Source organism: Bufo gargarizans, chromosome 5 (genome assembly GCF_014858855.1).
Source record: "Bufo gargarizans isolate SCDJY-AF-19 chromosome 5, ASM1485885v1, whole genome shotgun sequence".
In the NCBI taxonomy this organism is placed as follows: Eukaryota; Metazoa; Chordata; class Amphibia; order Anura; family Bufonidae; genus Bufo; species Bufo gargarizans.
In genome coordinates, this window is record NC_058084.1 from 314,418,184 (window position 1) to 314,562,362 (window position 144,179).

Genomic DNA, 144,179 nt, shown 5'->3' on the forward strand with positions numbered 1-144,179 from the left:
AGCAGCCGATTGTCGGGAAGGGAGTGTTCCTTCCCGACAGGCCACTGCTCATTCAGTGAAGGAGATTGCTGCATTTAGATGCAGTGGTCTCCTTCACAGTATGAGGAAGAGGGATCTCTATTGTGAGCGCTTGTCCTCATACAGAACCATTGTTTCTAGGCAGCAGATCGCTGTTTAGATCGCACGATCTGCTGCCCAGAAACGATGAGTTGGTGTGCCTGCATGAACAAGAGGATCACCCAATGAACGAGCATTTCGCTCATTCATAGGGTGATTGGCGGCACATTTAGAAGGGCAGATTGTTGGGAATGTTCATTCCTGATAATTGTCACCAGATTTAACCCTATTAAGCTAGCTGACATTAGCGATGTGCTAATGTCAGCTAAACCTAACTAGCCTATTCCTTCTTTTATCTTTCCGTTACGCCAGAAATTTAACTTTCATAATATGCTAATTAGCCTCTAGGAGCGGGGGGGGGGGCATTTTTCCTGCTCCTAGAGGCTCCGTTCTCCCCCCTTTGTCGCCTCCCTCCAAGTCCTGATTGACAGGGCCAGGCAGCGCTCGCATCTGTCTGCCAGCCCTGTGCTCTGGTGAAATCTCACGCTGTTCAGCATAGGCGCGGTGAGGAAGCTGGTAGCCTGCGAGCGTCTTTCCCTCACCGCGCCTGCGCCAAATGCTGAACGGCGCAAGATTTTACCAGAGCACAGGGCTGGCAGACAGATGCGAGCACTGCCTGGATCCAGATTTGCTACTGCTGGGGAGTGTCTGTCCCGCAGTCCCAGAACGGCTGAAGTATGTCCCACTGTCAGACGATTGTAATGGTGAAGCAGGGAGCCGTCCGCTCCACACTTTACCATTCAGCTCAGCTGCCGACACTCGCCAGCAGTAGCATGATATCTGTGACACATCACGCTGCTAGGCTACGTAGGAGGAGAGGTGGAATCAGCCGGTGGACTCCTCCTACACAGCCCTGCAAGCGGGATCGGTGACAGTATCCTTCTGTACAGTGTTCATTTTAAGACATGGTCAGATATCATAGTCAAGTTTTAGAATAATGCCAGTGTGACACCTGACCCTGACTTTGATATTTGAGTTTGACTTATTATCTTAATAGGTCAGGGTCAAAGTGAGAATGAGTTATAGATATACTGTGTATTTGTATGCTAAATCACACAATCTTTATAGCTGAGCTTCTAGCTCTATATATAAACTGCTTAGCTGTCATATATCATAAATCACTGGAGCTATAGCTTTGTGGCTTAGATGCTTGCCTCTCATGCTGTGTTCTTGGGTTCAAAACCCCTATCAGTCTTTAAAACAAATTAGTGGTTTATTGAGCCCTAGAAAAGAGACAAATTCAACTGATGTCTGACTATCAGTGTCGCAATGACTTTTAGGTTCATTGTACTTTTAATATGCTCAATTACATAGATGAAGAAAACCCTACAGGTTGCTGGCTGAAGCTATAGCTCAGTGTTTTAGATGCTTGCCTCAAAGGCAGTATTCTTTGGTTCAAAACCCCTATCAGTCTTTAAAAAATGTTTATGTTTTATTGAGCCCTAGAAAAGAGACAAATTCAAGTGATGTGTGACCCTGATGTCTGAGTCTTCTCCTCTGACTAGTCAGCATCGCAATTACTTTTAGGTTCATTGTACTTTTAATATGCTCAATCACATAGATGAAGAAAACCCTTCAGGTTGCTGGCTGAAGCTATGGCTCAGTGTTTTAGATGCTTGCCTCCCATGCAGTATTCTTGGGTACAAAACCCCTATCAGTCTTTAAAGTTTTTTACATTTTATTGAGCCCTAGAAAAGAGACAAATTCAAGTGATGTGTGACCCTGATGTCTGACTCTTCTCACTAGTCAGCGCCGCTATGACTTTTAGGTTCAATGAACACTGTACTGCTGCTGGGGAGCGCAGTTCATCAGAGGAACTAGGTGAGTATTTACTGTATTTTACTTCCTGTGAAGGGGCACATACAGTATCTGGCCATAACTACTGTAAGGGGGCACATATTCGGGCATAGCAACTGTAAAGGGGGAACAACATATCTGGGCATGGCAACTGTGAAGGAGGCACATATCTAGCCATAACTACTGAGAGGGGGCACATATCTGGCATAAATACTGTGAGGGGGCCAATATCCAGCATTACTGTGAGGGGCACGGGGCACTTATCTGGCATAACTACTGAGAGGGGGCACATATCTGGACATAACTACTGTGAAGGGGGGACATCTGGTCATAAACTCAACTGTAAAGGGGGCATAGCAACTGTAAAGGATGCATATCTTGGAATAGCTACTATGCAGGGGGGACATATCTGGGCATATCAACTGTGAATTGGGCACATCTGGGCATACCTACTGTGAAGGGGGCACATATCTGGGCATAGCTACTGTGAATGAGGCATATCTGGCATATTTACTGTAAAGGGGATACATCTATCTAGGCATAACTACTGTGAATGGGGCATATCTGGGCATAACTACTGTAAAGAGGGCACATCCACATCTGAGCATAGCTACTGTGAGGGGGCACATATCTGGGCACAGCTGTGAACGGGGCATATCTGGCATAACTACTGTGAAGGTGGCACATATCTGGGCATAGTTACTGAGAAGGGGGCATATCTGGCATAACTACTGTGAAGGGGCACATATCTGGGCATAATTACTGAGAAAGGGGCATATCTGGACATAACTATGAGGAACATAACTACTATGAAGGGGGCACATGTGGGCATAACTACTGTGAGGGGCACAATGTGGCCATGTCTACTGTAAAGTGGGCAAAACTACTGTGTAGGGAGCACATGTGGGCATTATTACTGTATGCATGCATAAAGGTGGAATAATTACTATATGGTAATTAAGGGGACTGGATGTGTAGTTATGTTTTGGGCAGAGTTAGAGGTGTGGCCTAGTATGAAGAATAATTGCCGTGGTGCACTACAAGCGCCTCACTTATTGCTCCTTTTTGTGTTTTTCAAGTTAGGAGGAATGTGCAACAGGTTAGCCAGTTTCATAGGTACAGATCTGCTGACAGATGCCCTTTAAAGCTTTATCTGGCCTTAAAGCAGACCGACCTTTCATAGTTTTTTTTTTATTCTAGATAAATACCTATACTTGCAGGGTACCTCCCTGCTGATGGTACCACCCTGCCAGTTTTTCTTTTTAAATATGGCTCCTGTGCCCCCCCTGTAGTTTTCCCGCTCAGTATGTTAATACTGAGCATCGGTACAGGGAGGAGGAGACGCCAGGGTTTCTCAATGGGTGTTTCCTTATCCGTGGCTGTGACTCTCTCCACTGAGATTGGATCACGGCACAGCCAGGGAGAAGGAGACGCCCATTGAGAAACCCTGACGTCTCCTCCTCCCTGTACCGATGGAGGTATTTAACATGAAATGTCCGCTTTAAATATATACCACATATCCCTCTCATTCTGAATATTTAGAAGTTATTGACCAGAATATTAAACTAGCTTGTCTCATACAAGCTTTAAAACTTCATTATTATCCTGTTCTCACCATGTCAGGTCTGCATATCATCCAGTGACTGCAAATTATGCCTTTTCATCTGCCAAAAACCAGGGTTTGCAACCTTGCAACAGAGACTGAAGCTGGGAAAGAAATTTCAAGGGAATGAAGAATAATGGTGCAAATTGGGAAGCCCTGAACTCTGCAATGTTCCGTGAACTTGGGTCTAAGGAGGACTATTGATACAATGGGTGTTTCTTTATGTAGTGCTGAGCACCTAACCTCTGAAGGGCATGTTTTGTTGCTTTCCATTTCCAAGCTTCTAATCTAAACCCAATGAGAGTAAACTGATTTTCATTTTCAGCAGAGAAAATCCTGACATATTCTCCTTGTTGTCAAGGCTACGTGCTAGCAATGCAATTCAAAGCAACTAATACATTTTTATGTGGAGTTTTCTATTTTAGGTGCCTCGTCATCAGCAAACTCCTACTCACACAATTTTAGAGGTCAGCGCATGGCACAACTGCGCTGCTCATAAATTAAATATTTGATGGAGGCAACCTAACCTTTGTTAGATTCATTAAACAAAATTAATTTCAAGGAACAGAACCCCACACTATAGCGGTATAGAGGTGGGAAAGTAAATTAAGGTTTCTACAAAAGGTTCCGGACAAATAACCAGAATAAAAAATGATTAAAATGTGTTTTTAATTATGTGTTCGATCATCAAAGACGATGTGTACAAAAAGTCTAGCAGCTGACAGTTCAGTAATATCCGTGGCGGTGAAGAGGAATATTATCCACTAGGCCTCATGCACGTGACAGTATGTATCTTGTGGTCTGCAAATGACACATCCACAAAATACTGATACCGTCCATGTTGCTTCCACATTAACATCAGAGGATCAATGGTCTGCATTTTGTGGCCAAGTATAGGACATGTTCTATCCCTTTGCGGAACGAACACACGGATGCAGGAAAGCACACAGATCATCCATGTGCTTACCACATCCATATGTCAGATCTGCAAAGATGTAGAATATGTATGCAAAATACAGATCATGGACGCCTTGAAATCAACTGGTCTACAAAAATAATGCGGACGGCACACGGACCGCATCTGTATTTTGTGGATCCGCCATTAGCGGACAGCAAAACGGATATGGTCGTGTGCATGAGGCCTTAGGCTGGCTTCATGAGTGGAGAAATTAGCTGGATGGATATCCTGGCCATTGATCTTTATGACTTATACACTCACCTAAAGAATTATTAGGAACACCTGTTCTATTTCTCATTAATGCTGGTATTTGGAGGATTTTCATAGGGTGAGAACAATAGGGATAGCCACCGATAAGTGGGGTCGCTCCTTCTGGGGTTATTCTCCCGCATCTAGGCGGGAGACCTCTCCGCTTTCAGGCAGGGCTATACATCTCCTGTGTCAGTGTCTCAGGACCCAGAGAACAAGTTATTAAACAACCATTGATACTACTTTCCAGCACACAAAGCTACCTCTGTGGATCCTACAGAACCACCTACACGCCTGGATATCCAGAAAAAAAGGACCACTTATTCCTCATGCAACAAACCTTGAGTGGTAACTATAATAAGTGATCTAACGGTATCCTCATCCAATACACAGTACCTTATATGCTTATTGTATATATAGCCTATTATAGCCAGATGTACCATACGCAGTCTACTACTATTGCATATGTGGGACTTATTTTTAATTGAATATGATAAAAGCTAAGTTTTAGGCCCCATGCACACGGCCGTGTTTCACGGCCGTGTGCGGGCCGTGGAACCGCGGCCTGGATCCCTCCTGAGAGAAGGAGTGCACGGCGTCACTGGTTGCTATGACGCCGTGCGCTCCCTGCTGCCGGCACAGTACAGTAATACACTGGTATAGATCATGGGGCCTTAGTAGGATAATTAATCAGTGAAACAATGCGATTATCTAGTCAACCAATCCCATGGCAGTTGCTTCAATGCATGTAGGGTTGTGGTCCTGGTCAAGACAATCTCCTGAACTCCAAACTGAATGTCAGAATGGGAAAGAAAGGTGATTTAAGCAATTTTGAGCGTGGCATGGTTGTTGGTGCCAGACGGGCCGGTCTGAGTATTTCACCAAAGAATGGTGTGAAAAGGGAAAAACATCCAGCATGCGGCAGTCCTGTGGGCGAAAATGCCTTGTTGATGCTAGAGGTCAGAGGAGAATGGGCCGACTGATTCAAGCTGATAGAAGAGCAACGTTGACTGAAATAACCACTCGTTACAACCGAGGTATGCAGCAAAGCATTTGTGAAGCCACAACACGCACAACCTTGAGGCGGATGGGCTACAACAGCAGAAGACCCCACCGGGTACCACTCATCTTCACTACAAATAGGAAAAAGAGGCTACAATTTGCACAAGCTCACCAAAATTGGACTGTTGAAGACTGGAAAAATGGTTTCTTGAACATGACAATGAGTTCACTGTACTAAAATGGCCCCCACAGTCATCAGATCCCAACCCAATAGAGCATCTTTGGGATGTGGTGGAACGGGAGCTTCGTGCCCTGGATGTGCATCCCTCAAATCTCCATCAACTGCAAGATGCTATCCTATCAATATGGGCCAACATTTCTAAAGAATGCTATCAGCACCTTGTTGAATCAATGCCACGTAGAATTAAGGAAGTTCTGAAGGCAAAAAGGGGTCCAACACGGTATTAGTATGGTGTTCCTAATAATTTTTTAGGTGAGTGTATGTAGGATATGTCATAGGGGTCAACTAGATGGGGGAATTATTTGAGTCACCATCTATTGCGAATACAAGGGCCCCATGACCCCCCTCGGTAATCAGCTGTTTGAGAAGTCATCGGAGTTCCTGTGATTGCCACGGCCTTCTCCGTGCTCATTAAGCACTGTGCCATACATTGTATAGTGGCTGAGCTTGGTATTGCAGATCAGCCCCATTCACTTCTACGAGGCTGAGCTGCTCCTAGGTCACGTGACAGGTGAACATATTGTCACTGAATTTGTGCCACAATATAAATTTTGTGCATATCGCCAGACCGCGATATGACCACGGAGTGGTAGTGAAGATCGGTTACCATGGCAGCCAGGAGTCATGCTACTGAAGTCCTGGCTGCCATGGTATGTTAGTGAGCAGCATTATACTCACGTGCGCCGTGGCTCCTTCTTCTGTCTGTGCAGCGCTTTGCTAATGCTTACAGCATTAGCAATGCGCTGCACAGACCTATGAGAAGAAGGAGCGTCCAGCGGCCACAGCGCACGTGAGTATAATGCTGCTCACTTCAGTAGCGTCCTGGCTGCCATGGTAACCTATCGGAGCCCCAGCATTACACTGCTGGGACTCCGATCGGAACTGCCCACTGCCACCAATGATGGGGGACGACGACGACCCTGTGGCCACTGCCACCAATGATTAATACTGGGGAGGGAGGGTGGGTGGGTTTGAGTTACCAGAGGGGGCTGATAAGAGGTAGAGGCTGGGGGGCTGATCAGAGGCTGGGGGGCACATGAGAAGCTGGGGGGCGGATCAGAGCCTGGGGGGCACATGAGAGGCTGGGGGGCACATGAGTGGCTGGCTGGCTGCCATGGTCAGCTCCCTGCTGTTGTGTGCACAAAGCACAGGGCAGTAAGGAGAGTGTAAAGTCCTATTCACCCTAATATATCTCTATTAGGGTGAATATGACAAGGGTTCTAGCCCTTAAGGAGGCTAATAGTTATTAAATAAAAAGTAAAAAAAAAGTTTAACCCCCCCCAATATAGAAAACAATATATCACGATATATATTGCACATGCTTAAAATTATATTGCAATATAGATTTTAGGCCATATCGCCCACCCCTAGGTCGTTGGTATACAAATCTTGGAAAACTCCTTTAAGTGTTGTATTTTTGGGACACTTTGCAAATTTCACTTTTACACATGGGTCTGTATATAATGCTTCCTGTAGAAACTGTAATTAATTGAAAGGAAAAAAATATATCAGATCTCAACAAAAAATTTTTTTAACAGGACCACATGATATGCTGTGTGAGGCCAAGCCCCAACTGAAATCTAGTGCTAAACCAGCCTAAATTAAGAAATCAGTTAATCATACTACAGTATTAAAAGATGAGTATGTAAACAAAATTGCTAAAGATTAGAGGCTGAACCCTTTAGCCTCTGGAAAATTCAGTGTTTTTTACAAGACTGAGCAAACGATACAAAAAAAAAAGTACGGTATGTGAGAAAGAAGCCAAAGGGTGGATTTTCCACTGCAGCGTCCTGTCAGCGTTGGTACCAAGGCTCCATCAGATGCTTCTGCTTTGCTGTTACTGCCTCCCTTGCTGCTTACAGAGCACCCTGGAACCAAAGCTGACAGGGTGCTGCAGAGAAACACAAAGAAGACCCACATTTATTAATACTTTATATGAAATTATGCTGCATGCCAAATTTGTGGCATTCCTCCGTTTTTAAAAATTGCCGAGAGTGAGGATAGTCTTCGGGGTATGGGCGTGGCCCAGTTTTAAACTACTTTATTAAAGGGCTATACCCCCCTCATGCACTGGTGGCATATCCTACTTATATGCCACAGTCTGAGTTGCGAATACCTCTTTAGGGCTCATGCACACGACCGTATGTATTTTGCGGTCCGCAAAAAAATACAGATGACATCCGTGTGCATTGCATATTTTGCGGACTGTAACAGCAGGCAGCTAATAGAACAGTCCTATCCTTGTCCATAATGCAGACAATAATAGGGCATGTTTTATTCTTTTGCGGGAACGGACATGTGGACATACGGAAACGGAATGCACACGGAGTAACTCCAGTTTTTTTGCGGAACTAATTAAATGAATAGTTCCGCATATGGTTCGCAAAAAAGATCTGAATGGACACAGAAAGAAAATACATTTGTGTGCATGAGGCCTTAAGAAAATATACAAAGAATAGTGTCAAGAATTCATTTTCTGACTTACAGGCAGTCCCAAATGTGTCAAATTTATTAAAAGGCATATTCCTAAACACATTTGACAATAGTCACTCCAGCTATCTTTTTTCTTAGACTGTTTGCACAAGTGCTGTTACTCCATCGCCCCTTATCCGCCAGTTTTCTGGAGTAGAGCAGTGAAGTCTACACCTGCCCATTAAATCTACACGAGCCCCTGGCGCACGGACTACCGGATCGCCAGGCTATGATAAATCTGCCCCATAGAATATAAATTTTCAAGTAACTGTTCCACTTATCAAACTGTTGTTTGCCATTCTAGATGTCCGTCGGTGAAGATATTCAGAGGATAGAAGGGTAGTTTTTTGGCACTATCATTGCAATAATAAATATGTAACAAACATTACACTGCAGGTATTAAATATATTTATTGTGAGTAATATTCCATTTCCACAAAATAGATTTTAAAGTATTGTATAAAAGAATTAGCATTTTCAATAATTTACTATTATTTACATCAGCCTGTGCTCGCTGTGGGGACACAGAGCTGAGAAAAATGTTAGATTTTTTTGGGGAAATGTAGCAAATATGTCTATTCCCATCGCAGGTAGCTCCATCCCAGCAAATTAACATGCTGCACATGGTCCTTCTGCGGAGATATACATGCCGTAGGTCTACCATCAGAGGCTGACACTCATTCCCATCTCACATACACTTGGCATATTCTGAACATACTGATGGCTGAAGTATCACAATATACATCGTCAACATACAGAATCATTTTGCGTGGCCTTCATCGCACCCCCAGTACACATACAAGTACACCCCAAACAATCTAGCACATTTTCAGCTGTCGAGGAACATTTTCCCATATTGCTCTAGTTATGTAGCCATCACATTGTATTAATTGTGCTTTGGAGGCCTCCGTTTCCTTCATTGGCTGTGATATAAATGAAACAATACACATGAAGGGTTGCTGGTGTCTAGGTTCTTGATGTTCTTGCACCGACTTAACAGGACTGAAATGATGAACATGCGCTATACTAGGAAAACCTATGTTCATGCGGCTATAGGCTCGGTGAGTATTGTTAAGTGGATAGTAGAAACAAGCAATGCTCTTCTGCCTCCTGTTGTAAATCTGCAGTGGTTCCATTTGCTGAGATCTGTGCGCCAATTGCTAAGAGCAGTGCTTTTTAGAGTTTGTAGAAGGCCACAGGGATAGCAGCACTCAAAGAGATTTCACCTCCACGGTTAATAAATCCTTCCAGGTACTTGATAGCTTCAGTCTAAAATGTCTGTTTCGAATGGAACCAGATGGTAGTAGGACAAATTCGTAACATAAGCTGTTGGGTCATCAGTGTCCTCTGCCTCTGGAGGAAAATCTGTTCCATTTCCAAATCTATAAGAAAGGATAAATGGAGATTAACAATAATGAGTATGGAGAAGAACCACGGAGAATCGCAATCAAAGACGTGGGAGCTTTATAGAGGGTGCTAAGCACGGTAAATACAGGTGAAACTCGGAAAATTGTAATATTGTGCAAAGTTCATTTATTTCAGTAATGCAACTTAAAAGGTGAAACTAACATATGAGATAGACTCATTACAGACAAAGAGAGATATTTCAAGCCTTTATTTGGTATAATTTGGATGATTATGGCTTACCGCTTATGAGACCCCAAAGTCACCATTTTGAGGTACGCTTTGCTCGGGGGGTATGGATTAATTAGCTGACTAGAGTGTGACACTTTAAGCCTAGAATATTGAACCTTTTCCCAAAATTCTAATTTTCAGCTGCAATTCCTTTTAAGTTGCATTTCTGAAATAAATGGACTTTTGCACAATCTTCTAATTTTTCGAGTTTCACCTGTGTATCATGACTTTCTGGGTGCACTGCTGTCACTCTACTGTCACTTTAGTATTGCTCACCATAACGTCTATTAGAATAAATCAGTTTTTTATATTTCTGTGGAGAAAAGTATTACTGAATAAGACAATTTGTCCATTATTTGATGTTTCATTTTTATCTCCTTTTTTTGCAAAACAATGTCTGTAGACATTGGGGCAGATATAGTATTACAAATGTGGCAGGAATCTGGTTCAGGTGGAGCCAAAATTCTGGCGCACATGCCATACAGCACATTTATTAAAGGAGTTGTCTCACCTCTGGGACCCATCGAGCACATGTGTCTGCCCTACATTCAATTCTATGGAAGTTCTGAAAAAAGCTGAGCAGCGCGCTCCACCACTCCTTTCACTTCTATGGAACTGGAAGAAATAGCCAAGCCAACAGTAGGTTATTTTCAGCACTCCCATAGAAATGAATGGAGGGCGGCCGCGCATGTGCTCTTGTTCTCTTTGGGATCTTCATTCTAGAGATAGGTGTGGCCCAGAGGTGGGACCCGCACCTATCTGACGTTGGTGGCATATCCTAGCGATATGCCACCAATGTTCCAGGTGAAACAACTCCTTTAGGAGTTTTTTTAGACACCAGTGCCTTAAGATGCAATAATGTGCTCCAAGACTGCACTACAATTTAGCAAAATTATGATGCAACGCAAGCCAGCTAATAGGCGATATAAACTTATGCAGAAATGTACTGTGCCAGAAAAGTAAGAAGAGGAGGTCCTGCTCCCATATATCTCTGTACAGTAGAACAACCTCAGAAGCAGCAGAATGGAGGTCATTGTACATCAGTGCTGAGATGTGATGCTGTGGATCCAGCACTAGCGCTAGACAGCAGCACTCTGGAGCTGTTCCCTCCCCCAGCATACCTCTTCATAGACTTTTATGGACAGCATGTAACCTGATCCCTCAATGAGCTGATAATCTTGTCTCTCAAGATGGATTTTAACAGTAAATTAGAAGTAAATAAGTATTAAAAATGCTTGGTTCTGAACTCTATGAAGTTGAATTTCATTTTACAACCTTCAGCTAGTCCATTAAATGGCTTAAGACAGATATCAGCCAGTCTGTAGCTGGAGAAAGTAGGTGGCTTAATTCTCTATATAAAATCAACTGAGCTACACTAATCTTTTGTCTAAAAGTACAGTAAAAAAGTCACTCAAAGTAAACTTGTCACCATAAAAATGTAGTCCAATCTACAGTATAACACGTCACAGAGAAGGAGGAGCTGAAAAGGTTAATATACAGTTTTGTGGGAAAATTTCGAGTATAACTTGTATTTTTTCATTTAAATCTCTGCTTGAGCTATGCTTAAGAGTCCAGTTGGGGGGTCCTACTCAATGTTTGATATCTCTATGAGTGTGTATATGGCTTCGGCTATCCATCCCTAAGTGGGACCGCCCGCTGGAATCCTAAGGTCAGAACAAGCAGAGGTTTAAATGAATAAAAAACAGGTTTTACTGAATCTTTTCCCACAAATCTACTCTGCTCAGCTCCTCTTGCTCTATAAACTGTTGACCATATATTAGACTGCTTTAAGCACTGACAATATGCCCTGCTAATGGACTAGAGAGATGTGTTCAGTGCCCCTCTTTATAAACCAGAAGAACATTTTCTGGTTTTATGGAAATAATGGTTAAATGTATAAATCAAAAATTCTACAAATTTGTAATATCTGTGATGTCATTCCTCCCCTTTAACAAGACGTTAGCTTGCTGTCAGTGAATGAGAACACTCTAGTTTACATACAACTCATACACAGAGACTCCTGCATTCAGCTGAGATGTTGTATCCAGTGTAGACAATGCTCCGTGAGATAAATACATACTACGCTTAAATCTGATCATTTTCTACTATGTACCAGGCATAAACATGGCATGTGATTTTTTTTTATTCATGGTACAAATTGTGGATGCTCAATTGCATGCCATATTATGGAGCTATCCTCCCCCAAATAAATTCCCCAGCAGAATACGGTGCCTCAAGAAGTCACCATATAACAGCGCATATAGTGCATATGGGTCTGTAATATGGAGCCATGTGCCACCATATGGGGACCATACAGAACCATCCTGTGCATGAAACCTCCTACCTCACGGTCCACATGGTGAAGGACCTCCTGAAGAAAGTGTGTCATACCAAGATGTTGTAATGTTTTTTCTTTTGATATGAACATATCTGACCGCTGTCCAATATGATACATTTGTTCTTCTCGTCACTAATTACAGATGATAACTATCCATATTCATTTAACTTGCAATTTTTGGGCAGCAAAGCAATCAATTTCTTTCAATCTGTTGCAAACCACTGACATTTACAGCCGAAGCTTCCCAAGATATTTTGAAGCACGTCCGCAGATGAGGAACTTGGGATCAAAGAAGGAGTGTGAACAAAGCCGAGGTTGCCTGGTGCAGATAAGATTAGATTCCAATATTCCACCGTGTCAAATTGTGAAGATTCGCTCTCTGGTACTTCAGAAAGCTTCATATGGGTTTATTTCACTATTCTGAATGTTATTTCTCCTTCGATAGGTCTCTGTCAGTAATTGTGACTTTGAACTTCATTTCTAGTACCACACTTATCGGAGATTTCAGCAATATAAACATACGAGGCATAGTAAGTCCCTAAAATGAATGCTTGGCCTGAGGGGATTATACTTTCTTATATTTCTGGGGCTGTCTTTCCTCTTTACATTTCTATTTGTGTTGTAGTCGGCATATTTTCTAGATGTAAAGAGCAAGCCTTGTCTTGCACGCATACTGTGCTTGTCTTACGTGTGTGCTCTAGTTGTCTGGTACGTGTACTGTGCTTCCTTGATGGGTATGGTGCACTTGTCTGACGTGTACTGCGTTTCTATTACATGTGTGCTGCGCTTTTCTGATGCATATGATTCACAGCTGTGTGTGTTGCGCTTGTCTGATGTGTGTGCGTCACATAAAACATGCCATGTGCTGGGCTTGTACGGGGTGTGAGCAGGGCATTTGACATTTGTGCTCCATTTGACTAACATGTGTTGTGCTGCTCTTGTACGATGTGTGTGCTCCACTTGTCTGATGTGTGTTGTGCTGCTCCTGTACGATGTGTGTGCTCCACTTGTCTGATGTGTGTTGTGCTGCTCCTGTACGATGTGTGTGCTCCACTTGTCTGATGTGTGTTGTGCTGCTCCTGTATGATGTGTGTGCTCCACTTGTCTGATGTGTGTTGTGCTGCTCCTGTACGATGTGTGTGCTCCACTTGTCTGATGTGTGTTGTGCTGCTCCTGTACGATGTGTGTGCTCCACTTGTCTGATGTGTGTTGTGCTGCTCCTGTACGATGTGTGTGCTCCACTTGTCTGATGTGTGTTGTGCTGCTCTTGTACGATGTGTGTGCTCCACTTGTCTGATGTGTGTTGTGCTGCTCCTGTACGATGTGTGTGCTCCACTTGTCTGATGTGTGTTGTGCTGCTCCTGTACGATGTGTGTGCTCCACTTGTCTGATGTGTGTTGTGCTGCTTTTGTACGATGTGTGTGCTCCACTTGTCTGATGTGTGTTGTGCTGCTCCTGTACGATGTGTGTGCTCCACTTGTCTGATGTGTGTTGTGCTGCTTTTGTACGATGTGTGTGCTCCACTTGTCTGATGTGTGTTGTGCTGCTCCTGTACGATGTGTGTGCTCCACCTGTCTGATGTGTTATGCTGCTCCTGTACGATGTGTGTGCTCCACTTGTCTGATGTGTGTTGTGCTGCTCTTGTACGATGTGTGTGCTCCACTTGTCTGATGTGTGTTGTGCTGCTCTTGTACGATGTGTGTGCTCCACTTGTCTGATGTGTGTTGTGCTGCTCCTGTACGATGTGTGTGCTCCACTTGTCTGATGTGCGTTGTGCTGCTCCTGTACGATGTGTGTGCTCCCCTTGTCTGATGTGTGTTGTGCTGCTCCTGTACGATGTGTGTGCTCCACTTGTCTGATGTGTGTTGTGCTGCTCCTGTACGATGTGTGTGCTCCACTTGTCTGATGTGTGTTGTGCTGCTCCTGTACGATGTGTGTGCTCCACTTGTCTGATGTGTGTTGTGCTGCTCCTGTACGATGTGTGTGCTCCACTTGTCTGATGTGTGTTGTGCTGCTCTTGTACGATGTGTGTGCTCCACTTGTCTGATGTGTGTTGTGCTGCTCCTGTACGATGTGTGTGCTCCACTTGTCTGATGTGTGTTGTGCTGCTCCTGTACGATGTGTGTGCTCCACTTGTCTGATGTGTGTTGTGCTGCTCCTGTACGATGTGTGTGCTCCACTTGTCTGATGTGTGTTGTGCTGCTCCTGTACGATGTGTGTGCTCCACTTGTCTGATGTGTGTTGTGCTGCTCTTGTACGATGTGTGTGCTCCACTTGTCTGATGTGTGTTGTGCTGCTCTTGTACGATGTGTGTTGTGCTGCTCTTGTACGATGTGTGTGCTCCACTTGTCTGATGTGTGTTGTGCTGCTCTTGTACGATGTGTGTGCTCCACTTGTCCAGGCAGCATGCTGAAAGTTAGGCTGGTTTGGTGCTGTGGCCTGTATCGCACCGCCTAAGCTTCTTGAATATAATTGGAGGAGGAGGACAGACCCTTACAGTTTTTGATGGCCACCAAAGATTGACAGCTTCTGGGGCAGTATATGGTGCTGCACTTTGGTATTAATGACTGACTTTTGTTGGCCCTCCTTCTGTCAATTTGGAGATGCCTACAACATGGGACACATTTAGGTTTTCATTCAAGGACCACTTCACTATAAATATATTCCCAATTACCTTACATTACTTATAATGGCTCCTTTTGTCCAGGGAGCAATCAGTAGGAGAAATAAAATGGCTGCCGTCCTATTAGTACACACAAAACCTGTCCTAATTACACAGCAGGACAAGTTACTTCACAACATTGAGCTAAAGAGCTGCCTCATCCTCCTGTGCTACTTGTCAGCTGAATTAATCTGAATACAGTTTAATATGATCTTCAGCTGAATCTCTGTAGGAATGGAGTTCATGAGGAGACATGAAGTACAGAGAGGAGGGACAGGACAAACTGTGGTAATGGAGATTGCATACAAGTGCTGCTGCTAATTAGCAACATCACCAGCCTCCTCTCTGTACTTCATGTCTCCTCATGAACTCCATTCCTACAGAGATTCAGCTGAAGATCATATTAAACTGTATTCAGGATCATAATCCCTGATATGTAGGAGAGGAGGATGATGCAGCTCTTTAGCTCAGTGTTCTGAAGTAACTTGTCCTGCTGTGTGATTAGGACAGGTTTTGTGTATACTAATAGGACGGTGGCAATTTTATGGTTGCTCCCCAGACAAAATAAGCCATTATAACTAAAGAGAGGTATTTGAGAATATTTTTTATAATATAAGTATTTAAGAATTTTTAGTAATTTTAGTTTCTTAATTCCTGGAGAACCCCTTTAAGTTTCCAGTCCACCCCTGTGTGAGTACTGCTCCTCTCTGATGTGTGTGCTCTGCTTGTCTGATGCGTGTGCTGCGCTTGCCTGATACATGTGCTCTGCTTGTCTGACACAAGATTTAAAAACTAAATAAATATTTACATTATATATTTCCCCATCTTGTCATTCAGAATACAATAGTCTGTATTTGTATATGCTCATTGTCTCAATTTATGCAAATCGAAAATAATAGGTTAAAGGGGCTTTCTCATTATAGAAGGTGATGGTAAATCACTAGGAGATGCTGTCACTTTCTGATTGGTGGCGGTGACTACTATTCGCACAGTTCTCAAAACACCAGTCAAGCAGTTTTTCACTTCTGTGATGGAAAAATACAAAATAGACTTTGGTCACTTTGTTCTTTGGACCAGAGGTTGGACCTAGCTATTTACACCCACCTAAAGAATTATTAGGAACACCATACTAATACGGTGTTGGACCCCTTTTGCCTTCAGAACTGCCTTAACTCTACGTGGCATTGATTCAACAAGGTGCTGATAGCATTCTTTAGAAACGTTGGCCCATATTGATAGGATAGCATCTTGCAGTTGATGGAGATTTGAGGGATGCACATCCAGGGCACGAAGCTCCCGTTTCACCACATCCCAAAGATGCTCTATTGGGTTGAGATCTGGTGACTGTGGGGGCCATTTTAGTACAGTGAACTCATTGTCATGTTCAAGAAACCAATTTGAAATGATATGATGACTTTGTGACATGGTGCATTATCCTGCTGGAAGTAGCCATCAGAGAACAATGCTCAGGTAGCCCGTGGCATTTAAACATTGGCCAATTGGCACTAAGGGGCCTAAAGTGTGCCCAGAAAACATCCCCCACACCATTACACCACCACCACCACCAGCCTGCACAGTGGTAACAAGGCATGATGGATACATGTTCTCATTCTGTTGACGCCAAATTCGGACTCTACCATTTGAATGTCTTAACAGAAATCGATACTCATCAGACCAGGCAACGTTTTTCCAGTCTTCAACAGTCCAATTTTGGTGAGCTTGTGCAAATTTTAGCCTCTTTTTCCTACTTGTAGTGGAGATGAGTGGTACCCAGTGGGGTCTTCTGCTGTTGTAGCCCATCCGCCTCAAGGTTGTGCGTGTTGTGGCTTCACAAATGCTTTGCTGCATACCTCGGTTGCAACTAGAGTTGTTGCGATACCAAATTTTTGATTCGGTTTCGATACCATGAAAAAGTATTGCGATACTCGATACCATTCGATACAACACGAAAAAAATAAACCAAAAAAGCCACGCGCATTCCGCATTTTTAAAAATGGCGAATTGCGCAGTATATTTTATTTTTTTCTGTTCCGGCATTCACCACCTAGATTTTTTTAAAATATTTTAGTAGTTTGGACTTTTCTGACGTGGCGATATGTAATATGTTTATTATTTATATATTTTATATGTGAAATTGGGGTGATTTATACTTCATATTTTGGTGGAGTTTTTTTTAACATTTTTTTTTTTTTTTACACTTTTTATTTAATAACTATTTCCGCCCTTAGGGGCTAGAACCTGGGATCTTTCATCCCTTGTCCTATTCAGCCTGATAGATCTCTATCAGGGTGAATAGAGATCTATCACACTGTCCCTGTTGCTCTGTGCTTTGTGCACACAGCATCAGGGATGTTACCATGGCAACCAGGGCTTCTGTAGCGTCTTGGCTGCCTATACACAGCTGGGGCTCCGATCAGAAGCTGCCACTGCACCACCAATGGTGGGGAGGGGAGAGGACCCTGTGGCCACTGCCACCAATGATTTTAATATTGGGGGATGGAGAGGGGCCGGCGCACTGTGCCACCAATGATTTTAATGGGATGGGGGGTTGAGGGGGGGCACACTGCACCACCAATGATAATTACCCCTTTATACAGGAGGTGGGTACTGGCAGATCAGCGGCAGTTATGATCGCAGCTCCCTGTCAGGGGCAGGGTGCCGGCAATGCGATTCTGCTGCTGGCACCCGCCTCCTGTATTGTGTTAAAGACTGACTACTTTATATGGGACTCCAGACTTTCACTATTAGGCTACACAGAGCGGCGCCCAGCGATGTCCCAGCACTCACCATTAGTCCTTGGCGCCACTCCGTTTGCCCGCAGTGCCCCATTACTGTCTCCTCTCCTGCTCCACATGCTGCTGATTACTATCGGAGCGATGGGAGGAGACATCAGCTTCACTAGTGGGCGTTCCTTCTCCCTGGCTGTAGCGCTGTCCAATCGCAGCGCAGGGAGAAGGAACGCCCACTAGTAAAGCTGATGTCTCCTCCCATCGCTCCGATAGTAATCAGCAGCATGTGGAGCAGGAGAGGAGACAGTAATGGGGCACTGCGGGCGAACGGAGCGGCACCCAGGACTAATGGTGAGTGCTGAGACATCGCTGGGCGCCGCTCTGTGTGGGAATAGTCCTATCATTGGTGGCGCAGTGCGCCCGCCCCTCCTCTGCCTCTCTCTTCTCATTGGTGGCGCAGTGCGCCCGCCCCTCCTCCGCCCCTCTCTTCTCATTGGTGGCAGCGGCAGCAGCACAGGGGGGAGGGAGGACAGCTTCCTTCTCCCCGTGCTGCTGAGAGAACATGAGCACGCCGATAGCAGCGCGCTCATGTTCAGAGATACTAGACTGCGCAGAAGCGCAGCCCAGTATCGAAAAAACGGAAATCCCGGTATCGTATCGTTACCGGGACAAAAGTATCGATTGGGTATCGAAATTTCGATACCCGCAACAACCCTAGTTGTAACGAGTGGTTATTTCAGTCAACGTTGCTTTTCTATCAGCTTGAATCAGTCGGCCCATTCTCCTCTGACCTCTAGCATCAACAAGGCATTTTCGCCCACAGGACTGCCGCATACTGGATGTTTTTCCCTTTTCACACCATTCTTTGTAAACCCTAGAAATGGTTGTGCGTGAAAATCCCAGTAACTGAGCAGATTGTGAAATACTCAGACCGGCCCTGTCTGGCACCAACAACCATGCCACGCTCAAAATTGCTTAAATCACCTTTCTTTCCCATTCTGACATTCAGTTTGGAGTTCAGGAGATTATCTTGACCAGGACCAGAACCCTACATGCATTGAAGCAACTGCCATGTGATTGGTTGACTAGATAATCGCATTAATGAGAAATAGAACAGGTGTTCCTAATAATTCTTTAGGTGAGTGTATAATGTTACGGCATTTATTAGTTACATGCCATAAAAATAAAACATGGGAATACCCTTTTAAAACAGAACTGGTCATGTTAAACATGGTATCTGATCTGCGTACATCATGTTACAGACCAGGAGGAGCTGAGCAGATTGATATAAACTTTTTGTGGAAAAGGGACAGGGATATCTTGTAACTGCTCTTTCTATGGTTGGGAGTCCAGTGGGCGGTCCTACTCATTGACTGACAGTCTTCCCTGTATCACTGTGCCTAGAGATAGCTGTCAGTCACTAAGCAGGACTGCCCACTAGGTTTCGAAGTCTAGAAAACCTGAAGCTTTCATAAAACTAGGACCACATGTACAACATGAAAGGTTCCCATAAGGCCCCGTTCACAGTTGCGTTTAAAATTGACTATAATGGGATGTGGAGGAGATCCGTACGGTTTATAACATATATGCCAGGAATCAGCTGGACAAAAACTGTCTTGTGCAGCAGTTTTTAGACAGCCGAATCCCAGTATATTTGCTAGGAGCCACCGATCTCTCCCAGATCCCATTATAGCCAAAGGGAATCCAGTGGTACACGGATGTAACTGGCAATGCTGAATACGGTGAGCTCCGGTAACCTGATCCCCAGCTGGATAAGGGTACCGGATTCCAAATGCAACTGTGAACGGGGCCTTAAAGGGGTAGTCTGGTATGTAGGGGATAACTATCAGATCCCAGCGGTAGGACCCCTGCAGGCACACTGCTGCTCCCCTAAAATGACCGGAGCGGCCGGTCACACATGTGCGTGGCTGCTCCATTCATTTCTATGGGAGTTCTGAAGATAGCCGAGCACAGTACTGTATCTCCTATCCTGCGGGTAGGGGATAACTTGTAACTACTGGAATACCCCTTTAAAGTACATGCTAACACTTTCAAGCATGATAATAAGGATACCGTCTTGGCGATTTCACACAATATCTAAATACTAGCAATATCTTACAGCATCACATCAGTAAAATTTGTGAAAATTATGAAAATCAATAAAAGACGATTTTTAGGGGCGCAGTCAGGTGATCTAATACTCAAAGAAAAAACATTTCATAAATAATTTCCTTCAATCATTCAATTGCCACAATGAATAATGGGGCAGCGTGTTGCAGACAGGTTGGCACCTACAAGATCAAATGTCGCCTTTTTGCACAGTTCTCTCCAGACCCACTCCCATTTTCCCCTCTGTAGCGGTGATACTGAGCATTTCTGTGCCGAGTCAACCTCAACAGTATGTCAAGGAGACGGATAACATTCAAATAATGTCCTGAGTGCATCAAACAAGTGCCACATTGTTGATCCCTGGCACAGAGGACTGCCATGTCTCTAGCTGTGACAGGCACATAACCCTGCTCTGTAGTATCACTACCCCGCACAGCGCTGAAAGTAATTACACCAATCAATTTGCTGCATTCTAATCAGACAGCCGGTGTAAGGCATAATATTAAGCCAGTAATGCTATATTTCACAGCTCAGGATGATGAGAGTGGTGGCAGACACAAATCACTTATACAGTGAGTATGTCTCGTTTCTATGATAATCTTTCCCTGTCTGCCACATAACATCTCATCTAGCGTTGGGTTCTACACCAGATTGTCTTGGCTGGAATCTGACACCTGCCCTGCATTTAAAAATCATTTTTTTTCAAATGGTCTTTATGCAGCTAAAAATCTGTCTATTTGCTGACAGTCCCTCCTGAGTTCTGGCAGCTAATGTGAAGCTTTATCTCTGATCTTCTGACCTCATAAAAACCCACTATAGCTAACCTCTTATCAAACTGATTAAAAATATGGCCTAAATGAGTGTTTATGAGGTCAAGAGATCAGAGATAAGGCTTCACATGAGCTGTCAGCTGACATAACCCAGGAGAGATAGTCTGAAAACAGACTCATTATTAAAGGGGTTGTCCAGACTCCAGGATCACATTTTTTAAATAAAATTATTAATCCCATCCTTGATATCATTAATAAATTAAATAATAGAGTGCCCAGCACTGAACCTTGGGGTAAACCACTTATAAACTGGGACCATTCTGAGTAGGAATCATTGACCACAACTCTCTGGACACGGTCCTTCAGCCAGTTCTCAATCCAATTACAAACTATACTTTCCAAGCCTATAGACCTTACGTTACACCTATTAAGCATCTATGAGGGACAGTATCAAAAGCCTTTGCAAAATCCAGAAACACTACATCCACAGCCGCCCCTCTGTCAAGTCTTCTACTCACCTCCTCATAAAAACAAATCAGGTTAGTCTGACAACTTCTGTCCTTGGTAAACCCATGCTGGTTATCACTTATATTATTATTTACAGTCACATGCTCCTGTATATAGTTCTTTAAGATTCCTTCAGACATTTTTCCCACAACAGAAGTTAAACTAACTGGTCTATAATTACCTGTGGGGGACCTTGATCCTTTTTTGAATATGGGCACCACATTTGCCCTGCACCAATCACTTGGCACTGTACCAGTACCTAGAGAATCTTTTAAAATTATAAACAGGGGCACAGCAATGACTGAACTGAGCTTTTTAGGTACTCTTGGGTGTAATCCATCTGGACCCGTAGCCTTGTTCACATTTACCTTATTTAAAGGGTTTCTCCAGGCTTTTAATATTAATGACCTATCCTCAGGATAGGTAATCAATATCAGATTGGCAGGGGTCCGACACCCGTACCAGCGCTGCCTCCTCTTCACTGTTTACCTTCTCGCCGTCGCCTCTGCAGCGGTGACCAGGTGTAATCACACCCAAGCCATCCCATTCATTTCAATGGGATGGATCACTTCTATACAAGTGTATGGGAACGATCCGTCCCGGTTAGGTGTAAACAGTGAAGAGGAGGCGGAGCTGGCATGGCTGAGGATAGGTCATCAATATTAAAAGCCCGGAGAACCCCTTTAACTTATCTTGGACCACATCTACAGTTAGCTAATTGAGTATATTACTGGATGTACTAACAGCCCCAGCACCACAGATATCAGTTCCTTTCTCTTCTTTTGTATATACACAGCTATAAAACCCATTTAGTAACTCTGCCTTTTCCTCATCTTCAGTGACTACCCCTCCCTTTTACCATTATTAAAGGGTTTCTATCACCTCGTTTTGACATAATTAGCGATCCTCTAGTGTCTGCTCTACCAAACAATGCTATTATAATACCTTTGTGTGCAGCCGTTTGCCTAAAAAACGAACTTTTATTGATATGCTAATGAGCCTCTAGGTGCTATGGGGGCGTCTTTTCAGCACCTAGAGGCTCGGTCTACTCACACAAAATGCCGCCCAGCGCGTCCCTCCAGCCCGCCCATCTGCTCTGGAATGCAATCCTCCCTCTGAGCCAGCGGATGAATTCTTGCGCCTGCGCCTGCCTCCGTGCGCGTCTGTATTCGGTGCAGGTGCAGTGAATGTCTGACCGCTCCCTGCACAGACATCTCCACTGCACCTGTGCCGATTACGTCAGAGTGCTCCGAGGAACAGATGGCGCAGGCCGAATACAGACGCGCACGGCGCAGGCGCGAGAGTTTGTCCGCTGGCTCAGAGGGAGGATCGCATTCCAGAGAAGATGGGCGGGCTGGAGGGACACGCTGGGCGGCATACAGTGTGAGTAGACCGAGCCTCTAGGAGCTGAAAAGACGCCCCCATAGCACCTAGAGGCTCATTAGTATATCAATAAAAGTTCGTTTTTTAGGCAAATAGCTGCACACAAAGGTATTATAATAGCATTGTTTGGTAGAGCAGACACTAGAGGATCGCTAGTGTCTGATAGCTAATTATGTCAAAACGAGGAGATAGAAACCCTTTAAGTGGACCTGCCTGCTCTGACCTTGGTTTTTTAGCATTTATGTATTTGAAGAATTTTTGGGGATTTGTTTTGCTCTCTTTTGCCATCTGCTGTTCATTTTGTATTTTTGCTAATTTTATCTCATTTTTACTGATTTTATTAAGCCTTTTGTAAACTTCAAAGGCTACAGCTGACCCCTAAGATTTGTATTTTTTTAAATGCCAATTTTTGGTCATTTATTGCCCTTTTTACAGTAGCTGTAAGCCGTGGGGGTTCATTTTGGCCGTTTATACTTGTTACCTAAAGGAATAACTTTTTAGTGTAATTACTCAATGTGGATATAAAGCTCTCCCATTTATCCTCAGTATTATTATGTGACAGTAGCTACACCCAGTCTATGCCCTGAAATGCTGCCCTCAACCCAGAGAAATTGGCCTTTTAAAAATTCTGTGTCTTTGCTCTGCCTGACAGAATTTGCTTCTTATAGTTTAAGGGGAATATAATTATATTGTGGTCACTATTACCTAGTGTTTCTCAAACAGTAACATTTCCAACAAGCTCTGTATCATTAGAGATTACCAGATCCAACAGAGCATCGCCCCTAGTGGGAGCTTCTACAAACTGGTCCATAAAGTTATTATGACCACTGTACCAGCCTGTGCAGCCCGCTCTATTTGAATATACAGTTGCGGTTCTATCTCCTCTGTGGTGTTAGGGGGTCTATAGATTACACCAAGTATTATTTTTTCAGTGTTTATATCCATTTGAACTTCCACCCATAAGTTTCCACATCCTCACCATCCTCACCCACAATTGCCTCCTTCACACTTGTCTTCCGATCACTCCTCACTTACAGGCACACACCACCTCCTTTTCTATTGATCCTATCTTTCCTAAATAACGTATGTGTTCTTCTAGTACCATAGCCTCCAGCTCGCCCATTTTGCTAGCTAGACTTCTGGCATTTGTGAAAATACATTTTAAATGACTATTATCTGTAAAGTGAATATCCGTGATTTTTTGGTTACCTTGGTTGATGTTTGTATGTAACAGGTTCTTGTTACCAGCAGTTCTATTTTTCATCGGTGTACAGTTCTGCCCATTCTTCTCCCTACTTTCCTCACTAACCCCAGCCCCCACTAAATCCCCACTGTCCCCTCCTACACCCCACTCTCTAGCTACACTGTCTACCCCCTTATTAGTATGACCCACCACCGTCCGCCCAGATACTAGTTTAAAATCTCCTCCAGCCATCTAACTAACACTCCACAGTGGTGTTACCACTCCTACACCCTGCTACTATCTCTAATGTGCTAACCTGTATGTCATATGTGTAATTCTGTTCCATGTTCATCACAATGTGCATCTATAATAGGGCTGCAACGATTAATCGATGTAATCGATTATATTCGATAACTGGATTCGTTGTCGACGAATCCAGTTATCGAATAATCGCCGATTCGTTGCTATTCGGGCGGGCGGGCGGGCGGGCGCTGCATCTTTATTTTACCTTTTTACAATGACGCTCCCGCTCCTGTAACAGCCAGGCAGAGCGGACGGCGGCGTAACGTCACTCAATCACGTGACGCGCCTGCTCCGCCTCCTTCATTCATGAAGTGGGCGGAGCAGGCGCGTCACGTGATTGAGTGACGTTACGCCGCCGTCCGCTCTGCCTGGCTGTTACAGGAGCGGGAGCGTCATTGTAAAAAGGTAAAATAAAGATGCAAGCGCCGGGGCTGTTAGGGGGAAGGGGGGTCTGTGTATAGCACTGCTATGGGGAGGGGGGAGGATCTGTGTATAGCACTGCTATGGGGAGGAGGGGGGGTCTGTGTATGGCACTGCTATGGGAAGGGGGGTCTGTGCACTGTTATGAGGAAAGGGATCTGTGCACTGTTATGCCCATAACAGTGCACATATCCCCCTCTCCATAACTACGCCGTCCACAGATCCCCCATAATAGTGTCGTCCACAGATCCCCCATAAGTGTCGTCCACAGATCCCCCATAAACGCCGTCCACAGATCCCCCATAAACGCCGTCCACAGATCCCCCATAAACGCCGTCCACAGATCCCCCATAAACGCCGTCCACAGATCCCCCATAAACGCCGTCCACAGATCCCCCATAAACGCCGTCCACAGATCCCCCATAAACGCCGTCCACAGATCCCCCATAATAGTGTCGTCCACAGATCCCCCATAAACGCCGTCCACAGATCCCCCCATAAGTGTCGTCCACAGATCCCCCCATAAGTGTCGTCCACAGATCCCCCCATAAGTGTCGTCCACAGATCCCCCATAAGTGTCGTCCACAGATCCCCCATAAGTGTCGTCCACAGATCCCCCATAAGTGTCGTCCACAGATCCCCCATAAGTGTCGTCCACAGATCCCCCCATAAGTGTCGTCCACAGATCCCCCCATAAGTGTCGTCCACAGATCCCCCCATAAATGTCGTCCACAGATCCCCCCATAAATGTCGTCCACAGATCCCCCATAAGTGTCGTCCACAGATCCCCCATAAGTGTCGTCCACAGATCCCCCATAATAGTGTCGTCCACAGATCCCCCATAAGTGTCGTCCACAGATCCCCCCATAAGTGTCGTCCACAGATCCCCCCATAAGTGTCGTCCACAGATCCCCCCATAAGTGTCGTCCACAGATCCCCCATAAGTGTCGTCCACAGATCCCCCATAAGTGTCGTCCACAGATCCCCCATAAGTGTCGTCCACAGATCCCCCATAAGTGTCGTCCACAGATCCCCCATAAGTGTCGTCCACAGATCCCCCATAAGTGTCGTCCACAGATCCCCCATAAGTGTCGTCCACAGATCCCCCATAAGTGTCGTCCACAGATCCCCCATAAGTGTCGTCCACAATTTGTTTTAATATGGCCTTTGAACATAATTTTTCAAGTAAGATCATATAAACCTCTGTTTTGTAATTTTGTCGTTTTTCCCGATTAATCGATTAATCGTAGAAATTAATCGGCAACTAATCGATTATTCAAATAATCGTTAGCTGCAGCCCTAATCTATAATATTGTATGCAACTGTTATATATGTAATATGCCTTGCTCACCAGCAGGTGGCAGCGTTTCTGGCAGAGCTATCTTAGACAAAATAGAACTCACCATTCCATTCTTCCCCTTTGGGCAGAAGTGGGCGAGTCCTGTTTGCTACCAGAAGGAGGGGTGGCAGTTCTAGATTATTCCAGTTTAGACTCCATGTTGGAGCTGACAGGACACTAACCTATTCCTTGGCTGAAACTAAGTCAGACTAAAGAGTGTAGTGCAGCATAAAGAAGAAATCAAAGTTACTAAGCTAGCCTGTGAGTACAGCAGAGAGAAAAAGATAAAGCAGAGTTGAGTTTGCCTGCCAGTTCGTGCTAAAACCTGCCATAGCAAAGTGCTACTGCGGTTTGGTATGTGCTGACTGACCCCCTTTTTGGGCTTTTCTTTGCAGTTTGTACTGGAGGTGTGGCTGCCTCCTCAGTCATGCACTCCTGACCATCCTGTCTGCCCTATAGGCTGATTTTAATTAGTGTTAGTACATAGTCAGGCCTGCTCCCCCTCACTCACTGAAGCCATGGCACCAGGAGTGACATAGTTTGTGGACTCTCACTGCAATCCTTGGTAGCCGTTTGGCGCCGGTGGTGTTGTGGAGTGGGCCTGCTGTGTAACCTGCACTCCCTGAAGTGTATGGTAGCCGTCATGGCACCCAACAGGTAGTATTCAATGCAGGAACGTGGAACCTACACTCCCTGAAGTGTATGGTAGCCGTCATGGCACCTAACAGGTAAAATTTAGCGAAGGAACCCGTCTAACAGAGATCGCCTTGACGCTTGGCAGAAGGGCTCAAATCATTTTGTAGAAAACGATTTGCCAAGTATCTCGCACTTATAGTGTAGCACTTGTTACTATTATGCAATTTTGTACTCTATATTGCAGTTTATTGTCGAATTGCATGTTTCTGTCTTTAAATGTTGTTCCCTGCCATAGCAATGTGCTACTGCGGTTTGGTATGTGCTGACTGACCCCCTTTTTTGGCTTTTCTTTGGAACCAAGACAAAGCCTGAAAACTGTTTTGGAGAAACTTTTATTCAAGTAAAACTGCCATTGAACTTCATCTCAAGGTCTGGACTCAAGTTATTTTTCCTCCATCCCTCAATTATTCCCCCTATTTATTGCTTCGGAGCCAAAGACTGGGGTCCAGCGGTACCCAGGTAGGAGCACTGTGACACACAATAAGAGACATTTAGGCCGCACTACACCACTTGGCAATTCCAGCTATATAGGGGCCCTGGGGGGAGGCACACGTTGCATAATCATTTATCCCCCTAGATCAGTTGCACCCTCCCCATTAAGATGCAGCCCGTCCCTACGGAAGAGCCTGTAGCCGAGAGAGAAGTCGGCCCAGTTCTCCATGAACCCAAACCCTACTTTCCATCACCAGCTTCTGAGCCACTTATTTAACTCCCTAACTCCCGTTGCCTCTCTGGTGACGCTCGTGGCACTGGTAGTATTTCTGAAAACACTACCTTGGAGATCCTGGACTTGAGCTTCTCTCCTAGTTCCCTAAAATCATTTTTAAAGACCTTCCATCTCCCCCTGACTTTGTCATTGGTGCCAATGTGTACCATGACCGCCGGGTCTTCCCCAGCCACACCCAGCAATTTGTCAATCTGATCCGCAATATGCCGAACCCGAGCACCCGGAAGACAACACGCTGTTCGGCATTCATGGTCTTGGCGACAGGTGACCCTGTCTGTCCTCCTAATAATAGAGTCCCCTACCACCAGCATCTGTCTGACCTTTGCTGCACTCCTTTTCCCATCCTTCCTGCAGCGTTCATCCTCCTGGTTGCTAGGAGAAGCGCCCTGCTGTAGTGTTGCTGGCTCTGGGCTTTCATGCCTGATATCAGGCATATTTACTAGGGCGTGCTAGCTCAGGACTAGCCTCCCTGGCACTTTTCCCTCTACCCCTTCTTCCTACATTAACCCAACTGCTGACCTGATAGTCCTAATCTTGCCCCCCAACTGCCACCTCCATTTCACTGAACCCAGTCAGTGCCTGCACAGTGAGGGCTAAGCCTCTCTCCAGGTCTGCAATGCCCCTAAGTATTTCAAGCTGCTTATTTAGATCCAAGATCTGGGCTTCCAAATATGCGACATGATTGCATCTAGTGCAAATGTATTCCCCCTCGAAAGGCTCTTCAAGGCACGCATACATGGCACAGGACACACACTTAGTAGCCTTGTCCATGGAGCACATGTTTAAATGGGGATGTACAGTAAAGACGGAAAACAGTAAATATGAAGTAAGATTTAGGCCCTATCTGCTGTAGTTGGAGGACTAGCTAGAATCAAGCCAACAACACACAAGGAAAATCTATCAAACCATAGTTTCTTGCTCCTTTCTTTAAACTCCACTTATTTAAAAGCCTACTTAGTGCAGCAAGTAGACCTGCACTCACGGTCTATATAGAGTAACCCCTGCAATGCCAGTTTATATATATGTGTAGTAACCCCTGCATTGCCAGTCTGTATAGTCTTGGCATTTTTTTTTTTTTCAGTTTAATTAACAAAAATAATAAAATCGAGATTCAAATCAAAAATCGTCCATAAGGTTGACCAAAAATCTAGATTTTATTTTTGGGCAAAATCGCCCAGTGCTACTAGCCATACACATTAGATAGGTAAACCCCTCCATACACATGCATGTCTGGCCAAGCATGCATTACTAGAATATGTCCTCAACTGGGAGACACCTTTAGCAGTAGCTCATCTACCCGACAACAAAAGGATTGGGCAGATGAAACCCAACAGCCTGATGGTAATCTCTCCCGATATTTACCGTTCTGGGAGAGTTGGGAGGCCCCTATACACATTCAATGTTATGTCGGCCTCTCAGAATTGGCATGTTCTGCATACATTTACAGGATGTTGTGTGTATATGACTAGTTGCAGTCACAGACATTGAACAGATATTGAAAGCAGCACCCCAGATCTGTTTCCTATAAGTATGGCAGGAGCGGAAAACGGGGACTTTGTGTGGAAATTAGTGACGGCAGAAAACATTTTAATGTTGGTCTTAAATGAGAGGTAATGAACTCTTCTTATGCTGCGACATAGGTGGGCATGCCCAGGCAAGGCCATTGCCTAAAAGTTGGACTTACCCTCTAATAACAGATACCCTGGCCAGCAGATAAAGATGAGAATATGTTTTATTTCTATAAAGAGTAGGTGGAGTACTCACAAATGATCGGTTGAGTCTACATCCAAGTCGGGATCTTTCACATGTGGGAGGCTGTGGTCGATGACTATTGTCTCTGTGTTCGCTAAACAAAATCCATTGGAACGCATAATTTCTGAAAGAAAAGAAAGAAACGTATAAAACTTTAAATGAGTAAAATGTGCTTTTTTTTGTACGCCTCAACTATGAAACTGCAACACCGAGAAGGATAAGCCGTACGTTTACGCAAGTTAAAGAAGTAGTAGGTGAGATCTCAGCCCTGTTCAACATTATGTGTCCTGGTAGTTAAAGGGAACCTGTCATCAACTATATGCTGACATCACTGAGGGCAGTATAAAATAGTGACAGAAATGCTGATTCCAGCGGTGTGTCACTCATGAGCTAATAGTATGTGGTTGCTGAGAACCAGCATCACAATCATTGCAGCCCAAGGCCTTGAAAAGAGTCAAATCTACCTGAGAAGAGTCCTGGTTATTCATAATCTCCTGCTCTCACCCATCTGCTGATGATTGGCAGTTCTCTCCTAGAGAGAAAGGGAGAAAACTAGGTAGAAGACTGTCAGTTATAAGCAGGTGGGCAGGGAGAGCAGGAATTCATGGATAACCATGACTCTTCTCAGGTAGATTTGACTCTTTTCAAGGCCTGTGCTGAAATGATTATGATGCTGGTTCTCGGAAACCACTTACTTTTAGCTGATGAGTGACACATCGCTGAAATCAGCATTTCTATCACTACTTTATACTGCCCTTAGTACGGTCAGCATAAAATTGATGACAGGTTCCCTTTAAGAGAACAACAATAAACTGGAATGACAAGCGGTGTAGAGAAGTGAACCTCGGCACAGACGGATCGTCTGATTAGAAGAATGGCTTTTAGTTCACTACTCACATCCCAAGCCTAGGGCGGCAAACAGTATCTACACAAACAAACAAAAGTAATTTGCACAACATTGGGCTACGAGCCAGACATCCAGCTACAGATGTTTTATTCACCTCACACCACAGTTCTCAAAGGCCATCATGATGTACAGCAGGATAGCAATGGAAGCTAGAATGGAGGTCATTACTCTTCAGTGATTAGTTCTGCTTTTGTCTTGGATACAATGACGGTCTGGAAACCATGTGGGCAAAGCTATGAAGAGGCCTTCACAAGGGAACATCACACCGGTCCTACTCTCGAGATTATGGTGTGGGGTGGCATAATGTACTGGACCCATCTAGTCTTCATTTCAGGTACACTAATAGTTTGGCATTAAAGTGATTTGGTTGTGGAACTTGTGGTACGGCCATTTCTCCAAAGTATCCCCGAAGCAGGACAACGCCAGGCCGCATGATGCTTGTGCTACTGTGAGCAGCTTGCGTGGCCTAAACGTGCTACCACAGCCTGTAGCATCTTCAGACTTGTCCCTCATTGAGCACATCTGAAACATCATTGGTTGGCAATTTCAAAGGGAGCTGCCAGCAGCGAATTATGAAGATTGACGGGCCCAAGTGCATTCAGTGTGGCAGAACAGGATAGCATCAATTAGACCAAGATTGTTTGTCAGAACTTCTCATACTAACTCATTTACACTTTGTGTGGAGAAGACCTCTTCCACACTATGGTCTCCCCACACTAAACAGGTGAAGGAGGGAGGGGAGATGGCAGTCAGTAGCTTCACACACGTTCTCCCTGATAATGGCTAAGGTGCTGTCCCTTCCCACCGTGTCACACTCATTCATATAGAATGAAAGCAACTAGCTCGTTGCCAGTAGCGCAGCGGTTCCCTGCCTAAAGACAACCGCAGACTAACCCTCCCGACATGTTTCGGTTGGTGTACCGGCTTTGTCAGGGAAAATATTCGATACGGAATAAATCAAAATGTCTTGAATTTGTTTATTATTTGCACATCATTAACACATCTATCCATCCTGTATTTTCCAGCATTCCACGACTGTACCTACTTGGTGGTGCAGTTTCAATGTTGAGGAGTTTATAAACAAGGGAAGGAAGCACACAAAAAAGTTAATCTAAATGTGGATGCTGACCCGCACTCTATATAAGTATTACAGAAACATTAAATATACAAGCGTTCTTTTTCCACTTGGATTCCTATTTATAACGAGCACATTAGAAGCCTCTTCTTATTACCTCTGTGTTGGAAAATAGGAGTCATTTTAAAGTACTCAGGCTCGGAGCCATTTATACATATCGACAAGATTGCTAGATCATTAGAATGAAGGAAAATAGCTATGCCGAGAAGCTCAGGCAGGTTTATTAAAAGATTGTAAATGTGCATTCATTTCAGAATCGAGCTACACATGCCGGAGAAATCTTAAAGAAGTCATAAAACATCATATCATTTTGAAAGGTTTCTCCACAATTTCACAAGTGATAGCCTATCCTCAGGAAAGGCCATCGCTATTTGATCGCAGGGGTCCAACATCCAGCGCCACCGCCAATCAGCAGTACTGAAGTAGCTTACGGCACACAGCTCATTGAAGTTAATGGAAGCGGCACTGCAGTAGCCAGCTCCATCCACCAGACAACAGACGGATCTGTTTGGTTCCAGTGCAGCCTTCCAGCACCAGCGCTACTGCAGAATAGCTGATCCGACACTCCGCACCCTCGCCAACCAGATAGTGATGGTCTATCCTGAGTATACACCATCTCCTGTTAAATCCTGGAAAACCCCTTTAAGGGACTAAAGTGCTATCTATACCCAAAAAGACTATGTGCTATTCTTCCCTATTTTACATGTCGATCTTCTGTGTACAATATACTTATGCCACTACTAAGATGGAAGGGGGGGGGGGGGGGGGGCGTCTTGGCAGCCGAAAGAGATGGCAGTCTGAACACGGAGCTCTCCAACCCAGCAACCATTTAACCCCTGTTTAATGTAGCGATTTGCACCTTATTTGGACCCCAGACTTTCATTTATCATCCTGCAGTATGAGAAAGGCGAGAAAAGTGCCCCCCCAAAGGAGACCGGAAGTCTCCTTCCCTTCCAGAGCCCATCACAATACAGTTAGCGGGGAGTACCGCTGCCGCCTCATCACCACCTTCTACTCCAGAGGACATTCGTGTCCTAGGACTCCCACAGCAGCCAGTGGAGCATCACGGACTTCCTGCCGTCACGCAGGGCTGCTCTCCCTCACTCTCCTCAATGCATAGTCCTCACTCTCCAGCTGGAGGAGATGTTAGTGTGGAAAAGCATGTTATTAGCCCTGAAAACATCTATGCAAGAGGGCTTTGCTGCCACCTATTACTACTATACAAGAGTTGGACGAGTTTACTAATTTGTTATTTTATGCACTTATATAGCACTACTGTATTCTGCAGCGCTTTACAGACATTAGCATTAAGTTGTCCTTAAAGGAGCTCACAATCTACTAGTTTTCTACTAGGATGTCTTTGGAGTGTGGGAGTAAACCCACACAAACACAGGGAGAACATACAAACTCTATGCAGATGTTGTCCTCGGTCGGATTCGACCCTAAGACCCCAGCTCTGCAAGGCACCAGTGCTTACCACTGAGCCACCGTGCTAATTCTCAGGATACTGTGATTGATGCACACACTAATATGGCTGATGAGGTAGAACAACTGAAGCCCAAAATAGCTGACATTGAGGACCGCACACGTTGTAATAACATTAAGGTCATGGGTATTCTGGAAACAGTGCCCCTGTCAGGGCTGACTGTGTATAACAGTTAATTAAAACCCTGCTAAGAGAATTGCTTATGACTTGATAATTGACCGGGCGCACACAGTACCACGGCCTTAACACTTGGAGGCGTCTATTCCTAGAGATTCCTTGGCCAGAATACATTATTTCCATGTGAAGGAGGCCATTATGCTGAGCGCTCAAACTCAAGACACTTCTGGAACCGTACCATACGGTGAAACTTTTTACCGACCTTTTAGCGGCCACACTCCATCAACGGTTGACCCCAATCACAACTGCTTTTCGTACTCACAACATCTTTTATTTACCATAATATTCCTAGTTTTTCTTTTTGATTATGTTCATTTTTTGCCATCCTGACTGCACTTTCGGTGCTGTACTTTAAAAATGGTGGTCCATTTTACCTCACATAATCTGAAGAGTCTTAATTGCCCACAAAAAAGATCATCTATGTGGAAGGAGGTTCTCTCACTTCAAACAGACATTCTCTGTCCTTAAGAAACTCACATTATTGGGAAAGACGCGCATACGTTGCAGCATCATCATGTTCCTGTGAAAAAAGCTGGAGATTTCGCAATTTTGCAGAATAGGTGCAGATCCATTCATTTCAATTGGGGCTGAAAAAGATGCAGACAGCACACCGTGTGCTGTCTGCATCCGTAGTTCCGTGACCCTGCAAAAAAGATAGAACATGTCCTATTCTTATCCGCAATCGGTCATTTGTGGACTGCAAAACACGGTTGTGTCAATGGACCCTTAGGACCCTTGCAGAAAAGCGTGTCCGGATGCGATCAGGGAAAATTCTGCGAGTAGGTAAGCAATTTCAGTCAGTTTTGACTGTGATTGCGTTCCGATGTTCAGTTTTTATCGCACAGGTGCAATGCGTTTTGCACGCGCGTGATAAAAAACTGACTGTGGTACCCAGACCCAAAACTGGACTTCTTCACTGAAGTTCGGGTTTGGGTTAGGTGTTCTGTATATTTTATTATTTTCCCTTATAACATAGGTATAAGGGAAAATAATAGCATTCTTAATACAGAATAATTACTAAAATGTGGATTGAGTGGTTAAAAAATGTACTTACCTGTTCCAATTGATTGCACAGCTGGCATCGTCTTCTTGCTTCTTCTTTCAGGACCTGCAAAAGGACCTTTGGTGACATAAATCTGCTATCTTTATTCAGCAGGACCTGAGCTGACGGATGACGTCACCGAAGGTCCTTCTCCAGCCAGATCCTGCAAGAAGAAGAAGACGAGCCTAGCTGCGCAATCAAGTGGATGAGGTGATGATTTTATTTTTAATTTTTAACCCCACAATGGACCTTTTACTTAGCATTCTGAATTAAAGAATGCTATTATTTTCCATTATAACCATGGTATAATGGAAAATAATAAAGTAAATGGAGTCCCGGGTAACTCATCCCTCGTCTCCTTAGCATGAAAATCGCATTGCATCCGCACTTGCTTTCATGCATCCCCATTCATTTCTATGGGCCTGCGTGGCGTGAAAAACGCAGAATATAGAACATGCTGTGATTTTCACGCAACGCACAAGTGATGAGTGAAAATCACTGCGCTCATCTGAACAGCCCCATTGAAGTAAATGGGTCCGGATTCAGTGCGGGTGCAATGCGTTCACTTTACGCATTGCACCCGCGCGGAATTCTCACCCGTGTGAAAGGGGCCTTAGACAGAGAGATACTGGCTTCCAATCCTTCGTGCATTCAGAGGAAACTTTTAATGTTTGGAGGGCACACCATGGAGCGGAGAGGGATTTCACTTTCTTTTCCACTGTGCATAATACCTATTCCTGCATAGACCTTAGGGCTTTACTCTACAACAGCCGGACCTCAGATATTGGCTTAATCAAGTGGTCAGATCGTGCTGCTATTACTTTGACAATTGAGGGGCATGGCTCGACACCCCCAGTTAAAATATGGAGGAACAATACATTTTTCTTGAACCACTCTGTATACAATAAGGAGACAGAAACTGCAACTAAGGAATACTTCCAATTCAATACAGGGAGTGTTGCTAGAGTATATACAGAGTGGATGGCGTATAAAGCTTATATTGGAGGGGTGTTAATTAAATTGGGACACCGGGAAAAAAAGCTCCGGGAGCATAAATTATCCACACTATTGGCAGAAATCTAAACACTGACAGAAATCCAATAAAAGTAACCCCTCACGGCAACTCTCGCAGAAAATCTCATCTCTCAGACATCAATTGCGCTCCCTTTTACTTTACAACTATGAAAAGGCCCTTAAAAAGACGAAAGCCAGATATTATTCTCAAAATAACAAGGCGGGTAAATTAGAAGCTTGTAGGCGTAAAGCGCTACATGCTAGCTCACGCATTTCGTATTTTATACACCTGAATACTGGTGCCAAAATCCTTGACCCTAGAGATATAGCTAGCCAATTTAAAGGCTTTTAATATTGATGACCTATCTTCAGGATAGGTCATCAATACCAGATCGGCAGAGGTGTCGGATCAGTTGTATGAAGAGAAGGCATAAGCTGTGCGGACAATGCCAACTCCTGTCTCTCTTCCTTCTATTCATACGACTGATCGGCGGGGGTTCCGGTTATCGGACTCCCCGCGATTTGATATTGATGACCTATCCTGAGGATAGGTCATCAATAGTAAAATCCTGGAAAACCCCCATTAAAGACTACTATAATATCCTCTATAACTTACACTTCCAGCTAATTTCCAAAACTGTGCACAGGAATTTTTGGATAAAGTCAAACGCCCCTCTCTGTCTGTAGATCCACTTGAGTCCTTAAAGGGAACCTGTCACCTGGATTTTGTGTATATTGCTGAGGACATGGGTTGCTAGATGGCCGCTAGCACATCCGCAATACCCAGTCCCCATAGCTCTGTGTGCTTTTATTGTGTAAAAAAAAACGATTTAATGCAGATGCAAATTAGCCTGAGATGAGTCCTGTACGTGAGATGAGTCAGGGACAGGACTCATCTCAGGTTAATTTGCATATGTATCAAATCGGGTTTTTTACACAATAAAAGCACACAGAGCTATGGGGACTGGGTATTGCGGATGTGCTAGCGGCCATCCAGCAACCCATGTCCTCAGCTCTATACACAAAATCCAGGTGACAGGTTCCCTTTAAATGAACCTAAAATAGCTACAGATGTGTTTGAGGCCATTTAGAAGTTACCTGCCACAAAAGTCACCATTAGAGATGAGCAAATAGACTTGGGATAAAACATCCGAAGTCGATTCGCATAAAACTTTGTTAAAATACTGTACAGAGCGAGAGCTCCACACAGTATTAGAATGTATTGGCTCCGACGAGCCAAAGTTATTACTTCACAATGTTTTGCAAGGCTTCGGGTAATAACTTCAAAAAATAATTTCTACTGTAAAAACCTTTTACCTAACTCTGTTTCAGTTACAAGTTGTATGGAGCAAATGCGGAGGAGAGGTATGGGGGGATTCGGGTTACCTTGTATTAGGCACTACTATGAAGCTACTACCCTTTCCCTTCTAAAATCCAGATGGACTGCTGATTTTCCACAACACTGGGTACATATTGAGCAAGGTTTAATACCTTGATGCAACCTAAAAGCTTTACTGTTGGGTTCCATCTTCTGCCCCTCTTACGCTCAGTTCGAACTCTGCACGATTGCCTACTCAGTCTCCCTATGGAAATGTTTCCATCATGTTCATGGTCGAGTGTCCTCGTTGCCTATTACCAACACCCCTTTAACAGTGTTGGAATACCTTCTTGAGGAACTGACTCTTACTAAATGGTATGAGCAAGGATTATTGAAAGTAGATCAACTGTTTGGACAGGGAGGACTGCTCCCAATCCTAGATTTGCACCATACTTATATACCGATACCTAATAGAGATTTCTACAAATATCTCCAGATCCACCATCTGCTATCTGATTTAACCACAGCTGAGAAACCCTTTAAGTCTGTTTAACATCCCTTCACAGAGGGCAAAAACTTTGAGACCAATAGATGACATTTTGTTTCTGGCCTCCACATTTGATAACTACTATGAGGCAGCCATGAAAAACCTCTTACGGTGGTACAATACTCCTAGTCGGTTGCACGTAATGTTCCCGACCACCTCTCCATGTTGCTGGAAACTGTGTGGTCAGAGGGGTACACTCTTCTATGTGCTGTGGGGGTGCTCTCACATTTCATTATTATCGAACGCCACTCATAGGCAAATAGCACTCTCCCCAGGGCTATGTCACGGAAGGTGTACAGGAAACAAGAAAACACAAAATGAATATACGACTAACTGGATCCAAAACTAAGGAACAAAAAGGGAGAGCCCTGCATCAGACCTGGCTCTCTCCCTTACTGCTCAGCCTATGCGAAAATCCCAATGGTAGATGATCGCATATCCTCGTACCTCGACTGTATAACACCTGAACACCCTATAATAGTGAGGGGACACGACCACCGGCTCCCTACACTAGATACGGAGGGAGTCAGGGTCACCTGGGATCCAGCAAACAGAAAAACACAAATAAATGAACAAAACGTATCTTGTAGAAGACTCAGAAGTAGGATCAGCATGCACACACTCCAGGAAGTAATATAAACCGCAAACTGATGCACTATGGGGAGGAATTTAAAGGGATGCAATCAGTGCAACTACATGACAGCTGAGAGAGGCTAACGAGATGAGAAAATGAAAGCAAAACAAAGGAACCTCAAGGAGGAGGTTCTGAAAGGCATCTGTCAGAGCTTCTCAGATGTCTGGTGGTGACAGGCTAGCACTACTCTTCCTGGACACAGACACATTCCCCTTGGCCATATGATCGATTTTGGGACATATTTTGGTTATTGCAAAACTAGTAGTGGTCAGGCACTGGAAGGGGTCCATTTCTCAGATGATAGGGGAGGTAATCTCTGCAAACAATACTACATATCAATATGAGAAGCAAATAGAATACTTTGCAGCTTGATAGCTAATCATAAGGTAACGCGTGTAGGTGTGATATATAGGCCACCTAGCCAAGTCAAAGAATTAGATGATCTACTAGTTGAGGAAATAGCTAAAATGACGTTGAAGGGGGAAGTTATCATTATGGGAGACTTTAATTTTCCTGATGTAAACTGGAAAACCAAAATAGCTAGTTCTGCCAGGAGTACAGATATTCTAAATTTCCTACTGGTATTATCTCTACAGCAAGTAGTGGAGGAGCCAACCCGGAAGGAGGCCATTTTAGATTTAGTATTCACGAATGGGAATTTGGTATATGATATTACTGTAGGGGAAAGCTTAGGATCTAGTGATCAACAGTCAGTGTGGTTTACTATAAGTACAGTGACTGAGTCACACCATACAAAACCAAAAGTTTTAGATTTTAGAAAAAAGGACTTTTCTAAAATTAGATTAGTGGTATACGAGTCCCTATCAGATTGGAACAATTTCAATGGAGTCCAGGAAAAATGGGACTACTTAAAAGTGGCACTATTGAAGGCAACAGAAAATTGCATTAGGCTTGTCAGTAAAAGCAAAAAAAAAGGAAGAGACCACTGTCGTACTCAGCAGAAGTGGTCAAAATCATTAAAAACAAAAAGATAGCATTTAGTAATTATAAAAAAAAAAAAAAGAGGATGACAGGCAAATTTATAAGATTAGGCAGAGAGAGGCCAAACAAGTAATACGAGCTTCTAAAGCACAAGCAGAAGAGAAATTATCTCAGTCAGTGAAAAAAGGCAATAAGACATTCTTCAGATACATAAATGAAAAAAGGAAACTAAAACAAGGAATTACCAAATTAAAAACAAAGGAAGGAAGGTATACGGAAGAAGATAAAGAACTAGCTGACTGCCTCAATGAATACTTCTGTTCAGTTTTTACAAAGGAAAATGAAGGAGAAGGACCTCAGTTAGGAAAGAAGACAAATGAATCTTTTGATGCATGCATCTTTACAGAGGAAGAGGTTCTAAGTCAGCTGTCTAAAATTAATACAAATAAGTCACAGGGGCCTGATGGGATACACCCAAAGCAATAAAGGAGCTCAGCGGCGAACTGGCAAAACCATTAACAGATTTATTTAACCAATCACTGGCAACAGGAGTCGTCCCAGAGGATTGGAAATTGGCAAATGTTGTGCCCATTCACAAGAAAGGTAGTAGGGAGGAATCGGGCAACTATAGGCCAGTAAGCCTGACATCAATAGTGGGGAAATTAATGGAAACCATACTTAAGGAGAGGATTGTGTAACATCTAAAATCCCATGGATTGAAAGATGAAAAATAGCATGGGTTTACTTCAGGGAGATAATGTCAAACTGGCAATAACCAAAGACAATTACCTCTCCCAACTGGTTCAGGACCAGACTAGAGGGACGGTCATACTGGACTTAGTATTAAACAATAGGCTTGACAGAACAACAGATGTGCAGGTTGGGGGACACCTGGGAAATAGTGACCATAACGTAATAACCTTCCAATTATCATTCAAAAGAGCGTTTCTACACGGAGGAACAAAAATACCAAACTTCAAAAAAAGCTAAATTTAGCCACCTAAGGAAGGCCATAGGCCTAACTAACTGGGACAAAGTCCTCAAAAATAAAAATACAGCCACAAAATGGGATATCTTTAGAAGCATCCTAAAATCTCATTGTGAGAGGTTCATACTGTATGGGAATAAAAGGTTAAGGAACAAAAAGAAACCACTGTAGATAAACAGAACTGTAAAGAATGCAATAAATGACAAAAAGAAAGCATATACACACTAAAACAGGAGGGTAGCACGGAAGCACTAAAAAACTATAAGGAAAAAAATAGAACATGTAAAAAACAAATAAAAGCGGCCAAACTAGAGACCGAGAGATTAATTGCCAAAGAGAGTAAAACTAACCCTAAAATGTTCTTCAATTATATAAATGTTAAAAAGTATAAATCTAAAGGTGTCGGCCCTTTAAAGAGTAATGAGCGGGGAGTCGCAGAGAGCGACGAGGAGAAAGCAAAGCTGTTGAATATTTTTTTCTCCAATGTATTCACCGAGGAAAATAAACTGTCAGATGAAATGCTGAATGTAAAAATAAATTCCCCATTAAAAGTGTCCTGTCTGACCCAGGAAGAAGTACAACAGCGACTTAAAAAGATTCAAATAGACAAATCGCCAGGACCGGATGGCATACACCCCCCATATCCTAACTGACAGGGAATGTCCCACAGGATTGGCGCATAGGAAATGTAGTGCCAATATTTAAAAAAAGGGTCCAAAAACATAGCCTGGAAACTATAGGCCGGTAATTTTAACATCTGTTGTGGGTAAACTGTTTGAAGGTTTTCTGAGAGATTCTATCTTAGAGCATCTCAACTGAAATAAGCAAATAACGCCATATCAGCATGGCTTCATGAGGGATCGGTCATGCCAAACTAATTTAATCAGTTTCTATGAGGAGGTAAGTTCTAGACTTGACAGCGGCGAATCAATGGATGTCATATATCTGGACTTCTCCAAAGCATTTGACACTGTACCACATAAAAGGTTAGTATAAAAAAAAAGAGAATGCTCGGACTGGAAGAAAACGTCTGTATATGGGTAAGTAACTGGCTGAGGGATAGAAAACAAAGGGTGGTTATTAGTGGTACACACTCAGATTGGGTCACTAGTGGAGTACCTCAGGGGTCAGTATTGGGCCCTATTCTCTTCAATATATTTATTAATGATCTTGTAGAAGGCTTGCACAGTAAAATATAAATTTTCACAGATGACACTAAACGGTGTAAAGTAATTAACACTGAAGTGGACAGTATACTACTACAGAGGGATCTGGATAGATTGGAGGCTTGGGTAGATAAGTGGCAGATGAGGTTTAACACTGACAAATATAAAGTTATGCACATGGGAAGGAATTATGCAAGTCACCCGTGCATACTAAATGGTAAAACACTCAGTAACACTGACATGGAAAAGGATCTAGGAATTTTAATAAACAGCAAACTAAGCTGCAAAAACCAGTGTCAGGCAGCTGCTGCCAAGGCCAATAAGATAATGGGTTGCATCAAAAGGGGCATAGATGCCCGTGATGAGAACATAGTCCTACCACTTTACAAATCATTAGTCAGACCACACATGGAGTACTGTGTACAGTTCTGGGCTACTGTGAACAAGGCAGACATAGCAGAGCTAGAGAGGGTCCAGAGGAGGGCAACTAAAGTAATAACTGGAATGGGGCAACTACAGTACCCTGAAAGATTATCAAAATTATGGTTATTCACTTTAGAAAAAAGACGACTGAGGGGAGATCTAATTACTATGTATAAATATATCAGGGGTCAGTACAGAGATCTATCCCATCAGCTATTTATCCCCAGGACTGTGACTGTGACGAGGGGACATCCTCTGCGTCTGGAGGAAAGAAGGTTTGTACACAAACATAGAAGAGGATTCTTTACGGTAAGAGCAGTGAGACTATGGAACTCTCTGCCTAAGGAGGTGTGATGGTGAGTACAATAAAGGAATTCAAGAGGGGCCTGGATGTATTTCTGGAGCGTAATAATATTACAGGCTATAGCTACTAGAGAGGGGTCATTGATCCAGGGAGTTATTCTGATTGCCTGATTGGAGTCGGGAAGGAATTTTTTATTCCCCTAAAGTGGGGAAAATTGGCTTCTACCTCACAGTTTTTTTTTTGCCTTCCTCTGGATCAACTTGCAGGAAAACAGGCCGAACTGGATGGACAAATGTCTTTTTTCGGCCTTATGTACTATGTTATGTACTATGCTTATTGATTTTTTTTTGATTGGGTGACTAACATAATAGATGGTGGAGGTGCAGTAGACATCGCTTATCTAAACTTTAGTAAGGCTTTTGATACTGTCCCACATATAAGGCTTATCAATAAATTGCAGTCTTTGGGCTTGGACTCCCATATTGTTGAATGGATTAGGCAGTGGCTGAGGGACAGACAACAGAGGGTTTTAGTCAATGGAGTATATTCAGGTCATGGTCTTGTTACCAGTGGGGTACCTCAGGGATCTGTTCTGGGACCCATATTGTTTAATATCTTTATCAGCGAAATTGGAGAAGGCCTCGATGGTAAGGTGTGTCTTTTTGCTGATGACACAAAGATTTGTAACAGGGTTGATGTTCCTGGAGGGATACACCAAAGGGAAAAGGATTTAGGAAAACTAGAGGAATGGTCAAAAATCTGGCAACTAAAATTTAATGTTGATAAGTGCAAGATAATGCACCTGGGGCGTAAAAACCCAAGAGCAGAATATAAAATCTGTGATATAGTCCTAACCTCAGTATCTGTGGAAAGGGATTTAGGGGTCATTATTTCAGAAGACTTAAAGGTAGGCAGACAATGTCATAGAGCAGCAGGAAATGCTAGCAGAATGCTTGGGTGTATAGGGAGAGGCATTACCAGTAGAAAGAGGGAGGTGCTCATGCTGCTCTACAGAGCACTAGTGAGACCTCACTTGGAGTATTGTGCGCAGTACTGGAGGCCATATCTCCAGAAGGATATTGATACTTTGGAGAGAGTTCAGAGAAGAGCTACTAAACTGGTACATGGATTGCAGGATAAAACTTACCAGGAAAGATTAAAGGAACTTAACATGTATAGCTTGGAAGAAAGACGAGACAGAGGGGATATGGTAGAAACTTTTAAATACATAAAGGGAATCAACAAGGTAAAAGAGGAAATAATATTTAAAAGAAGAAAAACTGCTACAAGAGGACATAGTTTTAAATTAGAAGGGCAAAGGTTTAAAAGTAATATCAGGAAGTATGACTTTACTGAGAGAGTAGTGGATGCATGGAATAGCCTTCCTGCAGAAGTGGTAGCTGCAAATACAGTGGAGGAGTTTAAGCATGCATGGGATAGGCATAAGGCCATCCTTCATATAAGATAAATGGTTCTCATCTGCCGACACATTCTATGTTTCTATGTAAGTTTACTTCAGAAATCAAAAGTGGTTAGACTATGGAAATTGGTGGTACAGCCCCCCTTCATAACCTTCCATATCTTCTGATATGATGATCATCAGTGACGGCTTGTTTCTGTTTGTGTTTTCTCATATGATGTACCATGCATCTGCTACTATGTACCACTGTTATACTTTTGGGAAACATCCAAAAAAAACTACTAAACCAGAAAAATCCACTAAGATGGCAAAATGGTTATTTAATATGGTCCATTTAACCATACTCTTATTTTGGAGGGAATATCTGCATTCACTGCGAAGCATCAATTCTGGAGTGCCTCTTCTTACAACTCCTTGTTGCACCATTCCTCTGTTATTCCTCCAAGAAATTGATGAATAAATTCACAACTGAGATGTTACCATTCCTACTGTCAAAGGGGTGTCCTGCACAGTATGAACCTGTCATTACTGATTGGACAGTCAAAGACACACTCCTAATTGGTGACACCCAGTTGTCAGGGGGACAGCGCAACACAACACAGAGTTATCTGAATAGAGGCTCCCAAACTGTCATATTATACGGAATGCAAGCAGTTACTAATAGGGACATATCAGGAAAGGAGAAATCCAGGCAAATCTCTGTGATGCGTTTGCAGTGTACCAGTGGCTTAGTATGTCAGCTTGGTCAGGTTGGCCATGTTTGGTAGTCTATTAGTCCTCAGGTCTTATAGGTTACCCATCAGCAGGATACTCACAGGCAATATACACTGCACTACATAAGTAGTGCAGTATATTATGCAAGTGATTAAAGAACTTCATGTAACGGGGAGTCGGCGATGGACTTCCCCTCTGCAGCGTCGCCGGCATCCCGCTAGTGAAGAGGAGGCGTCCTCATCTCCATAGCAACCAAAGGGCGGGGAGGACCCGGCTGCACACGCTTCCTCGGCGTGGCCGCCGTCCTCCATACCCGGGCCTAGGCAACGAGCATGTGGGGAACTGAGCGATGATATTGATGAGCTGTTCTGAGTTACGGGGGACAGGTCATGTGACGCTGGCCACGTCACATGACCCATCAGGAGGACCTATTTAAACAGGTAACCTGCTGGCCACCGGTTGCCTGTGATTGGTCTTGCTACCCTCACCAGCATTTTGTATTGCGCCTTTCTGTGTGTGTTTGGACCTCGGCTCTGTTTTTGACCTCGACCTTGTGACTTCCCTGGAATTGACGTGACCTCTTGGCTTCTGACTCTGGATTGTGTTTTGACCTAGTTATTGTATTGCTCCCTGTATACCTGGGTGACCTCGGCTTTCCTGACTCTGTTACGGTACTTCTTTATCTTCTTTGGCCCCTGCACTTGTCTAAGCGAAGGAAGTTGTACGCCGTCGGTTAGGACGGACCATGCAAGTAGGCAGGGACAGAGGTTAGGGCTGCAATTATCCCTACTCTCTGTTGTGACACTTCATGTACAAGTCCCCTTAAGAAACAAATAAATATAATACAAAATGTTTTGAGGTATAAAAACATCCAAATAAAAAAATAAAATAAAAGAATTGCAATGTAATTATTTTTTTTTTAATCAAAAGGGGTTGTTCACCTTTGTAGAGCTTTTCTACAGACTCCACAGTATGGCCAGACCCGCTGTGGTAATCATACTTATCTGACCCTGCTGCTGGGTTCATCGATGCCCAATTGTTCTTCAGGTCACGTGTCTCCGCGGGTCTACATCCGGAATGACTGTCTACAGTGGCAAAATGTCACCCACGTGGCATGTGACCCAGTGATATGCCAGATAGATGACAAGTCACCGATGCTGCCAGTCATTGACTGCAGAGGTCACGTGACGCGGCATCAAACTGGATATTCACATGGGGAAACCCAGGATCTGCAGAGCCGGCGGGGCAGCAACAGCGGGGATCAGGTAAGTATGGTTACCATCTTGGGTCTGGCAAGCTGTGGGGTCTCTAGAAAAGCTATACAAGGGTAAACAAACCCCTTTAAACGTTAAACTTTACAAATTTGGTATTGTATTTCTACTCTGGAGGGGGCACAATGGGCATTTCTACTCTGGAGGTGGCACAATGGGCATTGCTAATGTGAAGGGGGCACAATGGGCTTTTCTACTCTGGAGGGGACACAATGAAAATTTTTACTCTGAACGGGGCACAATGGCCATAGCTAATGTGAAGGGGGGCACAATGGACATTTCTACTATGGAGGGGGCACAGTGCACCGAGGGCATTACTACTATGAAGGGGGCACAGAGGGCATTATTACTGTAAAGGGGGCACAATGGGCATTACTACTTTTAAGGGTGTACAATGGGGATTATTACTATGAAGGGGGCAGAATGGGCATTATTACTATGAAGGGGGCATAATGGGGATTATTACTGTGAAGGGTGCCCAGAGAGGGCATTATAACTGTTAAGGGGCACAGAAAGGGCATTACTAATATATAAGGGGCACAGAGATGGCATTACTACTATGAGGGGGTACTACTCTTAGGGTATTCATACTCTGTGGGGAGAAACTAAGGAAGCATAGCAATGTGTCAGGGGCACTAAGGAGCATCATATTGTGTTGGGGCACCAAGGGAACACCCTACTGTGAGGGTGCACTTAGGGGTATCATACTCTGTGGAGCACTAAAGGGATATCATACTGTCTGAGGGGTATCATTTTGTTAGGGAGCACTGAAAGGACATTCATACTGTTTGGTTAGCAGAAAGGAGATTGGGGGGGCTTGGAGGTGTGGATTATTGTATAAATAATAATAATAATGATGCAGAGCTATACGCCAATGGTGTTCTCTCTCCTTATATATTATTTTATTGTTTTGCAGCTTGGACCTTTATCCTACAGTAGACTCAGGTATGTGGACCTTTACAAAAAGTACTTGAGGACCCCTGATGTAGCAGAACAATTGGAGCATTGAATGGGGAGATCTCTGGATCCATGTGAGGCACGGGGCTGGTTCTAGCTTTGTTAGAAAGGTATTGTCATGTACTATATGATGTCTGATTATCATTTTTTACCTCGATCATGGCATAACCCCAGAGCTACCAATGTGGTACAACTATGGAGACTTGCTATTGCAGACCCTGAGAAAGCTGGGTGACAATCAGAGTCACCAAGCATTCCTGGAAGCAACGGAATACAAATTTAAGCAACTACAGAGGGGAAGCCAATGTGAATTTACCACAGTTTGATTTTAGATGGAAACATAGTAATGATATACTAGAAAGCAGCCCTCTGAACATGTGTCCCAGTAGGTGTCAATAATTTATTATAATTATTATTTTTTCTAACATAGTCTGTGATCCTAGAGAGTTACATTTTCTATGTTTTAATTATTTCTCAACATTTATCTTATTTACCTGCCATAAATGATCACTAGATACATTGGCTGAATCTTAGAGATATAGCAGTGACAGCAGGATATTAAGACACTGCTTTGTTGTATTAATCATGATTTATTCCTTTAAAAGAGCTGCCATCTAGTGGTGAAGTGAAACAGCACAGACATGGATCTGGGGGAATTAAAGGGAACCTGTCACCAGGAAATGTACAATCTGAAGACAGCATGGTATACTATAGACCTATCATTTATACATAGCCCATGCTCTTTCTATACTTAAAGGGGTGTTCTCACTTCAGCAAAAGGCATGTATCATGTAGAGAAAGTTAATACAAGACACTTAATAATGTATTTTGATTGTCCATATTGCTTCCTTTGCTAGCTTGATTAATTTTTCCATAACATTATACACTGCCTGTTTCCATGGTTATGACCACCCTGCAATCTATCAGCGGTGGTCATGCTTGCACACTATAGGAAAAGGCTCTGGCCTTTCTTGTGGCGGGGACCATGGACGCGCACACAGGTACACATGCACAGCAGCTCCTGTCCCGGCCACCTTGTATCTACGCTGCAGAGTGGCCGTAACCCCTGTATACCTGTGGTGTATAATGCAATAGGAAAATCAATCCAACCAGCAAAAGAAGCAATATGGACAATCACAATACATTAGTAAGTGCCTTGTAGTAACTTTCTCTACATAATAAATGCCATTTACTAAAAAGAGACAACCCCTTTATCACTTTCCTGACCAGAGGATTTTGCATTTTATAGTTTTTTCATTTTTATATTCTTCCCTGCCTTACCAGAGCCGTAACTTTAGTATTTTTTTTATCTTTCTGTTCACATGGTCGTATGACGGCTTGCTTTTAGTAGGACAAGTTGTACTTTCTAATGGCACCATTTACTATTACATACAATGTATCAGGAACCTGGAAAGAAATTCCAAATGGGTGGAATTGTAAAAAACAAACAAAAAAAACTACATTTTGCAACTTTTTTATGGTATTTGTTTTCACGGTCCTGTGTGATAAAACTGACCTGTGCCCTTTATTCTTAGGGTCGGTACAATTACAGTAATACCACATTTGTATAGTTCTGCGTGTGTTTTAATAAGGGTCCATTCACACGTCCGTTGTTTCTTTCCTGATCTGTTCCTTTTTGCGGAACAGATCTGGACCCATTCATTTTCAACGGGTCCTGAAAAAAATCGGACAGCACAATGTCAGAATGGACCCTAAAACAAATAATAATCTGTTATTTTCATCGCCATATGCTGATCCCCATAACTTTTTACATTTAAGTCTATGGAGCTGTGAGGGCCCATCTTTTTGTGCGGTGTAGTTTTTATTGATATTGATCACTTTTTATAAAAAAATTTGGGTAAGTGAATCAACGGAAAACCGGCAAATTGCCTTTATTTTCATTTTTTAGGCCCCCAAGGTGACATCAACATGCCATATTTAGTTTGCCATTTCTATTCAGTAATGGGATTTAATGCATTACGGAACAGAAAATTCTGTATATTCCACCTGCAGGACTACATTGGTATATACCTGTGATGGCATCAGAGCCTCCAGTGGGCGCCGGTTTTTCACAACCAATGATTGGCTTCTCTGATCACCGCGTGGGTTAGCCATTTCAGCCATGGGAGAGCATCGCTGGCGAACAGCCTCTCAGATACCGTGGTCACATTTAACCAGGGCATCTGAGGGGTTAAATATCACCCCCTGTTTATCTATCAGTGACTGACAGCCATCTATGTATACACACTTACACAGAGAATGCTATCAATCACTGATAACACCTCCCCATGTACAACTATCAATGACTGACAGCTATTGATATATATATATATATATATATACACACACACACACACTTAGACAGGGAATACAATCAATCACTGATAACACCTCCCCTGTGTACAACTAAAGGTGACTGACAGCTAGTATCGATATATACACACTTACACAGAGAATGCTATCAATCACTGATAACACCTCCATGTACAGTCATCAGTGACTGACAGCTAACTATGTATACAAACTTACACAGGGAATACTATCAATCACTGATAACACCTCCATGTACAGTCATCAGTGACTGACAGCTAACTATGTATACACACTTACACAGAGAATGCTATCAATCACTGATAACAAACACCCCCCTATGTACAACTATCAATGATTTACAGCTATCGATATATACACACTTACACAGAGAATGCTATCAATCACTGATAACACCTCCCCAATGTACAACTATCAGTGACTGACAGCTATCTATGTATACACACTTACATAGAGAATACTATCAATCACTGACAACACCTCCCTGTGTACAACTGAACTCAGAAGAAGGAGAAATTCAAATATATAAATGACAAGATTTAAAAGGCATCCGTCAGGAGATTTGTACCTATGATCTGTTACATGTGCGCTTGGCAGCTGAAGGCATCTGTGTTGGTCCCATGTTCATATGTCCCACATTGCTGAGAAAAATGATATTTTAATATATGCAAATGAACCTCTAGGAGCAATGGAGGAGTTGCCATTACACCTAGAGGATCGTCTCTCACTGCAACTACAGCGCCCTCTCCACTTTGGTTGACAGGGCTAGTAAATGTGATCACACCTCACCCTGTCAACTATAGCAGAGAGGGTTCGGCAGTTGCAGAGCCCGAATAAGTGAGCAGAGCCTGTAGGAGTAATGGCAATGCCCCTGTTGCTCCTAGAGGCTCATTTACATATATTAAACCATTATTTTTCTCAGCAATGTGGACACATATGAACATGGGACCAACACAGATGCCTTCAGCTGCCAAGCGCACATGTAACAGGTCAGCCAGTGTCATAGATACAAATCTGCTGACAGATGCATTTCATTCTTTTTCCACAAAACTACATATCACCCTGCCCAGCTCCCCCTGCTCCATAACATATCACATGGATCTGAATACTTTTATAATTTCATGTAATAAACAATTTTGAATAGCCACTGAGTTATTCACTGAAATGTACCTGTATAGTGCCACCTGCTGTTTGATTTTTTTTAATTTTCCTGTCCTGCTCAGTGAGCTCTGAGCACATGCTCAGTTCCATCCTTCGACGGTCACTAGCTGCAGTACAAAGGACACGCCCCGTGAGAAAGTGCATTCCCCCTAAGCTGCCAGCTTGATATAAATCTAGCAGAGCAATGACTGTGGAGATCTCTGGATCCATGTGATGTACAGGGCTGGTTTTAGCTTTGTTAGAAAGAGACTGTCATGTTGTTATGATGTTTGATTTTCATTTTTTTATATTAATCATGGGATAACCCCTGTAAGTTTCTCTTTGTTGAGACTGCTAAGACAGCATTGGGAGTCTTATAGGCCAGGTAGTGCTCCTTGGAAAAAGGAACTGTAAATAAGCTCTTCTCCAGGGGGACAAAACCTGCCTCTCTAGAACCCTGCTCTGCACTAATGAGGACCAAGAACCCTGAAACAGTTGTCTCGGATTTCTTTTTCTTATGAAATAGACTCTGGTTTTGACTTATATCTCAAGTCATTGTTCCAAGGCCTGTTTAAAGAGTCAGCCATTGACTGATGTGTATCCAGTAGGTGGCACTAGGGAGCCAGCTTCTGTCCTCCTGTAAAAGAACTTATTTACATAAGGCACAGACATTCACAAATGGGGGCAGATTTCGGCTAGGGCTACATGGTGACTTGCAGCCGTGCATAATAAAATGACAATGTTGCTCTGCTACATCGCAACTAATGATGAATGTGGTCGTGTTGGATTTCAAATGCATCCACTATCATTAGTGCAATTTTAGCAGCATAACATTACAATCTTAGGGGTCCAGTCACACATCCGTAGGTGTTTTGCGGTCCGCAAATTGCAGATCCTCAAGACACGGACATGGGCAATGTGCGTTTCCGCAATTTTCGGACCAAACATCGCCGGCACTATAATAGAAAATGCCTTTTCTTGTGGACAAGAAAAGGACATGTTCTATTTTTTCGGGAACGGAATTGCGGATCCGGAAATGCGGATAGCACATAGTGTGCTGTCCGCATCCGTTCCGGCCCCATTGAAAGTGAATGGGTCCGCACCCGTTCTGCATAATTGCGGAACGGATCCGGACCATTCATACGGACGTGTGAATGGACCCTAAAACGGGATTTATCTGGAATGAACTTTCCTACGAATGCTCGTTCCCGATAATCTTCCAATCTAAAGATGCCGCAGATCAGCCGATGAACGAGTGAAAAGCCTGTTCATCAGATGCAATGATCTTTCATGAGGACACCTCAATCATTGTTCCCGGGCAGCAGATTGTGCTGTGTACAGCCCAGGAGAAGGGATTTTGCATCTAAATACAGTGCTTCACCTTCACTTAAAGGGGTTGTCTCACTTAAGTAAAGGGCATTCATCATGTAGAGAAAGTTAATACAAGGCACTTATTATACATATTGCCTCCTTTGTTTCTATGGTTACGACCACCATGCAATCAAGCAGTGGTGGCCGTGCTTGCACACTATACAAAAAAGCATTGTACTATACATGATCCCGCAGTTCCAGCCACCAGAAAATGTGCAAAGCACGACCACCACTGCTGGATTGCAGGGTGGTCATAACCCCTGGTGTATAATGCGACTAAAAAATTAATCAAGCCAGCAGAGGAGGCAATATAGATAATCACAATACATTAGTAAGTGCCTTGTATTAAAGGGGACCTTTAATGGGTTCAGACATTATGAAATAACTAGCAGGTTATGTAGGGCATAGTGCAGGGATGTAATATCGCTTACTAGTTTGTCTGTGGCCCCCCCAAACCCCCCTGCCCCCCATTCAGTTTTCCCGCCTGGTATGCTAATTAATAGCATCGGTACAGGGAGAAGGAGACTGCTCTGTTTCTTAATGGGCGTCTCCTTCTCCGTGGCTGTAGCGCGGTCCCAAAAAAAAAAACTTACCTTCTCCCTGGCTATGACGCTCTCCGTTGCGATTGAACCACGCTACAGCCAGGGAGAAGGAGACGCCCATTAAGAAACAGAGCAGTCTCCTCCTTCCTGTACCGATGCTATTTATTAGTAGCATACCAGGCGGGAAAACTGAACGGGGAGGGGCACAGCAGGCGAACGGAGCGGCGCCCAGACAAAGCAAGCAATATTACATCCCTGCACTATGCCCTACATAACCTGCTAGTTATTTCATAATGTCTGGACCCATGAAAGGTCCTCTAACTTTCTCTACATGATAAATGCCACTTACCTAAGTGAGACAACCCCTTAAATGAGCAGCCGATTGTTGGGAAGGAACGCTTCCTTTCCGACAATCTGCTGCTCCTCGCAAAATCTAAATGCACCTTAACGCCCTAGCCTAACTAATTCCATTAGCATCAACTAGGAAATCACGGTAAGAAGATGCAGCAAAAACTTATGATAGTGATAGATTTGCTCCATCTTGCTTGTAGCTGTCGCCAGGCTGGCTTACTTTATACCTTTAATAAATGTGGCATTAGTACAATCTGCCCCTTTTTAAGTATTTATGGCTTTACAGACAAAAAAAGGCAAATAGACAAGTTATAAAAAAATAATAATAATATGCTGTGGCTTGTTTGTGCACAATCCACAGCAAAAATCAGAGACAACGCACAATATGCATTTTAGCCAGTAGGTGGCAGTATTAGACAACTGAGCCATGTGCTTAGGCTACGTCTACATGATGTTTAGGGCATAGACTCATTGTAAAAAATATATATAATACCCAGACAGAAATGTCAATAGCAGGGATTCCAACTGGCAGTTTTCAGCAGGATAATGGTCACCCGCACACAGCAAAGGTTTCACATCATCTTAAATGAACATGTTCGGCCTATGTGCGAAAAAGTCAAAAGTAGCCATAGGTCCCCATTCACCCAAAAAGAGTCTTACTGTCCTCAGTCAGGGTGGTATGTACAGGAAAGCACAGCAGACTACACCTTCCTATACAGAAAGTCACTGTAAAAAAAAGGTACACCACACAGTATACAACTTTTAACAAGGTGGCAACATATGCCATTGTATGGCTACACAGCAGCATACTTCAAAGTTGTATAGCTCTGATGTCGTGTGAACAGAGACCTAAAGGGGTTGCCCAGAATTGCCAGATTTTATTATCTACATTACAGCTATACAGCTCCGTATTGTTAGGATCCCACCAATAACATCATATCGTAGCGTTCTGGACACCAGCGAGTGTGCGACTTGAGGTGCTGGGAACCTGGTAGAAAGTGTTCCGCTGCCCTGCACAGGTCAAATCAGGTATTACACATTCCCCTTACAATCAATAGGTCCTCTCCTCCTTGATAGAGGTTACTAGTTGTTAATTAGAGAAGACCATACAGAAGACCTACCAGCATTGAATAGTCGCTTACCGGAGATTTTTATAGGACTTTGGAAGCTTGGCTGGATCTTGTGAACATTGTCATTCTTCAACACCTGGTCCAGTGGGGATCTCTCAAAGAAAGTGAGGAACAACCTCTGACCTCGAATACTGAAAGATAATGAAGGCAAGGGCTTAATTACATACATTACATGGGTAACAGAGCAGGTCAGGGCAAACCTGGCACAGGAGAAGCAACCGGTGACAAACTATATCACGAAGGACATTTCTAGGAGCATTGTTACCTGTCTCCTGAGATCTGTTCATGACAACGTCCCTGAAGATGCCTTCTTAGGGCATCTGAATGTAACAGAGAAGCCTCCTGTGGGACCACATCTATTTTCTCAAGCCGAGAGCTGCTCTAAAGAGTGACTCATCCTCTTGGGGACTTGTCTCATCTGTACCTTACATGACCACTTACTGTGTGTTGTCCAAAAGGTGACATCCTCTAAGAGCACTATTAGTATACTGGGAATACAGTTGTTTATGATGAGTGCAATTGTCTGTATTATGTATGTGCACCTCTTCTCATATGTACAGCGCTATGGAATGAATGGCGCTTTAATAATAAATAATAATAATACTGTGTATTTTTTATTATGGATTTTGAATTTATATCTCAAATCATTATAGCTGACACACAACGCAGGTAGTTTAATCAGTTTGGGTGAGTGTCATTAACTCTGTATAGCTGTACAAATAGTAACCCCCCCCATCCCCTTCTTCTAGAGATCATAACCTTTTCATGAGAACACATACATGTACGCCTCTTCATTCAACTCCATGGGACCGCAGGAGAGAGCATAGTACAAGCGCTTGGCTGAATGGAGCGGCAGTGCGCATGCCTGATCACTGCACCATTCAAATGGGGGAGCATGAGCCCCCGTTCTCATGACTACCCCTCACCCCCCAGTTGGACCCCCACTGATCAGATACTTATCTCTATCCTGTGGAGAGAGGATAGGTTGTTGTAATGGGACAACCCCTTTAAGCTGAATTCTTATAATATGAATAAGAATTTAGCTTAAAAGAGGGCTTATTAGCAATCAGAAGTAAAGAAATAAGGGCTCCAGGTCAAGCTGTCAGATGTTACAAAGGGGAAAAATGTTACTTAAAATTTGTTTATGTCACTAAAATCCACTTCTGTCACCCGAGTTGTGGGCCAATTGTATTAACTTCATCAATAAATTCAAATCCTCAATAAAAAAAAGTGACATTTTCAGGAGGGATTTTCCAATTCTAATGTAACTGTTGGGTGGTTAAGATGTAGACATAATAATGTTGAATGTGCAGAGAAGATCTCTAAGACTACTTTCACACTAGCGTTAATATTTTCCGGTATTGAGATCCGTCATAGGGTCTCATTACCGGAAAAAAATGCTTCTGTTTTGTCCCTATTCATTGTCAATGGGGACAAAACGTAACTGAACAGAACGGAATGCTCCAAAATGCATTCCGTTCCGTTCTCATACCGGAGAGCAAACCACAGCATTCTGCGGTTTGCTTTCCTTCCTGGGATGCGGAAGCAAGACGGATCCATCATGACCCACAATGTAAGTCAATGGGGACGGATCCGTTTTCTCTGACACAATAGAAAACTGATCCATCTTGGATATGTTACAGATAATACAACCGGATCCGTACATAACGGATGCAGATGGTTGTATTATCAGTAACGCAAGCATTTTTGCTGAACCCTGCCGGATCCAGTAAAAACGCTAGTGTGACCTGCAGAGGACAACCAGTTGAACTTTTTTAATAAAGACCAATTAGAAAAATGTTTTTAGCCCCATATAAATTTGGACAAAGAAGACAAATAAGTCCTATTGCATCACTGACTCTCTGTGAAAGAGGAGGAAAAATCCAAGCCTGAAATGAAGGCAGACTGGACTACATCTGCCCTACATATCACATGGTTTGTGTCTATTAGTAATGCTATAAGATGACATCTTACCCCCTTAGGCCTCTTTCACACTTGCGTTGTCCGGATCCGGCGTGTACTCCACTTGCCGGAATTACACGCCGGATCCGGAAAAACGCAAGTGTACTGAAAGCATTTGAAGACGGATCCGTCTTCAAAATGCTTTCAGTGTTACTATGGCACCCAGGACGCTATTAAAGTCCTGGTTGCCATAGTAGTAGTGGGGAGCGGGGGAGCAGCATACTTACCATCCGTGCGGCTCCCGGGGCGCTCCAGAATGACGTCAGAGTGCCCCATACGCATGGATCACATGATCCATGCGATCACGTCATCCATGCGCCTGGGGCGCCCTGACGTCACTATGGAGCGCCCCGGGAGCCGCACGGATGGTAGGTATGCTGCTCCCCGCTCCCCACTACAGTTTACCATGGCTGCCAGGACTTTAGCGTCCCGGCAGCCATGGTAACCATTGAGAAAAAGCTAAACGTCGCATCCGGCAATGCGCCGAAACGACGTTTAGCTTAAGGCCGGATCCGGATCAATGCCTTTCAATGGGCATTCATTCCGGATCCGGCCTTGCGGCAAGTGTTCCGGATTTTTGGCCGGAGCAAAAAGCGCAGCATGCTGCGCTATTTGCTGCGGCCAAAAAACGTTCCGTTCCGGAACGGAAGACATCCTGATGCATCCTGAAGGACGGACTGTCCATTCAGAATGCATTAGGAAAATCCTGATCAGTATTCTTCCGGCATAGAGCCCCGACGACGGAACTCTATGCCGGAAGACTATAACGCAGGTGTGAAAGAGCCCTAACAGTCACTAAAAATTGGGAAAGCTCTTGAAATTGTAACTTTTTAATTGTAGATTTTGAATTTATGTCTAAAGTAAATATAGTTGGTGGACAACGCGGGTGATTGAATAGCATTTTAATCTCTTAGGCCTCATGCACACGGCCGTTGCCCGGTCGTGGCCGTATTGCGGCTTGCAAACAGCGGGTCCGCAATATGCGGGCACCAGCCGTGTGCTCCCCACATCACGGATGCGGACCCATTCACTTGAAGCTGCAGTGTGGAACAGAGGCATGGAACCCGACGGAAGCACTATGTGGGTTTCTCTCCAAGTTCAATGGGTCTCGATCCGTCCCGGCCGTAAATTGCGGTCCCCAATGCACAGAACGGCCGCACATAAGGCCTTAGTGACGCGAATAATTTTAGCAGTCAAGACCAGGTAAAATTCTCCCCTCTAACATATTTGGGGACTTATTTTTACAGCATAAACTGTGTGGTATAAATAACATAACTTTATCCTGTCCGTCATTATGATGCCAAATTTATTGCTTTTATATTATATTTCTCTTATAATACTGGAACATTAAAAAACACTTTTTCTTTTAAAATAATTTGTTTTTGTTTCACTGTATTCCAAGACCCAAAATATTTATATTTTTCTGACGTTTTAACTGTGTGAAGGTTTGCTTTTTGAAAAACAATTTGCAGTTTTCATTAGTACAATTTTTCATTGCTTTTTATTCTGTTTTCATATGTGAGATAGGTGGAAAATACAATTCCAATACTGATTTATACAGTACCACTTTTTCATACCATTTTTTCACGTCACACCCAAACACTTGTATTGTAAAAATGTATTTTACTGGGATTTTATGTGATAGACCAACAGAAAGTAGCAAATGTGTGACGTGAAAAGAAAATTATACATGGTTTTCAAATTTTTTTATAAATTTAAATCTGAAAATTGTGGAGTGCATTTGTATTCATCCCCGTGTACTCTGATACCCCTAAAAAATACAGTATGACCAATTGCCTTCAGAAGTCACCTAGTTAGTAATTAAAGTGCAAATGTGTGTAATTTATTCTCAGTACAACTACAGCTGTTCTGTGAAGGCCTCAGAGGTTTGTTAGTGAACATAAGTGATCAAAAAGGCATCATGAAAACCAAGGAACACACCAGACAGGTCAGGAATAAAGTTGTGGAGAAGTTTAAAGCAGGGTTAGGTTATAAAAAAAAATATGCCAAGCTCTGAACACCTCACGGAGCACTGTTCAATCCATCTAGGGCTGCAGCTAACGATTATTTGAATAATCGATTAGTTGCCGATTAATTTCTACGATTAATCGATTAATCGGCAAAAACGACAAAATTACAAAACAGAGGTTTATATGATCTTACTTGAAAAAATATGTTCAAAGGCCATATTAAAACAAATTGTGGACGACACTATTATGGGGGATCTGTGGACGACACTATTATGGGGGATCTGTGGACGACACTATTATGGGGGATCTGTGGACAGCGCAGTTATGGAGAGAGGGATCTGTGGATGGCGTAGTTATGGAGAGGGGGATCTGTGGGTGGCGTAGTTATGGAGAGGGGGATCTGTGGGTGGCGCAGTTATGGAGAGGGGGATCTGTGGACGGCGTAGTTATGGAGAGGGGGATCTGTGGGTGGCGCAGTTATGGAGAGGGGGATCTGTGGGCGGCGTAGTTATGGAGAGGGGGATCTGTGGGCGGCGCAGTTATGGAGAGGGGGATCTGTGGGCGGCGCAGTTATGGAGAGGGGGATCTGTGGGCGGCGCAGTTATGGAGAGGGGGATCTGTGGGCGGCGCAGTTATGGAGAGGGGGATCTGTGGGCGGCGCAGTTATGGAGAGGGGGATCTGTGGGCAGCGCAGTTATGGAGAGGGGGATCTGTGGGCGGCGCAGTTATGGAGAGGGGGATCTGTGGGCGGCGCAGTTATGGAGAGGGGGATCTGTGGGCGGCGCAGTTATGGAGAGGGGGATCTGTGGGCGGCGCTGTTATGGAGAGGGGGATCTGTGGGTGGCGCTGTTATGGAGAGGGGGATCTGTGGATGGCGCTGTTATGGAGAGGGATCTGTGGGTGGCGCTGTTATGGAGAGGGGGATCTGTGGGTGGCGCTGTTATGGAGAGGGGGATATGTGCACTGTTATGGGCATAACAGTGCCCAGATCCCTTTCCTCATAACAGTGCACAGATCCCCCTTCCCATAGCAGTGCCATACACAGACCCCCCCTCCTCCCCATAGCAGTGCTATACACAGACCCCCCCTCCCCATAGCAGTGCCATAGACAGATCCTCCCCCCTCCCCATAACAGCCCCGGCCCCGATGCTTATAAGAATGAAGGAGGCGGAGCAGGCGTGTCACGTGAGTGAGTGACGTTACGCCGCCGTCCGCTCTGCCTGGCTGTTACAGGAGCGTCATTGTAATAAGGTAAAATAAAGATGCAGGGACCGCCCGCCCGCATAGCAACGAATCGGCGATTATTCGATAACTGGATTCGTCGACAACGAATCCAGTTATCGAATATAATCGATTACATCGATTAATCGTTGCAGCCCTAAATCCATCATCCAAAAACAGGAGTATGGCACAACTGCAAACCTACCAAAACATGGCCGTCCACCTAAACTAACAGCCCACAGGCAAGAGCCCAGGCCATGGTCACTCTGGAGGAGCTGCAGAGATCCACAGCTCAGGTGGGAGAATCTGTCCACAAATCTGACCTTTATAAAAGAGTGGCAAGAAGAAAGCCATTTTAAAAGCAAGCCATAAGAAGTCCTGTTTGCGGTTTGCCACAAGCCATGTGGGGGACACAGCTATCACATGGAATAAGGTGGTCTGGTCAGATGAGACCAAAGTTGAACTTGCTCAACTAAATGCAAAACGCTGTGGGACAGATTTATCATTACTCTGACAGCTCACTCCACTTTCACATATGGCTAAAGTCAGTTTTAGCCAAGTCAGATTTATGATCGTCCCTTTAAGACTGTAATAAATGTGGTTTGACAGTAGCAGTTTATCCGTCAGTAAGCAGCTTTACAAAAGTCGCACGTCTTTACGAAAAAGTCGCATGTTCTATTAAAAAGTCTCATAAGATAAGCATGGTCCTCACTGGAGTGAAAACATTTTTTGCGACTTTTTTGCGACTTTTTAAATAGTCGCAATAGTAAATCTGTCTAGCGATTCCTTTACATAAGAAAACACACCCACGTTCAGAAAACTGACGAGCATAGTGCAGAGCAGAAAAAAATCGCAACTTTTTGCGCAGTTTTAGCAATTGCGCAAAAATTTGCGACTTTTTCACTCCATTATTCTGACTTGAGCTAATGATAAATCTGGCCCTATGTGTGGTGCAAAAATAACATTGCACCCAGAACACACCATCCTCACCATGAAACATGGTGGTGGCATTATGATGCTGTGGGATGCTTTTCTTCAGTAGGGACAGGGAAGCTGGTCAGAGTTGATGGGAAGATGGATGGAGCTAAATACAGGGCAATCCTGAAGTAAACCTAGTAGAGCCTGAAAAATACTTGCAACTGGGGCGGAGGTTCACTTTCCAGCAGGACAACGACCCTAAACATACAGTCAGAGCTACAATGGAATGGTTTAGATCAAAGCATATTCCTGCGTTAGAATGGCCGGGTCAAAGTCCAGACCTCAATCCCATTGAGAATCTGTAGCAAAACTTGAAAATTGCTGTTCACAGACAATCTCCACCCAATCTGCCATATTTTGCATAGAAGAACAGGCAAAAATGTCAGCCTCTAGATGTGCAAAGCTGGTAGAGAAATACCTTAAACGACTTGCAACTGTACTTGCAGTAAAAGATGGTCCTACAAAGTATTGACTGGGGAGGAATATAAATGCACACCACACAATACAGATTTTTATTTATTAAACATTTTGAAAAAACCATGTATTATTTTCTTTTCATGTCACACATACTTGCTATTTTGTGTCACAGAAAATCCCCCAAAATATGTTTAATTTTGTGGGTGTAACATGAAAAAATGTGGAAAAGATCAAGGGGTATAAATAGAGGTCGCAATAATGCCTGTACAAGCGTCATAGATGCCTGTTTAGGCCATTTTACTCCCGTTTTTGCGCATGGTCTTTTTCTAGTCAGGAGTGCTGTACAGAAGCTGCCAGGTCCGGCACACCCCGCTCCTCTCCTGGTAAGCCTCGCCCCTCACATCTTTCTCACCAGGAGCAGCTCCAGACTACATTGTGGTGACAGGACCTGCGGTGGTGATGTCACAGTCATGTGATCAGCCATGTGTGTGGGAGGAGTTAGGGGAACACAAGCTCCCTGTAGGACTGTGCTGGTGGAGAATGCAGAGGTACTTTATGTATGGAAGGTGTGTATAAAGCAGGGCTATGTCAGTGTAACCAGTGTATTGTACAGTTTTCTGTACAATATCTGTGTAATGGACATGTAGCAGGGCTGTGTCTGCAATGTGTATATAGTAAACTATCTGTGTAATGGGCATGTGGTAGAGCTGTGTATGTAATATGTGTATGGCAGCGTCAGGGGGGCGCTGTGTATGTCAGCGTCAGGTGGGCGCTGTGTATGGCAGCGTCAGGTGGGCGCTGTGTATGGCAGCGTCAGGTGGGCGCTGTGTATGGCAGCGTCAGGTGGGCGCTGTGTATGGCAGCGTCAGGTGGGCGCTGTGTATGGCAGCGTCAGGTGGGCGCTGTGTATGGCAGCGTCAGGTGGGCGCTGTGTATGGCAGCGTCAGGTGGGCGCTGTGTATGGCAGCCTCAGGTGGGCGCTGTGTATGGCAGCCTCAGGTGGGCTCTCTGTATGGCAGCGTCAGGTGGGCGCTGTGTATGGCAGCGTCAGGTGGGCGCTGTGTATGGCAGAAGTGGTCTTATGTTTAGTGTATGATGTTGGATAAATGTAAAATTGTCTACATTTATTTCTGCATAGGAGACTAGCAATGGATTCCCTGCAGAAATATCAGCCTCATAACGTTATGTGGGCCTATGCATTATATATACGAATTACCGCAAAATTCATACTCCTCCTCGGCTAAAAGATACTACTCAAAATTGTTAAGAGGAGTTTTTTTACTCTTCTGGAAAAAATGTAGTGTGACCTCTGGGTATGAATACTCTTTCAAGGTACCGTAGTTTATTTACTGTGTTTTCTGTGACCCATAAATATTGTATTACGCTTAAAGTTCTGTTGTTACATACGCAGCATATCTATGGTTGTCACCATTTTAGCCCTTATGGAGAAGCAAACGTCAAAGCCAGGAAAAATACTCTACACATATTTCAGTGCTGCACCCTGTGCCATACAGCTCTATGCAGGGGTCCTGGTTTGCAATACTGGTTGTAAAACTAAACAATCCGAGAGCAAAAATGTATTTTATGACTGTCACAAATCTTTTCACAGATACAGATGTGGAATGCGCCAACATCAGTGGGTTAACCTGTTATGCCTTGATAGAAACTTTAAGCTTTAGAAGCTTTGCACGTTGTTTAACTAAGCCCGCTAAGCTTGTATGGTTAACGTGCCAGGAACTACTTTGATGCCTGCTAGATCTTGATATAAAAAGGAAGAAATATGCCTCTAAGCATCTGGGTCATGGCATCAATAAACAGTATATTAGGCGCAAAAGAGTGATTAGATGGGTGAGCGATCATCTTCTCAATGGAAATAAAGACCCTCATATGTGACAATCAGAGCAAGTATGATCTCTGATTAATGGAGGAGAGGGGGATAGGTAACACGCACAGAAGTCCATGTTAGCCTCCCCTGGGGTCATATACAGTTACACACAGAAAGGGGATCTTTTCTTCTCTCCTCCTTGCAGCTGTCAACACATCCATCACTAGCTCACACCCCCAACCCCCCCATCCTCCTCCACGCTGGCTGCGATCTCAGTAACTAGAAATGCTTAAATTGTCAGCTTTCAAACAAGACCAAGTTAATATCTCTAGCGGTTACAGAGCCCAGCATATTAAGGGTTAAACCAGCTATTATTATCTTTTTTTTCCCCACAACGTCGTTCACCATATGAAATAAATATTTTTATATTTTAATTGTTCGGGCATTTTGGATGCAGCAATGATAATGATCTTTATTTTATTTTATTGTTTATTTTTAAAATGATTAAAGAGGGTGATTTGAATTTTTATATCTTTTTATTTTTAAAAACATTTTCACTTTTTTTTTAACACTTATTTTAAGTCCCCCTGGCAGACGTTAATATGTGATGTCTTATTACTTCTCTCTGCAAAGAGTTACCATGGCACCCTATGGGACAGTCACTATGTTCCAATCAAGCCCCGCCACAGACAGGACTTCGCTATGGTAGGCCTCAGAGCCTTCAGAAGGCTCGATTTTGGCGCAGGGGAGCCATTTGGTTGGGCTCCCAAGAAAAAAAAAAGATTCCATGGTTGCAACTGACCACGGAATCTGAGGAGTTAAATGTCTGTTATTGGCCTTATCGCTGACCACTGACTGCCTCTGGGTGTGATATTCAATATTGTATGTATCCCGACTTGAGCAGTACATGTTAGATATTTATTAAGAAATATAAAGACGTTAAAAATTATTACCAAACATGTAAAAAAAAATCTGTCTAACAAAAATCTGATGTAAACAAGAGGTTATTTTCTGATACTATGATCCCTTTAAATTTTTGCTCACTTACTTTACAAGGCATGTTTATAACAGTCTTCAACAGTTTCTCCACTTCATTGAGTCTTGCCTCTATATCATGAGACTCTTTAATTGTGATCAGCCCTAAAAGATAGAAATCATACAGTTATTAGGATATGAGAACAATTCTACTTATAATAAACCAACATAATTCTTTACATAATGCAGCAGTACATGTGAGTATATTAAATGGGTTGTGTCACGAAATATATTCCACAGCACCCACTTCTGTAATTGCATGTAATTAAAAAATATTGTATACACAGTGTGCTATTCAATAAAATGTATTCCTGCATTTATTCAGCAACAGTATTGCGATACTATTGAATCACTGTGTGGCAATATTATTTGACCCATATATAGTGACTACATGACAAATAACGTGGCCATTAAGAGGCAGGAAATGCTCAACCCCATATGCAGTTGTGCATCTATACCCGGGGGAGCAAATCCTGCACATGTGGTCTGTTGCTAATGGCGATCTCCAGCAAAAAATGCTTGCAATGGGGGATGCCTGCAGCGATTGGGCCTCGCTACAGCCATGATGTCCTTGTGGTACTTATGGTCCGCTGCGGGCATCCCCCATTGAAAGCATTTTTTTGCTGGGGATCGCCATTAGCAACAGACCACATGTGCAGGATTTGCTCCCCCGGGTATAGATGCACAACTGCATATGGGGTTCAGCATTTCCTGCCTCTTAAGGCCACGTTATTTTGTCATGTAGTTTGTATATGTATGCCTGGAGATGTATAAACTCCAAATTTGAATGTGCCTTGATTTCCATCCATAGGCAACATTTAGGTGCACCTGTGAGGCCTGCATCATATTAGTGAGCCATGGGTGGGACTCACAGCCTCCTGGAGGCAACTGGAAGCTGTTTGCTGTGAGTCGGACCTTACGTTCTCGTAATTCGCCCACTGGCCCCTGGAACTGCCCATACGGCACAGGTAGGTTAGCGTTAGGTCCTGCGCCACTTGAGATACCCTGACGGGGTGCGCGGGCTCCGGTATGTCCTTCATATAAGGATATATTGGCTAAAGTCTAATTTTAACATCAGTGTGAGGGTTTAGTCAGATTTGGTTGACTGCATCCACCACAGTAGTGCACCTATTCTTGTAAATGTTTTTTGCCCATATACAGGTCCTTCTCAAAAAATTAGCATATTGTGATAAAGTTCATTATTTTCTGTAATGTACTGATAAACATTAGACTTTCATATATTTTAGATTCATTACACACAACTGAAGTAGTTCAAGCCTTTTATTGTTTTAATATTGATGATTTTGGCATACAGCTCATGAAAACCCAAATTTACTATCTCAAAAAATTTGCATATTTCATCCGACCAATAAAAGAAAAGTGTTTTTAATACAAAAAAAGTCAACCTTCAAATAATTATGTTCAGTTCTGCACTCAATACTTGGTCGGGAATCCTTTTGCAGAAATGACTGCTTCAATGTGGCGTGGCATGGAGGCAATCAGGCTGTGGCACTGCTGAGGTGTTATGGAGGCCCAGGATGCTTCGATAGCGGCCTTAAGCTCATCCAGAGTGTTGGGTCTTGCGTCTCTCAACTTTCTCTTCCCAATATCCCACAGATTCTCTATGGGGTTCAGGTCAGGAGAGTTGGCAGGCCAATTGAGCACAGTAATACCATGGTCAGTAAACCATTTACCAGTGGTCTTGGCACTGTGAGCAGGTGCCAGGTCGTGCTGAAAAATGAAATCTTCATCTCCATAAAGCTTTTCAGCAGATGGAAGCATGAAGTGCTCCAAAATCTCCTGATAGCTAGCTGCATTGACCCTGCCCTTGATAAAACACAGTGGACCAACACCAGCAGCTGACATGGCACCCCAGACCATCACTGACTGTGGGTACTTGACACTGGACTTCAGGCATTTTGGCATTTCCCTCTCCCCAGTCTTCCTCCAGACTCTGGCACCTTGATTTCCGAATGACATGCAACAGTCCAGTGCTGCTCCTCTGTAGCCCAGGTCAGGCGCTTCTGCCGCTGTTTCTGGTTAAAAAGTGGCTTGACCTGGGGAATACGGCACCTGTAGCCCATTTCCTGCACACGCCTGTACACGGTGGCTCTGGATGTTTCTACTCCACTGCTTCCGCATGGTCCCCCAAGGTCTGGAATCGGTCCTTCTCCACAATCTTCCTCAGGGTCCGGTCACCTCTTCTCGTTGTGCAGCGTTTTCTGCCACACTTTTTCCTTCCCACAGACTTCCCACTGAGGTGCCTTGATACAGCACTCTGGGAACAGCCTATTCGTTCCGAAATTTCTTTCTGTGTCTTACCCTCTTGCTTGAGGGTGTCAATGATGGCCTTCTGGACAGCAGTCAGGTCGGCAGTCTTACCCATGATTGCGGTTTTGAGTAATGAACCAGGCTGGGAGTTTTTAAAAGCCTCAGGAATCTTTTGCAGGTGTTTAGAGTTAATTAGTTGATTCAGATGATTAGGTTAATAGCTCGTTTAGAGAACCTTTTCATGATATGCTAATTTTTTTAGATAGGAATTTTGGGTTTTCATGAGCTGTATGCCAAAATCATCAATATTAAAACAATAAAAGGCTTGAACTACTTCAGTTGGTGTGTGATGAATCTAAAATATATGAAAGTCTAATGTTTATCAGTACATTACAGAAAATAATGAACTTTATCACAATATGCTAATTTTTTTAGAAGGACCTGTATAGTGGTATTATTTTTAATATTGGCCTTGGTATATTGGGTTTCGTTTAGTAACATGGCAGTGATAATATTTGTGTTATTTTGGTAACTGACTATTATTTAGAGATATATTATCATACACAGGAAATTATCTTATATAGCTGCCTTGTCTCTGAGATGGAGAGTTGTCGTTTTTCAACAGGTAGGATAAAGTTACAATCAAATATGCAAACCCGACAATCTCATGTATGTGTTGGCTTCCTGATGACAAATATCAGGGGAAAGAGGGAATCGTCTCCCCATTGAAATAAGAATGTTTATAGGGGAACCAGGACCAATAGCGGTCAGCTAAAACAGCGGGGGGTCTCTGAAGTGTATGAGTGGCTTTACCCTGTGTAACAGACGCGCTATTAGAGGGAGGTACATTGTATTGATCAGAGCACACAGGACAGTTCTCCATCCCCACAACGGTAAGACCATCCCCATTCAGTAGAGTTTTACAAAGGAAAAGACCTAAAATGTTTGGCTGTTCCATTCCGTAGACATGTAGAGAAGTGCACTGTGGAACTGCATTGTGGCTTTCATTTATAACGGAAGTGTGGGATCCATCGCACGATGGACACCGGCAGTGCCGACAGACGCCAAGGTGTCCATCACTTTTCCTAACCCAAACTACGACCTGCAATAGAGGCTACGACAGAGATGTGATGAGAGCCTTAAAGGGGTTATCCCATGACTAATGTAAAACATGAAATTCATACATCATATAGTCCATGCCAATCTCTTTCTAACAAAGCCAGAAGCGGCCCTGTACCTCACATGGATCCAGAGATCTCCCCATTCAATGCTCTGCTAAATTTATATTAATGGGACAGTTCAAGGGGAGTGTCTTTTCTGCTGCTGCTCAGAGGGCGTGTCCATGCTCGCCCTATCACAGCTCAGGAGGCAGCTGAAAGATGAAATTGAGCATGTGCGGCCATCTCAGTGAGCAGGTCAAAGAAATAAGAAAAACAAAACAAATATCAGATGGCGCTATACAGATACATTTTATTGAATAACTCAGAGGACATGCTAAACTTATAAGTATATGTAATTACAAAAGATTTCAGATCCAGGCGCTGGTTTGAAAACTGTCGAGTATTTTTCATGGGACAGCCCTTTTAACTGTTTCGGATGAACAGATGAACATTTATCACGTATTCGTAGGATAGTGCCTACTGCAGAAAGCAGAGTATGCCAGCCTGCTCACAAGAGTGCCGCCTATTCCCTTAGATACGGCCTCTAAAACATTTTCATGGTCACAAATTGGTCGTACTAAAAGCTAGTTTTCTCCCTGGTAATACAAAGACACCCCACTCTCCCTTTGTGTCAGAGTAGATTACTCCATGTAAATTATTCAGTAGCTTGGAAGTAAGTTATAAAGCAGGTTTAATTATCATACATTTGGCAAGTCCTGCGGCTTTTTAAATCATGCATAGGCTTGCTGAAAGGAGCACAAAAACAGCTTCACTAACTCTGAATATAATATATCTGCATTTCCATTGACGGGAAGTACATTAAAAAAAATCTGATTGCAGAACAGGTCATGGCCACACGAGGAGACTGAGAAAATCTCCAGCCTGCCAAGCCAATAAATACTTCTTAGGAAGGTTCTGAAGTGATGTGAAAAGGAATTTCTATAATCAGGGTCCAAGAGAGAAGAGATCCACAACTTCATGGGCTCCAGGAAACAACCTATAGAAGTTCTCCTAGATATATGCGCTCGCTGATACTGCCTTCAAAGGTTTCACAAGCTTCATCAGCTTTATTCACCCTTCAGCTGGAGCCCCTCAACTTATACATCTGCACCCAGCAAGCAGCAAAGACACCAGGTCTCTGTCATATTACAGCAAATATGTTCTAGAAGTCCTGCAGTGTTCATGGGGCATATTTAGCCGGTGGACGAATGCTATTCCTCCCAACCCCCATGCACATCGAGCATTCATATGTTCTCAATTGGCCATTCGGCTCAACTGGGCGGGCCTGCAAAAGTTCTCCCGGGTGTGTCTTTTTTCTCCCTGGCACGAAGCGCATCCAATCAGCTCTGCTCTTAGCCAGGGAGAAGAAGCTCCAGTTCTTGCGAGATTCGCGAGAACTGGAGCGATTTCATCCCTCCTGAGCCGGCGCCATCTTGGATTCCCGTGGCGAGCATTGGAGCAGCGTCGGAGGTGGCGGCTCAGGATGGATGAAATCGCTCGAGTTCTTGAGAATCTCGCGAGAACTGGAGCTTCTTCTCCTTGGCTAAGAGCAGAGCGCGCTGATTGGATGCGCTCCGTGCCAGGGAGAAGAAAGACACGCCAGGGAGAACTTTGCAGGCCCGCCCAATTGAGGCTCATTAGCATAGAAGGCGGGAAATATTGCGGGGGGCATCGTGGACAAACGTGGGCACCGAGTGCAAAATGAAGAACTGAATAAGCACCACCGGGGGCCGGCAAGTAAGGGTATATCTTTAGTTTAACTTGCGAAAGGTCCTTTTTAACAGCAGTTGGAACCGTTTAGGTAGGTGACTGGCTCGCCTTAAAGTCCTGTATGGAAACTTACTGGAAGTGCTCTCCAAGTGCTACATGGTATGGAGAGTTATTAGCAATACTCCATGGGAAAACAATATGCAAAGAGGTATCTCCCTAGGAAAAGGAACCATCTCACTAGCCCCACCTATTGGAAGTGGCTCCCTACGAGTCAAGATCTGACTTTGAGAAGGGAATATAGTCAGGCCTAGATATCCATTCTTAGACAGCTGTTTCAGGGTGCTCACTCCTCATCATTACAGAGTAGGACTCTCACTGGACTGCCTTGGAAGCAGTTTGGGCAGAGTGCTAAATATCCTTAAAAATATCAGGCCTGTATGGAGACTTACTGGACTTATTGGTAATGCTCCATGGGAAACGCATATCCCAAGAGGTATCTCCCTAGGAAAGAGAACCATCTCGCCAGCGCCATCTTGTGAAAGAGGCTCCATATGAGTCAAAATCCAACTTAGATGTTTGGCTTAGCTATTTTCCTTGCCATGGTCCCGGGCTTGTTGAATCTTTTCCCATAAAACTACATATCAATCTGCTCAGCTCCTCCTGCTCTATAACATGGTGCCTGCAGATTGCACTGCATTTCATGGTGACAGGTTTTTTTAAATGAATTCCCATGCTGTATTGTCACTTGCCACTCGTTACGGACCAAAACCTATGGAGACCTACCACAACCCTTGACTGTCTTAGGTGGGAGAATCAGAAACTAGGGCAAGATTTATTAAAACTGGATTAGTTGCCCATAGCAACCGATCAGATTTCACCTTTCATTTTTAAAGCCAAAGGTTGAATCTGATTGGTTGCCATAGGCAACTACGCCAGCTTTACATCCGTTTTGATAACTCTCTCCCAGTCTTTGCAGTAAAAAGTTCTTTCCCTGGTTTCATTCCAGGTTTGACACTCGATTTAGCTTTTGCCTGGCCATAATGCCAAGCAATAAGTAGGCACTGCGCTTACAACAAAGTTTGGCAGTGCATTTTAGGCTATGGTACATGCACACAACTGTAATTTGCAGTTGACATCCGTATGCCATCCTTTTTTTTGCGGATCCATTGTAACATTGCCTAAATGGACAAGAATAGGACATGTTCTATTTTATTTTTATTTTTTGCGGGACTACGGAACGGACATACTGATGCTGTCCGCATTTTTTGTGGACCCATTGAAATGAATGGGTCTGCATCCTATCCGCAGAGGACATTGTATACAATAGGATACAAATGTTGTCTTTTTTTTATAGCACTAATTTCCAGATTTTCTGCTACAAAAATGGAACTGGTCAAATGTAACTGTTTTTTTATTTCACACATAGGTTTTTGCAGGTATTTTTCTGCACTTTAGATTTTTTTGTGGTGTTTTTTGCACCTCCTCTGGTGTGTTTTATTTTGGTAAAAATGCAGGCTCCAGATGTTAGCTGAAGGTCCACGGGAAATGATATGTCTTTCTGGGTTCTTTTACCATACGCAGCATGCTGTAGTTCTGATGTTGTTTATGCGCCTCAGAAATGCCAGAGAAATAAAGCACAGTTCACACTGTCACTTAAACGGCACTAACAAAACATGAAAAACAGGGGTCCTACTAAACACCTGCACTTTATCTGGAGTCTTTTTAGTGGTGGAAAAAATGCTTCAGAACCAATTAAACTCTGTGGGGCTATTCACATGGGCGGTTTTTTTAACGGCTGGTGAATAGAGGCCATCAAAAAACAGGACATGTCTAATTTTTGGCCGTTTTCACAGTCAAACAGACCCCCAATGAAATCAATGGACTCGTTCTTAACAGCCATTTAGACAGAAGTGCACCCATCTAATGGCCGTTAAAAACAGGTACACTAGATAAGAAAAGGGCCTTTCAGGGGTTGAAATTTCAAAAAATAAAAAATACTCACCTCACCACACACATGCAAGGGAAAACTGGCTCTGCACTGGAGGCAGCAGGACCTAACGTTCTGAGCGTCCTGATGTCACATGATCATGCTGGGAGTGTCAGGTCCTGCTGCCTTCAGTTCAGAGTGAGTGTTCCTGCGTGTGCAAGTGGTGAGGTGAGTATATATATTTTTTAAGAATCTGTTTGCACTACTGCGGGGCGGCATTATGTTTTTCTGAGGGCACTGCAGTGTTTGATTTTTTTTCAATAAACTACATCCATACTTAATGGCCATTTTTAGTGAATGGTAAAAACGGATGCAAAGTGGCTGTTAAAAACAGACAGATAACCAGAAACGGACAGATGACCAGTACATGAGATTTGTGTACTGTACTATATGCTCAACAAACCACATGTATTCTGCAATGTGTGCAGGTGGCCTTAGAGCTGATTCACACGACCGTGCTAGGTCTGCGTCCGGGTGTGTCAGCGCCATCTCCCACGGTCATGTGAAACACCCGACTGTGTCCATTTTTCAGTACGCAAACAATGGATCTGCAAAATTCAGATACCTTTCACATTTTTCCCACTTCCATCAACGGAAAGGGCTATTTTCATGCAAAATGTTCTATAATTTGCGGATGTGCAAAAGATATGGATGTGTGCAAATGAATGGGTCAGTATGCCATCCACAATCAATGTTGAGAGCATTGTGTGCACAGGACCTCACTGATATAGATCCTGTATATGCTTGTGTGTGTGAGGGGTTAATAGTGTGTGTGAGGGGTTAACCACTTTACGTCCGCCCATAGGATATAAACGTCCTATGGGTGGACCTCTATTTCTGAAAGCACGTTTTAAAACGTCCTTTCAGAAATAGCAGCTGCACGCTAATCGTGCAGCTGCTGATCAGGTTGCCCGCTGTCAGTGACAGCAGGGCAACCCAGAGAGAAAGCAGGGACAGTTCCCAGGTGTCCCTGCCTTCCGGATCGCTGCAGACACAGCGCTCGCCGAGCGCTGTGTCTGCAGAGCAGGAAGCGCTATGCGCTTCCTGTTCCGGCCCGGCGGTCATGTGATCGCCGGGACCGGAGCGTGCAGGAGCTGTGTGAGGTCTCTCACAGACCTCGATCAGCCCTGCACTGAGGCTGTACAGCTCAGTATTGCGCTGTACAGCCTCTCTGGGGGGGGTGCATTTCCACTGTAACTGGGGCTACTATGTCAGCCCCAGTTACAGGAGAAATCAACAGTGAAAAAGAAAAGAAAAAGTGAAGCAAATGTCCCCCAGAGGTCTTGTATGACCTTATGGGGGACGAAAAGTGTAAAAAAAAATATAAAAAAAAATAAAGGGTTGAAAAAATAAAATAAAAAAAGTTTCACATGTAATAAAAAAGGTCCCCAAGTAAGGAATAAAAAAAATATATTTAAAAATAGAAAAAATAAAATAAAATAGACATATTTGGTATTGCCGCGTCCGTAAAAACCAGCTCTATAAAAATATCACATGAGCTAACCCCTCAGATGAACACCGTAAAAAAAAAAAAAAAAAAACTGTGTCAAAACAAGCAATTTTTGTCACCTTGCATCACAAAAGGTGCAACACCAAGTGATCAAAAACGCGTATGTCCCACAAAATGGTACCAATAAAACCGTCACCTCATCCCGCAAAAAATGAGCCCCTACATAAGAAAATCTCTAAAAAAATTAAAAAAATATAGCTCTTAGAACATGGAGACACTAAAACATCATTTTTTGGTTTCAAAAATGCTATTATTGTGTTAAAGTGAAACAAATAAAAAAAGTATACATATTAGGTATTTCCGCGTCCGTAAAAACCAGCACTATAAAAATATCACATGAGCTAACCCCTCAGATAAAAAAAAAAAAAAACTGGGTCAAAACAAGCAATTTTTGTCACCTTGCATCACAAAAGGTGCAACACCAAGTGATCAAAAACACGTATGTCCCACAAAATGGTACCAATAAAACCGTCACCTCATCCTGCAAAAAATGAGCCCCTACATAAGAAAATCTCTAAAAAAAAAAAAAAAACTAACTATGGCTCTCAGAACATGGACACATTAAAACATAATTTTTTAGTTTCAAAAATGCTATTATTGTGTAAAACTTTAATAAATGAGAAAAAGTATACATATTAGGTATCGCCACGTCCGTAACAATCTGCTCTATAAAAATGTCACTTGACTGAACCCCTCAGGTGAACACTGTAAATAAATAGAAACTGTGCTAAAACAACCAATTTTTTGGTCACCTTGCCCCATAAAGTGTTATAATGAATGATCAAAAAATCATATGTACCCAAAAATAGTACTAATAAAACTGGCACCTTATCCTCTAGTTTCCAAAATGGGGTCACTTCTTGGGAGTTTCTACTGTAAGGGTGCATCAGGGGGCTTCAAATGGGACATGGCATCCAAAAACCATGTGGAGTTCCTTTTCTTCTGCGCCCTGCCGTGTGCCCATACAGCAGTTTATGACTACATGTGGGGTGTTTCTGTAAACCGCAGAATCTGGTTAATAAATATTGAGTTTTGTTTGGCTGTTAACCATCGATGTGTTAAAGAAAAAATTGGATTAAAATGGAAAATCTGCCAAAAAAGTGAAATTTAAAAATTTGATCTCCATTTTCCTTTAATTCTTGTGGAACGCATAAAGGGTTAACAAAGTTTGTAAAATCGGTTTTGAATACCTTCAGGGGTGTAGTTTCTACAATGGGGTCATTTATGGGGGTATCCACTATGTAGGCCCCACGAAGTGACTTCAGACCTGAACTGGTCCTTATAAAGTGGGTTTTGGCAATTTTCTTAAAAATTTGAAGAATTTCTTCTAAACTTCTAAGCCTTCTAACGTCCTAAAAAAATAAAATGACATTTCCAAAATGATGCCAACATAAAGTAGACATATGGGGAATGTTAAGTAATAAATATTTTATGAGGTATCACTTTCTGTTTTAAAAGCAGAGAAATTGAAATTTAGAAAATTGCGAATTTTTCAAATTTTTGGGTAAATTTGGGATTTTTTCATAAATAAAGGTGAAATATTTTGACTCAAATTTATGACTATCATGAAGTACAATGTGTCACAAGAAAACAATCTCTGAATGACTTGGATAAATAAAGGCGTTCCAAAGTTATTACCACATAAAGTGAGACATGTCAGTTTTGCAATATTAGGCCTGGTCAGGAAGGGGGCAAATGGCCCAGATGGGAAGTGGTTAATATGCCACAACCACCTCATTCCCTGATCTTCTGCAGCTCACAAATGCATTGGCTATGCTCTACAATGTGGCCGTCTCTGTGTATCTGCACTGGTAACGCTCCCAGTGAGGAGATGTCATTTCTTGCACAAACTGGGACCTAAACCGTAAATATATCCATCTGTTTGGGTGGAGTGGGACGGAACGCTCAGGACTTAGGAGCCAAAGTTGAAGTTAGAAGTAAAGAGCATCCCCAGGCAAGCTGCAGGGTGCAAACAGAGGATCTCTGTCAGTAGCTGGCAAGGGAGGGGAACGTCCTTGCCAAGTATACAAGATCTCTTTCAAGGCGATAGAGAAGGGGCGACACAAATTAGCAACGTCAAGTTAAAAAGAAACTGAGACAAACAACCAAATCCGGAGGCCAAAATACAAGCCTGCAGAAACAACCCTATTCAGGCTACTTTCACACTAGCGTTCAGAGCGGATCCGTCTGAGACGGATCCGCTCATATAATGCAGACGGTGGATCCGTTCAGAACGGATCCGTCTGCATTATATTGTAAAAAAAATTCTAAGTGTGAAAGTAGCCGCAGACGGATCCGTCCAGACTTTACATTGAAAGGCAATGGGGGACGGATCCGTTTGAAGATTGAGCCATATTGTGTCATCTTCACACAGATCCGTCCCCATTGACTTACATTGTAAGTCTGGACGGATCCACATGCCTCCGCACGGCCAGGCGGACACCCGAATGCTGCAAGCAGCATTCAGGTGTCCGCCTGCTGAGCGGAGCGGAGGCTGAACGCTGCCAGACTGATGCATTCTTAGCGGATCCGCGTCCACTCAGAATGCATTAGGGCTGGACGGATGCGTTCAGGGCCGCTTGTGAGAGCCTTCAAACGGAGCTCACAAGCGGAGCCCCGAACGCAAGTGTGAAAGTAGCCTCAGATGTAAGGAACTGATTTGCAGTTGTAGAAATTTCTGCTACAAATGTGCTGCATGTGAACAAACCCTAAAACCATACAGGTGAACGTATGTATATAAAGAAGCCGGATCCTTTCCTGATACTGGGATTGGAAAACGACTGATGGCTCTGGGGTGGGGGAGAGCTGATGGCACTGGGGTGGGGGAGAGCTGATGGCACTGGGGTGGGGGAGAGCTGATGGCACTGGGGTGGGGGAGAGCTGATGGCACTGGGGTGGGGGAGAGCTGATGGCACTGGGGTGGGGGAGAGCTGATGGCACTGGGGTGGGGGAGAGCTGATGGCACTGGGGTGGGGAGAGCTGATGGCACTGGGGTGGGGAGAGCTGATGGCACTGGGGTGGAGGAGAGCTGATGGCACTGGGGTGGGGAGAGCTGATGGCACTGGGGTGGGGAGAGCTGATGGCACTGGGGTGGGGGAGAGCTGATGGCACTGGGGTGGGGGAGAGCTGATGGCACTGGGGTGGGGGAGAGCTGATGGCACTGGGGTGGGGAGAGCTGATGCACTTGGGAACGAAGGGTGTTGGGGACTGATGGCACTGGGGTGGGGAGAGCTGATGGCACTGGGGTGGAGGAGAGCTGATGGCACTGGGGTGGAGGAGAGCTGATGGCACTGGGGTGGGGAGAGCTGATGGCACTGGGGTGGGGAGAGCTGATGGCACTGGGGTGGGGGAGAGCTGATGGCACGGGGGTGGGGGAGAGCTGATGGCACTGGGGTGGGGGAGAGCTGATGGCACTGGGGTGGGGAGAGCTGATGCACTTGGGAACGAAGGGTGTTGGGGACTGATGGCAGGGGTCTGATGAGTTTTTATAAAGGAAAACAGTCTATTAATTCATTTTTTCATATTAGAATACTCGATTTCTAAAATAATCATTTACTGCCGCCCTACTACACAGTGATCTTGGCTGTGACACCAAGCCGTAGTGCGGCTACGGAACTGACTGGGGTCACAGTGCAACTTGCCGTGACTCCGGAATGGAAAATATGCAGCAGTGTTGGATTTTCTGCGATCCGCAGTATAAACTGACACGCTGTAGATTTCAAATCCACACCATAAGTCACTTTACACTGCAGATTTTGTATGCAGCCTCTGGATGATGCTCTGTGCTGGTGCTGTACAAAGCTGCAGATTTACTGCATGAAAATCTACCACGGCAAATCCATGGTGCATCTTCCCGGTGATAACCAAACCTGAAGGCAGTCACGGACATTACGTCGGCTGAATGTGGCTGACCGCTATTCCTCCTCCCCGCCCTTATTCATATACACTCCCGGATTGGCGAGCATGCACGTGTTCTCAAAGGGGAGAGGGGAATAAGCTGCTGCCAGATAGCTCCCCTGAGAACAAGGGATCAGGCATGTTGAAATCCAACTGCCCGATCCTTCATTCACTGAAACTGGAGAGCACTATGGACATTGACAGGTAATGTGTATGGGCACCTTTACAACCGCATTGCTTCCGCTGGATGGATCTGCTGTGCGCCAGACATTTTCCCTTTGACGTATAATCAGTCAGTTTGACTGTTTCTGGAAGAAAGCTGCAAGGTTTTTCTAATTCTGGAGAACCTCTTCAAAGTAACACAGTCTATGCCAGTGGCAGAAAACTAGAGCACCAGGTATACTTTACCCCGTTCCCTGCTGTAGAGCACCGGTATACTGCCATTAACTCATTGCTCTAGAGCATCAGTTACACTGCCATTAACTCATTGCTCTAGAGCATCAGGTACACTGACACTAACACTAATTCATTGCTCTAGAGCACCAGGTACACTGCCATTAACTCATTGCTCTAGAGCACCAGGTATACTGACACTAATTCATTGCTCTAGAGCATCAGGTATACTGACACTAACTCATTGCTCTAGAGCACCAGGTACACTGACACTAACACTAATTCATTGCTCTAGAGCACCAGGTACACTGCCATTAACTCATTGCTCTAAAGCACCAGGTATACTGACATTAACACATTGCTCTAGAGCACCATGTATACTGACATTACCTCACTGCTCTAGAGCATCGAGTATACTGACATTACCTCATTGCTCTAGAGCACCAGGTATACTGACATTACCTCATTGCTCTAGAGCACCAGGTATACTGACATTAACTCATTGCTCTAGAGCATCGAGTATAATGACTTACCTCACTGCTCTAGAGCACCAGGTACACTGCCATTAACTCATTGCTCTAAAGCACCAGTACCGTATACTGACATTAATTTACTGCTCTAGAATACCAGATATACTGCCATTAACTCACTGTTCTAGAACACCAAGTATACTGCCATTAATACACTACTCTAGAGCATCGGGTATACTGACATTAAATCACTGCTCTAGAGCACCAAGTACACTGTCATTAACGCATTGCTCTAGAGCACCAGGTACCGTATACTGACATTAATTTGCTGCTCTAGAACACCAAGTATACTGCCATTAACTCACTGCTTTAGAGCATCGGGTATACTGACATTAAATCACTGCTCTAGAGCACCAGGTATACTGACATTAACACACTACTCTAGAGCATTGGGTATGCTGCCATTAATTAATTGATCTAGAGCACTGGGTATACTGCCATTGAATCACTGCTCGAGAACACCGGTTATATTGACATTTAGGCTAGGGCTACACAACGACATGTCGCGCCACACATAGGGCACAACTACACTGCGACAGTGATGTTGCACCAATGTCGAGCAACAATTTTTATAATTATAGTCTATGGTGTCGCATAGTCGCAGAAAAATCCATTTTGGATGGATTTTTGAGACTGTCGTGTGGCAGTCGCAGCATGTCACAGTGCGATACCATAGACTATCATCATAAAAATTGTCTCGTGACATTAGTGCGACAAAATGTCGCTCAACAAATGTCGTTGTGAAGCCCTAGCCTAACTCACTGCTCTAGAACACCGGGTATACTGACATTTACTCGCTGCTCTAAAACACCGGGTATACTGACATTTACTCGCTGCTCTAGAACACCAGGTATACTGACATTTATTCGCTGCTCTAGAGATTCGGGTATACTGACTAGGGATGAGCGATTAGCATAAAACTTTGTTTCAATACTGTACGGAGCAGGAGCTCCGTACAGTATTAGAATGTATTGGCTCCGATGAGCCGAAGTTATTGCTTCGCAATGTCTCGCGAGACTTCACGCAATAACTTCAGAGATCGATTTATACCGAACTCGGTATTGAAACGAAGTTTTATGCGAATCAACTTCGGATGTTTCATTAACTCACTGCTCTAGAGCCCCAGGTATACTGACACTAACTCACTGCTCTAGAGCACCAGGTATACTGGCACTAACTCACTGCTCCAGAGCACCAGGTATACTGACACTAACTCACTGCTCCAGAGCACCAGGTATACTGACACTAACTCACTGCTCCAGAGCACCAGGTATACTGACACTAACTCAGTGCTCTAGAGCACTGGGTATACCAACACTAACTCACTGTTCTAGAGCACCAGGTATACTGACACTAACTCACTGTTCTAGAGCACCAGGTATACTGACACTAACTCACTGCTCTACAACACCAGATATACTGACATTAAGGGCTCGTTCACACGACCGTATGGCTTTTTCAGCGTTTTGCGGACCGTTTTTCACGGATCCGTTGTTCCGTTTTTTGTTTCCGTTTCTGTTCTGTTTTTCCGTATGGCATATACAGTATACAATAATTACATAGAAAAAATTGGGCTGGGCATAACATTTTTAATAGATGGTTCCGCAAAAAACTGAACGGATACGGAAGACATACGGATGCATTTCCGTATGTGTTCCGTTTTTTTTGCAGACCCATTGACTTGAATGGAGCCACGGACCGTGATTTGCGGACAAGAATAGGACAAGACACAAAATCTAGTGGAACGGAATTGCGGACATATGGAAACGGAATGCTCACGGAGTACATTTAGTTTTTTTTGCGGACCCATTGAAATGAATGGTTCCGTATACAGAACGCAATAAACGGCCCATATACAGAATGCAAAAAACATTTGTGTGAACGAGCCCTAACTCACTGCTCTAGAACACCAGGTATACTGACAGTAACTCACTGCTCTAGAACACCAGGTATACTGACACTAACTCAATACTCTAGAGCACCAGGTATACTGACAGTAACTCACTGCTCTACAGCACCAGGTATACTGACAGTAACTCACTGCTCTAGAGCACCAGGTATACTGACACTAACTCACTGCTCTAGAGCACCAAGTATACTGACACTAACTCACTGCTCTAGAGCACCAGGTATACTGACAGTAACTCACTGCTCTAGAGCACCAGGTATACTGACACTAACTCACTGCTCTAGAGCACCAAGTATACTGACACTAACTCACTGCTCTAGAACACCAGGTATACTGACAGTAACTCAATACTCTAGAGCAGTGTTTCCCAACCAGTGTGCCTCCAGCTGTTGCAAAACTACAACTCCCAGCATGCCCGCACAGCCAAAGGCTGTCAAGGCATGCTGGGAGTTGTAGTTTTGCAACAGCTGGAGGCACACTGGTTGGGAAACACTGCTCTAGAGCACCAGGTATACTGACAGTAACTCACTGCTCTAGAGCACCAGGTATACTGACACTAACTCAATACTCTAGAGCACCAGGTATACTGACAGTAACTCACTGCTCTAGAGCACCAGGTATACTGACAGTAACTCACTGCTCTAGAGCACCAGGTATACTGACACTAACTCACTGCTCTAGAGCACCAGGTATACCGACACTAACTCACTGCTCTAGAGCACCAGGTATACTGACACTAACTCACTGCTCTAGAGCACCAGGTATACTGACACTAACTCACTGCTCTAGAGCACCAGGTATACTGACACTAACTCACTGCTCTAGAGCACCAGGTATATCGACACTAACTCACTGCTCTAGAGCACCAGGTATACTGACACTAACTCACTGCTCTAGAGCACCAGGTATACTGACACTAACTCACTGCTCTAGAGCACCAGGTATACTGACACTAGCTCACTGCTCTAGAGCACCAGGTATACTGACACTAACTCACTGCTCTAGAGCACCAGGTATACCGACACTAACTCACTGCTCTAGAGCACCAGGTATACCGACACTAACTCACTGCTCTAGAGCACCAGGTATACCGACACTAACTCACTGCTCTAGAACACCAGGTATATCGACACTAACTCACTGCTCTAGAGCACCAGGTATACCGACACTAGCTCACTGCTCTAGAGCACCAGGTATACCAACACTAGCTCACTGCTCTAGAGCACTAGGTATACTGACAGTAACTCACTGCTCTAGAGCACCAGGTATACTGACAGTAACTCACTGCTCTAGAGCATCAGGTATACTGACAGTAACTCACTGCTCTAGAGCACCATGTATACTGACACTAACTCACTGCTCTAGAGCACCAGGTATACTGACAGTAACTCACTGCTCTAGAGCATCAGGTATACTGACAGTAACTCACTGCTCTAGAGCACCATGTATACTGACACTAACTCACTGCTCTAGAGCACCAGGTATATTGACTCTAACTCACTGCTCTAGAGCACCAGGTATACTGACACTAGCTCACTGCTCTAGAGCACCAGGTATACTGACAGTAACTCACTGCTCTAGAGCATCAGGTATACTGACACTATCTCACTGCTGTAGAGCACCAGGTATACTGACACTAACTCACTGCTCTAGAGCACCAGGTATACTGACAGTAACTCACTGCTCTAGAGCATCAGGTATACTGACAGTAACTCACTGCTCTAGAGCATCAGGTATACTGACAGTAACTCACTACTCTAGAGCACCAGGTATACTGACACTAACTCACTGACACTAACTCACTGCTCTAGAGCACCAGGTATACTGACACTAACTCACTGCTCTAGAGCACCAGGTATACTGACACTAAGGGTCCATTCACAAGTCCGTTTTTTCTTTCCTGATCTGTTCCGTTTTTTGCGGAACAGATCAGGACCCATTCATTTTCAATGGGTCCTGGAAAAAATCGGACAGCACAATGTGTGCTGTCCGTTTCCGTTGTTCCGTTCCGCATGTCCGTTTAAATATAAAACATGTCCTATTATGTTCCTGAAAAATCGGATCCTGGTACAATGCAAAGTCAATGGTTCCGCAAAAAACGGAAGACATTCGGATGTCATTCCGTATGTCTTCCGTTTTTTGCGGAATCCGTTCCTGGAAACACATAGCAAATTTTTATTTATTTTTTTCAATTTTTTTTCAAAGAAATCCAAACAACTTTATTTGATTATTGAAATGTATACATGTTTCCGTTTTTTGCGGATCCGCAAAAAACGGATGACATACGGAAACATTTTCAGGAACAACGGATCCGCAAAAAACGGACCGAAATTCGGATTATAGAAAAATACTGACGTGTGAATGTAGCCTTACTCACTGCTCTAGAGCACCAGGTATACTGACACTAACTCACTGCTCTAGAGCCCCAGGTATACTGACACTAACTCACTGCTCTAGAGCCCCAGGTATACTGACACTAACTCACTGCTCTAGAGCACCAGGTATACTGACACTAGCTCACTGCTCTAGAGCACCAGGTATACTGACACTAACTCAGTGCTCTAGAGCATCAGGTATACTGACACTAACTCACTGCTCTAGAGCACCAGGTATACTGACACTAACTCACTGCTCTAGAGCACCAGGTATACTGACACTAACTCACTGCTCTAGAGCCCCAGGTATACTGACACTAACTCACTGCTCTAGAGCACCAGGTACACTGACACTAACTCACTGCTCTAGAGCCCCAGGTATACTGACACTAACTCACTGCTCTAGAGCACCAGGTATACTGACAGTAACTCACTGCTCTAGAGCACCAGGTATACTGACACTAACTCACTGCTCTAGAGCACCAGGTATACTGACAGTAACTCACTGCTCTAGAGCCCCAGGTATACTGACACTAACTCACTGCTCTAGAGCACCAGGTATACTGACACTAACTCACTGCTCTAGAGCACCAGGTATACTGACAGTAACTCACTGCTCTAGAGCATCAGGTATACTGACCACAACATGTTAATATTTATTTGCTGCAGCTCAGAACTTCCCACTGAGCGGATACCATACTTTCATGAATAAGGTGTGGATTGCAATCTGCGTACATCTGACACATGTGAGAAGACCCCGTACCCTATGACAGGTGCAGATGCAAAGAAATTGAGGAAGGGTCGTTTTTTGGCTGTGAATATTTGGACTTGTGCGGCTGAGGTCCATTGCGTTTAATTCCTATTTTCATTTGCCTCTCCTTGCTGACAGGATACGTCTCCAGAAAACGTCAGGGAAACTGAGTAGGCAGCAGTCTGATACCAGCTATGCTGAAGACGGCATGGTTATTTTGTTTGGAAAACAGGAAATCATATGTTAAAATGCGAGTAATGAAGGGATGCCAACTGTCTGAGCAGTCAGCACGGAGAGGAGAGTGACACGTCTACTGCTCATCCATTCCAATTACTACTTCAGGTCAGTCACAAGTGGCACAGTCTTAGCATCAGAGATGATACAGGGTGCCCTGTTATGGTCCTAGCAATGGTGGCATCACTAGTCCAAGCTACATGTGACGTAAAGACACGCACGCACCATCCGTGAGAAGATCCTGTTAGGCCTCTTTCACACGGGCATCGCGATGGACCATGTGACAGACCATGTGATGAGCGCAGTGACTTGTTCACCAAAGGTCCTTTTCCTCCCAGGTCCTCAAAGAAGAAGAAAGAAGACGAGCCGAGCTGTGCGAACAAGTGGATGAGGTGAGTTTAAAAAAAAAAAATAACCCCTCCATCCCTATTTTTCTAAGCATTCTGTATTAAGAATGCTATTATTTTCCCTTATAACCATGTTATAAGGGAAAATAATAAAGATCGGGTCTCCATCTCGATCGTCACCTAGCAACCATGAGTGAAAATCGCACCGCATCCACACTTGCTTGTGACTTTAACGCAACCCAATTGACTTCTATGGGGCCTGCGTTGCGTGAAAAATGCACAATATAGAGCTTGCTGCGATTTTCACGGAACGCACCGCTCATGTGCACAGCCCCATAGAAATGAATGGGTCAGGATTCAGTGCGGGTGCAATGCGTTCACCTCACGCATTGCACCCGCACGGAATTCTCGCCCGTGTCCTAGCAATGGAGGTATGACTAGTCCAAGCTACATGTGATGTAAAGACACACAGGCACCATCCGTGAGATGGTCCATAGCAACAATCAGATCCCATCTTTCATTTCAACAGGAGCGCTAAAAAATTAAAGGAGGTATCTAATTGGTTGCTATGGGCAACTAAGCCAGTTTTCTTTTACACCCGTTTTGATAAATCTCCCCCTTTATGCAGCTTAGGTAACAGGATGCCCTCCAAGAGTCTCATGGGGGGAGATTTATTAAGATTGGCCGTTAATACGCCGGTTCTAATCTAAAGTGCACTGGGGTAAGAAGTCTCAAATTTATTATGAGGCGCATCTGCCAGGTGTCCATATGCTATACAAGCTAACCTGTGCCTACTATGAGCGGGCATGGATGAGCCACAATATGCACCAGTGTTTGGTGTAACTTTTGACAATTCTGTTGGGCTGCAGAGGACACAACTCTTCCACTTAACACCTCCTGGTTTTCTGTTAATTTTTTTTTTTAAAGGGATAAGAAAAGCACAAAAAGTTGCACATTTTAGCGTAAAATGTGGCTTGTGAAAAATGAGTGACATGGACCTCAGACTTGGTTGAAGGTTCAACTTCCAGCAAGACAATGACCCTAAGCACACAACTGAGACAACCCAGGAGTGGACACCTCTGTGAATGTCCTTGAGTGGCCCAGCCAGAGCCCTAACCCAATTGAGAGACCCAAAAATGACTGTCCACTAATGGTCCCCAGACAACCTGACAGAGCTTAGGAGGATCTGCAGAAGACAATGGCAGTAAGTCCCTAAATCCAGGTGTGCAAACCTTGTGGCATCATACCCAAGAAGACTGGAGGCTGTAATCACTGACAAAGGTGCTTCAACTAAGTCCTGAGTACTAAATACTTATGACAATGTTTTTCAATAATATAGCAAATATTTAAAAAAATCAGTTTTTTTTACTTTCTCATTATGGGGTATTGAGGGCAGAATGATGGGGGGAAATCAGATTTTTGGGGTCTGTTCGGCTCTGTTGGGTTCGGTTATGTGCTACCTCCGGCACTTCCGTTACTTTCAATGTGCTGCTCCTCTAATGCAGAAAACCAGAAATGACTAGCCCTGGTGTGAACATGCTCTAAAAGTATACATCAGAAAGCTCCACAAATCTATGGCCACAAGTCTACGGCCAACAAATGGATGGCTCTGCACAAGGTCAGAAAATAAAATCCTTCATGGTCGAAGGAGAAATTCATAGGTGACCACCATGTATTCTCCAAGTTAGTTAGACCCAGTAAAACAGGACTACAGATCTCAGCTCCCAGAACCTAGAAGATCATGTCCTGGGGGAGGAGGGACAGACTGTGGTCTTATATTTCACTTTTACTACAAGACGATGAAATAAAAGACACAACTAAGGCTACTTTCACACTAGCGTTGTTTGAATCCGGCGTTCAATTCCATCAACGGAACTCCCCGCCGGATCCGGAAAAACGTGTGAAAACTGATTACATTTGAATCCTGATCAGGATGTTGATCAATGAAAAAATGCATTGGAAAAAACAGATCTGCAATTTATGGACTTTTTTTCACATTTTTCGGGTTTAACATGCAAAAGCCGGATCCGTTTTGACGGAACACATGGCGCCGGATCCGGCGTTAATGCAAGTCAATGGGAAAAAGGCCAGATCCGGCATTCAGTCAAAGTGTTCTGGATTTTTGACCGGAGGTAAAAATACAACATGCTACGGTTTTCTGAAAAGCCTGATCAGTCAAACAGACTGAACTGAAGACGTCCTGATGCATCCTGAACGGATTACTCTGCATTCAGAATGCATGGGGATAAAACTGATCAATTCTTTTCCGGATTTGAGCCCCTAGGACAGAGCGCCAGAAAAGAAAAATGCAAGTGTGAAAGTACCCTTACATATAAAGGCCGCTTTCACACAGTGTTTGGTCAGTGATTTCAATCAGTTATTGTGAGACAAAACCAGAAGTGAAGCCTACAGAGATAAGGTCTAAGGGATTCCACCTCTTCTGTGTTTTCCACCTGCACCTTATTTTGGCTCACAATCACTGATGGAAATTACTGACCAAACACTGACCGTGTGAGAAGGACCTTAGATAGAACATATTGTCCTATGATGTTCTTCGTCCCATCTTTGACCTCCAGCCTGGAGGACTCTGTTTCCTCCTGATTGTGAAGGACGGGAAGTGACAGGCAGTCCAGCTGTCAATGTTCTGGGCTCTGGAGCCAATGCAGATTCTAGACCGCAGTGTGTCAGAGTCTACCTACCTTGCTGAAGTATGGGAGATGACCTACCTTCCTGTTCAATGATGATAACCTGGACATTATAACTATGGAGACCTCTAAGGATAGAAGCAATACTGATCTTAGGATCAGGTCCCTGAGATCCAAGAGAGAAGGATCTTCTCTAGACCTACTTTTTGGGATCTTTGAAGAGCCTAACACATCACTGTAGCTTTCTAACACTTTGTGTATCAGACCCTCCCTAAAACTTCTTACAGCTGAGGGTTTGCTGCAGTCTATTCCTAGCTGATGTCTTCTCCTAATAAAAGATGTTGGTAGAAGCTGGAAGATCTGGGCTCAGGAAATGCTTAGCTCAGCAAACATATGACCTATACCAGGGATCGGAAACCAGCTGTTCTAAAACTACAACTCCCAGAATCCTCCTTCCACTTCTAAGAGCGTTACAAGAACAGCCGAGTATAACTGTGCATGCTGGGAGTTGTAGTATCACAGCAGCTGGGGTGCTGAGAGTTGCTGATCCCTGACCAATACCGCTGTCAGCCTCCAGACCTAAGCAAGAATGCATCCACTCACTGACAGCAAGCAGAGATCTTGCAAATGGTGAAGGACTGACGCATAACATATAAGGGAAAGTTCAAACTGTTCATTTTTTCCAATAGACTAGAGAAGACCTGGGGGCCCTGTCTGGTGAAAGTAAAAGTCCCATCCAGGCCTGAGGGCCCGAGGCGGGCAGAGGACTGGCACAGGTGACCCACCTTCCAGCAGAGAGGACTGGGACAGCTCCCCGCGGTCCTCCGGGAAGGACTCCAGCAGTCTCCTGAACAGGCGGCCCAGGTCGGAGTAGCTCCTGTGCAGATAGAGGATGTTCCTGTCCGACCACTCCGTCCGGATCTCGAAGAACTCCTCCTCGTCCCCCCTGCGGTTGATGATGAGCCTCCTGATGCCGTTCACCCAGCAGTCCTTCACAAACATGTTCACCAGGGAGGTGCCCTCAAACACAGCCGATGCCATCCTCAGCCCGCTGCGCCCCCTGACACCCACATCCCAACAACAGGGCACAACGTGGCAGCCGCTCCCCAGAAGTCCCCGAGTAACTGGATGCCAGGGATCAGTTCACACACAGCATCGTTATCTCCGCGCTGCCCAGCAAGTCCGCCAACTTCCTCAGTACATGCCGCCGGCCGTCCTCCCCGAGCCGCTATGTGCCCACATTCTGGGATGCCGGGCTGTCAGGGCGAGGGCAGCTACGTGTCCGCTGGAACTTCTCGCCTCCCGCCCCCGGCTGCGCGGTGCTGAGCGCTGGACCTCCCTCCCGCCCAGGAAGACGGAGGCTGAGGTAACTTTATGTATCCGCTATGGAGAGCACTATGTGAGGAATGCTGAGCGCACTGAGGTCAGGCTCCTCTCCGGGATGTCACATGCCAGGCTGTGAGGAGGCACAGGATCCCTCACACGGTGCCGCCCCCGAACCCACTGCCTCTCTGGGACGAACACTCTATACCGGAGCTGGTCAGGTCTCCAAACCCCGGTCATATCACATGCAGTATAACCCTCTACAGGGATAACCCCGTCATATCACATCCAGTATATCCCTCTACAGGGATAACCCCGTCATATCACATCCAGTATATCCCTCTACAGGGATAACCCCGGTCATATCACATCCAGTATATCCCTCTACAGGGATAACCCCGGTCATATCACAACCAGTATATCCCTCTACAGGGATAACCCCGTCATATCACATGCAGTATAACCCTCTGCAGGGATAACCCCGTCATATCACATCCAGTATATCCCTCTACAGGGATAACCCCGTCATATCACATCCAGTATATCCCTCTACAGGGATAACCCCGTCATATCACATCCAGTATATCCCTCTACAGGGATAACCCCGGTCATATCACATCCAGTATATCCCTCTACAGGGATAACCCCGGTCATATCACAACCAGTATATCCCTCTACAGGGATAACCCCGTCATATCACATGCAGTATAACCCTCTGCAGGGATAACCCCGTCATATCACATCCAGTATATCCCTCTGCAGGGATAACCCCCGTCATATCACATCCAGTATATCCCTCTACAGGGATAACCCCCGTCATATCACATCCAGTATATCCCTCTACAGGGATAACCCCCGTAATATTACATCCAGTATATCCCTCTGCAGGGATAACCCCCGTCATATCACATCCAGTATATCCCTCTGCAGGGATAACCCCCGTAATATTACATCCAGTATATCCCTCTACAGGGATAACCCCGGTCATATCACATCCAGTATATCCCTCTACAGGGATAACCCCCGTCATATCACATCCAGTATATCCCTCTACAGGGATAACCCCCTGTCATATCACAACCAGTATATCCCTCTACAGGGATAACCCCCGTCATATCACATCCAGTATAACCCTCTGCAGGGATAACCCCCAGTCATATCACATCCAGTATATCCCTCTACAAGGATAACCCCCAGTCATATCACATCCAGTATAACCCTCTACAGGGATAACCCCGGTCATATCACATCCAGTATATCCCTCTACAGGGATAACCCCCGTCATATCACATCCAGTATATCCCTCTACAGGGATAACCCCCGTCATATCACATCCAGTATATCCCTCTACAGGGATAACCCCCGTAATATTACATCCAGTATATCCCTCTGCAGGGATAACCCCCGTCATATCACATCCAGTATATCCCTCTGCAGGGATAACCCCCGTAATATTACATCCAGTATATCCCTCTACAGGGATAACCCCGGTCATATCACATCCAGTATATCCCTCTACAGGGATAACCCCCGTCATATCACATCCAGTATATCCCTCTACAGGGATAACCCCCGTCATATCACATCCAGTATAACCCTCTGCAGGGATAACCCCCAGTCATATCACATCCAGTATATCCCTCTACAAGGATAACCCCCAGTCATATCACATCCAGTATAACCCTCTACAGGGATAACCCCGGTCATATCACATCCAGTATATCCCTCTACAGGGATAACCCCCGTAATATTACATCCAGTATATCCCTCTGCAGGGATAACCCCCGTCATATCACATCCAGTATATCCCTCTGCAGGGATAACCCCCGTAATATTACATCCAGTATATCCCTCTACAGGGATAACCCCGGTCATATCACATCCAGTATATCCCTCTACAGGGATAACCCCCGTCATATCACATCCAGTATATCCCTCTACAGGGATAACCCCCTGTCATATCACAACCAGTATATCCCTCTACAGGGATAACCCCCGTCATATCACATCCAGTATAACCCTCTGCAGGGATAACCCCCAGTCATATCACATCCAGTATATCCCTCTACAAGGATAACCCCCAGTCATATCACATCCAGTATATCCCTCTATAAGGATAACCCCCGTCATATCACATCCGGTATATCCCTCTACAGGGATAACCCCCAGTCATATCACATCCAGTATATCCCTCTACAAGGATAACCCCCAGTCATATCACATCCAGTATGTCCCTCTACAGGATAACCCCAGTCATATCACATCCAGTATATCCCTCTACAAGGATAACCCCCAGTCATATCACATCCAGTATATTCCTCTACAGGGATAACCCCCATCATATCACATCCAGTATATACCTCTACAGAGATAACCCCAGTCATATCACATCCAGTATAACCCTCTACAGGGATAACCCCCGTCATATTACATCCAGTAGATCCCTCTACAGGGATAACCCCCGTCATATCACATCCAGTATATCCCTCTACAGGATAACCCCAGTCATATCACATCCAGTATGTCCCTCTACAGGATAACCCCAGTCATATCACATCCAGTATATCCCTCTACAAGGATAACCCCCTGTCATATCACATCCAGTATATCCCTCTACAAGGATAACCCCCGTCATATCACATCCACAGAGCTGCCATAATCCCAGTGTACATAACCTGCCCAGTCACAGGTAGCACTGCATGTAAAGCGTGCAGCTCCATGTTACATGTGTGTGAGTATCACGGTGTAAAGCGTGCAGCTCCATGTCACATGTGTGTGCATATAACAGTGTAAAGCGTGCAGCTCCATGTTACATGTATGTGCATATCACAGTGTAAAGCATGCAGCTCCATGTTACATGTGTGTGAGTATCACAGTGTAAAGCGTGCAGCTCCATGTTACATTCGTGTGAGTATCACAGTGTAAAGCGTGCAGCTCCATGTTACATGTGTGTGAGTATCACAGTGTAAAGCGTGCAGCTCCATGTTACATGTGTGTGAGTATCACAGTGTAAGGCATGCAGCTCAATGTTACGTGTGTGCATATCACAGTGTAAAGCGTGCAGCTCCATGTTACATGTGTGTGAGTATCACAGTGTAAAGCGTGCAGCTCCATGTTACATGTGTGTGAGTATCACAGTGTAAAGCATGCAGCTCCATGTTACATGTGTGTGAGTATCACAGTGTAAAGCATGCAGCTCAATGTTACGTGTGTGCATATCACAGTGTAAAGCGTGCAGCTCCATGTTACATGTATGTGCATATCACAGTGTAAAGCATGCAGCTCCATGTTACATGTGTGCGAGTATCACAGTGTAAAGCGTGCAGCTCCATGTTACATGTGTGTGCATATCACAGTGTAAAGCAGGCAGCTCCATGTTACATGTGTGCGAGTATCACAGTATAAAGCGTGCAGCTCCATGTTACATGTGTGTATCACAGTGTAAAGCGTGCAGCTCCATGTTACATGTGTGTGCATATAACAGTGTAAAGTGTGCAGCTCCATGTTACATGTGTGTGAGTATCACGGTGTAAAGCGCGCAGCTCCATGTTACATGTGTGTGAGTATCTCAGTGTAAAGCGTGCAGCTCCATGTTACATGTGTGTGCATATAACAGTGTAAAGCGTGCAGCTCTATGTTACATGTGTGTGAGTATCACAGTGTAAAGCGTGCAGCTCCATGTTACATGTGGGTGCATATCACAGTGTAAAGCGTGCAGCTCCATGTTACATGTATGTGCATATCACAGTGTAAAGCGTGCAGCTCCATGTTACATGTGTGTGCATATCACAGTGTAAAGCCTGCAGCTCCATGTTACATGTGTGTGAGTATCACAGTATAAAGCGTGCAGCTCCATGTTACATGTGTGTATCACAGTGTAAAGCGTGCAGCTCCATGTCACATGTGTGTGCATATAACAGTGTAAAACGTGCAGCTCCATGTTACATGTATGTGCATATCACAGTGTAAAGCATGCAGCTCCATGTTACATGTGTGTGAGTATCACAGTGTAAAGCGTGCAGCTCCATGTTACATTCGTGTGAGTATCACAGTGTAAAGCGTGCAGCTCCATGTTACATGTGTGTGAGTATCACAGTGTAAAGCATGCAGCTCCATGTTACATGTGTGTGAGTATCACAGTGTAAAGCATGCAGCTCAATGTTACGTGTGTGCATATCACAGTGTAAAGCGTGCAGCTCCATGTTACATGTATGTGCATATCACAGTGTAAAGCATGCAGCTCCATGTTACATGTGTGTGAGTATCACAGTGTAAAGCGTGCAGCTCCATGTTACATGTGTGTGCATATCACAGTGTAAAGCAGGCAGCTCCATGTTACATGTGTGCGAGTATCACAGTATAAAGCGTGCAGCTCCATGTTACATGTGTGTATCACAGTGTAAAGCGTGCAGCTCCATGTTACATGTGTGTGCATATAACAGTGTAAAGCGTGCAGCTCCATGTTACATGTGTGTGAGTATCACGGTGTAAAGCGCGCAGCTCCATGTTACATGTGTGTGAGTATCTCAGTGTAAAGCGTGCAGCTCCATGTTACATGTGTGTGCATATAACAGTGTAAAGCGTGCAGCTCTATGTTACATGTGTGTGAGTATCACAGTGTAAAGCGTGCAGCTCCATGTTACATGTGTGTGCATATCACAGTGTAAAGCGTGCAGCTCCATGTTACATGTATGTGCATATCACAGTGTAAAGCGTGCAGCTCCATGTTACATGTGTGTGCATATCACAGTGTAAAGCCTGCAGCTCCATGTTACATGTGTGTGAGTATCACATTGTAAAGCATGCAGCTCCATGTTACATGTGTGTGAGTATCACAGTGTAAAGCGTGCAGCTCTATGTTACATGTGTGTGCATATCACAGTGTAAAGCCTGCAGCTCCATGTTACATGTGTGTGAGTATCACATTGTAAAGCGTGCAGCTCCATGTTACATGTGTGTGCATATCACAGTGTAAAGCCTGCAGCTCCATGTTACATGTGTGTGAGTATCACATTGTAAAGCATGCAGCTCCATGTTACATGTGTGTGAGTATCACAGTGTAAAGCGTGCAGCTCTATGTTACATGTGTGTGCATATCACAGTGTAAAGCGTGCAGCTCCATGTTACATGTGTGTGAGTATCACAGTGTAAAGCATGCAGCTCCATGTTACATGTGTGTGAGTATCACAGTGTAAAGCCTGCAGCTCCATGTTACATGTATGTGCATATCACAGTGTAAAGCGTGCAGCTCCATGTTACATGTGTGCATATCACAGTGTAAAGCGTGCAGCTCCATGTTACATGTATGTGCATATCACAGTGTAAAGCCTGCAGCTCCATGTTACATGTGTGTGAGTATCACATTGTAAAGCATGCAGCTCCATGTTACATGTGTGTGAGTATCACAGTGTAAAGCGTGCAGCTCTATGTTACATGTGTGTGCATATCACAGTGTAAAGCCTGCAGCTCCATGTTACATGTGTGTGAGTATCACATTGTAAAGCGTGCAGCTCCATGTTACATGTGTGTGCATATCACAGTGTAAAGCCTGCAGCTCCATGTTACATGTGTGTGAGTATCACATTGTAAAGCATGCAGCTCCATGTTACATGTGTGTGAGTATCACAGTGTAAAGCGTGCAGCTCTATGTTACATGTGTGTGCATATCACAGTGTAAAGCCTGCAGCTCCATGTTACATGTGTGTGAGTATCACAGTGTAAAGCATGCAGCTCAATGTTACGTGTGTGCATATCACAGTGTAAAGCGTGCAGCTCCATGTTACATGTATGTGCATATCACAGTGTAAAGCATGCAGCTCCATGTTACATGTGTGCGAGTATCACAGTGTAAAGCGTGCAGCTCCATGTTACATGTGTGTGCATATCACAGTGTAAAGCGTGCAGCTCCATGTTACATGTGTGCGAGTATCACAGTATAAAGCGTGCAGCTCCATGTTACATGTGTGCGAGTATCACAGTATAAAGCATGCAGCTCCATGTTACATGTGTGTATCACAGTGTAAAGCGTGCAGCTCCATGTTACATGTGTGTGCATATAACAGTGTAAAGTGTGCAGCTCCATGTTACATGTGTGTGAGTATCACGGTGTAAAGCGCGCAGCTCCATGTTACATGTGTGTGAGTATCTCAGTGTAAAGCGTGCAGCTCCATGTTACATGTGTGTGCATATAACAGTGTAAAGCGTGCAGCTCTATGTTACATGTGTGTGAGTATCACAGTGTAAAGCGTGCAGCTCCATGTTACATGTGTGTGCATATCACAGTGTAAAGCGTGCAGCTCCATGTTACATGTATGTGCATATCACAGTGTAAAGCGTGCAGCTCCATGTTACATGTGTGTGCATATCACAGTGTAAAGCCTGCAGCTCCATGTTACATGTGTGTGAGTATCACATTGTAAAGCATGCAGCTCCATGTTACATGTGTGTGAGTATCACAGTGTAAAGCGTGCAGCTCTATGTTACATGTGTGTGCATATCACAGTGTAAAGCCTGCAGCTCCATGTTACATGTGTGTGAGTATCACATTGTAAAGCGTGCAGCTCCATGTTACATGTGTGTGCATATCACAGTGTAAAGCCTGCAGCTCCATGTTACATGTGTGTGAGTATCACATTGTAAAGCCTGCAGCTCCATGTTACATGTGTGTGAGTATGATAGTGTAAAGCGTGCAGCTCCATGTTACATGTGTGTGCATATCACAGTGTAAAGCCTGCAGCTCCATGTTACATGTGTGTGAGTATGATAGTGTAAAGCGTGCAGCTCCATGTTACATGTGTGTGAGTATGATAGTGTAAAGCGTGCAGCTCCATGTTACATGTGTGTGAGTATCACATTGTAAAGCGTGCAGCTCCATGTTACATGTGTGTGAGTATCACAGTGTAAAGCGTGCAGCTCTATGTTACATGTGTGTGAGTATCACATTGTAAAGCCTGCAGCTCCATGTTACATGTGTGTGAGTATCACATTGTAAAGCGTGCAGCTCCATGTTACATGTGTGTGAGTATCACAGTGTAAAGCGTGCAGCTCCATGTTACATGTGTGCGAGTATCACAGTATAAAGCGTGCAGCTCCATGTTACATGTGTGTATCACAGTGTAAAGCGTGCAGCTCCATGTTACATGTGTGTGCATATCACAGTGTAAAGCATGCAGCTCCATGTTACATGTGTGTGAGTATCACGGTGTAAAGCGTGCAGCTCCATGTTACATGTTTGTGAGTATCACGGTGTAAAGCGTGCAGCTCCATGTTACATGTGTGTGAGTATCACAGTGTAAAGCGTGCAGCTCCATGTTACATGTGTGTGCATATAACAGTGTAAAGCGTGCAGCTCCATGTTACATGTGTGTGAGTATCACAGTGTAAAGCATGCAGCTCCATGTTACATGTGTGTGAGTATCACAGTGTAAAGCATGCAGCTCCATGTTACATGTGTGTGAGTATCACATTGTAAAGCCTGCAGCTCCATGTTACATGTGTGTGAGTATCTCAGTGTAAAGCGTGCAGCTCCATGTTACATGTGTGTGAGTATCTCAGTGTAAAGCCTGCAGCTCCATGTTACATGTGTGTGAGTATCACATTGTAAAGCGTGCAGCTCCATGTTACATGTGTGTGAGTATCTCAGTGTAAAGCCTGCAGCTCCATGTTACATGTGTGTGAGTATCACATTGTAAAGCGTGCAGCTCCATGTTACATGTATGTGCATATCACAGTGTAAAGCATGCAGCTCTATGTTACATGTGTGTGAGTATCACATTGTAAAGCCTGCAGCTCCATGTTACATGTGTGTGAGTATCTCAGTGTAAAGCCTGCAGCTCCATGTTACATGTGTGTGAGTATCACAGTGTAAAGCGTGCAGCTCTATGTTACATGTGTGTGAGTATCACAGTGTAAAGCGTGCAGCTCCATGTTACATGTATGTGCATATCACAGTGTAAAGCGTGCAGCTCCATGTTACATGTGTGTGAGTATCACAGTGTAAAGCGTGCAGCTCCATGTTACATGTGTGTGAGTATCACATTGTAAAGCGTGCAGCTCCATGTTACATGTGTGTGAGTATCACAGTATAAAGAGTGCAGCTCTATGTTACATGTGTGTGAGTATCACAGTGTAAAGCATGCAGCTCTATGTTACATGTGTGTGAGTATGATAGTGTAAAGCGTGCAGCTCCATGTTACATGTGTGTGCATATAACAGTGTAAGGGCTCATTCACAGAACCGTATAAATGGGTCTGCATCTGTTCTGCAATTTTGCAGAACGGGTGCGGACTCGTTCATTTCAATGGGGCCACAATAGTGTACTGTACTGTCCACATCCGTTGTTCCGGTCCGCGGCCCCGCAAACAATATAGAGCATGTCCTATTCTAGTCTGCAATTGCGGAGAAGAATAGGCATTTCTTTAATGGGCCGCCCGTTCCGACAGCGCAGGAGATTTAAAGACTAGCTTTAAATAGCCCATAGACTTAGGCTGGGTTCACATTGTGCTTTAGGGCCCTCCACCAAAGGTATACATCTGACTACTCAAAAAGGGTAATCAAAGTACGTATACTATGAGAGGTGCATTCACTTTAAAGGAGTCTTCCGAAATACTGAAGTTTTAACTTCAGTCTCGCCTCCGTTGCGGAAAGAACCATGCTTGTAATCCAGCGCACCCTACCACAGTTCCTTCCAGATTTTGAACGCTGAAGAAGGCCATTCTGGCCGAAACCTTCAGTCATCATACTACCATTATAATCTGGGGGCTGTAACTGGGTCATGTTAACGATATGAAGTGATACTATACAATAAAACCTTGAATAATTGCAAGTCTAAGAAGCTGTGTGCCGCAATTTTCTACTATTATGTACTTCCTCCCTCTCATGGTCACAAGGTCCACTGCAGCCAACCACTGGCTTCAGCAGGATGCGTCCACGAGAGACAGAATAGCGCAGTCTACCATTCATTCCGTCATAATAGAAGTCTATGGCCTGCATAACTGATCCATCCCGTTCCCATTATGCAGGGGAGACCTTACTTGTAATGCTGGCACCAATCTAAATCTCTGCTCTTTGTGCCAGCTGCTGGGGCCTCCGCATGTCCCAGGCTGGTTTTCTTACATTACACACATACATCTGGTGGAAGAAACGTGCACCTGAGGTGTCCTGACCGAACCCAGCTCAGGAGGACAGAGCCATGTCATAGCCTCGAGGAGCACACGGGAGGTGAACATCTGGAAGCTCTTTCTCCTTCCTCCTTCATGATGGATAGGTGCCGGAAACTGACCAAGTCAGCCGAGGAAGGCGAAGGTGGAGCACGCATTTCAAAGGAGAGTCTTTCACACAATGTTTGCATTATTGTGAATTAAAGGAGTTATCCGTGAATGTAAAAAATGGAAATCACCAGTAATCTAGTACATGACAACCCAAAGCTAGACCCAGCCCTGTACCTCACATGGGTCCAGAGATCTCCCTTTTCACGGCTCCAATTCCTCTGCTAGATTTTTTTTAAGCTGATAGTTTAGGGGACATGTCCTTTCTCAGGGATGTTGTCCTTTTTCGGGGGACAACACCTTTAACAGGATTTATTTGCACAAATGTTTTTTGTAACTGTGATACACATGTGCCAACTGGCTTAAAGGGGTTATCCAACCCCTATAATGACCCCCTAATGCCTGTGACCCTCATATAGATATAGGTTATACTTACCCTGCTCCCCAGCACCCGCCCCGCTCCTGCTCCCCACATAGCTACCGCTGCATCCCCCCGCCGCACAAGTCAAAACATCCGGCGACGGGGAGCAGCCAATAGCAGGCTGCGAAGGGGACAAGCCTCCCTAGCATCGAGGGTGACTCTAGGGAGGCTCATCCCCATTGTGGGGAGCAATAGCGACGTGGGTGCAGGGGAGCGGAGTAAGTATAACCTATATGAGGTGCCCGGGCATTAGCGGGGTCATTATAGGGGTTGGAGTAGACTGTTGTGTGGCTTGTATAATACAGGTATGTGTCCTCAACTTAATGGGGAAAAAATGCATCCACACCAAAAATGTTAAAAAATATGATATAATTTTTTACTGAAAAAACAGAATGTTTAAACAGTTATTGTAAGAAAGCTGAAAATTAAACATGTATTTTGTGTAACTCCTGTTGAAGCTCTTGGAGTGGAACGCTTATTGGGATGATTAGTACGGTACATGACAAATCATGGTAGAGGGGGAGGTAATTGTAGGTGGTAGATGCAGGGACAGTTCATTGCTCTGCATACGCTTACACCTTTTTTCTGCATGATTTTATTCATATTAGGTCTATTTGCCACAATTTTATATGGCCATTGTGGCTAATCACAGTTGTTAAAGGGGTTGTCCAGGTTCAGATCTGAGCCCGGACACAACCATATTTTCACCTAGGCAGCCCCCCTGATGTTAGCATGAAATGCTCCGATGCGCTCCTTTGCCCTGCGCTGGATCACACAGGGTACGGGCTCTTCCATTTACAATAACACACTCCCGGGCAGAGGCTTCCACCCAGCAGTGTGTTCGGTGACGTCACCGGCTCTGAAGGGCCTGCTTTAGAGGTTCCCCAGCCGTTTTACAGGCTAGGGCAGCATCAAAGCCCGCCCATCAGTATCGGTGACGTCACCGGGCTCACTGCTGGGCAGACGCCTCCAACTGGCAGCCCTAAGGAGAGCCCGGTATGTCACCGGATCTCCAGAAAATGCCTTTGTCCTGCGCAATTTAGGGCAAAGGAGAGCATCGGAGCATGAAATGCTCTGATGCTCTTGTCAGAGGGGCTGCCTGGGTGAAAATATGGGTATGTCTGAACCCGGACAACCCCTTTAATGTTAAAGGGTACACAGTTTTAGTTTTACATCTGCGGCACAGCATTCCGCCAGAGAACAGCCTGCCAGGGTCCTCTGGATCCAGCATTGCCAGATGTTAGCATAATGCCCCCCAGCCCCATTAACTATAATGGGGTCCAACGGAGATCTGGCTGCTACCTGGCAAATATGCCGGATTTGGTTGGAAAAAAACGCTGAACGTAATAGGTTTTGTCCGTCCGATTCCTGGCAATCTGTGCCAGAACAGACTATACCGCAAATGTGAAAGAAGCCTTACATTTCCAAAGTCTTTTTTATATGTCTTTTGGGTGGTGTTTATTAAAAAAAAAAAATCTGCAAAAAATTATTTTTTTCCTCAAAAGTAACAGCACCGTAGATATCAGGCGGCATCAACAGTTTGTGCAGACTTCCTCTCATGGCCTGGTTAGTAATGTTAGTGTAGAATGGTTTAGATATGAATTATTTAGAATGAAACTGATAATGGAGCCAGCCCGTAAGTGACTGTATAATGCACATGGACGCCTGCCAACGTGTTATAAATATCCCACTGATATATTGTCTTTTTCAAATCCATCTTTGTTGAAATCTGTTACACAAGAATTGAATTCAATATGAGTTACCTTCACAGACTATAGTTTATGGGTCATAGCTAACGATCACATTTTTATGATGAAGCTTTATTGTGGTAAGGCTTTCTTCTATTTTTTTCACATTTCTGCTTCTTAAAAAACGACTATTTTTTTTTTTCCCCCACCGTTTCTTAGCATGTCTTGGTCAGGGGGGGAACTAACTCTCCTTAGGGAGAGAGCACCTTAATCAGTGTGAGGAGACTTATAGGCCATACATGCTCCTCTGGAATTCTGGGAGGGAAGAAATGCAAATGAGCTAATAACAAGCTCTGCCTCTAGTGCCACCAGATTAGCATGTCTTGCTATGTTTTTAACAACTTTTATTCTTGTACTGCTTACTTCTCTTTTTTTTTTGTAAGCTTTTTTTAGTAAAGAAAAATGCCATATGTTTTACTTTTTTGATGTTTTTTTCACCATTTTTAGTTTTTTTATTATAACATTTTAGACAGGATTTTTTTTTAACTCCTATAATTGAAAATCATCAGAAAAAAATCCACACCTATTGTATAGCATACTCTATTTAAAAATGCTAAAACTTGTGCAAATTCTGTGCTAGAATAAAGCATAAAAACTTCAATATGTGGTGCATTTCATAATTCATTATGGACTTTAATGTATCCGGCAACATAAAAAAAAAGGAACTAAAACACAGCAAGAAAAAATGCGAACGCAGACCCATTCACTTGAATAGGGTCCGTGAGCTGCATCTGATGATCCGCAGCGCAAAAAAGTAGCGCATAGACAATTTTTTTGCGGTACAGAGGCACGGACAGATAACTTCCGATCCATACCTTCCGGATTGCGGACCCATGTGACACCACTCTAACCCTGGGTTCACACCTGAGCGTTTTACAGCGCGTTCAAACGCGCTGTAAAACGCTCAAGACATGAAATCCAATGCTTCCCTATGGGAATGGTTCACACCTGGGCGTTTTACAGCGCGTACGAACGCGCTGTAAAACGCCCGACGCTCAAACAAGTACTTGAGCTTCTTTGGGGCGTTTTGACGCGCGTTTGTGGCCATAGGACACTGCAGTCAATGACACAAACGCGCGTCAAACGCGCGTTCACTATTACAAAAACGCGCGTTTGGGAAACGCTCAGGTGTGAACCCAGGGTAAATCTACCTTTTGACTATGCCTTGGAACCACAAATAATTATATTAGGAATCCACTGTATTTGGCCCTTTTTCACACTGGCGTTACTCGTTCCAGCAGGAAAGCAGCCTGCCGGATTTTAACTACCGTGTACAGTTGTGCGCTGCCTGAAGTTCGCCAGGCCCTCTTCACTATAATGCCTTGAGGAGATCTGGCTGCAGCAATATGCCGAGAGGTGGACGGACATAAAACACCAGTGTGAAACAGGCCCAGCAGATTCATGCCTTTAATGACCAAGCCAAATTTTGGAAATCTGACATGTGTCATTTTAGCTTAGAATAACTTTGTAACGTTTTGCACATCAAAGTAATTCTGACATTGTTTTCTCATCACATATTGTACTTAGGTGGTAAAATTCTACCGATAAAATATGCGTATCTTTATTAAAAAAGTGAAAATTTATGAAAAATTGTAAAAATTGGCACATTTTCCTATTTTCAACTGCAATATTTCACATACATACATAAATACTATTCAATATTTTTATCAGAAATATATTTCCACATCTTTTCTTTATTTTGGCTGTATTTTTTTATTTTATTTAGGAGACTTAACATTTTAACATAAATTTTAAAATTTTTGAAGTACATATTTTTTTCCTGCATTAAGCCAAGTTTGCAGAGGCTTATAAGTGTCAGAATAATAGAACCCCCCAAAAGTGAACCCATTTTAAAATAAAAACTAGGCCCCTTAAGGTATTTATCTGTGGGTGTAATACGTTTTTTGACCCACTAGTTTTTTAAAGAAATTAATGCTAAGAATGCATTTTTTTAAGCAATAGTATTATTTAATTTTTCCTACAGAGCACATTATTATTGGCCCCTGATGGTTACTGTGCTGAAGGCAGATCTTCAGCACAGTAACCAGTGCGCATGTCTGCGCCATTTTTTTTCTTTAAATTAGATGGGGGGGGGGGCGTCCTAATAACTTTATTTAATCCATATTGCCGGGGGACCAGATCGGGGCATAATTTGAACTTCTCTCTCCTCTCCTGAGGAGAGAGACCTTACTATGAGCGGTGGTGAGCGGCCAGCTTTCAGTCTGCGCATGCGCCGGGCCGCTACCATCTTTCTTGAGGGTAAGGGTGGGGGTGGAGGGTGAGGATCGGGACCCAGCTTAGGGCCAGAAGCGCTGGGGGACCCGATCGCTGCACCGGAGACTTTCTCCCTCCTCTCTTACATGAGAGGAGGGAGAAAGTTTAGTGCGGGCAGCTCCGCTGCCGGTATTTTCTGTGATCGCCGTGATAAAGTGTATCACGGCGATCACGTGATCAGAGACCACTTGTCACGGTCTCTGATCACTGCCCCGAGCCCTCAGCCACCTCCGGGAGCTGCGGGCACGGAGCTACAGCGATTGATTTTATCGCTAACTTGGGCTGAAGTGCCGCCGTAAAAAGGCGGCGCTCCAGCCCAAGGACCCTTAGTGACCGCGGTAAAAACACATATGGGTGGTCACTGAGGGGTTAACCAGCAGGAGCGACCTGAATCAAATTGTACAGTGGCAGGAATTTCTGCATCATATTCATTCACATATGAAAGTACCGTAACAGTAATAATGTTGTACCCCTTGTGCACATATCGATTTAACCCTCTCACCTTGCCATTTTGACTATTTACATCAGATTTTACAGCATTCACTTCACTAGCCAAGTGGGTGGGAAAGTGTCCGTTATATGTTAATGAGGTGCAAGCAATTTATACATTGCAACTTTTAAAAAAAAAGTTGCAAGAAGAAAAAAAAGTCTGAATATTACATATTACTCCAGTTTGGGGGTGGTGTAAAAAACGGTAACATCTCTAGACAAACGTTTACAGATACACCAAATGTATTAAACACCATGTGACATCTTGCCGTATGATGAGCCAGTGCAGGTGCAAACAATACTGCCTTTATAAATCCCCCATGATAAATTTATCCCTGGGTTATGCAACAAAACTAAAAGCGGGAAGTCTTCCTGGACTCTGGCCAATGCCAAACCTGTGCTGCTCGATGATGTCAAGGGTCAGAGGAGAAAGCTGAGAGGACATGAGCTGTGTTCTCCCAGCAATCCCCTGTATACAGTAAAATAATGGGCCACATGCAATAAATCACTATTATCTCTCATCTGCATACAGAGGATTGCTCAAGGTAAGGCTACATGCACACGACCGTATGTGTTTTGCGGTCCGCAAATTGCGGATCCGCCCCAAAAACGTATGATGTTCTGTATGTTTTTTTGCGGATCCGTTTTGCGGATCCGTTGTAATGCACTATTTTTTTTTGCGGAGCAACAAAACAGACATACTGATGCGGACAGCACACGGTGTGCTGTCCGCGTTTTTTGCGGACCCATTGAAATGAACGGGTAAGCATCCTATCCGCAAAAAAACCCGGAATGGACACAGAAACAAAATACGGTCGTGTGCATGAGGCCTAAGACTGTGATCACATCTGCTTCAGGATATTCATCTCAGATTCTTGAGATTATCTCTGTAAAATGACATACTACCGAAAGGAAACCTGACAGACCCCATTATCCTTTTCGTTATTCTGCGCTTAGAACAGAACAGAAATCACAAGAGGTGATCTCTATGTTTAAGGCCTCTGTCAGGTTCTGTCAAAAAAGACCAAAAAGGATCCCGAACAGAAAGTGAATGGACCCCATTATAGCCAATGGGGTCTATTCAGTTCTATTTGTTTCGGTTATGTGCCGAATCCAGCACTGCCGTTATTTTCGATGTGCTGCTCCTCTAGTGGAGCAGAACAATATAAATAAATAGTGGTGAAGTGAATTCACCATAAGGCTCCATTCAGACGTCCATATTTGAACGTTGGAGAATCAGTCCAATAGGGGTGGTCACGGGTAAATGTAGTAAAAAAGAGAGACTCGTTTTTGATCTGTCAGCACCTCACGGTACCCATGCACCAAGCCTGAATTCCCTCATACCAGCCAAGGAGGTCAGCATTGTATATGCCTCTATTGATCAGGCAATTGCGCTCATTTTAGCGACAGGTCCTGGCGCAGTTCTGTCCAAAGCGGACATATCAGACGCTTTTAAATTAATTCCGATCAGGCCAGAGCTTTGGCAATGGCACGGAATTAAGAGGAAAACCTCTTATTATTTTGCCACGAAATTGACCTTTGAATCCCGTAGCATCCCTTGGATTTTCGATCAGCTGGCAAAAGCGTTACATTGGATCCTTGAGAACAAGTTAGGTCGTGAACACGTCATACATTACCTGGACAACTTCCTACTGATCGAATCTCCACAGGGCTTGCAGGGAGATTTACAGAGTCTCTTAGCTTGTTTTGCACAGTTAGGGATTCCCGTTTCCCCCAAGAAGGTGGATGGTCCTTCTACCACCATTACCTTCTTGGGCATTGTTTTGGACACCGGGAGCATGTCCGCCAGGTTACCGGTAGACAAATTAGTCCGGGTCCAGGAAGTCATTTATAAGTTCACAGTTGGTAGGGGGACCATGAAGGTGGAGCTACAGTCGCTATTAGGCATGCTCAATTTTGCGGGTAGGTCTTTTGTAGCGCGGTTGTTACCACTCCTCTTAGAAGCCCCCTGTCAGGATAGTCCGGTGTTCCTGGATAGTCAGATGCAAGCAGATTTAGTCATGTGGGATCATTTTTTGAGTCACTGGAACGGCGTATCCATGTTCGTTCCAGCAGTCTCAGAGAACTCCCCCATCATATTTTCTAGTAGTGCTGTCAACACTGGTTTCGCTGCAATTTTTGGGCCCCATTGGCTGAACGGGACATGGCCAGTAGAAATGTTCAAGGCCACAGGAGTTTTCCAATCCACAGAGGCGGGGGACTTATATCCCATGGTGGCGGCGGCTTATGCTTGGGGTGGCTCTTGGGCAGGCCGTACCGTTGTCTTCACTTCCGAAAGTTCCTCCACCGTCAGTGTGCTGAGCAGTTGTAAATCTAGGTCACAACTGGCTATGTCATTCTTGAGGCGTCTGGTACAATTGTCGCTGTTGCATAATTTCCGGTTCTGTGGCTCCCTTGTACATGATGCACAGATGGTAGCAGTTGACGCTCTAGCTAAGCATAATTACTCTCTGTTTTCCCAGGTTTGCCCCGAAGCCAATACCTCAAGAATACCGTCTCCTCATCTTGCCTCGCTAATACTGAGCTAAATAAATACTTAGCCGCTGCCCATGTGCTGTTTTCCAGGTCTCTCTCAGCCAACACTACTAGAGCGTACAACACCGGATGGCGGTTGTACTGTAGATTCCTACGGGAACATGCACAAGGCGGTCTTGGTCATATCGACCACATACTGTCTTTTATCGGGTACTGTCATGTACAAATGCACCTCTCACATGGCACAGTCAGAACTTACCTGTCGGGTGTCCAACATCATTTGTCGCTTTCACATCCAGAGAGAATCTCGTTGTTTTTCGAGTCATGTTGTCAAGGCCACATTAAAAGGTATACAGAAAAGTAGTCCAGGTTTAAGCTCCCGTAGACAGCCCATTTCCGGCTCGGTATTTAGAGACATGTCCGATTTGTTGGATTTGAGTCCCTTCGGGGTGCTACAAAGCCTGGTAGTCAAAGCTGCCATTTACTTGGCCTTTTACAGCTTAATGAGGCCAAGAGAGTTCACTTGTTCATCACTTAGTAGCCCTTTTCTGGCCCGCAGGCAGTAAATCCCCAGCTCCAAGGGTTTTATCCTGTCCTTACCCATAACCAAAACATCGCAATCAGGTCCCCCTACTCAGATCAATTTTTTCCGCACAACGCACAAATGGTGTCCAGTACAGGTCTTACAGAAGTTGTCAGGTGCACTGGCCGACCGCGGTACCGATACTCCTCTGTTACCCTTCGGTTCAGCGGCGTTATCCACCTCCCAGTTTATATCTCATGTACGTATTTTGGCTGTCAATTTAGGTATAGACCACTCATTGTTTCAGGACATTCTTTTAGGATAGGTGCGGCATCAGCTGCTTTCAAGAATCGAGTCCCGGCACACATTATTCGTAAGTTGGGCCGGTGGCGCTCGTTTTGTTTTAATAGATATGTTCCTAACCCTGTACAGGAAATTTCATGTGCCTTTCAGAGTTTGTTTTTTAGTTTTAAACTTCTTGCTGGGTTTTTGGCCTCTTTCAGGTGTACTTTCGACGAGAACGGTTATGGCACAACTCAAACCGTTAGCATCTGTTATGAGTAAAAGGGGAGGTAGGTTCTTTTACTGATAGCCCCGATCACAAGTATCAAGGCCAATTTATTGGCCTGAATTTGTGGGAGGGGCGCCCTGGCCCTATATGAACCCTCACCTCACACTCAGGGGCACGGACGGCAGCAGCGTTCCCTCCATGCCCACCCCTTTTCTCTTTACTCTCCCACAGGGTATGCCCTCTTTCAGGTGTACTTTCGACGAGAACGGTTATGGCACAACTCAAACCGTTAGCATCTGTTAGGAGTAAATGGGGAGGTAGGTTCTTTTACTGATAGTTCCGATCACAAATACTATATTATACACGGTGTGGGGGTTATTTTGTGACAAATATTTGTCTGGTTAACCAAATTTTGTTAAATTACAAAAGTAAATTTTTAAAAAGAAATAAATTCTGGTTAGCGCCATATTATAGTCTGAGTTATGCCTTAAAAATATTTGGACAATGTATAAAACTTAAAAATATGTTCATCCTCAGAGTACTTTCACACTTGCGTTTTTCTTTTCCGGCATAGAGTTCCGTCACAGGGGCTCTATACCGGAAAAGAACTGATCAGTTTTATCCCCATGCATTCTGAATGGAGAGGCATGATCAGGCAAAAGAGAAAACCGCAGCATGCTACAGTTTTCTCTCCGGCGAAAAAAACTGAAGACTTGCCTGAATGCCGGATTTCCCATAGGAATGTATTAGCGCCGGATCCGGCATTCAGAATACCGGAATGCCGGATCCGTCGTTCTGGCATGCGCATGCACAGATCGGTAAAAATGTGAAAAAATGTACAAGACGCATCCGTCGGTCCGCATGACAAGCGGAGAGACGGATCCCTCCTTGCAATGCATTTGTGAGACGGATCCGCATCCGGATCCGTCTCACAAATGCTTTCAGTCAGCGGCAGATCGGCGGGCAGTTCCGACGAAGGAACTGCCCGCCGGATCACACTGCCGCAAGTGTATAAGTACCCTTAGGCCTCATGCACACGACTGTGTGCCAGCAGCGTCCATACTGAGGACTGGAAATTTTTGGAGCTGATTTTGAGGCAGAAATGCTCCAAAATCATCGCCAAAAACTCAGTGTGTCACATGCGAATGTGAAATTTTGCTGTGGGCATTGAAATGTCTTGGTCCTGAAAGGGTTAACCTAAAAAATAGGCAATTGTTACCTATTCCACATTGCTGGTTTTTTATCTTCTTCTGCATGGGCTAATTGCCTCTGAAGCTGAAAAGGGGGGGTTTAATAGACTGCAGAATTAGGAGATTCATTAGCAAGCAGGGCGCCGCTGTACGACATTTAGGAAATCAAGAGCATCATCTTCATCTTTGATTTTTGTTTCAGCTTCTCCTCTGTATGTAAGTAAGGGGAAAAAAGCAAACAGAAGGAAGAACTGGGTATATTTTATAATTTATCCTTAAAGGGGTTATCCGAGACTAAAAAATGTCCCCCATATGCCCGGGCCCCTCACACTGTATCTACTTACCTGGTTTCCCGCTCCCTGCGCCACTCCTGGTCCCCGTACCGCCACTGCTGCTTCTCCCCATGCCCGTGAAAACATCCAGGGGAACGGGAGGAAGGACACACTGGCAGGTTACATGCACACGACTGTTGTGTGTTTTGCGGTCCGCAAATTGCGGATCCGTTTAACACGGAGGGCGTCCATGTGCGTTCCTCAATTTGCGGAACGTCACAGACAGCCAATAATTTTTATTTTTATTTTGCAGGATTAGTTGTAGTTTTTTTAGGAACCATTTTAGGGTATATATAGTGTATTAAATAACTTTTACAATTTTATTTTATTTTTAGGGGGAAAGATAAAAAACAACAACAAATTTTACATTATTAACATGGTTATAAGGGAAAATAATAGCATTCTGAATACAGAATGCATTTTAAAATAGCGCTGGAGGGGTTAAAAAAATAAAAAATTATTTAACTCACCTTAATCCACTTGCTTGCGCAGGCTGCATCTCCTTCTGTCTTCATCTTAGCTGCGTGCAGTAACAGGACCTGTGGTGACGTCACTCCGGTCATCACATGGTCCATCACATTATCCATCACCATGGTAAAAGATCATGTGATGGATAATGTGATGACCGGAATGACGTCACCACAGGTCCTGTTCCTACACAGCTAAGATGAAGACAGAAGGAGATGCCGGCTGCGCGATCAATTGGATTATGGTGAGTTAAATTAAATTATTATTTTTTTAACCCCTCCAGCGCTATTCTACTATGCATTCTGTATTCAGAATGCTATTATTTTCCCTTATAACCATGTTATAAGGAAAAATAATACAATCTACAGAACACCGATCCCAAGCCTGAACTTCTGTGAAGAAGTTCGGGTTTGGGTACCAAACATGCGCGATTTTTCTCACGCGAGTGCAAAACGCATTACAATGTTTTGCACTCGCGCGGAAAGATCACGCATTTTCCCGCAACGCACCAGTGCGTCCAGTTGCCTTGATTTATTCTTTACAGATATATACCATGACCTGGATAAATGAGAACCTTCACAGACACAGGCCAATTAGATGTACTTTAGACAACACATAGCACGTAGAACCAAAATGTCTAGTGTCTATCAAAGGAGCGAAAAAAACAAACCAAGGGCCAAATAAAGTGCAGTGAAAAAAACATTATTGATTATTGGTGGCACTGTGCGTTTTCTATTATATCGGAGTCTGCATTTAATTAGTATGCTTATTAATCTATTTTACGCACTTATATGCCTCTGCTATATTCCACAGTGCTTTACAGATATTAGCATCAAGCTTTCCCCAATGGGGATCACAATCTCAGTTCCCTATCAGTACGTCTTTGGAGTGTGGGAAGAAACTGGAGTACCTGGTATGTTGAACTGAATAATGTCTAAAATAACTAAATATATACTTTTAGTACAAGATCAAAGCATTAAACCACCTGCATAGATATGGAATGGTATCACTCTAGGATCACTGTAGTCCCCAACAACAGCTGTGTTCTCACACAATAGCCTCCAGCGCTTTCATTAGGTGGACCTAATATGCCTCCTACTTGTCAAAGATAACCCTTGTTAGAGACTAAGGCTGGTTTCACACGGGCGTTGCGGATTGGGGCCGGATGCGTTCAGGGTGCGTTCAGTGAAACTCGCACTATTTTGCAAGCAAGTTCAGTCAGTTTTGTCTGCGATTGCGTTTAGTTGTTCAGTTTTTTCCGCGCGGGTGCAATGCGTTTTGATGCGTTTTTCACGCGCGTGATAAAAAACTGAATGGTTACAAACATCATCTCTTAGCAACCATCAGTGAAAAACGCATCGCACCCGCACTTGCTTGCGTTATTCACGCAGCCCCATTCACTTCTATCAGGCCAGGGCTGCGTGAAAAACGCAGAATATAGAACATGCTGCGATTTTCACGCAAAGCAGAACTGATGCGTGAAAAACAATGCTCATGTACACAGACCCATTGAAATGAATGGGTCAGGATTCAGTGCGGGTGCAATGCGTTCACGTCACGCATTGCACCCGCGCGGAAATCACGCTCGTGTGAAAGGGACCTTACTACGTAGGAGCATTGACTTGTCAAGGAGTTCAGAGGTCAGAAGGAAACTTTTGATGGCGTCCAGATGGACTAGCCTGTCAACGGTGCAGTCCTGAATTATACCACATGTACTCCATACAGAGCAGTTGCTTGTCTTCAGTGTAACTAATGGATAACACTCTCTCTTCCCTGAATACAGTAGACCAGAAGATCCATCCCTTAACAGCACAGGAAGCTTTCCTTCCTGCACTCAAATTCCTGATTTTCCCTTTCTCAAGGAACCATTGTATTGTAATTAGTGTGTGACTCTTCCAAAAAGCACAAATATTCCCTGTTCCGACGTACAGTCCCGTTTCCCAGGATTATAATGGAGCTTGGTGTTGTGGAAGAGTTGATATGTCTGGAATATTACTCAGATCACAGAATCCTTGCAGCGCTGAAGAGTAAGCACTTGGGTGTGGACGCCTCGTGTTATTATTGTTACACTTTCCAAGGAGACCGCTCGTCATTCATTTTTTTATATAATTGTTAAAGCGTTTTTTGGCAGGAGTGATATCCCAGATAGATGTAATGTAGATTTGCTAGTCCGAATGCGACCAAGGCCCAGCAGTGTGCAGGTGTTAATGGTTCCCACATAATACTTGCACTGCTTACTTATCTGTGTAAAGGAATGCAAAACCTAGAAATACAAATGAAAGCAAACATATGGTTGACCACATTGTCAGTCTGGAGGATTTTTGGCATGGTGCTGAAACACCATGGGATTGTAGAAATCCTGCAGAACATGGGTTACTTTTACACTTTCTGCTTGTGAGGAGATGGGGTTAACCATAAGGGGTGAGGTTTAATAATATTTGTGTTATACTAAAGCAGTGAAGGCGAATGTTTTACAGACCGAGTGCCCAAACTGCAACCCAAAACCCACTTATTTATTGCAAAGTGCCAACATGGCAATTTACACTGAAGACTACAGTCCACTATAGTATATCTTCCATCTACTTTATCATTTATCTATAATATCCTGCCTACATTCAGTGCGCTGCCTGTACTCTTCATAGTGCGCCCTGTGCTGATGAATGGCAGGAAAAGTCTAAGGCATATTGGTACACCATAGACTTTTTCCAGGGTGCGGGTGCCCACAGAGAGGGCTCTGAGTGCCGCCTCTGGCACCCGTGCCATAGGTTCACCACCATTGTACTAGATACAGGGGGGAGAGGGAAGCTGCTGCTGCCAGTTATTTTACAGCCAGACACAAAATTGTAAGGGAGCAAATTACAGTTTTTTTGGGACACACGTAGATTTTTTAAAATATATTTCTCAGTTTTAATTGCAATATTAAAAAAAACAAAAAACATAGGAACGCAGAAAAGAAAGAATTTAAGGTAGTATTTTAGGCATTTTCTATGCTAAGCACTATGTATACCCTTAAAGGTGTTGTTCAGGTGTTTAATGTTGATGACCTAGTCTCAGAATAGGACATCAATATCAGATCAGTGGGGGGTCTGACTCCCAGTTTGAGGAGGCTGCGTTGCACCTATGAGCGTCATGGCCTCCTTGAAGCTCACCAAGCACAGCGCTGTCCATTGGATGCCAGCTATGTTTGTTATTGAATGGGACTGAGCTGTGCCTAGACCATGTAACTGATATATGTAACATCACTGGCCCAGGAAAAGACGATGGCGCACTTCAAACAGCTTATCGGCAGGGGTGCCAGGAGTCGGACCCTATCCCGTGGATAGTCCATCAATATGAAAATTTCAGAAATTCCTTTAATAGTTGTGTCCATTGCCTAGTCCCCCAGGGGTAGCTGAGCATCAAGCCTGTGCTATATTTACACCCATAAATGCCCACATAACAAACATCCCTACATACTAAGGTTACATGCTGATTCACTATATAATCCTGCATGTTTGCGCTCACAGAGTACTACTAAATAAGTCTCATATGGGCCAATACTTTATCTTGTACCGTATTGCTGTTACTTAGCAGGACAGCCTTTGTTTCGCCCACAAATTTCCTTATGTACTGTATCCACATTTAAGTGCCACATATTGTATTGTGCCCATACATATATCCCATCTTGTCTATCACTTTACAGGCCTTCAATAGGGTTTTCAGGATTTTATAACTGATGACAGTATTTGATCAGTGGGGTCCGACACCCAGGACCCCCACCGATCAGCTGTTTGAGAAGGCACCGGTGCTCCGGTGAGTGCCGCTGCTTTCTCCCAGCTTACCAAGCACGGCGTCGTACATTGTATAGCAGCTGTGCTTGGTATCGTGCTCAGCCCCATTCACTTCAATGGGGCTGAGCAGCTCATAGGCCATGTGACACATGAAAATGTTGTTACTCGGCCTAGAAAAAGCTGGGAAAAGGCTGCGGCGGTCCTGGGTGTCAAACCCCCACTGATCAGATTCAGATGACCTATCCTGAGGATAGGTCATCAGTATAAAAATCTCGGAAAACCTCTTTAATCAGTTTTGGAAGTAACAAGACAGACAAGTTTACAGATTTTATTACAGTACAGTATACATACTGTTCAGTACTTTATTGCACCAATATAATCTAGCATGCAATATTAAAAACGAATAGCACTCATAGGTATTCAGTAGTCTGGAAATGTATACTATGGAAGAATGAAAAAGTAAAAGTACTTATAGTAGAAAACAACTTTTAGTAGAAAATATTGTATTTGCATTGATGATTAAATGACCAAAGCCCAATGGGCACATTGTTAACATGACTTTATAGCCTCTTTCACACTACCGTTTTTTTTTTTTTCCGTTTTGCGGGCCGTTTTTTGCGTTCCGTATGCGGTACCATTAATTTTAATGGTTCCTAAAAAAAAAAAACAGAATGTACTCCGTATGCATTCCGTTTCCGTATTTCCGTTCCGTTAAAAGATAAAACATGTCCTATTATTGCCCGCAAATTACGTTCCGTGGCTCCATTCAAGTCAATGGGTCCGCAAAAAAAAAAAACGGAACACATACGGAAATGCATAGTAATTATGCACAGTAATTACAAAGAACAAATTGGGCAGGGCATAACATTTTCAATAGATGGTTCCGCAAAAACGGAACGGATACGGAAGACATACGGTCTTCCGTATCCGTTTCGTTTTTGCGGAACCATCTATTGAAAATGTTATGCCCTGCCCAATTTGTTCTATGTAATTACTGTATACTGTATATGCCAAACGGAACGGAAATGGAAACACAACGGAAAAAAAAACCGAACAACGGATCCCTGAAAAACGGACCGCAAAACACTGCAATAGCCATACGGTAGTGTGAAAGAGGCCTTAGATACAAAGATCTCAGTGAAGCACCGCAGCCCCTCCATTAGGATATGCAGCACCTAGCCTTTGAATATATGAGAAATGATGGAGATCCTGGTGGGAGAAAAAGGAAAAAAGGCAGAACAGAAATGTCCAAACTAGAGGGGAGAACCTTGATATTATAAAAATAAAAAAATATCAAGAAAACAATGTCCCTTATGTCTAATTGTGGGTATTCTGCTCTGGTGTCTGGCAGGGAAATAAACGATTCCTCACTCTTAGTGCTGACGAAGAAACAAAAGCAGTGTTTAGGCATTCAGTTCCTTAGAAAGGAGGATGTGGTCATATGTGACTGTTTAGTCAGCAATGTATTTCTGCTGATGTGTCATGTTCACCCACCAGTCTTTCGGGGATCCCTATGCTGGGACAGGACTATCTTGCCCTGACATAAATTTCCTGTCAATGTACTTGTGATAATTCACAGTTGGTAACATTTTGAACTAAAGTAAAATACAAACAGTATGAATGTCTCAACCGATATTTACCTTATAGTGCTGCTGTAATAGTAAGGGTAGCTGCTAGTGATGAGCGAAGTGATCTTCAGAGCCAAGATCCGAGGACACTTCGCTCCACCCATGCCGCAGTTTTTAAAATTAATTTCTGCATATGAAACATGTACATGAGATTTGGCAGATCTCATTCACTTTGCTGCTATGGTTTTTCCACACAAAAATTGCAACTAATCCAGATCGTGTGCAGCCAGTAGGGTTGAGCGAAGCGAGCTTTGGATCCGAGATCAGAAGTTGCTTTGCTCCAAACTTCGTTTTAATGCTGTACGGAGATCCATCTACAGACAGCATTAAAATGTATGGACTCCGGCGAGGTGAAATGAGTTATCACCTAAATCTTGCGATACTTCGGCAAATAATTTCGGCATTTGATTATTAAACTTGAAAACCATTTTAAAACAGGTACCCGAAGTCGGCTTCGGTACCGACTGGTACCTCGGTACCGAAGCTGACTTTAGAACCACGTTTTAAAAAGGTTTTCAAGATCATATCCTGAAGTTATTCACCAAACTTCCGCGAGACATTGGTGATAACGAATTTGCCTCACTGTAGCCCATACATTTTAAATCTTGGATCTGAAGATCACTTCGCTCATCCCCAGCAGCCACCCTTACTGTTACAGCAGCACTATAAGGGGAGCAGGTAAACATCGGTTGAGACATTCATACTGTTTGTATTTTACTTTAGTTCAAAATGTTAGAAGTCGTGAATTAACACCAGTGATGGTCAGTTCGCAGTGTTTGCCAGCGAACACATGCGGGCTGCTGGGGGCCTTCATCGGGCTGTTCTCGGAACTGCCTGCTCCCGGTGACTGCATTTGATTTCAGACCAGCTCCCGACACAGGCACAGGTAAGGGCTTACCTGTGCATCGCCGGACGGGTGAGTCTACCTTACTAAAGATGGCAGCCCGCATCTGTTCGCTGGCAAACACTGAGAACTGACCATCACTGGTTAACACAAGTACATTGACAGGAAATTCATGTCAGGGGAATATAGTCCTATCCCAGCATAAGGATCCACCAAAACACTGGTGGGTGAATATGACTGAAATGTCTGAAGATAGGACAATACCACAACATGACACATCAACAGAAATACATTGCTGACTAAACAGTCACATATTACCACATCCTCCTTTCTAAGGAACTGCATGCCTAAACACTGCTTTTGTTTCAATTGTCAATTGCTTGTGCGATTCCACGCCTGATATACGGTGGTTTTCCACATACCCTACCCATGCCCTCCGTTCAGCCAATGATTTACGACTGACGTCCACCATTATCCGAACCTCTCACTACCGGCTGCAAGACTTCTCCCGAGCTATACCAGTTCTCTGCAACGCCCTATCCCAAGAAATCAGGTTAAAACACAACAAACACAGTTTTAAGTGCTTCTTAAAAACACATCTTTTTAGGGCGGCCTATCACATCCCCTGATCTAACTCCTCTCCATACAGTCCATTTATCATCTCCTGAACCTCACCCTCCACCAAACTCTCCACTGCACCCATGTACCCAGAAGCACTTCATATATTGGCTGCTTACTGTCTCATGCAGCTTTATATCTGCTCCTCTATTCTCCCAAGATGGCTGGACCATTGTACAAAACAAACACTTTTACCTTTTGTGTCACCCCTATCTCCTCATAGATATAAATAAAGATTATTATTTATTATTATTATTATTATTATATAATAAACTTTAATGGAGTTGTTAAGAGAAACAGAAAATCCACAAGAAAAAACACATAATTCACATCAAAAACCATAAAAAACATAAACCTAAAATCTGCACAAACAATACCACAATAAATAGAGTGGATTTACATGCATTTTTTGAGTGGTTTTAGTGCAGATTTCATGTGGATTTTCTACATCGTTTGCAGTTACCCTAAAGGTGGACCTTCCCGACCATCTTAGGCTACTTTCACACTCGCGTTTTGGTTTCCGTTTGTGAGATCCGTCATTGGCTCTCACAAGCGGTCCAAAACGGATCAGTTTTGCCCTAATGCATTCTGAATGGAAAAGGATCCGCTCAGAATGCATCAGTTTGCCTCCGATCAGTCTCCATTCCGCTCTGGAGGCGGACACCAAAACGGTGCCTGCAGTGTTTTGCTGTCCGCTTGACTAAGCGATGGGGACGGATCTGTTTTCTCTGACACAATCTGGCACAATAGTATACGGATCCGTCCCCCATTGACTTTCAATGGTGTTCAAGTTAAATCCGTCATGGCTAATAGTTAAGGCTGCATGCAGCCTGTTATTGTGGGAGGGGCCAGGTCCCCTTACTTAAACCCCCCCGTACAGCTCACCTTCACCGCGTCCGCCGACCAGCACTTCATGTGAACGTCACTTCCGGTAAGCACGCCACTTCCGGCAAGCACGCGGCCCAGGTAAGTATCACCACGCGCTCCCATGGTGGGCTCCGGTCTCCCGCCTGCCGGGCCGTGTCCGACCGCTGGCTCACTCCTCCATTTCGCCTTCGGCCGCCGCAGGCTCCCCTCTCCGCCGTCCGGGGGCGCCCGTCCTCTCGCGAGAGGCAGGACGCATGCGCGGCGCCACGGAACTGGCTCACGGCCGCACGCTGGCCGCCGGGGGGGGGGGGGGGCGCACAGAGGGGAACCCAATCCCCCGCCAAGTCCGGGCTTCCCGCCCGCTGCCCGCCTCCCACACTCCGGCCGGGGCTGCCTCGGCTGGCGGCTGCCATGCCCCCGGTGGGGGCTGAGGCATGCGGGCACTCTGTCCTCCCGCTCCGGTGGGGCTGCCGCTGCTGTCTGCTCAGCCAGGATGCTCAGGCAGCCGCCACCCGCGCTGTCCAGCGGCCACTTTCTGTCACTCATGTTGCCTGGGCCAGGCGTTTTTACCCCCCCACTAGTTAGCCGGGTAGCTTCCTCCCAATCCGTGGCTCCGGCAGCCATGGATCCATGCTGGCCAGCCTGCAGTCGCAGGCAGGCCACGTCCCGCTCCAGGCCCAGCCTGGGATGGCTCTCTGGTCATGACCAACATTTGAGTGGTCTGAGCCCTGGCACGCGGTAAATTGCCCATCACAGGTGGCCAGATGGGCAATTTACGGGCCACACCCCCTCCACATCCCACTTGCCCCTTTCAGGTCGCCGTGCCGGGCCCGGCATGTCCACCTCCAGGCCCGCTCCTGCCAGGCCGGCATACGCCACGGTTCCGTCACACACATTCAGGTCAGATCAGTGGCGCTCCAGGTTGTTCACGCCCCGGTCCTACCCACGGCCTCCCAGCGGGGCCCCTGGGGGCTCCGGCCTTGGTGCTCTCTATGTTCACATGTGTGTTCCTTTCCCAGGTGCCAGTAGCGTTCGTGGTTCCCGTCGTACCTTATTCCGACTTTCCCGACGTCAGGTTAGGTCCTGCAGGAAATCGCTGTCGGCCGCTCGCGGGAAAACTCATACTTGAGGGTTCAGGTAGGTAATCGGGGGCTGCTTCTGGCAGTTCCTCCTCCCGACATCCCGGGTTGCCTCCCAGGAGGCACACGGGGATGTGTTCTCGCTCTCAACCCGAGACGTTCAGGTGTCTCCTCTGTCCTGCTTAGCCTGAGGCGTTCAGGTGTCTTCTCTTTCCAGGTACCCTGAAGCGTTCAGGTGTTCTTTCTGTCCATCTTGGCCTGAGACGTTCAGGTGTCTTCTCTCTCCAGGTTCCCTGAAGCGTTCAGGGGTCCTCTCGGTCCATCTTTGCCTGAGGCGTGCAGGTGGCTTCTCTGTGCAGGTACCCTGAAGCGTTCATGGGTCTTCTCTGTCCATCTTTCCCCAAGGCGTCCAGGTGTCTGCTCCGTCCAGGTACCCTGAAGCGTTCTGGTGTCTTCTCTGTCCTTCCTTGCCTGAGGCACTCAGGTGTCTTCTCTGTCCAGCTACCCTGAAGCGTTCAGGTGTCTTCTCTGTCCATCCTTGCCTGAGGCGTTCAGGTGTCTTCTCTGTCCAGGTACCCTGAAGCGTTCAGGTGTCTTCTCTGTCCATCCTTGCCTGAGGCGTTCAGGTGTCTTCTCTGTCCAGGCACCCTGAAGCGTTCAGGTGTCTTCTCCGTCCAGGTACCCTCAGCGTTCTGGTATCTTCTCTGTCCTTCCTTGCCTGAGGCGTTCAGGTGTCTTCTCTGTCCAGGTACCCTGAAGCGTTCAGGTGTCTTCTCCGTCCAGGTACCCTGAGGCGGTCAGGTGTCTTCTCTGTCCATCCTTGCCTGAGGCGTTCAGGTGTCTTCTCTGTCCAGGCACCCTGAGGCTCAGGTGTCTTCTCTGTCACGGTGTCCACGCGCACCCACGATAGTTCCAGTCTCGCGCGTTTTTTTTTTTTTCTCTTCTCATGTCACTCCCAACTTTCCAGTCCTCAGGTCCAGCCGGTTCGTTCCCGTCCATCCTCTGACGGTAAGACAAGGGTGTTGACCCAACGCTCCCAGGTACGTCATCTTTTACGTTCATCCACGACCTTTTTAGTCGGGGTGCACGTCCCCATGACCTCTCCAGCGGCCGTGTTGTTGTCTCTAATTCCAGGTGTTGCAAGGTCTCTGCTATTGTCGAAGCCATGTCACAGGTCTCTGACGTCGACGACATGTTGTCCCTCCCGGGTACGTCAGTCTCCAGCCAAGGCGGCCCAGTTGCCCTCCGAAGATGGACTGTGCCGAGGCTCGTTGCGGAATTGGCCAAGAGAGGCATCAGACACCCAGCGTCAGCCAGGAAGGCCGAGTTATACCGCCTATTGATGACCGAGTCCAGCGCTCCTGAAAGGGAAGATCCACCTCCAGCCATCCAGCAGTCCCTGGTGCTGTTGCAGGCCTCCTTGGATTCGCTCATCTCGTCCGTGGCCGACATCAGGACCAGGGTGGTGGACTTGGAGTCCAGAACACCGGCGTCTTCCCAGGCGGTGGTCCCCGTCTCCGATCCCCCTCTGTTGCAGCTTCCGGCTCCAGGTACGTCCCCGGCTGCTCCGGTGGTGGCTCCTGCGCACTTGGTACCGGACCACATCAGGAGGGACATCTTGGCGGGCAAGGACGTGAATCTCGCGTCCATCCTGATTGCGTCCCACGATGCCGCAGACAACAAGACTTTTGACTGCGGGGAGGTCTCGGTGGTCCTTCGGGCCAAGGATGGACGTCTCAACCGCAAGCTCTCTGTCGTCGAGTTTGTTTTGGCCTTCGGCCTGTTTAGAGACGTGCTCTGCTCCGCATTCCCGGCCCGCCGGGAGGAGCTGGACACGTATCTACACAGGGTCACTGGACTTGGGCACAAGTACGGCGGCACGGCTTTTTATGACTACCACCGCTCCTTCTCAGCCAAGGCCGCCGCCGCGCTTGCCCAGTTCCAGTTCTCCGTCAACTGGGCCATGCTGGACATGGAGTTGTTCTGCCAGCATTTCGCCGGCCTCCGGGCCCCCGCTTGTTCGACCTGCCAGTCGATTTTCCACTCTACTGAGTGGTGTCCTCAAACGGCCACGGCCCAACCAGACAAGGCTATTCCAGGCACCTCTGGGGTCCCCCGCTGTCCCTCCACCACCGATAAGCTGGGCAGACCCATTGTCTACCTTGGCAACAGCCAAGTTTGCAACAACTTCAACTTTGGTGCCTGTGTTTTTAGCGGTTGCAGGGCCCTACACATCTGCTCCATCTGCTTCAGGGCTCACCCCAGGTCCACATGTCCCAAGAAGGCTTACAAGCGCCTATGACTAGCCGACTGCGACATTGACCTCCTGGCTCTCCTGTTACGGGACCATCCGGTGCCAGGGTTCGTGGACTTCCTGATCACTGGCCTCTGCTCCGGGTTTGACACAGGGTTGGTGGCACTACCCCATTCCACCTGGGAGTGCGGCAATCTGCAGTCGGCCAGGGCAGATCCCACCGCTGTACAGGAACTCCTGAATTCTGAGGTGAAGAAAGGGTTCCTCCTGGGCCCCTTCAACCAGGTTCCTTTCTCTCGCTGGCGGATCAGTCCCATAGGCATCGTGGCCAAAAAAGATTCGAATAAAAAACGTTTGATTTACGATCTCTCCGCCCCCCATGATTCCGTCATCCCCAGCATCAATTCGCTCATCCCTTCTGAAGAATTTTCCATGACCTATGCGTCCATAGACGAAGCCATTGCCCTCATCCTTAGCGCCGGGAAAGGCGCCTGGTTGTCTAAAACTGACATTGCGGACGCCTTCAAACTGCTGCCCATTGCCCCTCACCTTTGGCAGTTCTATGGCATCAGGTGGGAGGGCAGGTTCTATTTTGCCAACAGGTTGACCTTCGGCTCAAAAAGCAGCCCGTGGTTATTCGACCAATTGGCGCAGGCCCTGCACTGGATCCTGATCCACCACGGCAGCGCCCCAGCGGTCATCCATTACCTGGACGACTTCCTCCTCATAGAACCTCCGCTAGGTCGGCCATCAGGGCTGCTCTCACTCCTGGAGATCTTTGCCGCCCTTTCCATCCCAATTTCGCAGTCGAAGACCGCGGGGCCGGTCACTTCCATCACATTCCTGGGCATTGTTCTAGACTCAGACAGAATGGAAGCCAGGCTTCCAGAGGCAAAGCTGTCCCAGATACGGGAAGTCGTGGCCAGGGCCATCACCTCTTCCCAGGTGACCAAGGTCGAGCTACAGTCCATCCTGGGTCGGCTGAACTTTGCCTTAAGGGTCATGCCCCAGGGCAGGGCTTTCATTTCCCGGCTGCTCTCGCTCCTTCCCTCAGCCTCCGAACCCAGCAGCATTGTCCACTTGGACAGGGCTGCCATGGCAGACTTGCGCATGTGGGACAGCTTTCTGTTATCTTGGAACGGGGTCAGCCTGTTTGTCCCCTCATGGTCCCAGTCATCTACCAGGGTGTTTGCCGATGCCGCAGCATCCCGGGGTTTCGCGGCCATCTTCGGGTCCCAGTGGCTGGCTGGCCCATGGCCTCCTCAGGTCAGTTCCGACCCTCAGTCCCTCAGCTCATCACCATTCCTGGAATGTTACCCCATCGTGGCGGCCGCTTCTGTCTGGGGTCACCTCTGGGCGAATTCCAGCGTCATGTTTGTATCTGACAGTCAGGACCTTGTGGACATCATCTCCAAAGGCCGAGCTAAGTCGGCCAGGGTCATGTCCCTGTTGCGCAAACTGGTCTGGCTGGCCATGACCCATAACTTTCATTTCTCATGTTCCCATATCCCAGGTGCCAGCAACACGGCGGCCGATGCCTTATCGAGGTTCAATTTTCACACCTTCTTTCAGGTATGTCCAGAAGCAGACCGGACCGGGGCCCGGATTCCCGGTTTCAGCGACCTGATGTTGGACTGAGGTCTCTGCTGGCAACCGCCGAGGACCTCAGGCACCGATCCCTTTCGGTCAACACGGCTCGCAACTACGGCACAGGTTGGAACCACTTCCAGGCGTTTTCCAGGGACCATCCCCAACAGGATATGTCCTTCATTGCGTACATCATGGCTTTCATGGCCCATTGCCATGTCAACCTCAAGCTGGCACCCAGCACCATCCGTTTGTACCTGGCCGGGGCGCAGCACTTCTTAGCCCTTCAGAACCCAGAAGTACGCGCAGCGTTCACATCCCAAGCCGTCAAGGCCACGCTCAGAGGCATTGAGAAAAACAGTAAAGACTCCAACCCGTCCCGTCGGCCGGTCTCCGGTGAGCTGTTTAGGCAGCTGTCTGCATCCCTAGATGGCAGTCCTTTTGGCCATTTCACTAGCCTGGTCATCAAAGCCGCGATGTACCTAAGCTTCTACGGCTTCCTTCGTCCAGGAGAATTTTCAGTTCCTTCCCTGAAGACGGTCTTCCTGAAAAAGAAGCAGCTATCCTGGAGCCAGGATCATCTGGTATTAAGCCTACCTTCCACCAAGACGTCCCAAACCGGTCCTCCCGTACTGATCCGTTTCTTCAAGTCCGGGAACGCCTGGTGTCCGGTGGTGGTACTCCAACATCTCCTGGGTTCCACACCATCTCCAGAGTCTCCTTTGCTGCCATTCCAGGGGAAACCCCTATCCACGCCACAGTTTGTCTCCCACATCAGATCCCTGGTCGCAGGGTTGGGGGTGGACCCCAAAACCATATCAGGACATTCGTTCCGCATCGGAGCGGCTTCAGCGGCTTCCAAGCACGGGACGCCTCCGCACATCATCCGTCACATGGGTAGGTGGAGATCTGCCTGTTTTTCTCGGTACATCCCGGATCCGCTGACTGAAACCCGACAGGTATTCCGTTCCTTGGCTTTGTAACCCTGTTCCACACGCATTAAACAGCAGCACTTCTCCTACCTGGTGTCTTTTTGGCCCTCTTTTAGGCAGGCCCACGTCCCGTGGCTCCAGGCACACATCAGCCACTGTCTAGCCCCCTCCCGTCACCTTACTGACCGTGGCCGCGGCCACAAATAGTTAAGGCTGCATGCAGCCTGTTATTGTGGGAGGGGCCAGGTCCCCTTACTTAAACCCCCCCCGTACAGCTCACCTTCACCGCGTCCGCCGACCAGCACTTCACCCACCCTTTCCCCCCCTTTTCTTCCACTCTCCCTAGGGTTGGCCCTCTTTTAGGCAGGCCCACGTCCCGTGGCTCCAGGCACACATCAGCCACTGTCTAGCCCCCTCCCGTCACCTTACTGACCGTGGCCGCGGCCACAATAGAAGAAATAATACAACCGGATCCGTTCATGACGGATGTATACGGTTCTATTATTGTAACGGTGTAACGGAAGCGTTTTTTGCAGATCCATGATGGATCTGCAAAAAACACTAGTGTAGAAGTAGCCTTATGTGTATGTGATGTTCAGACTCGCCCCTGACAGCAAATGGGGGAAGGGGGGGAGAAGGATTAAGCATGTCCCATACTTGACCCTTTATTATGGGGAATACTTATTCCCCGCTGCCGGTTGAGAAAAAATGCACGCTTGGCTGCATACGTTTTGGTGGGGAAGGGGGCAAGGTTAGGAGGAATAGCTGTCAGCTGAACAAGTGTATGGCTGGCCACCTCAAAAGTCATATGCCTCCATAACAGATCGAACTGTCTGGGCCCCACAGCAAATTTTTGTACAAACCCCTCACCCTCACACTTCATGGACACACTCACCACATACATAGATATGCTCATAAACACAGTCACTACATATATGGACATACTATAAATACTGTGTGTGTGTGTGTGTGTGTATATATATATATATATATATATATATATATACACAGTGCTGCCCATAATTATTCATACCCCTGGCAAATTTTGACTTAAAGTTACTTTTATTCAACCAGCAAGTAATTTTTGGATGGGAAATGGCATAGGTGTCTCCCAAAAGATAATAAGACGATGTACAAGAGGCATTATTGTGGAAAAAAAAAAACATTATTCTCAGCTTTTATTTACATTTAAGGAAAAAGTGTCCAGTTGGTGTAAAAAAAGGGAAGCCTTGAACCAAAGAACACCATCCCCACTGTCAAACATGGTGGTGGGAACCTAATGCTTTGGGGGTGTTTTTCAGCCAATGGACCAGGGAACCTAATCACAGTAAACCCTAATCACAGTAAACAGCACTATGAAAAAAGAGCAATACATGAGGATTCTCAACGACCACATCAGGCAGTCTGCAGAGAAACTTGGCCTTGGGCACCAGTGGACATTTCAGCATGACAATGACCCAAAACACACAGCAATATCGGTGAAGAAATGGTTAGCAGCAAGGCTTTTTTTCTCAAAGAAAAGGTGGTGGAACTCACCCCCCCCCTCCCCTGGCCACGCCCCTACCCACCCCTAGGACCGCCCCCTAAAACCACCCCTTTAGAGAACAGGGATGCAAGTGAAAATTGGGGGGGGGGGGGGGCTATAAAAGTCCAGCCCAACAAAGAAACCCCCCAGATTGGGATGGCACTGTTAATGGGGGATCTGGGAATGGCATCCACAGACCCCCCCCCCCACCCCATAACAGTGCCATCCACAGACCCCCCCCCCACCCCATAACAGTGCCATCCGCAGACCCACCCTTAACAGTGCCATCCACAGACCCCCCCCACCCCATAACAGTGCCATCCACAGACCCCCCCACCCCATAACAGTGCCATCCACAGACCCCACCCCACCCCATAACAGTGCCATCCACAGACCCCCCCCCCATTGCGGCTCCAGTACAGACTAGTTATAAAATGTGTACAATTAATAAGGATTCTATTCATGAGGCCCCCTCTGTAGTAGAACATTCAATATAGCCATCCTACTCACAGGGCTGTTACCTTAATGCAGAGCGGCCGGGCAGACGAGCGGCAGCGTCACGACTGACGTCACGTGCCTGCGCCGCCTACTATATGAATGAAGGAGGCGGCGCAGGCATGTGACGTCAGTCAGTGACGCTGCCGCTCGTCTGCCCGGCCGCCCTGCATTAAGATAACAGCCCTGTGAGTAGGATGGGTGGCTATATTGAATGTTCTACTACAGAGGGGGCCTCATGAATAGAATCCTTATTAATTGTACACATTTTATAACTACTGGAGCTGGGGGCCGGAGCACAGTGAACGCACCGGCCCCCAGCTCCTCCTCCCAGTCCCTCCCCGCTGATACATCGCAGCCTGCCCTGGTTAGCAGACAACAACATGAATGTTTTGGAGTGGCCCAGCCAGAGTCCAGACTTGAATCCAATTGAGAATCTGTGGAGGGAGCTAAAGATCAGGGTGATGGCAAGAAGACCTTCCAACCTGAAAGATTTGGAGCTCATTGCTAAAGATGAATGGGCAAAAATACCTGTGGAGACATGCAAAAAGCTGGTCTGCAATTATAGGAAGCGTTTGATTGTTGTAATAGCCAATAAAGGCTTTTCTATTGATTATTGAGACGGGTATGAATAATTTTTGACTGGACACTTTTTGCTTAAATGTAAATAAAAACTGAGAATTTTTTTTTCCACAATAATGCCTCTTGTACATCGTCTTATTATCTTTTGGGAGACATCTATGTCATTTCCCATCAAAAAATTACTTGCTGGTTGAATAAAAGTAACTTTAAGTCAAAATTTGCCAGGGGTATGAATAATTATGGGCAGCACTGTGTATATATATATATAATTTTTTTTTAGACACAAATTCCACACATATGAACATAGAAGGTCATATATTAAGGCTACTTTTACACTAGCATTTTTATTTTCCGATATTGAGATCCGTCATAGGGTCTCAATACTGGAAAAAAATGCTTCAGTTTTGTCCCCATTCATTGTCAATGGGGACAAAACATAACTGAACAGAACGGAATGCTCTAAAATGCATTTCGTTCCATTTGGTTGCGTTCTCATATAGGAGAGAAAACCGCAGCATGCTGCGATCTGCTTTACGTCCTGGGATGCGGAGAAAAACGGATCCATCATGACCCACAATGCAAGTTAGGCCTCTTTCACACTACAGTTTTTTGCGTTCCGTATACGGTCCGTTTTTTGCGTTCCGTATACGGTCCGTATACGGAACCATTCATTTCAATGGTTCCGCAAAAAAACGGAATGTGTTCCGTATGCATTCCGTTTCCGTATTTCCGTTTTTCCGTTCCGTTGAAAAGATAGAACATGTCCTATATTTGGCCGCAAATCACAGTCCGTGGCTCCATTCAAGTCAATGGGTCCGCAAAAAAAACGGAACACATACGGAAATGCATCCGTATGTCTTCCGTTTCCGTTCCGTTTTTTGCGGAACCATCTATTGAAAATGTTATGCCCAGCCCAATTTTTTATATGAAATTACTGTATACTGTATTTGCCATACGGAAAAACGGAACGGAACAACGGAACGGAAACGGAACCACAACGGAAGCAAAAAACGGAACAACGGATCAGTGAAAAACGGAACGCAAAACACTGAATTCAACATACTGTAGTGTGAAAGAGGCCTTAATGGGGTTTTCTCTGACACAATCTGACACACTAGAAAACGGTTCCGTCCTCCATTGACTTTCAATGGAGTTCATGACGGATCCATCTTGGCAATGTTAAAGATAATACAACTGGATCCGTTCATAACGGATGCAGATGGTTGCATTATCAGTAATGGAAGCGTTTTTGCTGAACCCTGCCGGATCAAGCAAAAACGCTAGTGTGAAAGTAGCCTAAGACCAGCGTTTTAGACTCAGGTCTTAATAACCCCTAACTGGCGGTGGCGTAGAAAATGATGAATGAGACGTCCCCTTCCTGCACACGCCACAACCACTTTTTCAGACCAGGCATGATTGGGGAAAATAGCAGATTGCATTGCAACTAACCGTTACGCCGCAATCTGAGCGTAAAATACGCGTAATATATGACCCCCATAGTTGTTTTACACCTATTGCTACACACAGACACTTACCTTTCGTGTACACAGCTGATGTCTGGCCCCCACAGGCCAAAACCCCTATGAGCTACATACTAATTTCCTTTTTATATACAAAGTTTGTTAACACGTACAAAGGCAAAAAAGCTAAAAGAAATTGGTAACCATACCCCTTTCTCGCACTGCGATTCATGCGTGTGATTATTTTTCTTGAATAATGTAATTGTAAAGAAACCAAGTAATGTTTATGTACATTAAAATCGGAATCACAGGTCAAAAAAAGCTCCTCTTTCCTTAATAATTGGTGTGTTCCATTTACGGACGTTCTTACATCTGCTTATTGACAGAATAAGCAATCTCTCCGCTCTGGATATCGAGATGTTCTGTCAGCTTACATGACCACACCAATGAATGATTAATGAGTTAGATAGAGAAGATACACAACAGCTAGAAAGTAGAGTTAAACTGCTGCGTTCAGCAATTTTATGAAATTTAACCTGACCAGAATGATTTGTGCTGACAACAAATGGAGAAATCATGACTCGCAGAACTGTAATATATATAGTAATAGTAATTTGTATGGCGCCAACATATTTTGCAACTCCTTACGAATGGGAGATTTGCACATAAGTACAGTGAACCAATGAAACAAAGAAGAGAAGCTTCTGCCCAAAAAAGCTTACAATCCAAATGGGATGGGAGAAGAAACCCAATAGGTACAAGGTGCTAATTTTGTCCAGAGGACCAGGAAAAATGATTTCCCCGGTAGTGATGGCCAGTTCGCAGTGTTTGCCATGCGGGCTGCCATCTTAACTCACAAGTCCAGCGATGCACAGGTAAGCCCTTACCTGTGCCACGAGCCGGTCTGAAACAAATGCAGTCACCGGGAGCAGGTAGTTCCGAGAACAGCCGCCGGGGGCCTTCATCGGGCTGTTCTCGGAACTGCCTGCTCCCGGTGACCGCATTTGTTTCAGACCGGCTCGCGGCACAGGCACAGGTAAGGGCTTACCTGTGCATCGCCGGACTTGTGAGTTAAGATGGCAGCCCGCATGTGTTCGCTGGCGAACACGGCGAACTGGCCATCACTGGTATTGGCAAGGCGAATATAAATGACTCTGTGTGAAACCATTTTCTGATCCAACCACTAGCCACCATCTCAGCCAACATGAATATATCGTGAGTAATAATGAAGTAATAATAATGATATTATATTTATATAGTGCCAACATATTCTGTAGCGCTTTACAATTTAGAGAATAACTATACAGACAAAATCAATCAATTCAAACAATAGGAATGAAAGCCTTGCTCACAAGAGTTTACAACCCACAATGAGGGTCGCTTATTATGACCCCCTACACCAGAAACTGGTGTAAAATAGTTGCATGGACCTTGCAACTTCTTGCCACCACTGTGCCTAAATTTAGGAATAGGTGGAATTTATATGCCACTTTAACCACTGGCTCCGGCACATTCACTTTCATCAAAGATGAAGCATATCCTCAGGTGACGTCCGGAGTAAAACATTGGTTAGGGCAGAATTTATCATGAGGGGAATATTTGAAGTCAGTTTTGATTGAGTCTGTGTTGGTGTACTTTATGCCACATTTCTCATGTATCTTAGGTTACTTTAACACTTGCGTTGTTAATTCCGGTATTGAGATCCGGCAGAAAATCTCAATACCGGAATTAAACAGATCCGTTTTGATTTTGCACATCAGGATGCATCCGTTCCGTTAGGGTGCAGTTGTGTGAAATCAAAACGGATCAGTCACAAAATACATTGATGAGTGACTGATTTTTTTTTTTTAGGCTTCATAAAAAATTAATCCGTTGCCATTAACTTACATTGTTTTCAGTGCCGGATCTGTTTTTTTTTTCCCGCTTTTTATGACCAGACACAAAACCACAGCTTGCAGCAATTTTGTGTCCAGTCACAAAATGGAACAAAATAAATCCTGATCTCTTTCCATTCAGAATGCAGGAGGACTAAATGGAAATGTTTTTTTTCAACAACAACGCAAGTGTGAATGTAACCTTATCCTTAAACCTAAGGCCCCTTTCACACGGGCGAGTATTCCTCGCGGGTGCAATGCGTGATGTGAACGCTTTGCACCCGCACTGAATCCTGACCCATTCATTTCTATGGGGCTGTGCACACGAGCAGTGATTTTCACGCATCACTTATGCGTTGCGTGAAAATCGCATCATGCTCTATATTGTGCGTTTTTGACGTAATGCAGGCCCCATAGAAATGAATGGGGTTGCGTGAAAATTGCAAGCATCCGCAAGCAAATGCGGATGCGGTGCGATTTTCACACACGGTTGCTAGGAGACGATCGGGATGGAGACCCGATCATTATTATTTTCCCTTATAACATGGTTATAAGGGAAAATAATAGCATTCTGAATATAGAATGCATAGTAAAATAGCACTGGAGGGGTTAAAAAAAATTAAAAAATTATTTAACTCACCTTAGTCCACTTTATCGCGCTGCCCGGCATCTCGTCTGTCTCTTTTGCTGAACAGGACCTGTGGTGACGTCACTTCGGTCATATGTTCCATCACATGATCTTTTACCATGGTGATGGATCATGTGATGGATCATGTGATGACCAGAGTGACATCACCACAGGTCCTGTTCCTGAAATGAATGCTCACCATAGGTCCTGTTCAGCAAAGGAGACAGAGGAGATGCCGGGCTACGCGATCAAGTGGACTAAGGTGAGATAAAAATATATATATATTTTTTTTAACCCCTCCAGCGCTATTTTACTATGCATTCTGTATTCATGTTATAAGGGAAAATAATACAATCTACAGAACACCGATCCCAAGCCCGAACTTCTGTGAAGAAGTTCGGGTTTGGGTACCAAACATGCGCGATTTTTCTCATGCGAGTGCAAAACGCATTACAATGTTTTGCACTCGTGCGGAAGAATCGCGCATTTTCCCGCAACGCACCCGCCTCTTATCCGGACCAAAAATATGACACCCGTGTGAAAGAGGCCTAAGGCCTCTTTCACACGAGCGACGTTTTTCGTGCGGGTGCGATGCGTGACGTGAACACATAGCAGGCATCAGTTCTGCGTTGCGTGAAGAACGCAGCATGTTCTATATTCTGCGTTTTTCTCGCAGCCCTGGCCCCATAGAAGTAAATGGGGCTTCAGTGAAAAACGCATTGCATACGCAAGCAAATGCAGATGCAATGCGTTTTTCACTGATGGTTGCTAGGAGATGTTTGTAAACCTTCAGTTTTTTTATCACGCGTGTGAAAAACGCATCAAAACGCATTGCGCCCGCGTGGAAAAAACTGATCAACTGAACACAATCGCAGAGAAAACTGACTGAACTTGCTTGCAAAATGGTGGAGTTTCACTGAACGCACCCTGAACGCATCCAGACCTAATCTTTCACGCTTGTGTGAAAGAGGCCTAAGGCTGAGTTCACACGGGCGTGACGGATTTGTTCGGATGTATTGCGGCAAACCCGCATGAGTAGGTACCCAATTGCAGTCAGTTTTGACTGCGATTGCGTTCCGTTGTTCAGTCTTTATCGCGCGGGTGCAATGTGTTTACCCAGACCCGAACTTCTTCACTGAAGTTCAGGTTTGGGATCGGTGCTGTGTAGATGTTATTATTTTCCTTTATAACATGGTTATAAGGGAAAATAATAGCATTCTTTAATACAGAATGCTTAGTAGGTGGTCAATTGAGGGTTAAAAAAATTATAATAATTAACTCTCGTTCTCCTCTTGATTGCGTAGCCACGGTGATGAACCATGTGATTTGACCGTGTGATCTGACGTCACCACAGGTCCTTCAGCCGGCAGCTCATGATTAAAGAAGTAAGAAGAAACCGGCAGCTACGCAATCAAGAGGAGAAGGTGAGTTAATTCTTTTTTATTTTTTAACCCTCAATTGACCCCCTACTAAGCATTCTGTATTAAAGAATGCTATTATTTTCCCTTATAACCATGTTATAAGGGAAAATAATACAGTGAATAGACTATCACCTAGCAACCGTGCGTGAAAATAGCACCGCATCCGCACTTGATTGCGGATGCTTGTGATTTTCACTCAGCCCCATTCACTTCTATGGGGTCTGCGTTGCGTGACGCACAATATAGAGCATGGTGCGATTTTCATGCAACGCATAAGTGATGCGTGAAAATCACCGCTCGTGTGCACAGCCCCATAGAAGTGAATGGGTCCGATTTCAGTGCGGGTGCAATGCGTTCACCTCACGCATTGCACCCGTGCGGAAATCTCGCCCGTGTGAACTCAGCCTGACACCTCCAGAAGAGCCCATGGCAGTGTTATACACCACCCATCTGTGCCCCATGACGTCACTGGCTTACAACAAACAGTGGTTCCAGCAGCACGATGCAGCCAGGCCAAGGGGAGCATCAGAGCAAGGAAATGCTGTGATGCTCCTCTCAAATATAGTAAGGGAATACAGAAGAGGTGATATCCGGGTTCAGCCCTGAACCTGGACAACCTCTTTAATATTAAACAAATATGCAATTCTGGTGCATGGACCTTTATAAATTTGGAATATTGTAAATCCTGCTCCAAGTTTCCGCTAGAATTCTGTCCGTGCACCAAAAATTTGCCAATACGCAAAAAAAGTGCCTGTGCACAAAACCAAGCTACCTAGTATAAGTATTTTCTAGCACACAGAAGTGCATTTAGGTCATGCCCCTTTCCTGTGAAGCCACACCCCTTGTTGGGCGAGGCCTAAAAAGCTTAGAAATTTGGTAACAGTTAGTAAATGTGGTGTAAAGCATGCACACCAGCTGATGCATTTTCAGTTGTGAATCTGCCCCATTGTATTTATGCTGATTAATGAATCATTTCATTTCTTAGTTGTTTAATTACTAGATAAACAAAATGAATAGTTTCCGTGAACGCAATTCATCACTGAGCCGTACTTGGCCAACTCTGTTGTAAATTAAAATGGCTTCCAAGTGTGGACACCATCAACTCTATCTCATGTCTAAAACTTATTAGAACATAGGATATTTAACCCCTTTGTTACCAGCACCATACATACCAGCACCATACATGTACGGCACTGGAGCGAATTGCAAACATGGCGCCCGCGAGACCTGCGGCTAATGATCGTGACCAGCAATAATGCCGATCGCGGTCATTAAAGCCTTTAGATGCCATGATCAAGTGAGATCACGGCATCTAAAGAGTTAAAAACCCGGAAGCTAGCGCTTCCTAGCTTCTTACCAGCATCCTCTGCAGCCAATGAGGATGCCAGTAATTGAATTCAATGCACTGGGTCTCTCTGAAGGGTATTGAATCTGCAATTCAGTTGGCAGACCAACATAAGAAATGAGCAATTCAGTACAAATAATGGATCTACAAGATCCATGATTGTTCAAAATAAAATAAAAATAAATTTTATATCACCCCCCTTTTCGTAGAGTAAAAAAATAAATACATGAATAACAAAAAAATATAAACATCATGGGCATCACCGCATCCGAAAACGCCCGTACTATTAAAATATCAAATAATTTTTCCAATACAGCAAATGGCGTAATGGAAAAAAAGGTCAGAATGGCCAATTTGCCATTTTTTCATCGCTTCTCTTACCCCCAAAATGTTTTATAAAATGTGATCAAAAAGTCACACACACTACAAAATTGTATCAATAAAAACTATAGATTGTCCTGTGAAAAATGAGCCCCCACATAGCTCAGTAGATATAACTATAAAAAAGTTATGGGGGTCAGAATATGGTGATGTAAAATATATATATATATTTTTTTTTCAAAGTTTACATTTATTTTTACACCATTTAGACATAAAAACCTATACATATGTGGTATTGTTGTAATCGTAGGTCAGTTTTGCCGCAAAGGGAACACTGTGGGAACAAAACCTATAAAATGGTGTAAAATTGCATGTTGTTATTTTTTCAATTCCACCCCATTTGGAATTTTTTTTCCTGCTTCCCACTACATTGTTTGCCATAATAAATGCATTGCACCCGTGCAGAAAAAACTGAACAACTAAACGCAATCGCAGACAAAACTGACTGAACGTTTCACTGAACGCACCCTGAATGCATCCGGACCTAATCTGTCACGCTCGTGTGAAAGGGGCCTAAGGCCCCTTTCACACGGGCGTCATGTTTTTTGCCCGGATAAGAGGCGGGTGCGTTGCGGGAAAATGCGCGATTTTTCCGCGCGAGTGCAAAACATTGTCATGCGTTTTGCACTCGCGTGAGAAAAATCGCGCATGTTTGGTACCCAAACCCGAACTTCTTCACAGAAGTTCGGGCTTGGGATTGATGTTCTGAAGATTGTATTATTTTCCCTTATAACATGGTTATAAGGGAAAATAATAGCATTCTGAATACAGAATGCTTAGTATAATAGTGCTGGAAGGGTTAAAAATAATAAAAAAGTTAACTCACCTTCTCCTCTTGTTCGCGTAGATCCCGGTCTGTTCTTTAGCTGTGGACTGAATGACCTGAGGTGATGTCAGATCACATGCTCCAATCACATGGTCCATCACCATGGTGATGGAGCATGTGATCTGACGTCATCAAAGGTCCTTCAGCCCACAGCTAAAGAACAGACCGGCCTCTACGCGAACAAGAGGAGAAGGTGAGTTAACTTTTTTATTATTTTTAACCCTTCCAGCACTATTATACTAAGCATTCTGTATTCAGAATGCTATTATTTTCCCTTATAACCATGTTATAAGGGAAAATAATACAGTGAATAGACTGTCACCTAGAACCCATGCGTGAAAATCGCACCGCATCCGCACTTGCTTGCGGATGCATGCGATTTTCACGCAACCCCATTCATTTCTATAGGGCCTGCGTTACGTGAAAAACGCACAAAGAGGAGCATGCTGCGATTTTCACGCAACGCATAAGTGATGCGTGAAAATCACCGCTCGTGTGCACAGCCCCATAGAAATGAATGGGTCAGGATTCAGTGCGGGTGCAATGCGTTCACCGCACGCATCGCACCCGCACGGAAAACTCGCCCGTGTGAAAGGGGCCTAAGGGTTTATTATGCGTATAATTGCTTGAAAGGTATGGCCACATGTAGAGGATCGTCTGCTACAAAATTCTGGAGCAGATTTGCAGTGGATTTCACTCTATGCCTCTCAAAGGGTGAAATCCACAGTGTAGGTCCACAGCATAAAATTATCCGCAATGCAGCCCAGTATATGTTGCAAATTATTTTTCCCACAGTTTGGATGAGATTTCTTACAATCTCATCCACTTTCTGATACTGTAAAATGCTGCAGATTTGTCAGACACAAATGCACGGTGGCAATTCTGCAGCGTATCCGCTAAGTGTGAATGTACCCTAAAAGTAAATTCTTAATATTTAGTTATAACTGCATCTGAGCCAAGCAGTATGTTTGTAAATGATGATTGATAACAGTAATTCTTAAAGGGGTTGGCCCATCTCACACTGCCGATCATGGTTAGACTGACAGTATGTCTTATTGACCTGTCAAATTACATTTCTTTAAAACTACCAGCAGAATTATTTTCTCATCAACTATTTGCAGTATCCCTATGTACCTTAGGGGGGGAATCATGGACAATTGTACTGCTTTATAGGTTACTATGTATCTCCAATGAGTTGCAGTCCAAGCTAAAAGAAGATTTTTTTTGTACTAGCTATACTGTCTTAAAAAGAGCTTCTTGATAGTCTTATGCTTTTGCCATTGAATGTCTTATTTGAATTGCTGACATGTCCCCTTTAAGACAGAATGTAAGGACTTGCCGTCCGATATATTAGATTTTAAAGAAGCAGATTTGATTTGTGACCTACTAAGGGAAAGGGGCTTAATTAAAAATGGTTCCCGTGATGGTGTTTTTGAAAAGAATTAGGTCAGAGTAAGGGTGGATAAGAACATGATATCTATTACCTTAAATTAAACATGGGGAATGTTGACTGATATGTAAGTGGAATTATTCCTTAAAGGGGTTGGCCACTTTCTGGTCACTGTTGACCAATGTGTATGTGAGATGATTATACGGTACTTACTAATACAGCCTTTGTTGGAATTCTGTGTCATTTTCTATATTTCATGACGTGTTGACCTTTGTTGGCCAAGTCTTTTGTGCTGTCCACACAAAGATCTTGGGACAGATTTATCATGACTCTGACAGCTCACTCCACTTTCACATATGGCTAAAGTCAGTTTTAGCCAAGTCAGATTTATGATCGGCCCTTTAAGACTGTGATAAATGTGGTTTGATGGTAGCAGTTTATCCGTCAGTAAGCAGCTTTACAAAAGTCGCACATCTTTATGAAAAAGTCACAAGTTTTTATGATAAAGTCACATCTTCTATTAAAAAGTCTCATAAGATAAGCATGGTCCTCACTGGAGTGAAATTGCAACTTTTTTGCGACTTTTTTGCGACTTTTTAAATAGTCCCAATAGTAAATCTGTCTAGAGATTCATTTACATAAGAAAACACGCCCACTTTCAGAAAACTGGCGAGCATAGTGCAGAGCAGACAAAAGTCGCAAATTTGTGCGCAGTTTTAGCGTTTGGGACTTTTTTTGGGACTTTTTCACTCCATTATTCTGACCTGAGCTAATGATAAATCTGGCCCCTTGTACATAAGATGGCTGCTGATGGAGGGTCATGTGACCAGGCACATCACCTTCATGTGATGTCTTCTCTGTTCATATACACTGCCCCCGCCGTTTTCTCTTGGCATAGTGGGAGTTTAGTGCATGCACAGTGTGTTTGAATAGAGAAAACACCACATGGAGGCAGTTTGACCCTCCATCAGCAGCCATTTTATGGACAGGACCTTTGTGTGGAGAGCACAAAAGATTTACCTAACAAGAGGACACGGCTTATGAAATATAGCAACTGGCACAGAATATTAACAATGGCTAGATTAGCAATTGCGATACAGTCATCTTACATACACATTAGTCACCAGTAGCCAGAAAGCGGCCAAACCCTTTTAGGCCTCTTATGGATTGTGTCAGGATGCGCTCAGTAAAACTCGCACCATTTCACTGGCAAGTTCAGTCAGTTTTGTCTGCAATTGCGTTCAGTATTTAATTTTTTTCTGCATGGGTGCAATCAGTTTTGAATGATGTTTTCACGCGTGTGAAAAAAGCCCTGAAGATTTACCATCAACCTCTCCTAGCAACCATCAGTGAAAAACGCATTGCACCCGGACTGCATCCCAGGTTACATCCGGTTACGTTCACTTCTATGGGGCCGTGAAAAACGCTGAATATAGAACATGCTGTGATTCTCCTGCAACGCAGAACTAATGCGTAAAAAAACAATGCTCATGTACACAGACTCATTGAAATGAATGTGTCAGGATTCAGTGCAGGTGCTATGGGTTCACTTCACACTCGCTGGTGTGAAAGGAGCCTAAAGCCTCCAAATCTAAAAGAAAATCAAGGACTGTGATACCAGATGAATAAGATAATCTGTCAAAGCTGTCATGTTAACCTGCGGGTTGTAAGAAGAAAGGTTTACCTAATATCCCAGCAAGCAGCTGGTTTGAGTCTGGACACACATACTGTACAGCGCTACCAGAGATACATACATTGTATTATTTAGCCATTTACATTAAAAGAAATTCCAGAAATGGAATTAAAGACATCAAGGTTAATGAGATAAAATGTCTTCTTGTGATTTCCAGTTTCATTTAGGCAAGACAATCCAGTTTAACTACAAAGACATAGACATACAGTGTTAACAACGGGAGAATTTGCCACCAAAAAGATTACCGTATGTATCACAGAGCTGCCACATCTCCAGTACCTTTGCATTTGCTATTTCTATGAGTAAAAAACACATTTTATCATATCTTCCCTTAACATGTCTGACCCCGACCCCTTGTGTGCATGATTACCATACAGACCTATATACAACACTTAAGCTAAATCGACGGGTTAATGGTACTGTTCACATTACATATTATCTTCATGTGTAGCCTATACCCTGGGGAAATGTCCTGACATATGTGCCAAATGTAAAGGCTCAATTGCATATAATAAAACATAATTCTTTCAGCTATGCGGGCACATTTGAACATGGGACCAACACAGATGCCTTCAGCTTCCAAGCGCACATGTAACAGGTCAGCCAGTGTCATGGGTACAAATCTACAATGGGTACAGTGGTAACCACTGGTTAGTAATAGGAGGGGGCAGAGAGAAGACTGTAACATTTGACTGCACAGTTGTCTGTTCCTATTTGTAAAACTGTTTACAAAATTACTATTTTACTTTCATTGCGGTGCCGCAATGAAAAATTATTTTACATGTGTACACACCTTTTAAATATGAATTTCCTAAATACATAGAAATATATACTATAATAGATAGGGGTTTATGTATGTGATAAATGTGTGAACTTTTTTCGCATTCACTTCTGCTGCGAAGGCTAAAATGAAATGTCAGCTAAATAGACTTGCACTGCTCATGACTGGAAGAATCATTGACGGCTCTCTAGAAGCACAGAAAATCTGGCTTGCACCCAGCATTCCCTCTCTGTGTCCTATCATTATTAATGCCAGGGATGCCAGGATCTCGGGAACTTGTTTTGTTTTAGTAATCACTACTAAATGTCTCGAATATCTCTGCACCGACATAACAATTTTCCCAATCTTATTGACTAGTATTATTTTTATGTTTTCTAACAGCTATAGAATATCTTACATAGCAAAGTCTACAACTCTGTACCAAAAGAGACATTCAGTTATTTCTTTGTGGCAAAAGGGAAATACCAACCACTACTGGGAACAGAAAATAGATTACAGATTGCTAGTCGTAGTTTTTTAGGCACTGGATCTTATAATAAAAAAAACTAAAAAACATACAAACACACACAACATAAGTGAGGTTAAAACTGGTTAAAAACTGAGGACCTGGCACATCCATGCATTACAAGGTCTGTCGATTCAGCAGGTAACACATAATGCTTCAGTTCTCCTATGGTGAAGATCAGGGGCGTAGCTAAAGGTTCATGGGCCCTGGTGCAAGAGTTCCTCTTGGGGCCCCCCCCTTTCCTCAGTGCTTTGTGGCAATGGGCAGGGGTGCACCTAGCCTTTCTGCTGCCTGAAGCAAAAATTTAAACTGCAACCCCCCTATGTCAAATTCTCAACCTAAACCCTTCCCCCCAGCCCTACTATTAGGCCAGACACACACAAGTGAGTCGAACGCGATAAACTCACAACCTGTGTCAGTGAGAGTTCCTGTTCTGGCCTCCGCTCCTCTGACCGGATCGTACAGCTTTATAATGCTGTGTAACCCTGAGAGCCCTGGAATCTATTGTATTACACCGACATAATGCCGTGCGATCCTGTCAGAGGAGTGGAGGCCAGAACGGGAACTCTCACTGACACACGATGCAAGTTTATTGCATTCAACTTGCTGGTGTGTGTCTGGCCTTAGGCTAGGTCTACACAACGACATTTGTCGCGCGACATTTTGTTGCACTAATGTCGCGCGACAATTTTTATAATGGCAGTCTATGATGTCGCACTGCAACATGCGACATGCTGCGACTGCGACGCGACAATTGCAGAAAATCCATTCGAGATGGATTTTTCTGCGACTGTCGCGTCGCAATCGCAGCATGTCGCATGTTGCAGTGCGACACCATAGACTGCCATTATAAAAATTGTCGCGCGACATTAATGCAACAAAATGTTGCGCGACAAATGTTGCGCTGCAGTTATATGTGGTAAATTCTTTATTAACGTATTTCAGTCGAAAAACTAAATTAATTCAGTGGTCAGCACTGCGGTTATATGCGGTAAAATCTTTATTGAAATATTTTGGCCAAAAAACTAAATTTATTCAGCGTTCAGAGCTGCAGTTATATGTGGTAAAATATTTACTGACATATTTCGGTTAAAAAAATAAATTAATTCAGTGGTCAGTGCTGCGGTTATATTTGGAAAAATCTTTATTGAAGTATTTCGGTCGAAAACAATATTAAGCGGTCAGCACTGCGGTTATATGCAGTAAAATCTTTATTGAAGTATTTTGGTTGAAAAACAATATTCAGCGGTCAGCACTGCGGTTATATGCAGTAAAATCTTTATTGAAGTATTTTGGTTGAAAAACAAAATGTATTCAGCTTTCAGCACTGCAGTTATATGCGGTAAAATCTTTAGTGACGTATCTTGATGAACTTTGCGACTCTTCCGGGCTCAAAGCTATGTTTACGCTTTGTCTTCTCATTGTCTGTAGCTACTAGAGGCCTGTTCATGCCAGGCAGGTTCCCCCAAAAGTATCTGGGTCGATGAGCAGTCGATATCGCACTTGCATCAATCTTGACAGGATTCGTCTCCAGGTGGAGAGAAATAGTTTTTTGGAATGCTTTCTCAATCGTAAGCACGTTGTCAAAAAAACTGAAAACTGGCGGATTCTCTCCTGTCTTATTCAATATTTAATAAATTTAATAAAAATTAAGTGTTGCCTATCAAATTTAACTAAAACTTGATTAAAATTATAAGAAAGTAAATCTAAATTCGCCAATATATTATCCCAATCTCCGAGGGAAATTCATGGACAATCAATTTGCCAAGCCTTTTGTGCCGGAGAACATGTTTTATTAAATCATGTTTTAAGCAACAGTTGTTTTAAGCAAAAGTTGAAAATTTTTAACCTTCTGTTCTCTCCCATATTCCCCATAAATGAATAGACGAAGCAGCCAATCTGTGGCCTCATGCTGCTGCCACATCCCCAATCTCTCATCGTCATGCCACTCTGTGGCCTCCTCATGCTGTGGCCTCCTCATGCTGCTGCCACCTCTACACTATGTCACCTTGTCACTCTGTGGCCTCCTGATGCTGCCGCCACCTCCACACTATGTCATCTTGCCACTCTGTGGCCTCCTGATGCTGCAGACTATGCTGGCCTCCTCCTGCTGCTGCCGCCACCAACAGATTCTGTTATTGTGCCACTCGTGGCCTTCTCCTGATGCTGCTACTGCTGCTGCCACCACCTCCTCACTCTGTCATTGTGCCACTCAGTGGCTTCCTCATACTGCTGCCACCTCCACACTTGGTCATTGTGCCACCGGGTGGCCTCCTCATACTGCTGCCACCTCCACACTCAGTCATTGTGCCACTCGGTGGCTTCCTCATACTGCTGCCAACTCCAGACTCTGTCATTGTGCCACTCAGTGGCTTTCTCATACTGCTGCCACCTCCACATTCTGTAATTTTGCCACTCGGTGGCTTCCTCATACTGCTGCAAATTCCAGACTGTCATTGTGCCTCTTGGTGGCCTTTTCCTGATGCTGCTACTGCTGCCACCTCCGGACTTGGTCATTGTGCCACTCTCTGGCCTCCTGATGCTGCCGCCACCTCCATACTGTCATTGTGCCACTCTGTGGTCTTCTCATGCTGCCACCACCTCCAGACTCTGTGATTGTGTCACTATGTGGCCTCCTGATGCTGCTGAAACATCCAGACACTGTCATTGGGCCACTCTGTGGTCTCCTCATGCTGTTCCCACCCTTCCCACTTCATGACTGGGCCACTATTTTGCCTTTCAGCCAGGCTGAGATCATCATTTGTTTGACTCTTCTGATCTGTCAGAAGGAAGGAAAAATGAGACGCACAACGGATCCTGTCTGTGTAGCTACTGTAAGGCCTGTATGGTCCCATCAGAATTGGCTTATGATTTGGTAGCCAAAAGCAGGAGTGGGTACAAAACACAGAAGACATGCAAATATTCCATTCACATGTCATCTCTGTTTTAGATCCTCTCCTGTTTTTTTTGGCATTAGCAATACTGATGGATCCGTTTTTTGTGGGTTATTATTCTGACGGATTAGAGGAAGGGCAAATGAATCAGTGACGTCAACACAAACTTATTGATGACACCCTCTCCACTCTGTTGGGGGGGGGGGGGTCTACTTTTATAAGCGTTTAATAGAACAGGTTTTGTAGACATCTATGTGGAATCAGCTGGCGACGGTGTAAAAGGAGTGTGCTTCTTGACGCTAACATCGACCTGTAAGGCTGAGTTCATACTTGAGTTATTTTGTCGATTTTGGCCCCGTGACTGCCCAAATAAGTGAAGTGTACAGTGATTCTTATGCCCCTTTCACACGAGCGAGTTTTCCGCGCGGGTGCAATGCGTGACGTGAACGCATAGCACCCGCACTGAATCCTGACCCATTAATTTCAATGGGGCTGTGTACATGAGCGTTGTTTTTCACGCATCAGTTCTGCGTTGCGTAAAAATCTCAGCATGTTCTATATTCTGCGTTTTTCATCCAGCCCTGGCCCCATATAAGTGAATGGGGCTGCGTGAAAAACGCATTGCATCTGCAAGCAAGTGCGGGTGCGATGCGTTTTTCACTGATGGTTGCTAAGAGATGTTTGTAAACCTTCAGTTTTTATCACACGTGTGAAAAACGCATCAAAACGCATTGCACCCGCGCAGAAAAAAACTGAACAACTGAACGTAATCGCAGACAAAACTGACTGAACTTGCTTGTAAAATGGTGCGAGTTTCACTGAATGCACCCTGAATGCATCCGGACCTAATCCGTCACGCTCGTATGAAAAAGGCCTAAGGCTGGTTTCACACGGGCGTTGCGGAAAAATGTGCGGGTGCGTTGCGGAAACACCCGCGATTTTTCCGCGCGAGTGCAAAACATTGTCATGCGTTTTGCACTCGCGTGAGAAAAATCGCGCATGTTTGGTACCCAAACCCGAACTTCTTCACAGCAGTTCGGGCTTGGGATTGATGTTCTGAAGATTCTATTATTTTCCCTTATAACATGGTTATAAGGGAAAATAATAGCATTCTGAATACAGAATGCTTAGTATAATAGTGCTGGAAGGGTTAAAAAAAAATAAAAACGTTAACTCACCTTATCCCCAAGATCGTGTAGTTCCCGGTCGGTCTCTTCTCTAGCTGTGGGCTTGGGCTGAATGACCTTTGGTGATGTCAGATCACATGCTCCAATCACATGGTCCATCACCATGGTGATGGAGCATGTGATCTGACATCACCAAAGGTCCTTTAGCCACAGCTAAAGAAGAGACCGACCGGGAACTAGGCGATCATGGGGATAAGGTGAGTTAACTTTTTTATTTTTTTTAACCCTCCCAGCACCATTATACTAAGCATTCTGTAGTCGGAATGCTATTATTTTCCCTTATAACCATGTTATAAGGGAAAATAATACAGTGAATAGACTGTCACCTAGAACCCATGCGTGAAAATCGCACCGCATCCGCACTTGCTTGCGGATGCTTGCGATTTTCACGCAACCCCATTCATTTCTATGGGGCCTGCGTTACGTGAAAAACGCAGAATATAGAACATGCTGCGATTTTCACGCAACGCATAAGTGATGCGTGAAAATCACCGCTCATGTGAACAGCCCCATAGAAATGAATGGGTCAGGATTCAGTGCGGGTGTAGTGCGTTCAACTCACGCATCGCACCCGCACGGAAATCTCGCCCGTGTGAAAGGGGCCTAAGAGTGACGCCTGTCATCTGCATGTCATACTGACTCATAGAATTATTTCACTACCACAGCACTCCCTATGCGTGTTACTGCAAGGCACAGTGTTCTACACCACTATAAAGGCTCTCTGCAGCCAGGAAATAGCCGTTTTTAACACGATTCGTCGCAAATAAATTTGGATCTAAGCAAATCTTTTGGGAAAATTCGGCAAACGGCCGAATCGAATTTTTTAGAAATTCGCTTATCTATAGTACTGCCGAAATGAAAATGAAAACAGCCAAAAAGTGTAAAAAAATACTCAGTTAAAAAATAGCCCTTTCTGATGCAAGTGTCCCTTTAAGGAGGTGCCTTATTGTCTCCAATTAATAAAACCTAATCAAATTCAGGATACATAACATTTTAGGCAAAGATCATCATTTTTAGATTTGATAATAAAAGTTATGGAGAATGAGCAATTTGCAGAAAGAGTGGATACAATCAGGGTCGTAACTACAGTTGTATGGGCCCCAGGGCAAACTTTGAATTGGGGCCCCCCTCGCGAGCCTCCGCCCCCCCCCCCCCCACCAGCCTCTGCCCCTACCCATACCATTCCCCCCTCTGTATGAATCCATACATAAAAATATAAAAATACTCTAGTCACTAGAGTATTTATTTATTTTTTAAAGTATGGCACACACCTGCTTTATATGAGAGATGGGGGGAGATGAATGATGATCAGTGGTGCCGTGCGGCAGTGTGTCTGAATTCAGAAAGGGGGGGCCCACGCCGGCCATATGAGGGCAGCCAGGGGCAGCAAATAATCAGGGGGCAAAATGAAAATAAAATACTCTGTGGGCAAAAAATGTAAAATATATAGATGGAATGGGGGCAAAATGAAATATAGTGAGGTGCATTTATTCAGTGGCACAAGGAGTCTTAATATTTATTCAGGGGACACAAGGGCAATTTATCTTTATTATGCTCTGTATATGAGCACAGTCCGTGATGTTACAGACATGAACAGCGCCCAACAGACCCCATTAACTGTAATGGGGTCCATTGGCTTCAGGTCAGGCGGCCTAGCATTATATTGTCCAGATTCTTGACGGCGGCTCATTTAGACTTTATCACTTGTCTTCAGCAAAAGTAGCACAAGCATGAGCATGGCTGTGCCATCAAAGCATCTACACTGATTTATTGCTTTAATTTTAGAGATAAATATAGGTTAGGTTTCATTTTGGAACCTCAGAGTTTATGTGTACCTAGAATCGCCACAGGTACACTGTAGCTGGAGTCCTCGGGGACTAAGTGACTGCTGAGCTGAGCGAGGCTTTTAAAGTCTGCGATCATTGCTTTATCATGGAGATACCAACTGCAACACATTTATAATACAACAGATTTATGTGCCATTACGAAGCGTGGTCTCATAAAAGTACAGTAGTTGTCACTGAACCAGCAAGTACTGTATAACTGTAACAACCAACTTCCTATTCTTCATACAAGAATGTTAAGTGCACCTCTCAAAAAGGCTTCAAACTTGCAATATTTTGTGATTGCATTTTGTCTTATGTCCACACCTTAGTTATGTTCAGTAAAATGCTGAGATTTTATTCAATAGCACAAGTAGTTAATCCATTAAAACAAGCTGCCTATAGGGGTTTTAAGGTGATAGATCACAGAAGCTTGGGTAGTTAGTTGTAGTTAGTTGGAGCAGAGGTCAAGCATGCACACTGAAACTCTTTGGAAGTTTAGGAAACGTTATGAGGGTCCTACAGATAATTTAATGCATAACTACTTCTGGCATTACCAAATCATAGAAGATTTTGTATGCTTGTGTATGTAAGTCGGAAAGCCCACCTTTCAGACTCCTAAGCATTGAGAACTTCCAGTAGTTGCATGTGGTATGTGTTAAATAACAATTACATAGAAACCTTATATATACTGTACATACAACCAAATATTGTTCTCTACTGTATAATGGTATCGTCGAAGGTTTTTTCCAATGTCAGGGTAAGACTCTTGGTGGTATTATGACATATACAGTCCTGGCCAAAAGTTTTGAGAATGACACAAACATTAGTTTTTTCACAAAGTTGCTAAACTGCTTTTAGATCTTTGTTTCAGTTGTTTCTGTGATGTAGTGAAATATAATTACATGCACTTCATACGTTTCAGAGGCTTTTATCGACAATTACATGACATTTATGCAAAGAGTCAGTATTTGCAGTGTTGGCCCTTCTTTTTCAGGACCTCTGCAATTCGACTGGGCATACTCTCAATCAACTTCTGGGCCAATTCCTGACTGATAGCAACCCATTCTTTCATAATAACTTCTTGGAGTTTGTCAGAATAAGGCCTCATGCACACGACCGTTGTGTGCATCCGTGGCCGTTGTGCCGTTTTCAGTTTTTTTTCGCGGACCCATTGACTTTCAATGGGTCCGTGGAAAAATCGTAAAATGCACCGTTTGGCAGCCGCATCCGTGATCCGTGTTTCCTGGCCGTGAAAAAAATATGACCTGTCCTATTTTTTTCACGGCCAACAGTTCACAGACCCATTCAAGTCAATGGGTCAGTGAAAAATCACGGATGCACACAAGATTGTCATCCGCATCCGTGATCCGTGTCCGTGATCCGTGTCCGTTTTTTCCTATCATTTCATTGCTGTCACTAAAGGACCTGGCAAACTTGATTTTTTTTTCATTTTTCATGTCCGTGGATCCTCCAAAAAACAAGAAAGAGCCACGGACGAAAAAACGGTCACGGATCACGGACCTACGGACCCCGTTTTTGCGGACCTTAAAAAAAAACAGTCGTGTGCATGAGGCCTTAGTGGGTTTTTGTTTGTCCGCCCGCCTCTTGAGGATTGACCACAAGTTCTCAATGGGATTAAGATCTGGGGAGTTTCCAGGCCATGGACCCAAAATGTCAACATTTTGGTCCCCGAGCCACTTAGTTATCACTTTTGCCTTATGGCACAGTGCTCCATCGTGCTGGAAAATGCATTGTTCTTCACCAAACTGTTGTTGGATTAAGTTGCTGTTGGAGGGTGTTTTAGTACCATTTTGTATTCATGGCTGTGTTTTTGAGCAAAATTGTGAGTGAGCCCACTCCCTTGGATGAGAAGCAACCCCACACATGAATGGTCTCAGGACTGATGGTAGCGCTCGCCTTTTCTTCTCCGGACAAGCCTTTTTCCTGATGCCCCAAACAATCGGAAAGAGGCTTCATCGGAGAATATGACTTTGCCCCAGTCCTCAGCAGTCCATTCACCATATTTTCTGCAGAAGATCAATCTGTCCCTGATGTTTTTTTGGAGAGAAGTGGCTTCTTTGCTGCCCTTCTTGACACCAGGCCATCTTCCAAAAGTCTTCGCCTCACTGTGCGTGCAGATGCGCTCACACCTGCCTGCTGCCATTCCTGAGCAAGTTCTGCACTGGTGGCACGCCAATCCCGCAGCTGAATCCTCTTTAGGAGACGATCCTGGCGCTTGTTGGACTTTCTTGGACGCCCTGAAGCCTTCTTAACAAGAACTGAACCTCTTTCCTTGAAGTTTTAGATGATCCTATAAATTGTTGATTGAGGTGCAATCTTAGTAGCCACAATATCCTTGCCTGTGAAGTCATTTTTATGCAACGCAATGATGGCTGCACGCGTTTCTTTGCAGGTTACCATGGTTAACAATGGAAGAACAATGATTTCAAGCATCACCCTCCTTTTAAGAGGTCAAGTCTGCCATTTTAACCCAATCAGCCTGACATAATGATCTCCAGCCTTGTGCTCTTCAACATTCTCACCTGAGTTAACAAGACGATTACTGAAATGATCTCAGCAGGTCCTTTAGTGACAGCAATGAAATGCAGTGTAAAGTTCTTTTTGGGATTAAGTTAATTTTCATGGCAAAGAAGGACTATGCAATTCATCTGATCACTCTTCATAACATTCTGGAGTATATGCAAATTGCTATTATAAAAACTTAAGCAGCAACTTTTCCAATTTCCAATATTTATGTAATTCTCAAAACTTTTGGCCACGACTGTACATATCCAACTTATTTGATTAATAGCACTGTAACAGGGATTGAAGAGAGCCTATCAGCACGATTAACCCTAGTAAGCCAGCCATACTGCTTGGTAAGGCTGATCCAGCTGAGTAAAATGATACATGTCTTGTGAAAATTGGTTGTGGCGTACCTGAGAAAAAAATACTTTTATTCTATATACAAATAAGAGCATCAGAGCACCAAAGGGAGGGACCTATCCTCAGCTTTCCAGTGCTGGCCCCACCCCTTGGTACACTGAAGCCCTCACTTACCGTACATAAAGAATAAAGTATTTTTTTCTCAGGAACTCTGCAACCGATTTTCACAAGACAGGTATTATTTTAATCAGCATGATAGGCCCTACAAGACAGTGTGCCTGGTTTAATAGGGTTGGTCCTGCAGACAGGTGCTCTTTAAGGCTATTAGTTTGTTCCTACAGACAATGTTTTGCTTCTGCAATTTACTATATTTTTGCAGTCGATAGAAATAATATTAGGAACATTTTCCTATAAGTATTTTCTATGTTCAAGCACATTTTTGGCAGTGCTGCTGGAGGATGGCTTTCTATCAGTCTTCAGCTGGCTATGCATATTAGGGGTTCAAATCACCGTTATTTTTCCGTTCTTCTGATCTATCTGAAGAACAGAAAACTAAAGGAAAAAAACTGATCCTATGCCCATTTGGCATCCCTTTGAGTCATTTCCATCAGTAATCTTTTTTTTCAGACGGAAATGGCATCCAGGACTTTTTTTTTTCCATGTGAAATAACAGACAGACATGTCTCAAACGGATGGCAAATGTGCATAACTGATGCACAGGATCAGTTTTTTTTCCTGTTCTTCTGATGGATCAGTGATGTGAACTCTCCCTTAGGGCTCACTAACACGACCGTAGGCCGTCCGTGCCCATGCTGTGGTTGTGAATCCTGTGTTGCGGCGATCCAATATACAGCTAAAGATAAGGCATGTCTCCAAACCAAATGGAGTCAGGTGCACACGTATAAGTTTACCCCAATAAACAGGTGCAAGGATAGTATATAAATAGAACGGGCACTTAGATCATAGGGGGCTGCATCAAAAATGTGAAATTTATTAAAAAGCTATACCATAAAAAATTGACTATACAAACAATAGTCAGTAAAAACATATAATTTCATGTTGTTAAGATGATCAATGGATAATCGAATGATTGATCGAATATAAAAAAAAGTCGATAAGCTAATCGAATATTGAAGAAACCACATAAGTATAAAAAGTCCTCCAGACCTGTTCTCAAAAGTGAAGTGTATATCCACTTATGTTCTCAATAATGAAGCGTATAACCGCTTATTCCTTTGATGTAGTTACCATATCAATAAAGGAAAGTTGTATAGCAGGCAAACATATGAAAAAGAGCAGTCTTTTTACCGTATCTTCACCACCTCCAGGTGGTTATTCGGTTGAACAGACCGCACGCTGAATCAGCGTGGATTTTCTTTGCCATGTGAGCACCGATGGTCTGGTGTGGGTTCACGATCAGTTGGCGTATTGCACTAGATCGGAACTTCTGAGTATGGGACACGTGTTTGATGGCGTCTCACAAGGCGTCCCACGTGGTTTAATATGTCACCTATTTGAAATTGCAGCGCACTGTTTCTTTTTAGATTATATCATCCATAAATTGTGTTATTAAGTTACCGTATTAATAACACAATTTATGGATGATACAATCTAAAAAGAAACAGCGCGCTGCAGTTTCAAATAGGTGACGTATTAAACCACGTGGGACGCCATCAGCACCACGTGGGACACCATCAGCCTATCAGCACGATTAACCCTATGAAGCCAGCCATACTGCTTGGTAAGGCTGATCCAGCTGAGTAAAATGATACATGTCTTGTGAAAATTGGTTGTGGCGTACCTGAGAAAAAAATACTTTTATTCTATATACAAATAAGAGCATCAGAGCACCAAAGGGTGGGACCTATCCTCAGCCTTCCAGTGCTGGCCCCACCCCTTGGTACACTGAAGCCCTCACTTACCGTACATAAAGAATAAAGTATTTTTTTCTCGGAAGTTCTGATCTAGTGCAATAAGCCAACTGAGCGTGAACCCACACCGGACCATTGGTACTCACACGGCAAAGAAAATCCACGCTGATTCAGCTTGTGATCTGTTCAACCGAAGCGAGTTTTCCGCACGGGTGCAATGCGTGACGTGAACGCATAGCACCCGCACTGAATCATGACCCATTCATTTTAATGGGTCTGTGTACATGAGCGGCTTTTGCCACGCATCAGTTCTGTGTGCGTGAAAAACGCAGCATGTTCTATAGATGGAAGTGAATGGGGCTTCAGTGAAAAACCTGCTTGCGGATGCAATGCGTTTTTCATTAATGGTTGCTAAGAGATGTTGTTTGTAAACCTTCAGTTTTTTTATCACACGCGTGAAAAACACTTTAAAACGCATTGCCGTCACGCTCGTGTAAAAGAGACTTAATAGTTTGCTGATATAAGCCATGTAATGGAGATTAGCTACTCAGATTCTGTCAG

The 144,179-nt window shown here is 44.5% G+C and overlaps 1 protein-coding gene across 1 annotated transcript; it reads right to left on the reverse strand.

The window, feature by feature from the left end:
• Positions 1 to 8,824: 8,824 nt before the first annotated feature.
• On the reverse strand, positions 8,825 to 84,924 carry PXDC1 (PX domain containing 1). The gene is given in 6 exon segments (XM_044295065.1): positions 8,825 to 9,820; positions 29,004 to 29,115; positions 52,314 to 52,410; positions 52,412 to 52,432; positions 61,723 to 61,814; positions 84,214 to 84,924. Coding segments are annotated over 6 exon segments (696 nt in total). The 5' UTR covers positions 84,470 to 84,924; the 3' UTR covers positions 8,825 to 9,702.
• Between the last annotated feature and the right edge of the window lie 59,255 nt (positions 84,925 to 144,179).